This window comes from Lethenteron reissneri, unplaced genomic scaffold (genome assembly GCF_015708825.2).
Source record: "Lethenteron reissneri isolate LAM-NWPU_2019-01 unplaced genomic scaffold, ASM1570882v1 scaffold_1419, whole genome shotgun sequence".
Lineage (NCBI taxonomy): Eukaryota > Metazoa > Chordata > Hyperoartia > Petromyzontiformes > Petromyzontidae > Lethenteron > Lethenteron reissneri.
Genome location: NW_026891134.1, coordinates 107,100 through 250,287, shown reverse-complemented (window position 1 = coordinate 250,287; position 143,188 = coordinate 107,100). Strand labels below are relative to the sequence as shown.

The 143,188-nt window shown below is 49.7% G+C and overlaps 6 protein-coding genes across 9 annotated transcripts in view; 3 read left to right on the top strand and 3 right to left on the bottom strand.

Annotated features, from left to right (window-relative positions):
* Positions 1-1,910: 1,910 nt before the first annotated feature.
* Positions 1,911-5,218, top strand: LOC133362276 (uncharacterized). Of its 2 annotated transcripts, XM_061581203.1 has the most exons (3): positions 1,911-1,992; positions 2,666-2,760; positions 3,944-5,218. In XM_061581203.1, the coding sequence occupies exons 1-3, from the start codon at positions 1,947-1,949 to the stop codon at positions 5,126-5,128; spliced, it is 1,326 nt and encodes a 441-aa protein (XP_061437187.1). In that variant the 5' UTR covers positions 1,911-1,946; the 3' UTR covers positions 5,129-5,218. The 2 variants fall into 2 exon arrangements, with proteins under 2 accessions (XP_061437187.1, XP_061437189.1); XM_061581205.1 differs by lacking the exons at positions 1,911-1,992; positions 2,666-2,760 and adding an exon at positions 3,641-3,686.
* Positions 5,219-46,221: 41,003 nt separating this feature from the next.
* On the bottom strand, positions 46,222-52,278 carry LOC133362275 (N-myc proto-oncogene protein-like). The gene is made up of 3 exons (XM_061581202.1): positions 52,123-52,278; positions 48,188-48,900; positions 46,222-47,016 (listed from the first exon to the last, which is right to left on the bottom strand). Exons 2-3 carry the CDS (start codon positions 48,708-48,710, stop codon positions 46,340-46,342), a joined length of 1,200 nt encoding a protein of 399 aa, XP_061437186.1. The 5' UTR covers positions 48,711-48,900; positions 52,123-52,278; the 3' UTR covers positions 46,222-46,339.
* A 12,346-nt stretch (positions 52,279-64,624) lies between these two features.
* On the bottom strand, positions 64,625-76,176 carry LOC133362269 (uncharacterized). Of its 3 annotated transcripts, none has more exons than XM_061581192.1 (4): positions 76,098-76,176; positions 74,598-75,389; positions 70,207-70,276; positions 64,625-65,412 (listed from the first exon to the last, which is right to left on the bottom strand). In XM_061581192.1, the coding sequence occupies exons 2-4, from the start codon at positions 75,380-75,382 to the stop codon at positions 65,335-65,337; spliced, it is 933 nt and encodes a 310-aa protein (XP_061437176.1). In that variant the 5' UTR covers positions 75,383-75,389; positions 76,098-76,176; the 3' UTR covers positions 64,625-65,334. The 3 variants fall into 3 exon arrangements, with proteins under 3 accessions (XP_061437176.1, XP_061437177.1, XP_061437178.1); XM_061581193.1 differs by having other exon boundaries at positions 74,598-75,402; positions 76,098-76,154; XM_061581194.1 differs by having other exon boundaries at positions 74,598-75,383; positions 76,098-76,126.
* Positions 76,177-79,006: 2,830 nt separating this feature from the next.
* On the top strand, positions 79,007-106,322 carry LOC133362268 (TOX high mobility group box family member 4-like). The gene is made up of 6 exons (XM_061581191.1): positions 79,007-79,089; positions 79,359-79,586; positions 80,921-81,001; positions 84,297-84,686; positions 96,209-96,384; positions 106,153-106,322. The coding sequence occupies exons 1-6, from the start codon at positions 79,051-79,053 to the stop codon at positions 106,202-106,204; spliced, it is 966 nt and encodes a 321-aa protein (XP_061437175.1). The 5' UTR covers positions 79,007-79,050; the 3' UTR covers positions 106,205-106,322.
* A 9,383-nt stretch (positions 106,323-115,705) lies between these two features.
* On the bottom strand, positions 115,706-119,689 carry LOC133362271 (bromodomain-containing protein DDB_G0280777-like). Its single transcript, XM_061581198.1, has 2 exons — positions 118,498-119,689; positions 115,706-117,004 (listed from the first exon to the last, which is right to left on the bottom strand). The coding sequence occupies exons 1-2, from the start codon at positions 119,500-119,502 to the stop codon at positions 116,963-116,965; spliced, it is 1,047 nt and encodes a 348-aa protein (XP_061437182.1). The 5' UTR covers positions 119,503-119,689; the 3' UTR covers positions 115,706-116,962.
* Positions 119,690-133,479: 13,790 nt separating this feature from the next.
* LOC133362274 (structural maintenance of chromosomes protein 2-like) overlaps positions 133,480-143,188 on the top strand; it is a 9,858-nt gene continuing 149 nt past the window's right edge. Inside the window, exons 1-11 of the mRNA XM_061581201.1 lie at positions 133,480-133,851; positions 138,330-138,476; positions 138,916-139,041; positions 139,337-139,375; positions 139,838-139,948; positions 140,109-140,153; positions 140,244-140,477; positions 140,813-140,962; positions 141,422-141,658; positions 141,767-141,926; positions 143,144-143,188. The exon at positions 143,144-143,188 is cut by the window's right edge and continues 149 nt beyond it. Coding sequence (XP_061437185.1) covers positions 133,684-133,851; positions 138,330-138,476; positions 138,916-139,041; positions 139,337-139,375; positions 139,838-139,948; positions 140,109-140,153; positions 140,244-140,477; positions 140,813-140,962; positions 141,422-141,658; positions 141,767-141,926; positions 143,144-143,188 — 1,462 coding nt within the window. The 5' untranslated portion in view covers positions 133,480-133,683. The remainder of the gene's footprint in view (positions 133,852-138,329; positions 138,477-138,915; positions 139,042-139,336; positions 139,376-139,837; positions 139,949-140,108; positions 140,154-140,243; positions 140,478-140,812; positions 140,963-141,421; positions 141,659-141,766; positions 141,927-143,143) is intronic.

Below are 143,188 nucleotides of genomic sequence, written 5' to 3'. Positions count from 1 at the left end.
GGGCCCCCATTCAACACTTGCAAGAACGGGGCTTGTCCAGTCTGGACGATAGTTTGAGCCGCGACAAGAGAAAAAGCGATAATTGTTTTTATCCCCTTCTATCTGGCAACAAAACTGACACCTTTTTACAAGGAGTCATGTTTGCATAGACCACAATACCTGCAGTCATGTCTTTGAGTTGTGCGCCTTTTGGCGTCATCTGGTCCAACCAATGTGAGACTAGGCTCTCAGGAAAGCTGTCTCGGGTGTGGACCAATCAACTTCAAGGACAGTGCATACATTATCAGAGTTATGTTTTTTGTTTGCATTATGACTGCAGGTATTGTGGTCTATGCAAACAAGGTGTCAGTTTTGTTGCCAGATAGAAGGGTAAAAAACCAATTATCATATTTTTTACTGGCAAATGAGGTTCCAATGGTGTAAGAGAAAAAGCCTTAGCCAAGGAGTTCGACGGGGACAGCAACACACCCGCCGCCTTATCTGCGGCCTCCAACCGCTTTCGGTAACGCAATGGGATGAGCATCTGCGTACCAGGAGGGATCTCCACAGTGACATTGCAAGTGCGTGAACGGCGTGACCCGGAGGTGGGCGGCCCCACAAGGACGGCAGGAAAGACATCCTACAGTCCTTTGGCATTTCTAAACAGCCCTGATCCACAAGGATTTTAACAGGCATCCGACGAAGAAAATCGGTGCCCAACAGACAGGGAACCGCCAACGATCGGGAGATAAGAACCGATCCCGACGCGGCAACATTCCCTATGGCAATGTGGACATCTACCCGTCCTATGATACCCATGCCACCCCCATTAGCGGCAATGCATGCGTTGATAGCCGGCTGGACCCGCGACTCAGGGATGGATAACAGGTGAATAATTACGTCCGAAATGATGGTGGCCGACGCACTTGTGTCCACCAAAATACGCACGTCTACCCCTTAAATGGTGCCCGGCACCGTAGAAGACCCCGACGCGGCCGCAACCACCCTCCGAGCTAATTTATTCCACCGAGTAATAGTGTGCGGTACTGAATCAGCATGCCGACAATTAACATCCGATAAGCCTACGGGGGTGCGAGCGGATGCGTGAGGTGTTGGGACCTGCCGGGTGCCCGATGCGTGCTGACTTGCCCGAGAAAGATGGCGAATCCGTGTCCAGTGGAGAAGACGGAGGAAAGGCCGACGGAAGCTGCGCAGAGCCTTTCAAAACCATCACCTTACCCTACATTGCTGGGGTCACAAAAAAGATCTCCAAAATCCTGAATAAACACAAGATCCAGGTCCGATTCAACACAGTACATAACATCCGTGATCTGGTCCCGTCTGTAAAAGATGTGGTTCCAGACATACAGTACCCTGGCGTCTACAAACTAAGTTGCCTCTGTGGTCGCAGTTACATTGGAGAAACCAAACGACATGTCTCGGACCGCATCCGTGAACATAAAGCAGACCTGAAACACGGTAGGACAAACACCTCAGCCGTGGCAGATCACTGTTACAATTCAGTGGGCTCACATGACTCTGTCGCCTCGACGGACCTGGTTTTCACCTGAGGACGGCTGCTTGCGTTGTGGCCGAAACGTCGTGAGAATTGTTTTATTATGTTTTATTTTTATTATTTTATTACTTCCCTTCTACGTGACTTTACCGAAAGAACCAAGAAGATGAAGCTTGTGTTGCCTCCGAAACGTCGTGATATATTATTTTATTTCTATTATTATTTATATTTTTATCATTAATTATTTTTATTATTTATCTATTTTTACCTACGTGACTTTACCGAAAAAAACCTAAGAGTATAGTCACGATAGTGATTGGATTGATACAATGAGTGGTCAAATATGTATTAATTAGGAGGATGAGTGATTCAAAAGTTTGCTAAATCTGAGCGTTGTTCCAACCTCCCCAGGCCATCCAACTTCAAACAAAATCTACTCGTTCCCAACAACATGGACAGACAAATCACGTGGGCTGAGATCTTGGATGAATATGAGGGTAAGTCCCAGATACCTGCATCACATGGATTATATGCGGAGGAGGAGACTCCTTGATGAATTACTTTTCGTAGACATGGCTTGGTGGTAATGGGAAGACGTAATGATCGAGTGTGGCAAAGAGGATGGGTTTATATTTGAGTTGTTGCCATCTTTGTTCAAACTGGGGTCTCAAGCTTATGTAATTTACGATCTCTCCGCCCCCGCCCCCTCTGTATATTTAAGGCCTCGTCACAGAGACGACCTCTCTCTTTCTGCCAATACGTGTTCTCTCTCTGCGTGTCTTTGTGATGTCTGTCTGCTTGTGTGTCTGTCTATAGTTTTCTGGTTAGATTTTTGTTGCTATTTATTTTATACCTGATGATGATTGCTTGTGTTGCAATCGAAACGTCGTAGTATGCTATTATTTAATTTATTATTTTATCTTTATACGTGACTTAACCTAAAGAACCAAAGAATAATTCCTCCAGTCACGAAAGCTCCAAAATTGAGATTGCCGACAAAAAAATGACTTGTAAAGTTTTACTGCCATGTGATGACTATTTTTCAATAGCAGGTCCTGTTGTGTGGTAAGCGGTAATTACTGGGATCTCAAAATTAGTTCTGTGAGACTCCATGTCCTTCGTTCTCTAATTAATAACTCGTACTTTGAATGCATTTTCTGTTCTTCATAGCCCGGGAGTCGGCGTGCCAGTCGACCACGTGGGGGGACGTTATGGATAAGGTGGACCCTTTCCCAGGCCAAAGTTACAAGAATCGCTCCCCAAAGGTGTGTATGGGTTCTAGATTTGAAGCTTTCGTGACTGCAAGGATTCATACTCTTAGTTATTTCGGTAAAGTCACGTAGGTATAAAATGAAATAAAAATTAATAAAAATAAAATAATAAAAATCACGACGTTTCGGAGGCAACACAAGTCTCCGTCCCAGGTGGGACCGTCACAGCTGAATTTGCTGTATCAAGTGAGGCAGGGATTCCAAGATGCAAGTTCTTAAATACAAGTTAAGGAGGGAGGAGGGGGGAGGAGCTTATCAGAATGTGGTAGCCAATGAATGGAACGTATTGTGAGGGGGGGCGGGGCAAAAAGAGAGCACGTTGTGTATGGGGTCTGTGGGGTTAAAACACACGACATTCTCTCGACAACGAGCACACCATGTCACCTCACCAGCACACCAAAATATCACGACACCAACTCTCCCCATCACCTTCTCATCACACTACACGACCACCAATTCAATACACCATATTAGAGCCTCATCATGCCTCTATACCATCACAATACACCATCTCTCTAGAACATTCCACTACTTCTCCTCTCCATATCGCAACACCATGTCCCGACACCATCACCGCATCTCTTCACCGTCCCGCTCATGCAGGCACTTGAAGTGGCCATTTATTACCAATGAAGACAGAATGATATCAGGCAGTCACATTAATTATGTCTGTGATTTGATTGGAAGTTACCATTCCAGTTCCAAACTATGGGCGCTGCAGTGAAGTTTGTCCAGAGTTTGGGCTTCCAGATATTTATAATGGGACATTCTGTGAAAACTATTGCCAGTGATGATTATTGCCAACAATTGCTATGAAACCGCCACAATCGAGCAAAGTCTTGAGTGCATGCATGGGGTTTATGGGGATATATGAGGATGTGACATGTATTTTCATTCTATAGGAGTTGGGATATTTAGGGGTTAGTACTACACGTACAATGTGATACAAGTATTGATGGATAAGGCATTGTGTTAACAGCAGGTGATAGTGTATATTCAAGTGTGTACTAAGCAAGTTTGAATGACTGAATGTGGATGGCTGCATCTGTACATACATGTGTGAGTATGTTTTTTTGTTTGGGTTTATGTGCACGTCCACGTTTGCGTGCCTGTGGGTATGAATGTTTTCTTGCATGTGCATGTCTGAATGTTCTTTTGCTTATCTTTGCTTGATCAGAGGATAATTGGGGAGTTGAAGGACGTCAGCGGGATGAAGCATCTCCAGGAAAAGAACCTTAGCAAAGAAAGATGCACCATGGAAGAGGAGCGCCTCTTTGAGGTGCAGCGCATTGCCAGGGCGAAGTGCCGCACAGATGAGAAGTACTTCCGAGACTATCTCCTCAAGAAGCGCCTCATTCAAGTGAAGTACTTCATTGATGAGAAGCATCATCTCGAGATGATGTGTCCTGAGGAGAAGAATCTGGAGGAGGAGGAGAAGTGTCTCGCCAACGTGAAACGCGTCGAGGAGGAGAAGCGCCTTGAGCAGGAGCAGCGCCTTGCCAGCATTGCAACCATCACCACCACCGCTACCGCCGGCAACTCCACCCCCACCCCTGCCACCACCACCGCCACCACCACCACTGCCACCGCCACCACCACCGCCACCACCACCCCCACTGCCACTGATGCTGTTGCCGCCACTGCCACAAAACCCGCCGCCACCACCACCGCCACCACCGCCACGACCGCCGTCACCACCGCCACCACAGCCACCACCGCCAACGCCACAACTGCCGCCACCGCATCCACCGCCACCACTGCCACTGACGCTGTTGCCGCCACTGCCACAAAACCCTCCGCCACCACTGCCACCTCCACCACTGCCATCACCACCACCGCCGCCACCACCACCACCGCAGTAACCACCACCGCCGCCACCACCGCCGCCACCACCACCGCCACCACCGCCGCCACCGACACCGCCGCCGCCACCACTACCACCGCCGCCACCACCACCACCGCTGCAACCACCACCGCCACCGCATCCACCTCTGACACTCCTGTACAGGGCCCGATTGCTCCAAGCTTTGGAGAAGAGGGCTTCCAAGCAGAGAAGATGGATAAGAAGACAGAGGTGGAACAGGAAGAGGAGAAGGTGGAGGAAGAGGTTGAGGAGGAACAGGAGGAGGGAATGGAGAAGACAGAGAATGGAGAGAAGATGGTGGTGGAGGATGAAGAGGAGGAGATGGAGGACGAGACAAAGCAGGAGGTGGAGGAGGTGCAGGTGGTGGAGGTGGTGATGCAGGGAAAGAAGAGGAAGCGAGGGGGCCTTGCTCGCGTGGCGAGAGCGATCACCTCCCTCCTCCGCCGCGTGCTGCTTTGTGGTGGCATGTCCACCCAGAGCCACTCCTGTAAAGAATAAGGTTCAATACCATTGTTGTTGCTGGCACTTTAAACTTTGTGAAATAAACCCATGATGACACAACATAACGTTGAATTGCTTGCAAGTGTAATAAAGGACTCGTTCACTGGGTCTGTCTCCGTTGTCCTTTATTTGGGTTCTTTACACTTGTCCCACACGGCCCTCGCTCAGAGCCTCCCCGCTTAGCAGCTCGACAGCTGCCTTCGCTCACGTAGCCTTTCGCGCTCCTGCAGCTCCGCTGTGCAGTCCTCCGGCTGCTCTCACTGCAGCTCCACCGCTGCTCCCTGTTCCCCCGTGCTCGTCACCGCTGGCCGACGGTGCCGAGTCTTACTGTGTGTGGCGATCTCGCCACTCTCCAACCTCCGCACTGTGTGGCCTCACTCTGTCTCTATTCCCAACACTCTCCCGTTTCTTCCGGTATCTCTCCCTTAAGACCTCATCCCTCTCTCTCACGTGACCTAACTCCTCCCCCCGTGACGTCATATCCGCGAGGCCGTTTATGCCCGCATTACACAAGTATACTACTGTTTGTATGTACATGGATCTGTACTTTTGTGTATGTCCACTCGTGTGTGGGTGTGTGTACATGGGAGTGTATATGTGTACTCGTGTATGATTATGCATTGGAACAAACAAATTGTTTTTATATTGTGTCGTACAAATAATTTAGGGGAAACGTGGTAGGAATGCGCCACCTCAACAGGGAACTACAGGGATGAGACTCCCCGCTCGTGGTGCTAAATGAATGAAAACAGCGCCACTGAGCAGACAGAGCCCCGCCCCTACAGCTCGTGAGTGTAACGTAGTGAGTGTGACCAGCGAACTGCCACGATGCTGCCAGGTAAGGGTAAACTTGTGTGATGGAGATGCTTCACCTGAAACTCGCCTCCACACGTGTTCGCTATGAACATTGTAACAATAAGGGACGATCAGTCATCTTTAACATAGCAGGTCTTTATTGTTCTGCAAGTATATTAACGTTAAAACTCGTAGAAACACATGCACACTCGTGTGTGAATGTACAACGCTGTATATACAGTCGTGTTTGGATGCACACTCGTGTGTGTATGTCTACTCGTCCGTGTTTTTTTTAAAGGAAAACTATGGTAGCAATAACGTACGATTAGTCATTTTTAAAAACAAATCAGGTCTTTATTAATCTGCAAGAAAACTCACGTTAATACTCGTATCGAAATCTTTATTAATACGCTGGCTCAAACAGGAATGGAACTAGGCAAATTATTTCCCAATAGGAATTTAACAGTTAAAAGATATTCTTGAAATCAAACACGTAAACGTCGATTTCCCCTTTGACGTCCTTTTCGACTGAAGCCATTCGTCCAAAGTATAAAATTGTTGTCATTCTGAAATAAGTGAACACTTCTGGAACTTTAAAGGAAGACATTCATCTGAACACATTATAGAGTATTCACAACATCACTCTAGCTTGAAGTCCTAGAAATCACCGAAAAATATATATAAGCGACACGAATATGACTCTCCAGCCACTCCACTATATCAAGCCATCTATCAGGATGCAACTGCATGGGGTCGAAAGAGGAATTTCGTTGAGGACTCATGACAACATTTTTACTCTTTGTTTGATGATGCCTGTGAAGTGTTGCTGACCGTGAAAATGCTTCCAACACATAGAGCAATCAAACGGTTTTGTTAAAAGAATTACACCAGTTTGTAGTGCTGGAAATCACTGATATAATCAATTGCACCTAATAAATTGATCTAACAGAGACACAAACGTGCACATTCCAGGACTTTACCAGAAGTACTCAATACTTTGATTATCCAGCCACTCCAGCAGCCATTTCTCATTATCAACCTGCATGGGGTCGAAATAGGAATTGTCGTCAGGGCTCAGTACATCCACTACATCCACGCATCTCTCAGGATCCACCTGCATAGGTTCGAAAGATGCATTTTTTTAGGACTCATTGCAGCACTCTGTATTTCTCCTTTTGATTTCACTTTCATTGCGGATCTTCTCATGCTTGTTTCGGGGTGATGATCGTGTCCTCTCCAACGGAGAACAATTGAATGGCTTCTCGCCCGTGTGTGTTTTCTGGTGACGATGAAGATTTGATTTCCGTGAAAATGGCTTCCCACACAGAGAGCAATTGAACGCCTTCTCGCCCGTGTGTGTTTTTTGGTGATTGCGAAGAGTTGATGAATCTGCAAATGACTTCCCACACACAGAGCAATTGAATGGCTTATCACCTGAGTGTGTTTTCTGGTGATTGCGAAGAGTTGATGAATCTGCAAATGCCTTCCCACACACAGAGCAATTGAATGGCTTCTCGCCCGTGTGTGTTTTTTGGTGACTTTGAAGAATTGTTTTCCATGCAAATGCCTTCCCACACACAGAACAATGGAATGGCTTCTCGCCCGTATGTGTTTTCTGGTGTCTGTTAAGAGTTGATTTCCGCGAAAACGCCTTCCCACACACGGAGCAATTGAAAGGCTGCTCACCCGTGTGTGCGTGGCGCTGCGGAGAGTTGTTCTGCTCCATGTGACTGATTCTTCAGAGCAGAGTAACAGTCGCGGGTGTTGTTGATTATTAAAGGCAAACTCTAAGCTGTGTGGATGTCTGGCTCAAATCGCCAATATGCAAATTCTTACCAACGTCTAACTGAGACACAGTAACGTCTCGTAAGTGTTGATGCACGGCGTATCGATGACCCTGGAACCCGTCTGAAGAGATCACCACGAATTCTCCCGAAGCGAAGTCGCCAACCAGTCGCCAAGCAATCGTGCTCACCAGGCTGGGTCTCGTGGAAGAAGGTTTATCTGCAGAGCGAGGAGTCGAGCGTCTATCCTCAGCAAAATCCCTCTCGAAATAACCTTGAGGTCTGATTTTAAGCCCCTTATAACTTCGCTCTCGCATTCAAATCCTTTGTTCTCAACTTGGCCTATCATGGACTTTGCATTCAATTGTTAATTTTTACATTAACAATCTGCATATCTAGCAACATAATACATATCACTGCATAATTGTACACCTCCGTTTGAATAAGGATGTGCATCTCCATGCATAATTCCGTGCTTCGTGTTAATTTTCTAATATTCACCCCCCAATGTCCTCTAAACTGCTGCAAGTTTAGAGGATGATAAAGTGACATACAGTCTGAAGTATCAAAATTGGTGATCTCGAGCTTGATTTGGAATAAGATGTGCAAGTTTATACTGTACTGACTTTGTTTTATAAATATATTTAAGGACAATCGTGTTGAGCGGGGTGCTTCTAGAAAACGAGTGTTTTATATTATAATTCCTTCCGTGAACTTTGAATGATCATCTGAATGGTTTAGCTTGTAAGCATGGTTTATTATAGTGCCCATATTAAAGGTTTTTTGGGTTAGATCGCTTAAATATATAAATGTGTCGTTAAAACCCGACACCACCCGACACAGCCAACTACTACGGATTGTCATGTAAACAGAACATGCAGATTTGTCACTAGTACAGCACACTGGTGTGTTGGAGAGCCAAGCCACAACATTTACAATCTGAGCACGACGTTTCGTCTGTAATTAAAACTAGCCTCATCAGTCGACAGCCAGATTTGGGAAGTCTCACTGTTTCGTTCCTTATATAGAAGCATAGATGTGTTGACCACGCAGCTGCGCTCTTGCACAATGTGGGGGATGGGGGGGATTACTGAGGGAATGTACATTACGCGTGTGCATTATGCGAGCCCTTTGAACTTGTCCTTTCTGTCTATTCTGTTTATTAAAATAATTTGCTAATATTTAACCTGTGAAAATAATCACAAAACGTTGTTATCCTGTTACACTGCTGTGTGTATGAACATGCTCAGTGTAGTGGTAGTGTAGTGGTAGTGTAGTGGTAGTGTAGTGGTATAGTAGTGGTAGTTTAGTGTTAGTGTAATGGTAGTGTAGTGGTAGTGTAGTGTAGTGGTATAGTAGTGGTAGTGCAGTAGTAGTGTAGTGGTAGTGTAGTGGTAGTGCAGTGGTAGTGCAGTGGTAGTGTAGTGGTAGTGCAGTGGTAGTGCAGTGGTAGTGCAGTGGTAGTGTAGTGGTAGTGCAGTGGTAGTGCAGTGGTAGTGCAGTGGTAGTGCAGTGGTAGTGTAGTGGTTAGCACGCAGCTCAATTCTCGCTCACGTTAAATTCTTGCTCAACATCAGCGACGATTACCTGATCCGGTCCTGGGCCTCAAGGAGGCTGCCTCTGACACCTCCCTATGGTGGAAAGGAGCCAGGAGGCGCCGTCTCGCTTCCTCTCCCCTGACGACGACGGTGTCAGGCCGGCGGTGGCCCACGACGCTCGGTGTCGAGCTTCACCTTGAAGTCGGCTTTCTAGGGAATGTGGCCCAACAGTGGGTGGCAGACAATGCCACGTAAGGCTACAAGTGCCTTCAGGGTGTGCGAGTGTTAGGGAACGCGTAGGCTCAGGTGTGAATGTCGGGATGAAAGGGTCATCCTGTGGTGTATCGCCTGCGCATTGGATGGTCCCAGAGATATGCTGGGTGGGTGATCTAAAATATTCAAAACAAACCAACCCCTCTTGAAATGCCTTAAGTTTTGGCTGATCAAAATTATAAAAGTGGTGGCGATAAAGTGAGCCTGGACAAGTAGGCACGAACCAAAAGCGCCGCATTTATATCCCCGCTCTAACCCCACGGTCCTCCCGAGCTGCTACTTACAGCTGGAAGCTTTCAGGAATTCAACAGTTAAAAAATCAATACGTAAACGTCGAATAATCATACTCTGTATATATATGAATCCATTGAGAGGGCAGATCCAGCAGTGGATAGTGTGATTCTAATACGACCACAATGTGATACTAGTGATTATAATGCAATTTAAATCCCGCAGCTCGCAGATCTGGTTCCATTATAGATACATAAAAAATGTATGCATTCGAGCCCAGTGTGATTCAAATACAGGATATTATGAAAGGCATATGACTAATCAGCCTTGCCTGCATTTCTACACTCATGTTCACCTTCAGTGCAGGCAGGAACAACCACCACTCCACGCCTGGGGCATACAGCTTCCCACAGCTCACCGTCACGGTTCCATGCCCCTCCATTATTTTGTTCAGAAGAAGAGCCACTCTCCCTGTTGTTTGGCATTCCCCTGCCACGAGTAAAGTTCTGTAAAAACAACCCCCTACCTCATCGGCGGTGCCGGACGGAAACGCTGTGGTGCATTCACCATGAAAACACGTGCAAAATATATGCACGCATACATACACACAGCACTGTTAATGCACAGCAGTGTTAATACACAAGACACTTTATGCTATAGACTGAAATGTAATAATGGGTGCGTTACAATATAATAAACAACGCGTACAAACTATACCATCTAGATGGGTAAAAAACAGCAATGATAACACGTTTAAACTGATCTACTATAACCAATAACCTTCGTTGTCCAGACACAACTTCATCAACAAGAGTCCTCAAAAATATCCATTAAACAAAGTCACCCCGCTATGAAGCATGCACCTCTTAGTATAAGTATATCTCCATCAACATTGCGGCATATTATACTTATTTTCACAGATAAAGCCGATAAATTGATCACAGTTTACAGGCCATTGTAAATGTGCAAACTAACAACATGCACATAATTATTCAAGGAGATGCCCATCCCTATTCAAACGGAAGCGAACGATGATTCAGCATATTCCTACTTCGGCTTAAGCACAATGGCCACATGAGCTTAGGTATGTTGCTAGATATGAGGAGCTTCAGTACCGTGAATAGCAATTGAATGCAAATAAGTTCATGAACAAAATTATTCCAGCGAGATTTCATAAATGAGAAGAATAATCCGTGTTAGTGTGCCGTAGCAATGGCAAGCAAATGGAAGTATGAACGTGAAAAAGACTTCATGCAAATAAACTAAACCTATGACTTCAATACACTCATTAAATATGAGGCCAATATTCCTAATTTTATTAATAATTCCAAGCGTTTGGAGTGGAAACAGAGAAGGAATTAGAATCGCACGCTTTTCTGTCATTAGCAATAACGTGCTTCAGTGATGTGGGGCATCGTCGTCAGCTTAACCTGTGAAAATAATCACAAAACCCCACTTACCAAGTAAACTACTGTTTGTACGTACATGGATCTGTACATCTGTGTATGTCCACTCGTGAGTTTATTTACACTCGTTGATGTGGATATGTACATGCGTGAATGTGTGTGTATAGGTATGTACAATAATTTGTGCGCACATTTGTTCGTGTAGTAGAACGCAATCCCTTTGTACGTACACTGCTGTATATGCACACTGATGTGTGTATGCGCACTTGTATGCATGTGCACCCGTGTGTATGTATGAAGCAGTGTGTATGCACATTCTACAACGCTGTGTATGTTCACTCGTGTGTGGGTCTGTGTACATGGGAGTGTATTTGTGTACTCGTATGTGATTATGCATTGGAACAAACAAATTGTTTTTATATTGTGTCGTACAAATAATTTAGGGGAAACGTGGTAGGAATGCGCCACCTCAACAGGGAACTACAGGGATGAGACTCCCCGCTCGTGGTGCTAAATGAATGAAAACAGCGCCACTGAGCAGACAGAGCCCCGCCCCTACAGCTCGTGAGTGTGACGTAGTGAGTGTGACCAGCGAACTGCCACGATGCTGCCAGGTAAGGGTAAACTTGTGTGATGGAGATGCTTCACCTGAAACTCGCCTCCACACGTGTTCGCTATGAACATTGTAACAATAAGGGACGATCAGTCATCTTTAACATAGCAGGTCTTTATTGTTCTGCAAGTATATTAACGTTAAAACTCGTAGAAACACATGCACACTCGTGTGTGAATGTACAACGCTGTATATACAGCCGTGTTTGGATGCACACTCGTGTGTGTATGTCTACTCGCCCGTGTTTTTTTTAAAGGAAATATATGGTAGCAATAACGTCGATCAGTAATCATTAAAAACAAATCAGGTCTTTATTAATCTGCAAAAAAACTCACGTTAATACTCGTATCGACATCTTTATTAACACGCATGCTCAAACAGGAAAGGAACTAGGCAAATTATTTCCCAATAGGAATTCAACAGTTAAAACAGATTCTTAATATTAAACATGTAAACGTCGATTTCCCCCTTGAAGTCCTAGAAATCACCGAAAAAAATATTTAAGAGACACGAATATGACTCTTCAGCCAATCCACTACATGAAGCCATCTCTCAGGATGCAACTGCATGGGGTCGAAAGAGGAATTTCGTTTAGGACTCATGACAACATTTTAACTCTTTGTTTGATAGTGCCTGTGAAGTGTTGCTGACTGAAAATGCTTCCAACACACAGAGCAATCAAACGGTTGTGTTAAAATAATTACACTAGCTTGGAGTAGTGCTGGAAATCACTGATATAATCAATTGCACCTAATACATTGATCTAACAGAGACACAAACGTGCACATTCCAGGACTTTAACAGAAGTACTCAATACTTTGATTATCCAGCCACTCCAGCAGCCATTTCTCATTATGAACCTGCATGGGGTCTAAAAAAGAATTGGCGTCAGGGCTCAGTACATCCAGCCATCTCGCAGGATCCAACTGCATGGGGTCGAAAGAGGAATTGTCGTCAGGACTCATTACATCCACTACATCCACGCATCTCTCAGGTTCCACCTGCATAGGTTCGAAAGATAGATTTTTTTCAGGACTCATTGAAGCATTTTGTTTTTCACCTTTAGATTTCACTTCCCTATCATTGCGGATCTTCTCATGTTTGTTTCGGGGTGATGACCGTGTCCTCTCCAACAGAGAACAATTGAATGGATTATCGCCCTTGTGTGTTTTCTGGTGCCTGTGAAGATCTGATTTCCGTGCAAATGCCTTCCAGCACACAGCGCAATTGAACGGCGTCTCACCCGAGTGTGTTTTCTGGTGACTATAAAGATTTGATTTACGTGAAAATGACTTCTCACACACAGAGCAAATGAACGGCTTCTCGCCCGTGTGTGTTTTTTGGTGACGGTGAAGATTTGATGAATCTGCAAATGCCTTCCCACACACAGAGCAATTGAACGGCTTCTCACCTGTGTGTGTTTTCTGGTGAGTGTGAAGAGTTGGTTTCAGTGCAAATACCTTCCCGCACACAGAGCAATTGAACGGCTTCTCGCCCGTGTGTGTTTTCTGGTGATTGCGAAGAGTTGATGAATCTGCAAATGCCTTCCCACAAAGAGAGCACTTGAATGGCTTCTCGCCCGTGTGTGTTTTCTGGTGATTGCGAAGAGTTGATTTCCGCGTAAACACCTTCCCACACACAAAGCAATTGAATGGCTTCTTACCCGTGTGCGCGTGCCGCTGTGGATAGTTTTTCTGCTCCATGTGACTGATTCTTTAGAGCAGAGAAACTGTCGCGGATGTTGTTGAGAGCAAAAGGCGCCCTCTAAGCTGCGTGGATGTCTGGCTCAAATCGCGAAGAAGCAAACTCTTACCAAGGTCTAACTGATACACAGTAACGTCTCGTAAGTTGGACTACACACGCGATTACCAGTTTATCCACTAACAAAGACACTTACTTGTGGATGCACGGCGTATCGATGTCCCTGTAACTCCATCTGAAGAGATCGCCACGAACTCTCCCGACGCGAAGTCGCCAACCAGTCGCCAAGCAATCGTGCTCGCCAGGCTGGGTCTCGTGGAAGAAGGGTTATCTGCAGAGCGAGGAGTCGAGCGTCTATCCTCAGCAAAATCCCTCTCGAAATGACCTTGAGGTCTGATTTTAAGCCCCTTATATCTTCGCTCTAGCATCCAAATATTTTGTTCTCTACTTGGTCTATCATGGACTTTGCATTCAATTGTAATTTTTTTGCATTAACAATCCGCATATCTAGCAACATAATACGTATGTACATCTCACTGCATAATTGTACACTTCCGTTTGAATAAGGATGTGCATCTCCATGCATAATTCCGTGATTCGTGTTAATTTGCTAATATTCACCCCCCAATGTCTTCTAAACTGCTGCAAGTTTAGAGGATTATAAAGCGACATACAGTCTGAAATATCAAAAATTGGTGATCTCGAGATTGATTTAGAATAAGATGTGCAAGTTTATACTGTGCTGACTTTGTTTGATAAATATATTTAAGAACAATCGTGTTGAGCGGGGTGCTTCTAGAAACGAGTGCTTCATATTATAATTTCCGCCATCAACTTTGAATGATCATCTGAATGGTTTAGCTTGTAAGCGTGGTTTATTATTATGTCCATATTAAAGGTTTTTTGGGTTAGATCGCTTAAATATATAAATGTGTCGTTGACACCCGCCACCACCACCTCACAAGCACTGCACATCACACCACATCAACAAGTAATCCGATAGGACTACAAAGCACCACCTTAACGTGACGAAGTCTAGAATAAACCTCAACACTCAAGACACGGAAATCACAAAACACCACGACAAAATTAATAACAGTATTTTCTGGTGACTGAAGATTTTATTTCCGTGAAAATGCCTTCCCACACACAGAACAATTTAATGGTTTTTCGCCCGTGTGTGTGTTATGGTGAGTGTGAAGATTTTGTTTAATTGAGAATGCCTTCCCACAAAGAGAGCACTTGAATGACTTCTCACCTGTGTGTTTTCTGGTGAGTGTGAAGAGTTGATTTCTGTGCAAATACCTTCCCGCACACAGAGCAATTGAACGGCTTCACGCCCGTGTGTGTTTTCTGGTGATTGCGAAGAGTTGATGAATCTGCAAATGCCTTCCCACACACAGAGCAATTGAACGGCTTCACGCCCGTGTGTGTTTTCTGGTGATTGCGAAGAGTTGATGAATCTGCAAATGCCTTCCCACACACAGAGCAATTGAACGGCTTCTCGCCCGTGAGTGTTTTCTGGTGATTGCGAAGAGTTGATGAATCTGCAAATGCCTTCCCACACACAGAGCAATTGAACGGCTTCTCGCCCGTGTGTGTGTTCTGGTGAGTGTGAAGATTTTGTTTAAGTGAAAATGCCTTCCCACAAAGAGAGCAATTGAACCGCTTCTTGCCAGTGTTTGTGTGGCGCTGTGGAGAGTTTTTCTGCTCCATGTGACTGATTCTTCAGAGCAGAGCAAATTTCGCGGATCTTGTTCAGAGTTAAAGGCACCCTCTCAGGTGCGTGGATGTGTGGCTTAAATCGCCAAGAAGCAAACTCTTACCAATGTTTAACCGATACACAGTAAGTCGGACTACACACGCGATTACCAGTTTATCCACTAACAAAGACACTTACTTGTTGATGCACGGCGTATCGATGTCCCTGGAACCCGTCTGAAGAGATCGCCACGAACTCTCCCGAAGCAAAGTCGCCAACCAGTCGCAAAGCAATCGTGCTCGCCAGGCTGGGTCTCGTGGAAGAAGGGTTATCTGCAGAGCGGGGAGTCGAGCGTATATCCTCAGCAAAATCAGTCTCGAAATGACCCTGAGGTCTGATTTTAAGCCCCTTATAACTTCGCTCTAGCATCCAAATCCTTTGTTCTCGACTTGGCCTATCACGGACTTTGCATTCAATTGTAATTTTTTGCATTAACAATCCGCATATCTAGCAACATAATACGTATGTACATCTCACTGCATAATTGTACACTTCCGTTTGAATAAGGATGTGCATCTCCATGCATAATTCCGTGCTTCGTGTGAATTTGCTAATATTCACCCCCAATGTCCTCGAAACTGCTGCAAGTTTAGAGGATTATAAAGCGACATACAGTCTGAAATATCAAAAATTGGTGATCTCGAGCTTGATTTAGAATAAGATGTGCAAGTTTATACTGTACTGACTTTGTTTTATAAATATATTTAAGGACAATCGTGTTGAGCGGGGTGATTCTAGAAAATGAGTGTTTTATATTGTAATTTCTGCTATGAATTTAGAATAATGATCTTAATGGTTTAGCTTGTAAGTGGTTTATTATGATGTTCATATTAAAGGTTTTTTTTGGCTTAGATCGCTTAAATATATAAATGTGTCGTTGAAACCCGCCACCACCCGACAAAGCCAACTAGTAAGGGTTGTCACGTAAACAGAACATGCAAATGTTTCACTAGTACAGCACACCGGTGTGTTGGAGAGCCAAGCCACAACATTTACAATCTGCGTACGACGTTTCGCCTGTAATTAAAACTAGCTTCATTAGTCGACAGTCAGATTTGGGAAGTCTCACTATTTCGTTTCTGATATAGAAGCATTGATATGTTGACCACGCAGCTGCGCACTTGAACAATGTTGGGGGGTGGGTAGCGTGGGATTACTGAGGCAATGTACATTAAGCGTGTGGATTATGCGAGCCCTTTGAACGTGTCCTTCCTGTCTATTGTGTTTATTAAAATAGCCCTACCAACGGTAATCTCTACTCAAGTACACTTTCCTTTGTCGGCATGCATTTATTTAATGTTTTATTTTGAAGACGCATTTATATACTTCCGCGATCTAACCTAACAACTGTTGTATGTGTCGGGTTATGAAATTTTGATGAAAATAATAAAAATTAATAATTTTCCGAAAAATGCGCAAATCGCATTAATTATGATAGTGTGTGTATTAATATGCATAAATTATGATAATGCGTGTGATTATATGCATAAATTATGATAATCGTAGTAATTTATGCGGAGGCTTGCGATTATGTTAATGTGTGCAGTTATGATAATTTGCTTAGTTTCGTTTATCCAGAGTTATCAATCAGGATAACACGATTATCATAGATTCATTTACCGATTATCCTAGTGTGTGTTATAATATTTTAGGTCTCCATTTTCATATCTCATCACAGGATACAGTTGTCAAGAATAAGACAGTTTTGCATGGACTTGGAAGGAACACTCGATATGCTTCTGTGATAACAATTTTATTCTAACAAGCACGTGACATTCTATCATGCAGGTCAAACATGCGTCAATAATTCATGGGCAAGATTATGCAATTAACTAATATGAACGACAAAAACTTATGCAGTTGCGAAATTATGCAATTATGCAATATGAATAACGAAAACTCTTATGCATTTATGTAACTCGACGGCAGCAACTGCTTTGCACGATCAGTTGATATTGAACGCACCACCTCGAAATGGCAACCCTTTTTGAAACGAAAAGACAGTTTTTCTTTTAAAGTCTTATTCGTGTGCGTGCTGTGTGTGCGTTGTCCCCTCGTAATATTAATTGTGTCGTTAGCTTGTGTGGTGTGGGAGGATACGAACAGCTCCTGCTGCTCCCTCGCTCGGCGTGTCGCTCGGCTTTTGCTCTCTCTCTCTCTCTCCACTGCTGGATTGAGCGGCGTTGGCACGATGTTCCTTGAAGAAACTTGCTTGCTTGGCGCTTGATGGTTCCGGGGGCTTGGTGCTGCTCGTGCGCTCTCTCTTTCTACTGCTAGATGACGAGTTGGCACGATGCTGTCCTTGAAGATGCTCGGTCGCTCGTGTCGCTCGGTGTCGCTCGGTGGCGCAAGGTGTCGCTCGTTGTCGCTCGATGGCGCGCGGTGGCGCACAGTGGCGCACGGCGGCGCACGGTGGCGCAAGGTGGCGCACGGTGGCGCAAGGTTGTTGCTCGTTGGCGCTCGTTCAGCGATCTCCGCCTTTCCTGCGGGTTGTTCGCTGGTCGTCACTCTGACGAGGAGCGATGCTTCGTTCGTGGCAGGGTGGACGTTGGCGTCTTTGTTGGCTTCACTCGCAACTCGGCGACTCAGGGTAGCGATTCTTCTCAGGTGGTGCAGACCTCGGCTTGCCCTGGAGATCTCTGGTGGGCCTTAGCCCGGAGACGAGATGGGCTCAGAGCCCTGGCGACGAGGAGGCCCTCGTGGCCCGGATGATCTCTCTCTTGTATGGATTTTCCTTCGGTTTATATCGGAAACTTCCACTCGGCTTCCCGAGTTGTTCAAAGGCTGTGTCATAAAACCCTCCTGTGGGCTGAACCATCTGCGTCCGTGTGTGTGTCCGTCCGTGTGTTTCGCGTGCGTGTTTGTCCGTGTGTTTATTAGCTTTGAAGACACAGATGTGCGTCGTTCTGGAAGAAAGGGGTGGGGGTGGGGGCCTCGTGACGGCGCCGCCGAAGTTATCCATTAGCCAGACCGATGATTCGCGTCGAGTTATAAAAAAAAACATTCGAATCCATGTTTTGTTACTGAATAATATTTGTCGCGAAAACCCACGCGTTAAGCGAGCTTAATTATTCCCTCCCTTGCTCTGGGATCACATCCTTTGTCTCACACAGCTTAAGTTGGTTTGGTTTGGAAGTTGAAATGCGACTTATTTGCTGCTTGGTTATGCCGAAACCGTGTTCACGATGTTTCATCGTGACCCGATCTCTCATGGAAATGTCATTTCCTGGCTTGGTGCCTGTGTGTGGAGATCCTCTCGGAAAGACAAAGGCGGCCGTGTTGCTCGCTTCCCATGGGTGTTGTGTTTGGTTAATTTTGAGAGCCTTCTCCGCCCTTGATTCCTCTTCTACTTTAATTCCGTACTTATTATTTGACTTCTTGTGATTATTTAATCTGATATCCCGGCTTATCTTTGTTCAGAATATAATTATCTCTTACTCCATGGTGCCTGGTTCTGTGGTTTTTTTTAACAAAACGATGTCCTGCTGACCCCCCCCCCCCCCGCCTGCAATTCCCCCCCTCCCTTGTTCCTCTTGTGTGAATTTAGGGGAGTTTTTATTACCTTATTGCCCCCCCTTTCATGTCCTCTTTCCTTTGAAATGAGGTGTGCGCGCATCTGTGGTAGTGTGGGGGCCTCTGTGGAAGTGTGGGGGCGTGTTCGTTCCCACGTGGCCGCGTCTATTAAAAAAACGATATTATCTATGTTGGCAGAATAATTCTTAAAAAAAAAATAATATTGAAAAAAATAAATAAAAAGGGGGTACATACACAACAGTCCGCCCGTTTGAAAATTATCAGGGGTCGATTTGGCCACTGGCGAATTTTCAAACAAAGTAATGCCCCCTTTTTATGTCATGCATCCCATCAGTCGCCCTTACTCTCGGCGGTTATTTCTTACGACGCGCGTGCACGTATTACAATCTTAACCTGGTTACATCTGAAATAAGCAAAGAAAATAACAACACGTTAACATTGATATTGCGTTACATCGGTTCTCGTACATCATAACTCTGACGAACATTCATTTTTGTTTTGGTTAAATCCTGGGAAACGCTAGGTAGCGGTTTCGAACGCATTTATGCGTTACCTTCCTCATGTTGCCTGGTTTACCACTTATCACTTTGATAATTTGATCACGGTTTTCGGGTTCGTTTTTGTAGTTTCCTCTCTCACTCTCTCGCGTCGTGGGAGTGTGTGGTGAAAAATTGTGCTGCACGTAACCAGAATTCGCGCACACGACCCACTTTGACACTTGGTTCGAGGCATTCGCTCTCTCTGCGATTACATGCACATTTGCCGAGTCAGTGTGTCGATTTAATTCTGTCCCTCGTAATGTTGCCCTCTTTGTTTTTACGAGTGTGTTGGATTTCAACACCATTCCCGATATGTCATGGACATTCGTCTCCATTTTAGCACTCCGATCCACATAATTTTTGGTTTCCCTTGGATATTTTCCATTCAAAGGCTCACGCCTGCGCTCCTCAGGGCGTGTCTCTGTGTTCTCTCTTTGTCTCTGCTGTCTGCTATCCACCGTCCGATCACACTTCAATTCAGCCCTGTCACTTGCAGCCTGCTCAGGGTTTAACACCTCGGCGGGTGGGGCGCGTGTTGGCCGCTCGCTCGCACTCACTGTGGATGGTTCATCACGTATTTGGACCGCATTCTGTGTTATTCCTCTATTCCCTCTTGGTATAGCCGGTGGAGGAATTGGTCGGAATTGGATCGATTGTGTTTGACCTCCCATCCTGCGATTCTCCTGAATGTTCGCATCCATACCTCCGCGGTCTGTGTAACACCTTCCCGCTAGGTGGTTATCTTCCCATCTCTGTGCGTAATTTGAACCTCGCGTGTGTCGTGGGGTGGGGTGTTGATATGGTTCTGCTCTGAACCTCTCCCTCCTGCGATTCTCGTACATTTTTGGCCAAGTATTTCTCCCATTTGGGTGCCAAATTTTTCCTGGATTGTTACCTCGCCATCTTTGTGGGTAATTTTGATCTTGTGTGTGTCGTGGCATGGGGTGTTGGTATGGTTCTATTCTGAACCTCCCCCTCCTGCGATTCTCCTGAATGTTCGGCTTTGTGCCGCTCTCATTCTCGTGCCAACCTCTCTCTGGGTTATTTTGCCATGGGTGCGTGCGTTTCTGCTCTGTCCTGCATTGTGGGACTGCTCGGTGATTTTTATTCCTCTCTGAGAGGCTGGGTTCCTCATCCCTCTCCCTGTGTTCTGGATCCGAATTATGATTCTTAGCTCTGTATAACCATGCCATGTACGCCTTGCTCTCTATGCGGCGTAAGGATGCGGTTTCTGGATTCAAAACCATCCTCACCCTTTCTGTAATCTCTGGGCTCAAGGATTCAAAAAACATAATCTTGAACATTTTATCCCCTTCGTGGTATTGATTCACATCGCCTGCGTAATACGCTCTTTTAAATTGGACGAGGTAGTCACGTGGATCTTGGTCCATGCCCTGGGTCATCGATTTTACAGCATAAAACCCCTCAGTGAGTGTCGAATATTCTCCAAACTTCCGAATCACTGCCAGGCTCAATTGTTTAAAATCATTTCTAACCTTGTGTGGTAGTGACTTTACCCATGGAATAGATTCTTTATGTAAGGTCCGTTTCAACAAACTCGCTTTTTCATCCCGTCTCCTCAGCCCTCTAATCATTGCCTCCTCTTCTACGGTTGCGATATGTGTGTGGATATCCATAGTCTTATTGTGGGGGTCAAAATCGGGAATTCTGACTAGAGCCTTGTCCATCAATTTAAGGGTTTTACTGGTGAATAGGTATTCCGAAAGTTGATCGCCGACAGCGTCATCATCAAACAAGTTATCATCAGGCAATCTGTCACTTTGGTCTGTGCTGTGTCGGGCGTGTTGCCATTTCCCTTCAGTTTTTGCCTCTGCCCTTAGTGGAGCATGTCCTGTCGACTTTACTTTAACATTTTTCCTCCCTCTCTCGAATTGTGAGGGTTTCCCTTTGTCAAGGATTTTTTGTTCGATATCCATAATTTTTGTGCGATCAATCTCTGGACTCTGTCCACGTACCCAAGAGTGTGATTTACTGTTACTTCCATATTTATTCTGCGGATCAACGTCTGTGAGTTTCGCTGGTGTCGCGAGTACTGATTTCTCTCCCGTTTCCTTTCCAAATCTTTCCTCATTCCACAATCCCTGTCTGTATGCCTGTGTGAAAAGGAATGAGTCCTGTCCTGCCTTTCCTGCAGTTTTTACATCGTGTTCGCCTTCGTTACATTTTATCCAGTCAATTAGTTTCCCCCGAGGTGTGTTCGTGTTATCGATACAGCTCCCTTCCCATATGTCTCTCTGACTGTACTGCTTTGTAACAGATTGGTCGGTACGTTTAAATACGAGCTCCCCGTATCCCGTAACCCATTCAAAAATTATTCTTAATCCTAGCATCTTAGGTATGGCGGAAGTTACTTTGACATTTCTTTTCAGAGTGCATATAAAACAATTATCTCACAGAGTGTAGTCAATTTGACTCGAGCTATCTGTTATTTTCCGATTCAGAGTGCGTACCTCTAACACCATTTATCAGAGGATGCAATTGGTTTGATACGATATTATCTTAATTCCACTGTCTCTGTTTTAACCTGCTATTCTGGGTTTTAACCTTAGAGGGCGTTTTTTAGTTTTCCGCCCGTTCACAATTACCATGCAATGTTCGATCCCGATATTCTGGTTAACACGAAGTGATTCATTCCATCATCCATGCAAAACACTGTCTGCGAGAGATCCCGGACGACGCCACCCATTATGTTGTATGTGTTGGTATTATGAAATTTTGATGAAAATAATAAAAATTAATAATTTTCCGAAAAATGCGCAATTCGCATTAATTATGATAGTGTGTGTAGTAATACGCATAAATTATGATAATCACGGAGATAATCGTAGTAATTTATGCTGAGGCTTGCGATTATGTTAATGTGTGCAGTTATGATAATTTGCTTAGTTTCGTTTATCCAGGGTTATCAATCAGGATAACACGATTATCATAGATTCATTTACCGATTATCCTAGTGTGTGTTATAATATTTTAGGTCTCCATTTTCATATCTCATCACAGGATACAGTTGTCAAGAATAAGACAGTTTTGCATGGACTTGGAAGGAACACTCGATATGCTTCTGGATTACAATTTTATTCTAACAAGCACGTGACATTCTATCATGCAGGTCAAACATGCGTCAATAATTCATGGGCAAGATTATGCAATTAACTAATATGAACGACAAAACTTATGCAGTTGTGAAATTATGCAATTATGCAATATGAATAACGAAAACTCTTATGCATTTATGTAACTCGACGGCAGCAACTGCTTTGCACGATCAGTTGATATTGAACGCACCACCTCGAAATGGCAACCCTTTTTGAAACGAAAAGACAGTTTTTCTTTTAAAGTCTTATTCGTGTGCGTGCTGTGTGTGCGTTGTCCCCTCGTAATATTAATTGTGTCGTTAGCTTGTGTGGTGTGGGAGGATACGAACAGCTCCCGCTGCTCCCTCGTTCGGCGTGTCGCTCGGCTTTTGCTCTCTCTCTCTCTCTCTACTGCTGGATTGAGCGGCGTTGGCACGATGTTCCTTGAAGAAACTTGCTTGCTTGGCGCTTGATGGTTCCGGGGGCTTGGTGCTGCTCGTGCGCTCTCTCTTTCTACTGCTAGATGACGAGTTGGCACGATGCTGTCCTTGAAGATGCTCGGTCGCTCGTGTCGCTCGGTGTCGCTCGGTGGCGCAAGGTGTCGCTCGTTGTCGCTCGATGGCGCGCGGTGGCGCAAAGTGGTGCACGGTGGCGCACGGTGGCGCAAGGTGGCGCACGGTGGCGCAAGGTTGTTGCTCGTTGGCGCTCGTTCAGCGATCTCCGCCTTTCCTGCGGGTTGTTCGCTGGTCGTCACTCTGACGAGGAGCGATGCTTCGTTCGTGGCAGGGTGGACGTTGGCGTCTTTGTTGGCTTCACTCGCAACTCGGCGACTCAGGGTAGCGATTCTTCTCAGGTGGTGCAGACCTCGGCTTGCCCTGGAGATCTCTGGTGGGCCTTAGCCCGGAGACGAGATGGCTCAGAGCCCTGGCGATCGTGAAGATCTGTGGTGGAGCCGAAGATGGGCTCGTAGCCCGGATGATATGTGATGGGGGCCAGAGCCCCTGACGAACTCTGTGATGGGGGCCAGAGCCCCTGACGAACTGTGATGGAGGCCAGAGCCCCTGTCGATCTGAGTTGTATGGATTTTCCTTCGGTTTATATCGGAAAATTCCACTCGGGTTCCCGAGTTGTTCAAAAGCTGTGTCATAAAACCTTCCTGTGGGGGTGGACCATCTGCGTCCGTGTGTGTGTCCGTCCGTGTGTTTCGCGTGCGTGTTTGTTCGTGTGTTTATTAGCTTTGAAGACACAGCTGTGTGTGTCGTTCTGGAAGAAAGGGGGTGGGGGCCTCGTGTCGGCTGCTTCAGAAGTTATCCATTAGCCAGACCGATGATTCGCGTTGAGTTAAAAAAAAAACATTCGAATCCATGTTTTGTTACTGAATAATATTTGTCGCGAAAACCTACGCGTTAAGCGAGCTTAACTATTCACTCCCTTGCTCTGGGATCACATCCTTTGTCTCACACAGCTTAAGTTGGTTTGGTTTGGAAGTTGAAATGCGACTTATTGCTGCTTGGTTATGCCGAAACCGTGTTCACGATGTTTCATCGTGACCCGATCTCCCATGGAAATGTCATTTCCTGGCTTGTGCAATTTTTGCTGTCCGTGTTGTGGGAAGACAAAGGCGGTTGTTTCCACGGTGGGAGCACCCGGCGTATGCTTATTTATTCGAAGGCGTGTGTTAATTTCCTTTGAGCCCTTGCCCCAACTTTTATGGGTGTCATTTCCTGGCTTGGTGCCTGTGTGTCGTGATCCTCTCGGAAAGACAAAGGCGGCCGTGTTGCTCGCTTCCCATGGGTGTTGTGTTTGGTTAATTTTGAGAGCCTTCTCCGCCCTTGATTTCTCTTCTACTTTAATTCCGTACTTATTATTTGACTTCTTGTGATTATTTGATCTGATATCCCGGCTAGGAATTTTGTTTTGGAGCGAAATCGATGCCATAATTATTCTTTGATGCTTCGGCCCGGCCGTGTAGATATTCTTTAAAGGTAAATATTGTCAGTATTTATTAACAATGATGGGTCGCGATTCTGGTTCAGATTGTCGTCTGGTTTTCAATTGGAGTGAGGATGGATACTGTTTGCTTAATCTTTATGGTTAAGTTGGTAACTTGTGTATTTAACATGGTTCAAAGACCCATCTGTGCTTTTTGTCGTCGATGCTGTTTCTTTGTTAAGAATATAATTATCTCTTCCTCCGTGTCTCCTGGTTCTGCAACCCCCCGCCTGCAATCCCCCCCCCCTCCCTTGTTCCTCTTGTGTGAATTTAGGGGAGTTTTTTTTTTATTACCTTATTGCCCCCCCCTTTCATGTCCTCTCTCCTTTGAAATGAGGTATGCGCGCATCTGTGGAAGTGTGGGGGCCTCTGTGGAAGTGTGGGGGCGTGTTCGTTCCCACGTGGCCGCGTCTATTAAAAAAAACGATATTATCTATGTTGGCAGAATAATTCTTAAAAAAAAAATAATATAAAAAAAAATAAAAAGGGGGTACATACACAACACATCTCTAACGTCTTAACAGGGGCTTCAAAACAGCAACATCGAGGACGACGAGAGGTCAAGCTGGTTCACCAATGTGAACGCTGGCGCGTTACATTTAAAAATTGATTAAAAAAATATTCCTCGTGGAGGATGCGGGAATCGATCCGGCGACCTAAACATCAAAGAGATCAGTGCATCTGTTAGCGTGCTCACGCTACCAGGTACACTAAACTCTTATTGGCATCGAGAGGGCTCAAGTGTAGTTACTAGCGTGCCAGTTGTGTGTGTTAGTGAGCTCTGTGTTGTCAGTAAGACATTTCACACCGTCTATCCTTGTACTGGACGTGCATTTGAGATGCGTTCACTTCTCTTTTCTCGAGCGCGCTACCATCTGAGCCAATAATAAAATTAAAACATAATAAAATAATTATTATATTATGCATAATAAAATAATTATTATACATAATAAAATAATCATTATACATAATAAAATAATTATTTTATTGTACATAATAAAATAATTATTATACATAATAAAATAATCATTATATATAATAAAATAATTATTTTATTATAAAATAATTATTTTATTATACATAATAAAATAATTATTTTATTATGTTATATTTTTATTATTTCCATTCTACGTGACTTTACCGAAAGAACCAAGAAGATGACACACACAGCTTGCACGATACCAACGACACTGGGACCCTCACGATGCTACGGAGAGATCAGCGCACCTGGTGGCGTGAGCACGCCACTAAGTACACTGACCTCTGTTTAGGTTGCTGGATCGACGCCAGCATCCTCCACGAGGAATATTTTTTTTAAAATCAAATTATAAATGTAACGTCTGGCGTTATTGTTGGTGACATGTTCACATTGGTGAACCAGCTTGACCTCTTGTCGCCCTCAATTTTGCTGTTTTAAAGCCCCTTTAAGACGTTAGAGATGTGACGAGAAATAAAAAATACTTATAAAAAATATACATATCGAGCCCGGCAGGAATCGAACCTACAACCTTCTACTCTGCAGGCAGCCGCGCTACCCATTGCACCACAGACACCACGTGACTCTCTCAAAATATAATAAAATGACTATTTCATTTTACATAATCAAATAATTATTTTAATATGTTTTATAATTAAAAGAAAATAATTATTTAATAATACGTAAAAAATATTTATTTATTATGTTTTATCATAAAAATAAAATATAATAAAAGAAATAAATTTTTGGTCATGCGAAAATACCTATTTTTTTTAACAAAATAAAACATTGAATATTTATTTTATTATACATAATAATAAAATAAATATTTTATTATACATTAAAGCAAAAACCCCCGAGAGTGACGTCATGTCACCTGCTGCCGCGTGACGTCACAAGCTGCAGCTTCGCGCGTGCAGTGAAATCCGAGGTGAGAAATTCTCATCGCGGTTGTTGTTGTGGTTGTTGTTGTGGTTGTTGTTGTTGTTTACCAAGCTAGAGCCTCGCTCTCTCTCTCGTAGGGATGCCACTAGAGTAGCAGCAGCTTGTGAATCGATGTCCAAGTTGGAACTTTACAACGCGGGGCCTAGACACGCGGGGCCTTGCCTCCTGCCCTCGCCTGGTCGCGTTTGCTTTAATTCCCTCCCTTAAGTTGAATTTGTCTTCACGCGGCTCGCTACTTTGTCACTTTGGTTTACTGTAGATATTGACGCAGTTTTTTTTTTCGTTTTTTTACCAGCCCAAGCCCGCCTGAGCTGCTGTACCGCTCTTGTTTACAGAAGCTACCTGCCCACAACAACAACAAGGTATGGGGGGTTTGTGAACGCGTGTGTCAATGTTTTGACTTAAAACTTTCGTGACTGCAGCAATTCATATTCTTGGTTCTTTCGGTGAAGTCACGGAGATAGAAAATTTAGTAAAAATAACAATAAAATTAATAAAAGTAAACAAAATTGTAAATAAATAAAAAAACCCACGACGTTTCTATCACAACACAAGTGTCCTTTATTTGCTGTCATTATCTGTTGTTATTGTCTATCTACGTGACTTTACCGAAAGAACCAAGAATACGTGTGGAAATGTGTATCGGTCAAAGACGCTGCACGCGTGCTGATGTTGACTCTAAATGTGGAGGGGAAACCCGGGAGATCCGGAGGAAAATCCACGCGACCACGGAGAGAGAGACACGCAAACTCCAAATATACAGCAGCAGCAGGCGTCAGGTCGGGATCGAACCCACGACTTCCTGTATACCAGGTGAGGTAGTCAACATCTCACCACGGAGAGAGAGACACGCAAACTCCAAATATACAGCAGCAGCAGTAGGCGTCAGGGTCGGGATCGAACCCACGACTTCCTGTATACCAGGCGAGGTAGTCAACATCTCACCACGGGGAGAGAGACACGCAAACTCCAAATATACAGCAGCAGGCGTCAGTGTCGGGATCGAACCCACGACCTCCTGTATACCAGGCGAGGTAGTTAACATCTCACCACGGAGAGAGAGAGAGAGAGACACGCAAACTCCAAATATACAGCAGCAGGCGTCAGGGTCTGGATCGAACCCACGACTTCCTGTATACCAGGCGAGGTAGGTAACATCTCACCACGCAGAGAGAGAGAGACACGCAAACTCCAAATATACAGCAGCAGGCGTCAGGGTCAGGATCGAACCCACGACTTCCTGTATACCAGGCGAGGTAGTTAACATCTCACCATGGAGATACGAGGGCTTCCAAGCATATTTATGACCATTGGCCCTCTCATTGTGTGCAATAACAGCCTGTGTGATGAATTTGGGAAACTTTTTCACGACATCATGAATATATGAATAAGTATAGACGTGTTAGTCACGGGTGACTGTTTTTGCATTCATCTGTGCCTCGATACTGACGTGTAGGTGGTGTGGATATTATTTTTTTCTGTCTACAGCTTACGCTTGGTCTGACGCTTCCTCTGCAGAATTGGTCTGATGGAGCAAAGGCGCTCAGCGCAGCTCGGTACGGCAAGGCAACAATGCGAACAGCGTGGATACAGCACGGAGCGGACTGGAAATTTGACACAGCACCAGAGAACACACACAGGAGAGAAACCCTTCAAGTGCACTGTGTGTGGGAAGGCGTTTGCATGGCCATCTGCTCTTAAAAGACACCAGAGAACACACACGGGAGAGAAACCATTCAAGTGCAGTGTGTGTGGGGAGGCGTTTGCACAGTCATATAATCTTAAAACACACCAGAGAACACACACGGGAGAGAAACCTTTCAAGTGCAGTGTGTGTGACGAGGCATTTGCACGGCCATCTGCTCTTAAACGACACCAGAGAACACGCACGGGAGAGAAACCCTTCAAGTGCAGTGTGTGTGGGGAGGCATTTTCACAGTCATATAATCTTAAGACACACCTGAGAACACACACGGGAGAGAAACCCTTCAAGTGCAGTGTGTGTGGGAAGGCGTTTGCACAGTTATATAGTCTTAAAAAACACCAGAGAACACACACGGGAGAGAAACCCTTCAAGTGTACTCTGTGTGGGAAGGTGTTTTCTGTTTTACATCATCTCGTAATACACCAGAGAACACACACGGGAGAGAAACCCTTCAAGTGCAGTGTGTGTGGGAAGGCATTTGCACAGTCATCTGCTCTTGTAATACACCAGAGAACACACACGGGAGAGAAACCCTTCAAGTGCAGTGTGTGTGGGAAGGCATTTGCACAGTCATCTGCTCTTGTAATACACCAGAGAACACACACAGGAGAGAAACCCTTCAAGTGCAGTGTGTGTGGGAAGGCGTTTGCACAGTCACCAAATCTTAGAGTACACCAGAGAACACACATGGGAGAGAAACCCTTCAGGTGCAACCTGCGGGAAGGCGTTTGCACTTTCATCAAATCTTCAAGTACACCAGAGAAGAGACAAGCATCAGAAGATCTGCAAAGAGTGGGGTCTGAAATCAGCTTGTGAAAGTCAAAGTGCTGCAATGAGCCCATCACTCATCAAACTAGAACCGGAGGAAAATCCCAGCTTGGACACTTAAAGGTATCGAGGTGAAATGTGAAGAGGTGATGGTGAAGAGCGAAGAAGTGAAGGTAAAATGTGAAGATGAAGATTAAACTGCAAAATCGGACCTTCACATTGATGGAGGCAACGTGAAGCAGGAGGAGAATTCTGACTGAGGCAGAGCGAGGCAACTCCCAGCAGTTTGTGGAGGTGGAGGTGGACTTCATAGACAACACAAAGTCAAATGGCGACCCGGTAGATGTGTCAGCTTGAGACGATGTCGCTCCAGTAGATGCTCCTTTCTCACAGGCCTTTAATGAAAAACACGTTCCTTCGGAGTGGGCAGGTAGGAACTTGGTTGGACAGCGCATTCGTGCACGACAGACAGACAAATAATCCCTGGTGGGCAAGTGTGGAACCTGTTGTTCCTACCTGTATGTATACAAGATCACGTGACTTGAGGTAGCCAGGCAGACAGCCCCCTTCACTATCGCCCCCCCTCCCTTAGGCCCCTCCCCAGACCCCCCCCCCCTTAGGCACCTCCCCTCTCCGTACCCGGCAGTAGGTCTCCACCAATCAAAGAGCTGTTTATGTTATACATTTATTTATGCACGACAGACAGACAATAAATCCCTGGTGGGCAGTGTGGAACATTGTTCCTGCCTGTATAATTTGAAGTTGAACACTCAGTTCCTGGGTTCAACCTGCAGAGTAAGAGCGAGCGACCAGTCTTTGGGTTTCCCGTGGGTTGGGTAGATCCCTGTGTTACGATCTAAACTTCGTCATTTATTATTTTTGCTACCAACATGACTTTACGGAAAGAACCAAAGAGTGTGGGAACAAGAGCCTGTCAGTAGGGGGGCGATGTTTCATCTCAGTTGTGTAATTTGTCGGTAATATTCTTAGGTTTTTTCGGTAAAGTCACGTAGGTAAAACATTAAAAGTAATAAAAGTAAAATTAAATAAAATTCACGACGTGACTTTACCGAAAAAACCTAAGAATATGAATCCTTGCAGTCACGAATGCTTCAAATCTAGAATTGTCGGTAATGTTTAGAATTTGCTACATTTTGACTCGAGACGCAAGCATGCAATGGCCTACTTGTTTTGAATGACACAATAGTATGTTTAACATCCACTGTTAAGCAGACGGTGCATAATTATTTAAAATAGCTTAATACGATGAGAGTTGGGCCTGTCGCCACAATAGATGATCATCTTTTGTGGGGGCACAAGTAACCTTGACCGCCACTCCTCGCCTCTGGTTGATGGGAAGGCGAGCTCAAAGTAGCCTGGGGCTTACGGCTTCCCACACCTCACCGCCACGCTCCCACACCCCCTTCAATTATTTTGCTCAGAAGAAGAGCCACTCCCTGTAACCTGGTGCATTATATTTCACTGCAGTAATTACATTTTGTTAAGATGTAAAATGTCTGTCAATAATTTAGAATGAACACTGATTTTGTGTACATGCAACATTTTATTTATAAGGGTCAAACATTGAATAAGTGATGTTAGGACAAAGTGTGTGTTTTTGGAAGTAATCTGTACAGATCACTCAGGTGAGAACCGTTCTCGTGATACAGGTCAAAGGGTATTTATAAATCCTTTATATTAAGTTTGCTTGCTTGCTTGCTTACGACCGTGCAAATCTTTCGGTCGTTTTTTAACCCACTTTCCGTGATCCAATCGAGCTGACATTTTGCACACAGACTCGTGCGTGACAATTAATTTTCGTGAAATTTTTTTTCCAAAATTTGACACTGTTTAGGGAAATTTTTTAAATATATTTTATTACCAATTGCTTAATGTTGGCAGACAATCATCTGACCCATAGGTGGCAGCCATCTCAAGCCAGAGGACGAGAGGACTCTAGCCGCCACGCATATAAAGGATTTAGAGTGAAAAACTTTGTTTTTACGGGTTATTTTTTTGTGTTTCGGGAAGCGTTTGTCTCTGGAGCAACTCATCGTCTTTGAAATAGGGAGCACGCTCGGATCATTCATCAGTTACAAGGCATACCGCTTAAAAATCACGTAGAGGAGATACATTCTCTACAACACGAATTATAATTTTATATTACGTGTTGACGTTGATTTTTTCAAACTATGACGAGAAATGCTCCTTGTTGATTAATGGCTGGATGTTCGTAACCACCAATAAGGGTCCACTGGTGGCTTGTACTGAATCAACGATGCACTCCCAGAAGGCTGTGCTGTTTATGGTTTGTGTAAAACATTTCTTTGTTTCGTGGAGAGACCGATAAATGAATGAAGTCTTGTCGATCTTTTTCATATTTGTGTACATCGATGTCCCACATTGCTTACCACATGTTAACGTGTTGTGTAGTGAATGACCCTTCCACCCTCCTCCCTGCCTCACAGCAAACGCCAAGATGCAGCGCAAGACGCAAAGTCCCGCAAGGAAGAAAATGTTGCAGCGAGAGTCTGGGGGTGCAGTGTAGTGTCTAGTGTAGTGTATCGTGTAGTGTATAGTGTAGTAGTGTGTAGTGTATAGTAGTGTAGTGTATGGGTGTCTGACCAGCTAGTTGTGCCTCAGGCTTGTTCCATCTGGCCCGGCCCTCTAGCTGCTACCGTAGGCGCACACCAGGCTCAACATCCCTGGTGAGTCGGTACAGTCAGCAGCTGCCAACGCCGAACCCCGGGCGGCGGTTAACTAACCTGGCAAACTCAGCTTGTCTGAGCCTGGGCGTGTGGAACCCCTGGTGGAGGAAATTCCACCAAAACGGGTCTTTGGACCTTCCACTGCAACCAGGACCATCTCCAGTCGTCTTGACTACGTCTTGCCACTGGGTACAGATGCGGCTGGTCGAGAGAGTGAGGTTGACGCTGCGCAAATCACCCTCACTTAAATCCAAGTTCTCTGCACAAGTCATGGCACTTTATTTACCATCGTCATTGTCCAAGTCCTGTGGCGATGGGTGAGCGACGAAGCAGCAGGCACGGATATGCTGGAAGCTGTAGCCGCAAACCTGCACGCAGGCGGCTCAGGATATTGGTCGTTCCCTCACTGGACCGAAGCAGCAGTGAAGTCCGGCAGCACCCTGAGTGACTGAGCAGCCCTATTCAGGATCACACTGCTCACCTCCGTAGTGAGGAAAGGGTTAGAAAAGGTACCTTAAACATTGTCTGCTTCAAAACATCCTGGCCAGCCTACCGCAGCTGGCGGGATCCCATACTTGCGGTCGAAAAACAAAAACAAATAAAATGAAAAAGACCAAAGTGATACCACTCACTGTTGGCGCCTGGAATGTGCGCACTTTGATGGAGACATCTGGATCAAAAAGACCTGAGAGACGCACCGCCCTCGTGGGGAGAGAGCTCGCCAGATACAATGTGGATGTTGCTGCCCTTAGTGAGACCCGACTGGCCGATACTGGACAAGTGACTGAAGTGGGTGCAGGTTACACATTCTTCTGGAGCGGACGAGGCCAGGAGGAGAGACGTGATGCTGGTGTTGGTTTTGCAGTAAAAAACCACCTGGTCAACCAACTGGCAAGCCAACCCAAGGGGATAAACGACCGTTTAATGACCTTACAGCTCCACCTATTGGGTAAAAAGGTGGCCACCATCATCAGTGCCTATGCCCCTACCATGACCAACTCTGACGAGGTCAAAACCAAGTTTTATAATGACCTGGAAGTCATTATTGCTGCCACAGCCAGCTCGGACAAACTCCTGATACTGGGTGATTTCAATGCCAGAGTTGGAAGTGACCATCAATCATGGAATGGAGTCATAGGTGCACATGGCATTGGAAAATGTAACAGCAACGGTCTTCTACTGCTGAAAACATGCTCTGAGTTTGACCTGCTCATCACCAACACGATATTCCAACTACCAAAGCGCAAGAAAACCTCATGGATGCATCCTCGTTCACACCACTGGCACTTGATTGACTACGTCATCGTGAGGAGGAGCGACCGGCAAGATGTCAGGGTGACCAAGGCAATGTGTGGTGCTGAATGTTGGACTGACCATCGTCGCATCATCTCTAAACTGAACATCCGGATTAAGCCTCCCAGACGCCCACAAGGATATAGACGCGTCAAGCGTCTTAACATCACTCGCCTACAACAGGAACACACCAGACTGGCCTTTGTTGAGGCTCTAGATCATCACCTGGAGTCTCTAAGCTTCGAACATACAGACGCTGAGGCAGACTGGACTGCTCTCAAGACCGTGCTGCATTCTACAGCCCTTGAATCACTTGGTGTTCCATTACGTACACATCAAGATTGGTTTGATGAGAACGATGCAGAAATCCGAGCACTCCTTGACGAAAAACACCGCCTGCATAAAGCATATCTGAATGACAGCAGCTCAAGTTTAAAGAAAACTGCCTTCCTCAACATTCGCAGGATTGTCCAGCAGAGACTCAGAGTCATGCAAGACGCCTGGCTGTGCGCAAAAGCTGAGGAGATCCAATCCTATGCTGACAGTAACAACACCAAGTGCCTCTATTATGCACTCAAGCAGGTCTATGGTCTGCAACACTCAGGAACCTCACCTCTCCTGAATTCAGATGGAACAACACTCCTCACGGAGAAGCACAAAATACTTGCAAGATGGGTCGAACACTACAGCGCGGTCCTCAACCGGCCATCCATAAATGAGGAAGCAATTTCGAGACTGCCTCAAGTTGAAATAAACCAGTCCCTGGCTGTTCTACCATCCATTGAGGAAACCAGCAAAGCCATAACACTCCTCTCGTCAGGCAGAGCTCCAGGGTCCGATGCCATTCCAGCAGAAATCTACAAGGCTGGAGGGCCTCGCTTAGTTGAGAAACTGACCGACCTCTTCCAGTCTCTGTGGAAATTAGAAGCTGTTCCCAAGGAGTTCAAGGACACTACTATAATCAATCTATATAAAAGGAAAGGCAATCGGCAGGACTGCGACAACCATAGAGGCATCTCCATACTATCAGTCGCTGGCAAAATCTTGGCAAGAATCCTTCTGAACCGCCTAATTGTCCACCTAGACCAGGGTCTGCTACCTGAGAGTCAGTGTGGTTTCAGAAAAGACCGCGGAACCACTGACATGGTATTTACTGCCCGGCAGTTACAGGAGAAATGCCAAGAACAAAATGTTGATCTATATATGGCTTTCGTTGATCTAACAAAAGCATTCGACACAGTCAGCCGGGAGGGCCTATGGAAAATCATGGCCAAGTTTGGGTGTCCAGACAAGTTCATTGGCATTGTGCGCAAACTCCATGATGGCATGATGGCCAGCGTCAGAGACCAGCAAGAACTCTCTGGTCCGTTCCCAATCACAAACGGGGTGAAGCAAGGCTGCGTTTTAGCGCCAACGCTCTTCAGCATGGTGTTTTCTGCCATGCTGCAAGACTCATTCCAGAACCACAACACTGGGATTAACTTCATCTACCGTTTTGACGGTGGGCTATTCAATCTGCGGAGGATGCAAGCCAAAACTCGAGTGGAGGAAATCACTGTTCGAGAACTTTTGTTTGCTGATGACTGTGCTCTGGCTGCTGACTCAAATAAAGATCTACAGGACAGTATGGACCACCTCTCCTCAGCCTGCAACAACTTCGGCCTAACAATCAGCACAAAGAAGACTAAAGTCCTATACCAACCTGCTCCTGGGAAACCCTACACTGAGCCAACCATCTTTGTGAATGGGCAAAAGCTTTCAGCCGTTGACAAGTTTACTTACCTTGGTAGTACACTGTCTCGCGCTGTGCACATAGATGATGAAGTTAACATCAGGATTGTTAAGGCCAGTGCAGCCTTTGGACGTCTACGTGACTCGGTATGGGAAAGGACTGGCATCAAGCAGGAGACAAAACTGAAGGTCTACCGGGCTGTTGTCTTACCAACTCTTCTGTATGGGTGCGAAGCCTGGACAGTTTACCAGCGCTATGCCAAGATATTGAATCATTTCCACTTGAGCTGTCTGAGGAAACTGCTGAGGATCAAGTGGCAAGACAGAATCCCTGACACGGAAGTCCTCAGCAAGGCAAATATCCCCAGCATTTACACCTTGCTTGCAAAGGAACAGCTTATATGGACTGGCCACGTGACCAGAATGCCCTACGCGAGACTTCCAAAACAAGTCTTCTTTGGCGAGCTGAGGAATGGCAAGCGAGCACAAGGTGGCCCCAAAAAGCGCTACAAGGACACCCTGAAAGCTTCCTTGAAGAGCTTTGGATTCGACCTTAAAAGCTGGGAATCCCTAGCACAGGACCGACCTGCCTGGAGAAGAAAAGTACAGGACGGTGCAGTCCTCTGTGAGAGTAGGAGACGCTCCTGTGCCATCTTGAAGAGGCAGCAGCGCAAATCTACCAAGGAAGGACGTGTGGCTGCACCTCAGAGCGCTACATCCTCCCTGACCTGTCCAGTGTGCCACAGAGAATTCCGGGCTCGGATTGGCCTCTTCAGCCATCTGCGCACTCATCAAAACCCAACATAATGACAAACGTGCCTTGGTCATCATCAACTTTGATGGACGAACAAGAAGTGAATGACGAGACGGTTAACAATGAAGGTGGTAAGTAATACCAGGGGTAGGTTTCCTACACCCGGTCCTTCACGTGGACCCTTGGCTCTATCTGCTGCTAGCCTGGGCTGTCTCTAAGGGCTCTCACACTCGAGTCAGGACGGGTTCAGCCAACACCGTCCGACCAAGGAGAGCAGCACCTCCCGTAACTACAGCAGGCTTCTACACACTTCTTGAGCACTACCCGTGGCTGTCTCTTCGGCTCTCTTCAACCGCTCACCATCCCGGGCTCCCACAACGACCCCGCTTTCATCACGGGTCCCCCCTTAAGTACCCCCAGGTGACATGACGTCATCGCACCTCAGAGCGTATGATGTCATGCCTCCATACTACACTACACTAGCTAGAGGGCTGAATTTTGCAGTCGCCCCAAACACATCCCAGTGGATATAATTGCCCAGGTTGACGTAGCCCTCAAATGTTTGGGTCACATCCCAGCAGATGTGGCAAGATCTGAAATCGTCGCCATCCTCAAAAATGCTAAGAAACCCATTAGTAACATCAGCAGTGACGGGCGCTCTGAACTCGCTCAATTGAAAAAGAGAGATGACATTGTCATCCTTTCAGCCGACAAGGCTAATGTCACGGTCATGGATAAAACCACATGCAACAACATTCAGGACCTTAATGATGGCAGTTATACCAAAATCAACAAAGATCCTACCAACTGCCTGGCTAAAAAACCCAACAATATCACTATCTCGACTTCTCTAATCGGACCGACCAAGCAGCTCTATCTAAAACCTTTGGCTGCTAGACCACCCAGATTTTGTGGCCTTCCAAAAATCCATAAAGAAGGTACTCCACTCCGTCCTATCGTTTCCACCAACTCACCTACCTACAAACTGGCCCGATTTCCATCTTGAGAGCCTGCTTCCATTCACGGGCAAGACCACCTCAGCAGCACTGAGCTCACTTGGTTTCTCTAATCAAGGACATTTCACTGTCTCCAGATGATTTGCTTGTCAGCTTCGATGTAGTCTCTCTGTTCACCAAGATACCTGTACCTGACACCATAGCAATCATTGAAGACTTGGTCCAACAGGGACTGAATCCTAATGTACCAAATTTGGTGAGGCACTGCCTTACCAACACTTCATCTGGAATGGTACATTCTACAAATTAAATGAAGGTACCCCTATGGATTCTCCCTTATCACCAGTGGTAGCGAATGTTTTCATGGAGAAATTTGAAACATTCGATCCTGACATCCACGCTACATCCTTCCCTGTGGAAGAGATGCGTAGATGACACTTTTGTCATCTGGCCATATGGCCAGCCAGCACTGAACCAATTTTTCAACCACATCAATTCCATACAGCCATCAATCAAATTCACCATAGAAGTGGAAAATGATGGCAAGCTACCATTCCTGGATGTTTTGATCGAGAAGAGGCCTGATGGCTCGTTGGGACTTTCCGTCTACAGGAAAGCCACCTACACGGATTCCTATCTAAAGCCTGATTCCCACCACTATCCGGCCCAAAAGAACTCCCTCATTAAAACACTACACCATAGGGCCCACTGCATCTCCCACCAGCGCCACCTAGCCAGTGGACTGGAGCACGTACACCAAGCCCTCAAGGTGAATGGATACTCAGACCGCACAATCTGCAAAGCTGTATCTCCAACCATGGGGAGACAACCATCTGAGGACCCAATCAAAGCCATCACCTTGCCATACATAGGTGTTACCAAAAAGATTTCCAAAATCTTAAACACAAGATATAGGTCCGATTCAATACAGTACACAAAATCCGCGATTTGATCCCATCTGTGAAGGATGTCATTCCTGACATGCAATGCCCTGGTGTCTACAAACTAAGTTGTGTCTGCGGCAGCAGTTACATTGGGGAAGCGAAACGACATGTCTCGGACCGTGTTTGCGAACACAAGGCAGATTTTAAACACGGCAGAACCAATACCTCTGCCGTGGCTGATCATTTTTAAATTACAGTGGACTCACACGATATTGTTTTTTTTTCCGAAACCAAGGTACTCTGCAAACCTTCGGGCTACCATCAAAGATTTGTCCATGAAGCCATCCAAATATATAAACAACATTTCAACTGAGAAGATGGGTATAAGCTGAGCAATTATTCTAAGGACGTTATTAACCAAGCAAAGTCGTAACTTGCTGTGGTGTATCCATTATTCCCTGCCGTTTGGCTGTTATCTCCGACTCTCTGAGTTGCATTGCCCTGTTGGGTGCTTCTGCATTAATGGGCTGTGGTCTCACTAACATGGACATCTCTGCTCACTTAGCCTCGATGTATCGATGGTTCTGGCTGTGTGATGGGCTGTGTGTCTCACTGTCGCGACCACCATTGCGGTGGTTCTCTTGCGTGGACTGCTGCTGATTCAGACTGTTTTAAGAGGTTTGGAATGGGTGTAGCCCAAGGGTCATAAAGAAGTGGCAGGGTCTCGTGATGTTAATGTGAGAAATTAACATTTCTTACATCCCGGTAGACGTTTCTAGATCTGAAATTGCTGCTATCAAAAACGCTAAAAACCCATTAGCAACATCAGCAAGGACGAGCGTTTTGAACTCTCTAAATAAAAAAAACATAGATGACATTGTCATATTCTCAGCCGACAAGGGCAATGCCACTGTCATCATGGATAAAACCACTTACAACAACAAAATTCAGGACCTTCTTAATGATGGCAGCTATACTAAAATCAACAGAGATCCCACCAACTGCCTAGCCACAAAAAACAACGATATCATCACTAAATCAACTTCTCTAATCGATCAGACCAAGCAGCGCTCTCTAAAACCTTCGGCTGCTAGACCACCCAGATTGTATGGCGTTCCAAAAATCCACAAAGTAGGTACCCCGCTCCGTCCTATCGTCTCCACCATTAACTCACCCACCTACAAACTGGCCCAATTTCTGTCTAAGACCCGGCTTCCTTTCACGGGCAAGTCCACCTCAGCTGTACTTAACTCAGCTCACTTGGTTTCTCTAATCAAGGACATCTCAATGTCTTCAGATGATTTGCTTGTCAGTTTCGATGTAGTCTCTCTGTTCACCAATGTACCTGTACTTGACACCATTGCAATCATTGAATACTTGGTCCAACAAGGACTACATCCAGATGTACCAACTTTAGTGAGGCACTGCCTTACCAACACGTACTTCACCTGGAATGGTACATTCTACAAACAAAATGAGGGTACCCCAATGGGTTCTCCCTTATCGCAAGTGGTAGCGAATGTTTCCATCGAGAAATTTGAGACAGATGCCATTCAAACATCCACCCTACGTCCCTCCTTATGGAAAATATATGTACAGTGAGGGAAAAAAGTATTTGATCCCTTGCTGATTTTGTACGTTTGCCCACTGACAAAGAAATGATGAGTCTATAATTTTAATGGTAGGTTTATTTGAACAGTGAGAGACAGAATAACAACAACAAAATCCAGAAAAACGCATGTCAAAAATGTTATAAATTGATTTGCATTTTAATGAGGGAAATAAGTATTTGACCCCCTCTGCAAAACATGACTTAGTACTTGGTGGCAAAACCCTTGTTGGCAATCACAGAGGTCAGACGTTTCTTGTAGTTGGCCACCAGGTTTGCACACATCTCAGGAGGGATTTAGTCCCACTCCTCTTTGCAGATATTCTCCAAGTCATTAAGGTTTCGAGGCTGACGTTTGGCAACTCGAACCTTCAGCTCCCTCCGCAGATTTTCTATGGGATTAAGGTCTGGAGACTGGCTAGGCCACTCCAGCACCTTAATATGCTTCTTCTTGAGCCACTCCTTTGTTGCCTTGGCCGTGTGTTTTGGGTCATTGTCATGCTGGAATACCCATCCACGACTCATTTTCAATGCCCTGGCTGAGGGAAGGTTCTCACCCAAGATTTGACGGTACATGGCCCCCTCCATCGTCCCTTTGATGCGGTGGAGTTGTCCTGTCCCCTTAGCAGAAAAACACCCCCAAAGCATAATGTTTCCACCTCCATGTTTGACGGTGGGGATGGTGTTCTTGGGGTCATAGGCAGCATTCCTCCTCCCCCAAACACGGCGAGTTGAGTTGATGCCAAAGAGCTCCATTTTGGTCTCATCTGACTACAACACTTTCACCCAGTTGTCCTCTGAATCATTCAGATGTTCATTGGCAAACTTCAGACGGGCATGTATATGTGCTTTCTTGAGCAGGAGGACCTTGCGGGCGCTGCAGGATTTCAGTCCTTCACGGCGTAGTGTGTTACCAACTGTTTTCTTGGTGACTATGGTCCCAGCTGCCTTGAGATCATTGACAAGATCCTCCCGTGTAGTTCTGGGCTGATTCCTCACTGTTCTCATGATCATTGCAACTCCACGAGGTGAGATCTTGCATGGAGCCCCAGGCCGAGGGAGATTGACAGTTCTTTTATGTTTATTTCATTTGCGAATAATCGCACCAACTGTTGTCACCTTTTCACCAAGCTGCTTGGCGATGGTCTTGAAGCCCATTCCAGCCTTGTGCAGGTCTACAATATTGTCCCTGACATCCTTGGAGAGCTCTTTGGTCTTGGCCATGGTGGAGAGTTTGGAATCTGATTGATTGCTTCTGTGAACAGATGTATTTTATACAGCTAACAGGCTGAGATTAGGAGCACTCCATTTAAGAGTGTGCTCCTAATCTCAGCTCGTTACCTGTATAAAAGACACCTGGAAGCCAGAAATCGTTCTGATTGAGAGGGGGTCAAATACTTATTTCCCTCATTAAAATGCAAATCAATTTATAAAATTTTTTCCTGGATTTTTGTTGTTATTTTGTCTCTCACTGTTCAAATAAACCTACCTTTAATATTATAGACTGATCATTTCTTTGTCAGTGGGCAAACGTACAAAATCAGCAGGGGATCAAATACTTTTTTCCCTCACTGTATGTTAACCACGCTGTGTGTGTACACCTATGTTAACCACACTGTGTGTGTACACCTGTTAACCACACTGTGTGTGAACACCTATGTTAACCACACTGTGTGTGAACACCTATGTTAACCAAATTGTCTCAACGTTGCATGTGTACTGGGTTTTAATTAAAATGTAGTTTTCTTGATGGAGTCATTTCTGCCCCTTTATATTTTTCAACGCTTTCACTTCACGTGATATGCCTCTGTTTGTCGTGGTCAACATCTTGTAACAACATGTTTAGTCTACTTCCTGTTGTCCAATCCACGAGACTGTGTGCTCACTGTGACAACGTACTGCCCGCACACCAACCAGGCGCCACGTGCCTCAGGCTCACCTGCGTCGTGTGCGTGCATCACTCGAAATAAAAAACACCTAATTGATAAAGCAATCAATAAAAATCGGCGTCAATCACTTAAGCGTCTCTTTAAAAGCGTGGACGTCTTATTAATTAAATATCTATTTGCCCGCCGGGAATCGAGAACGCCGCGGCCCCTGAGCTCTGGAATCGCGTCGCCCACGAAGCTTCTGAACACGCGGTGAGCGCCGAGCGCGTGTTGCGCAACTCAAACTTGTTGTTTTATTATTCAACTTCATTCGTCCCCCTCTCTCTCTGTGTGCGTGTGGCGCGCTCAAAGCTCGTGGGCGACACGTCGTTCACTTCCACGTTGTCCGCTCGACTTCTTTAAAAAAATGTTACAATTTTTTAAAATAAAAAATAAATTTGTATTAAAATGTTTTTTTTTAAGGAGTTTCTTTTAGTGGGTTTACCTATACAATGCATGGGTCTCCTTGCATATCTAGATTATATTTATTAGTTCAACAACAACAACGAGAACACCGCTGCCGGGTGACTACCTAACACGAGGTCTGACCCTGCGTAGTAAAGTGTTGTGTGTTGCTAAATTGGTTATGCCTACAAAGTATGTTTAATGGATAGTATTATTCCACACAAACTTTGCGTTTGTGAGCAGGACTTTACGTGAAGGGATGACACAAATGCACGCCACGTTTTTTTATTTAAAATAGTTAAATTTATCAATGTCCTGGGTCACAAAAGCAACGTTTGTGAGGAGATTTTATTTAAATTTATTTTTAATTTATTTTAGTTTTATTTATTTCTACCTACGTGACTTTACTGAAAAAAACCTCCGAGTATGAATCCTTGCAGTCACGAAAGCTTCAAATTTAGAATTTGTTGAGATTAACAATAGCCACTTTCTCTATTTTTGAGACATAAGCTATTAGATAATAAAACTGTACTACTAAGGGACAATGTTGTTGTGACACTGTTATTAATGGAGTGGATTATTCACTTCGCTTTTGTGTCCTGGGTCACACAAGCAACGTTTGTGTGGAGTATTAAGAGCCCACTTTCTCTACTTTTGAGGCACTAGCTATTAGGTAATAACACTTTACTACACAGGGACAACAATAAAACATGTTTTTGTTACACACTGAATTATCTACTTAATCGAGGAAATCTCTAAAGCTTTCGTGACTGCAGGGACTTGTCTTCTTGGTTCTTTCGGTAAAGTCGCGTAGAAGGGCTCGTTTTTTGTCTGAAATCCTACGGCCTGTCACTGGAAAAAACACCTCTGCGGTACTAAACTCTACTGATCTGGTATCGACAATCAAGGGGATTTCCCTGTCCCCAGACGACCTGCTTGTCAGTTTGGATGTGGTTTCCTTATTCACCAAAGTTCCTGTACCTGACACCATCGCAATCATTGAAGACTTGATTCATCAAGGACTGAATGCTGGGGTACCCCCCCCCCCCTGGTGAGACACTGCTTAACCAATACATACTTCACCTGGAATGGAACTTTCTACAAACAAACTGAGGGTACCCCAATGGGCTCCCCCCTATCTCCGGTTGTAGCCAACGTTTTCATGAAGAAATTTGAGACTGACGCCATCCAGACTGCCACTCTATGCCCGACCTTGTGGAAGAGGTACGTAGATGACACTTTTGTCATTTGGCCACATGGCCGGCCTGCTCTAGACCAATTCCTCGACCACATCAATTCCATACACCCAGCCATCAGATTCACCATGGAAGTCGAAAAAGATGGCAAGCTACCCTTTTTGGATGTCCTAATTAAAAGGAGACCTGATGGTTCAATGAGCCATTCTGTCTACAGGAAAGCCACCCACACGGATGCTTGCCTAAAACCGGATTCCCACCACCATCCATCCCAGAAAAACTCCCTCGTCAAGACTCTATACCAGGGGTCCTCAAACTTTTTAAACAGGGGGCCAGTTCACTGTCCCTCAGACCGTTGGAGGGCCGGACTATAGTTAAAAAACAACTATTAACAAATTCCTATGCACACTGCATATATCTTATTTTGAAGTGAAGAAACAAAACGGGAACATACAATATTTAAAATGAAGAACAAGTAAAGTTAAATCAACAAACTTGCCAGTATTTCAATGGGAACTATGGGCCTGCTTTTGGCTAATGAGTTGGTCAATGTCCGGTTCCATATTTGTCACTGCTAGTCGTAACAAGTGATGCAAGTGTGCATCCGTTAGTCTAGATCTGGTTGGAGATTTCAAATGTTTCATTCTGGAAAAAGTGTGTTCACAGACATAAGCGCTGCCAAAGATGGTTGCCATTTTGAGTGCATGGTTCCTGAGATGAGGATATGTCTCAGAGGGGAGAGATGCATAGAAATTATGAAGGCTGCTTGACTTGAATGCGTCTTTCAGAGAGTCACAATTCTGCAGTTCAGCGAGTTCCATTTGGTAAATTGTATCCACATTTTCAATGTCAATAGAAAATGGGTTATGGAAAAGCTGTATGTCCTGTTCATGGAGATGAAGCTCTTTAAATCTAAATTGGAACTCCTTTTGCAATTTTTCCAGTGAATCCACACATGTTTTGTTTGGGAATGCAACCAATGTTTTTTCCGCTAACAGATTTTGAGTTGTGGGAAGATGGCAGAAGTTTTCCTCCTTCACTTGTTTGATGAGGAGGCCTAATTTTACTTCAAATGCTTTGACATGTGATTACATATCACAGATGAGCTTCCCCTTTCCTTGAAGTTGCACATTGAAACTGTTGAGTAGCTCTGTTACATCTGTCAGAAAGGCAAGGTGCCATTTCCATTCTGCATCATTGAGCTCTGGTACTTTTTTGTTTTTTGAAAACAGAAAAGCTGTAATCTGTGGAAGTAAGTCCTAGAAACGTTTCAAAACTCTCCCTCGACTCAGCCAACGGACTTCTGTGTGGTACAGAACATCTTCATAGTCAACATTTAGCTCGGACAGAAATTCCTGAAATTGTCTGTGGTTTAGTGCATGATCTCTAATGAAGTTAACAGTCCCACTTCAGTGATTTACTACACAGCGCTTGTTGGTGGATGAGGCAGTGTATGGCTATTGGATGAGAATGGTTATGTTTGTCCATCTCTTGGTTAATGCGAGCAATTACTCCTTTCTTAGACCCCACCATGCTAGGAGCACAATCAGTTGTCACACTGGCTAGTTTAGCCCAGTTCAGCTCCAAACCATTCACAGTTTGGCAAACCTTTTCATAGATATCCTCTCTTGTAGTTGTTCCTTTGGTGCTTTGCAGTGCAGCAAGCTCTTCTGTGACTTCGAAATAGTCATTCGTCCCACAAATAAAAATTAGAAGTTGTGCAGAATCACGAACATCGTTGCTTTCGTCGAGTGCCAAGGAAAAATAGGAAAGTTTTTTTTGTGGAGTTTTGCAAATGCTGATGGAAATTGTCTCCCATTTCTTCAATCCTCCGTGTAATTGTAGGTCCTAAAAGACTCACTGTACTAAATAAATCGGCCTTCTCTGGACACATCTCTTTGGCAACAGAAAGAAGGCATTCTTTAACAAATTCTCCCTCAACGAATGGTCTGCCAGTGCACACTATTAGCTTGGCAACTTGAAAACTTGCTTTCAGTGATGAAATATTTAGCTGCTTCTGCTTCACAAAAGTATTTTGCGGAGTTAATGTATTTTTCAGTTTTAATATTTTATCTTTTCTCACTTCTCCGACCAAACAATCATATTTATCTTTATGTTGAGTTTCATAGTGTCGACATAAATTGTATTCTTTGAACACAGACACTATATTCTGGCATATCAGACACACAGCTCTTTCCTTGTACTGCATGAAAAAGTAATCATAAGTCCACTGTTTTTTGAATATCCTACACTCCGAGTCAATTTTTCTCTTTCTTGACATCATTGTTTCCTAGGGAGTCAAAATTGCTATTAGTAAAATACCAATATATATACAGCGCTACAAAAACAATATAGCAGCAATAACTTTGCCCACACAGAGACATACAGACTGCACTGCCCATCAATGCAGTCTGATTGGGGGAACTCCACTTTTACCCCAGGCTCACACTGGTGTGGGTGCCATTACAAAGTTAATTACACCTGCAGTTTTGTTCACAGATCGCAGTGCGATCTGCGAACTCGCATAGGAATATGATCGCATGGGGGAGAAGACCCATGCGATCCACTGCAGGAAAAAAGGCACATGTGCCTTTTTTTCTTCCGAATCTAATGCAAGTTCAGCCATACAAGCATATGGCTGAACTCGCACTGCTCAGAGATCGCAACAGTATGAACCGGGGCTTACACAACATACAACATATAACCTCATATAATTGAATAGCAATCAGAATATAAATGCACTTACTGTCATTTAAATTGGGTTTCCTACTCCTCGGCTGTCTGTCACTGACTAGCACGGGAAAACAGCAGGCAGCCCCTCCAGAGATCAATCTGTTATTACCCCTCTATCATTTACTCAGCACACAGGAATATCACTGAGAGTGGAGCCGAGGGGCAAGTGAGGGAGCTGAGGGAGGGAGAGCCAGTCAAGCGCAGCCAGGGGAGGGCTGGCAGCCTTAGGCCTGGCGGGCAAATCCAGTCAATTGGCCCATTGAACCATTCACCAGCGCAGCCCAATGAGTGCCCACCGCCGCAGCTCAATCAGTGCCCACCGCCTCAGCTCAATCAGTGATCACCAGCGCAGCCAAATCAGTGCCCACCGCCGCAGCTCAATCAGTGCTCGCCACCGCAGCCCAATCAGTGCCCACCACCGCAGCCCAATGAGTGCTCACCAGCGCAGCCAAATTAGTGCTCACAAGCGCAGCCCAATTAGTGACCATGGGCCGGATAAATGTCCTCGGCGGGCCGAATGTGGCCCGCGGGCCGTAGTTTGAGGACCCCTGGTTTAGACGGTACGGAGGTCACGGTTTAAAGTTCTCAACATCCACCAAAACCAAGAATGGGCCAACATCCCACCAGAGTGGGGCGCGTGAAGCGCGAGGCGAGACTGCGCTAGAAGCTGGTGCAGCAGCTCGATGCTGCCGGCGCCTGAGATGCCGACACGTGCAACTTGGCCAAGGTCCCTTCTACATCCGCGCGTTAGCAAGTGAAGGGTGCAACAGGGTGCAACACAATCACGCACGAGGCACTTGGTGTCTTGTGGGCTTTATTTACGTTCCAATAAGAGATAAAGATACAGCGAGGTACACAAAGTGCTGCAACGAACGCTTCGCAGCTGCTAAGGCCGCTTTGAGCTCAACGGCAAAAAGACCGAGTTTATCAGCGATGCAAAGTAAGCAACAACACCCCTTGTTTAAGGGACATTCAAAAAAGGTTACTAAATGTAACTTTTGCACTATTGACAGGAACAACTTTGTTCAAAAAGTTACTCGCGCTAAATCTTACAAAAACCCTGGGTAATTACGTAACAACTTTTGGTGCCTACATTTTCCATGTTTTATATGAAAAAATTAAAAAAATCAAAAGTTAAAATCGCCATGGAACAGCATTAATGGCAGTATTTGCCACATTGAAGCATCATTTGTGCAGAAATGTCTATTGAGGTACAACTTACCATTCCCATCAACTCAAACCTTGGCAGTCAAATATTCAGAGGCATTACGTTGCAAACGAGGTCACGGTGCATAATACCACTCAATGGCAAAGAGGCTCAACTGTGCCGGTCGCCAGAGGCTTTCGTCCAATATCAAAACAAAAGTAACTTTCGGTTTAAAGTCTTTAAACGAGATGCAAATGGAGACCGCTCGGCCAACGAGTTCTTCAGGGTTTCCAGCCTCGCCAGCAGCTCCCGACGTCGAATCTGCTCGCGCCGCTTCTCCGCCTTGAGTCTCTCCTCCTCGCGCTTCAGGGTGCGCGAATATTCTATCGCGCGCTTCAGGATCTGCGCCTTGGCCGCCTTCTCGTCGTGCGCCAGCTCCGGTATGCCGCCGCGCAGCCACTGGAAACCCTTCTTGATGGAGTCGCGCCGCCGACGCTCCTGGTCGTTGTGCCGCTCGCCAAGCCCCTCCGAGCCGCCGGAGCTCCGAGGGCCACCGCCGCTCCCCGTCGAGACGGCGCGGGACGAGCCGGCCCCGCCGGCGGCGCCCCGGCTCCGCGCGGATCCCCGCGGCGCCGGCGGGGGCGGCGTCTTCGCCCCGCGCGCAGGCGGCGAGGGGGCGGCGTAGTTGTGCTGCTGCTGGTGCACGGGCGGCGTGGACGCCGGCGGGGCGAGTCGCCGCCGCTGCTGCCGCCGGTTGTTGTCGTTGTACAGGGGGGCCGTGTTTGTGTTGTGCACGGCGCGTAGCGCCACACTCGCTTTGGCGTGGCTCCACTTCTCCACGGTCACCGCGTCAATCTCTCCATCTTCCGCGTCGTCGTCATTGTCTGCAGAAGGGAAACACGTATACGTCAGCAACGCAATGTAGAAAAATGCAACATTATAAACCTAAACTGCGCAGGTGTAGTGCCAGAAGAGGGGAGGAGCTGCTGGGGGCTCTGGGACCCTAGACAGAGAAGCCCTCGGTGCCAGGCGCTAGGATCCCAGGCAGCCCAGACAGTTAAGCCCCTTGGCACCACCAACAGGGGGGCTGTGTGTGCTCTGTGGGATATCTGGGGGCACACACAGCCCCACCCCTCGTTGGGCACGAGGCATAAAAGGGCAGCTCCCTGGACGATCGGGGCCAGTCGCAGGTCAAGACCCGCCAGCCAGCCAGCTTAGGACCCTGTACCCCCTCGTCCCGCTTGTCCTTGTAAGGGCCGGGATGCTGTGAGGGCCAGTGGTGGGACTCTGGGACTCCCGGCTCTACGTCCTTGTAAGGGCAAGTTCCGAGTCCAGACCCCCCCACCGTGGCTGGGTTGGGTCAGGTAGCTCCCCTAGGGTAATTGTAGCCAGAGGACCCCAGAGCGTAGCCAGAGTAGTGTATCTAGGCTGTGTACCTAGGCTATAACAGAGTATCAGCACTGTTGAGGTGTTGTATTGTAATAAAGAAGTTACTTCTACAAGTGTCTCCGGAACCCATTACACAGGTACAGGACCTGTTGAAATGTACACACGCAACATTCGTGTAGTGAGCTTGACAACTGTAAGTTTGTTGTAAACGAAGATGAACAAGCTAATTCGAGAAGTTTTCGTGACTGCAAGGATCCATACTTTTTGGAAGGATGTCATTGACCAACTTTAGCAGCCTCACAGTTCACTGCAGGGTTAGGGGTTAGGGTTAGGGTCAGGGGTTAGGGGTCAGGGGTTAGGGGTCAGGGGTTAGGGTAGGGGTTAGAGTTAGGGTCAGGGGTTAGGGGTTAGGGGTCAGGGTTCGGGGTTAGGCTCCACCCCCCCCTCTTAACCTCTATGTAATCTCGTGTCTCTCAGAGCTCGCTTCACTTGATACGGTGATTTTGCTGTAACTGTTCCACCTGAAGATGGAAGCTCGAGTTGCCTCCGAAACGTCGTGATTAATTTCATGTTTGACCTGCGTGACTTGACCGAAAAAAACAAAAGGCACGACCGCGCTAAACACGACCGAATAAAGAAACACGCAAAACAGCGTGCAAGTCTCACCCGAATCACTGCGCGTCTCGTTGCCGGGAGACATCGCCCCGCCCACGACAGTCTCCCCATCCTCCCGCCCCTCGGCCGGCAGGTGCCGCCCTCCCGGCTCAAAGGGCAGCATCTCGGCGGGCACCGCGGCGGCCGCGGGGCTCGGCACGGCGCGGGAGACCGCGGGCGGCGGCGGCGCCGACTTGTCGGCGGGCGCCAGCCGCCCCGGCGTGGCTCTGGCCGAGGAGGCGGCGCTGCTCCACATGCAGTCCCGCAGCAGCATTACTCCCACGGCTCCCACGCCGCTGCCGCCGGCGGGGTCCCAGACGTGGCCGCGGCTCGCCACTTCGCCGCCTTCGCGGCTCGGATCGCCCGAGGGCGGCGGCGTTGGCGTTGAGTTCGCTCCGTCCAGCGCGGGGGGCAGGAGCTCAAACTTCTTCCAAATGTCCTCGCTGGGCAGCGTGGACTGGTGCCAGTCGCTGTGCAACTCCTCGCCGTTGTAGAAGGTCGAGGAGGAGGAGGAGTCATCCCTGCCGGCAGACATTGCGTGGATGATGACGACGCTGCTGCTACACGTGGTGATGATGATGACGCTGCTGCTACTTTCGTCACGCGACAACACGCCGCGTGGTGGCGGGTAGGGGTTGTTGTTCTTGTTTACATTCCACCACCACCCTCCTCCCTGTTGTTGTTGCGTCTTGTTTACTTCTTCTGCAGGGGGCCGCCGGGCTCGCCTGTAACAACAGCAAACAATAAAGAAAGCAGCGTCGTTAACAAAGCGAGCAAACACCACACAGAGTCGTAAGTGGCGCTGTTACTCATCCACAGCTCAATTTCATTCATCTCCGGGACGTTAAATTTCGATTTAAAGCTTTCGTGACTGCAGGGATTCATCTTCTTGGTTCTTTCGGTAAAGTCGCGTAGAAGGGAAACAATAAAATAATAAAAATATAAAACAATAACAATTCTCACGACGTTTCGTGTTGCAGTCGACACGTCGTGAGAATTTTTATTGTGTAGTGAATACTTGGGACGCAAGAGGGAGCGCACACACAGGGTGACATACACACACAGGGTGACACACAAAGATCCCCCATATAGCCTTAACAGACTGTAGGGGCAAGTGCTGTTAGCAAGCACCTATGAAGGCCGGAACGGTACACGAGGGGGTGGGTGGCCAGCACCACGCCCGACCGCCTTTGTCTCCCTAGTGGCAATGTTTACACACCGCACCAGGTACTCATTTGAGGCTGAGTCGACCTAGGGAAGGCCCGGGACCGGTTCAGACAATCGTCTGATGTTGGCCGTGAGCAGGAATCGAACCCGGGTCGCCAGGTTCATAGCGCAGCACGCTAACCGCTACACTACCGCTCCCCATACAGCGTGACACACACACAGGGTGACACATACAGGGTGACACACACACACAGGGTGACACACACACACAGCGTGACACACACAGGGTGACACACACGCACATGGTGACACACACACACAGGGTGACACACACATGCACACAGGGTGACACACACACACAGCGTGACACACACAGCGTGACACACACACAGGGTGACACACACACACAGCATGACACACACAGGGTGACACACACACAGGGTGACACACACACAGGGTGACACACACACAGGGTGACACACGCAGGGTGACACACACGCACACAGGGTGACACACACACAGGGTGACACACACACAGGGTGACACACACACAGGGTGACATACACACACAGGGTGACACACACAGGGTGACATACACACACACAGCGTGACACACACACAGGGTCACACACACACACAGCGTGACACACACACACACAGGGTGAGACACACACACAGGGTGACATACACACACAGGGTGACACACACACACACAGGGTGACACACACACACACAGGTGACACACACACACAGGGTGAGACACACACACAGGGTGACACACACGCACACAGGGTGACACACACACGCACACAGGGTGACACACGCACACAGGGTGACACACACACGCAGGGTGACACACACACGCAGGGTGACACACACACAGGGTGACACACACACAGCGTGACACACACACAGCGTGACACACACGCACATAGGGTGACACACACACGCAGGGTGACACACACACACACAGCGTGACACACACACACACAGCGTGACACACACACACACACAGCGTGACACACACACACACACAGGGTGACACACACACAGGGTGACACACACACACAGGGTGACACACACACACAGGGTGACACACACACAGGGTGACACACACACAGGGTGACACACACACAGGGTGACACACACACACAGGGTGACACACACAGGGTGACACACGCACACAGGGTGACACACGCACACAGGGGGACACGCACACAGGGTGACACACACACACAGGGAGACACACACACACACAGGGTGACACACACAGGGTGACACACACACACAGGGTGACACACACACACACAGGGTGACACACACACACAGGGTGACACGCACACAGGGTGACACACACACACAGGGTGACACGCACACACAGGGTGACACGCACACACAGGGTGACACGCACACAGGGTGACACGCACACAGGGTGACACACACACACACACAGGGTGACACACGCACACAGGGTGACACACACGCACACAGGGTGACACACACGCACACAGGGTGACACACACGCACACAGGGTGACACACACACGCACACAGGGTGACACACACACGCACACAGGGTGACACACACACGCACACAGGGTGACACACACACAGGGTGACACACACGCACACAGGGTGACGCACACAGGGTGACACACACAGGGTGACACACACACACACAGGGTGACACACACACACAGGGTGACACACACACACAGGGTGACACACACACAGGGTGACACACACACACAGGGTGACATACACACACACAGGGTGACATACACACACACAGGGTGACACACACACACAGGGTGACACACACGCACACAGGGTGACACACACGCACACAGGGTGACACGCACACAGGGTGACACACACACAGGGTGACACACACACACACACAGGGTGACACACACACACACAGGGTGACACACACACACACGCACACAGGGTGACACACACACACACACACAGGGTGACACACACACACACACACAGGGTGACACACACACACAGCGTGACACATACAGGGTGACACACACACACACAGGGTGACACACACACACACACAGGGTGACACACACACAGCGTGACACATACAGGGTGACACACACACAGGGTGACACACACACACAGCGTGACACATACAGGGTGACACACACACACACACAGGGTGACACACACACAGCGTGACACACACACACAGCGTGACACACACAGCGTGACACACACACACAGCGTGACACATACAGGGTGACACACACACAGCGTGACACACATACAGGGTGACACACACACACAGCGTGACACACACACACAGCGTGACACACACACACAGGGTGACACACACACACAGCGTGACACACACACACAGCGTGACACACACACACAGGGTGACACACACACACAGCGTGACACATACAGGGTGACACACACACACACAGGGTGACACACACACACAGCGTGACACATACAGGGTGACACACACACAGCGTGACACACACACACAGCGTGACACACACACAGGGTGACACACACAGGGTGACACACACAGGGTGACACACACAGGGTGACACACACACACAGCGTGACACACACACACACAGCGTGACACACACAGATTACAATGATGACGACGATGAGACGCTTCGCTGAGCTGCCGTAAGTGACGGGAGAAGTCGGCGTCAGAGCAGGAGCTGTAGAGCCGCTCCCAGTGAAGTCCACCCCCAAGTGGCTGGTGGACTCGGGGTGACGAGTGATGGTGGGGGGGGGGCTACTCACGGTCAAGGGGCAGGACGAGGGGGGGTCACAGAGACGTCAGCAACGCCACGAAGCCGCCGCCGCCGGCAGCAGCAGCAGCTGTGGTGGTGGAGAAAGAAGCCTCCATTGGGGTGGGGGCAGGGCGGGTGGTCGGACCCCGCCACCAAGTGGAGGGGGTGGGGGGGGAGGGAACTTGGGCGAGCCCATCTCGCAGTGGAGCTGGTGAGCGCCGCGGCCCATTGGCCGGGAGGGCCCCGCCTCTCCCCCCCCTCAACATCCACCGCGGTGGTACAGGCCGCGTGGGTGAGTCACGAGACACTGGACTGCACAGTGAGATGTGAAGCGTGAACAACGCGGTGCATTAGTTTATATCTGTGTAGGAAATAATACATTGTCAGTTTTTTTTCTTTTAAAGCGCAGTTGGTAGATGAAGATTATATTTTAGGATTGTATAGTGTTGAGTCTATGGTGCAGTGTTGAGTCTATGGTGCAGTGTTGAGTCTATGGTGTAGTGTTGAGTCTATGGGTAGTGTTGAACCTATGGGCAGTGTTGAGTCTATGGTGCAGTGTTGAGTCTATGGTGCAGTGTTGAGTCTATGGGCAGTGTTGAGTCTATGGTGCAGTGCTGAGTCTATGGTGCAGTGTTGAGTCTATGCGGCAGTGTTGAGTCTATGGTGCAGTGTTGAGTCTATGGTGCAGTGTTGAATCTATGGGCAGTATTGAGTCTATGGTGCAGTGTTGAGTCTATGGTGCAGTGTTGAGTCTGTGGGCAGTGTTGAGTCTATGGGGCAGTGCTGAGTCTATGGGCAGTGTTGAGTCTATGGGCAGTGTTGAGTCTATGGTGCAGTGTTGAGTCTATGGTGCAGTGTTGAGTCTATGGGTAGTGTTGAACCTATGGGCAGTGTTGAGTCTATGGTGCAGTGTTGAGTCTATGGTGCAGTGTTGAGTCTATGGTGCAGTGCTGAGTCTATGGTGCAGTGTTGAGTCTATGCGGCAGTGTTGAGTCTATGGTGCAGTGTTGAGTCTATGGTGCAGTGTTGAATCTATGGGCAGTATTGAGTCTATGGTGCAGTGTTGAGTCTATGGTGCAGTGTTGAGTCTGTGGGCAGTGTTGAGTCTATGGGGCAGTGCTGAGTCTATGGGCAGTGTTGAGTCTATGGGCAGTGTTGAGTCTATGGTGCAGTGTTGAGTCTATGGTGCAGTGTTGAGTCTATGGGTAGTGTTGAACCTATGGGCAGTGTTGAGTCTATGGTGCAGTGTTGAGTCTATGGTGCAGTGTTGAGTCTATGGTGCAGTGTTGAGTCTATGGGCAGTGTTGAGTCTATGGTGCAGTGTTGAGTCTATGGTGCAGTGTTGAGTCTATGGGTAGTGTTGAGCCTATGGGCAGTGTTGAGTCTATGGTGCAGTGTTGAGTCTATGGTGCAGTGTTGAGTCTATGGGCAGTGTTGAGTCTATGGTGCAGTGCTGAGTCTATGGTGCAGTGTTGAGTCTATGCGGCAGTGTTGAGTCTATGGTGCAGTGTTGAGTCTATGGTGCAGTGTTGAGTCTATGGGTAGCAGTGTTGAGTCTATGGTGCAGTGTTGAGTCTATGGGCAGTGTTGAGTCTATGGGCAGTGTTGAGTCTATGGGCAGTGTTGAGTCTATGGTGCAGTGTTGAGTCTATGTGCAGTGTTGAGTCTATGGTGCAGTGTTGAGTCTATGGTGCAGTGTTGAGTCTATGGTGCAGTGTTGAGTCTATGGTGCAGTGTTGAGTCTATGGTGTAGTGTTGAGTCTATGGTGCAGTGTTGAGTCTATGGTGTAGTGTTGAGTCTATGGTGCAGTGTTGAGTCTATGGTGCAGTGTTGAGTCTATGGGCAGTGTTGAGTCTATGGTGCAGTGTTGAGTCTATGGTGCAGTGTTGAGTCTATGGTGCAGTGTTGAGTCTATAGTGCAGTGCTGAGTCTATGGGCAGTGTTGAGTCTATGGGTAGCAGTGTTGAGTCTATGCGGCAGTGTTGAGGGGACTGTCTTGTATCTCGGAAGTGACGTTATGTCACTTTCTGCTGCCGTGTGACGTCACGAGGTAACAGGAAGCTGCCCGCTCCGCGCTTTTTCTGAAATCTGAGGTGATTAATTCTCGTGGTGGTTTGTGGTTGTTGTTGTTGTTTACCAAGGTAGAGCCTCTCGTAGGGATGTCTATTGAGTAGCATTGGAATCGATGTCCAGGTTGGAACATTACAAGGCGCGGCCTGGCTGCAGGGATTCAACTTCTTGGTTCTTTCGGTAAAGTCACGTAGAAGGGAAATAATAAAATAATAAAAATAAAACGTAAAAATTATTATATTACTATTATATTATTTTATTGTTTTATTTTTTGTTGTTTTATTACTTACCTTCTACGTGACTTTACCGAAAAACAATAAAATAATTATATTATTATACCATTTTATTATGTTTTATTTTTTATTATTTTATTACTGCCCTACTACGTGACTTTACCGAAAGAACCAAGAAAAAGTATTTGATCCCCTGCTGATTGTGTACGTTTGCCCGCTGACAAAGAAATGATCAGTCTGTAGTTTTAATGGTAGGTTTATTTGAACAGTGAGAGACAGAATAACAACAAAATCCAGAAAGACGCGTCAAAAATGTTATGAATTGATTTGCATTTTAATGAGGGAAATAAGTATTTGACCCCCTCTGCAAAACATGACTTAGTACTTGGTGGCAAAACCCTTGTTGGCAATCACAGAGGTCAGACGTTTCTTGTAGTTGGCCACCAGGTTTGCACACATCTCGGGAGGGATTTTGTCCCACTCCTCTTTGCAGATCTTCAAGTCGTTAAGGCTTCGAGGCTGACGTTTGGCAACTCGAACCTTCAGATCCCTCCACAGATTGTCTATGTGATTAAGGTCTGGAGACTGGCTAGGCCACTTCAGGACCTTAATGTGCTTCTTCTTGAGCCACTCCTTTGTTGCCTTGGGCTGTGTTTTTTTGGTCATTGTCATGCTGGAATACCCATCCACGACCCATTTTCAATGCCCTGGCTGAGGGAAGGAGGTTCTCACCCAAGATTTGACGGTACATGGCCCCGTCCATCGTCCCTTTGATGCGGTGAAGTTGTCCTGTCCCCTTAGCATAAAAACACCCCCAAAGCATAATGTTTCCACCTCCATATTTGACGGTGGGGATGGTGTTCTTGGGGTCATAGGCAGCATTCCTCCTTCTCCAAACACGGCGAGTTGAGTTGATGCCAAAGAGCTCCATTTTGGTCTCATCTGACCACAACACTTTCACCCAGTTGTCCTTTAAATCATTCAGATGTTCATTGGCAAACTTCAGACGGGCATGTATATGTGCTTTCTTGAGCAGCGGGACCTTGCGGGCGCTGCAGGATTTCAGTCCTTCACGGCGTAGTGTGTTACCAATTGTTTTCTTGGTGACTATGGTCCCAGCTGCCTTGTGTAGTTCTGGGCTGATTCCTCACCATTCTCATGGTCATTGCAACTCCACGAGGTGAGATCTTGCATGGAACCCCAGGCCGAGGGAGATTGACAGTTCTTGTGTGTTTCTTCTATTTGCGAATAATCGCACCAACTGTTGTCACCTTCTCACCAAGCTGCTTGGCGATGGTCTTGTAGCCCATTCCAGCCATGTGTAGGTATACAATCTTGTCCCTGCCATCATTGGAGAGCTCTTTGGTCTTGGCCATGGTGGAGAGTTTGGAATCTGATTGATTGATTGCTTCTGTGAACAGGTGTCTTTTATACAGGTAACAAGCTAAGATTAGGAGCACTCCCTTTAAGAGTGTGCTCCTAATCTCAGCTCGTTACCTGTATAAAAGACACCTGGGAGCCAGAAATCTTACTGATTGAGAGGGGATCAAATACTTATTTCCCTCATTAAAATGCAAATCAATTTATAACATTTTTGACACGCGTTTTTCAGGATTTTTGTTGTTGTTATTCTGTCTCTCACTGTTCAAATAAACATACCATTAAAATTATAGACTGATCATTTCTTTGTCAGTGGGCAAACGTACAAAATCAGCAGGGGATCAAATACTTTTTTTCCTCACTGTAAATATTCATGCCGTTTCTATTTTTCTATTTTTGTTAACAGGCCAAGCCGGCTTGAGCTGCTCTACCACTCTTGTTCTCAGAAGCTACCTGCCCACAACGCAAGGTGAGGCTTTGTGAACTTGCGTGTGAATGTGTGGACTTAAAACTTTCGTGACTGCAGGAATTCATATTCTTGGTTCTTTCGGTAAAGTCACTTAGACAGAAAATTTAATAAAAATAACAGATGATGAAATAAAAATTATAAAATTGTAAATTAAGAGAAAAAACACGACGTTTCGATCGCAACACAAGTGGTCTTTATTTTATTTAATTTTATTATCTATTATTGATATTTTCTATCTATGTAACTTTACCGAAAGAACCAAGAATACGTGTGGAAATGTGTATCGGTCAATAAGGCTAAACGCGTGCTGATGTTGACTCTAAATGTGGAGGGCAAACCTGGGAGATACGGAGAAAAATCCACGCATCACATTTACAGTAGCCTTGATAATAAGCAGTACTGCGCCTGTATTTTCTTGACTTGTCCAAAGCTTTTGATACAGTAGACCACAACATCCTGCTTAGTAAAATAAGTTGCCTCGGTTTTTCCGAAAACACAGTAAAATGGTTAAAAAATTACCTCTTTTCTCGCACCCAAACTGTATTCACAGATGGTTGGAAGTCAAACAGTGTTAAGATAACAAAAGGGGTTCCACAGGGTTCCATTCTCGGCCCCCTCTTGTTTTCTCTTTATGTAAATGACTTGGGCACTGAACTGGATTATTCCAGGGTAAATCTTTTTGCAGATGACACGGTACTAATTACTGCTGGCCGCTCTCCGGATGACGTGATTGCTAAGCTCCAGAGTGATTTCAACAAACTACAACATCAGCTAGTTGCTCTTAAACTAGTCCTAAATCCTGCCAAAACCAAGGTGCTATGCTTCTCACCAGGACTAAAGCGGGAAGTTATTTTTCCCCAATTACATACCTTAAATAATGATCAAATAGAGCAAGTCAAGATCTATAAGTATCTTGGGGTCATCCTGGATTCAAAACTGAATTTTGAAGATCACATTGATTATATTGGGAAAAAGACAAAAATTAAAATTGGTTTTCTATATCGACACAAGCACTGCTTCCCTCCTATGTTCCGTTTGGAATTGATTAAAGCTACCGTACTGCCTCTACTTGATTACTGTGACATTGTGTATAAATCAGCCCCAAGTACTGTACTGAAGAAGCTTGACTCAATGTATCACTCGGCCTTAAGATTTGCATTGAACTGCCCATATAGGACTCACCACTGTGATCTCTACATTGGGTCAAACTTAACATCTCTGAATGTTCGACGGCTTGTGCACCAGATCTTATTTATTCATGATGTACTTGCAAAAAAATCTGCAGATTACCTGCTGGATCTCGTCTCTGTTTCAAAGAACAAATTTGACCTAAGGTCTACACTCATTTACCAGCTTAATATTCCCTATTGCCGTACATATACTGGAGGAAGGGCCTTTGCTATTGATGCCCCCAGGGTCTGGAATGCTGTTGCAAATAAATTGAAACTTGAGTCACTACCTATGAGATCTTCACTCAAAACTGCTTTAGAGGAGTTGTACACCCCTAGCTGCCAGTGCTATTCAGTGACCTAAAATAAAATGTTTCGCTCCGGATGATCGCTACAAAGTATGACCTGTGTTTTGATTTAGTGTGCTGATCTTAAAGGTGCATTGAAAAATTACAATACTCCGATTGATGCTCCTGCTGTTGTGGAGTGACTCATGCAGCCAGCTATGGCTGCAGGGTTTTGGTAGTACATGTTGTTTATGCCATTTATTGTGAAAATTCCGTCAGTTCCTATGATTGCTTTTTCATTGCCTTCATGGCTTTATTTTGGTGATTTCGAAAAGTGTATTGGTTTAGCCATGTTTGTGTTGTTGTAGTACAGAGTTAGACTGATGGCCTTAATCTAAGTTGTCTTGTGGTTGTTGTTGTTGTTTGACTTGCATCCCACTGGGATTTTTGCACACAGCGTTGGTATACGGTGTTTTTTCTGCAATATTTTTTGCTGTCTTTTCTTGGATTTTATGTTTGCACTTAGTCACATATTCACTTTAAGATGTTTTTTTGTTCATGTTTTTGTTTTTTGTTTGTTGCGGTTGCACCCGATTCAAGAGCTGAATGGCTCACAGGGCTATACCTAATAAATGAACTTGAACTTGAAATGAACTTGAACTTGAGAGAGACACGCAAACTCCAAATATACAGCAGCAGCAGGCGCCAGGGCCGGGATCGAACCCACGACTTCCTGTACACCAGGTGAGGTAGTTAACATCTCACCACGGAGAGAGAGAGACACGCAAACTTCAGTTAGCCTCGGCTATGTTGATTGATCCTCAATTAATTACTTGGTGGAGTGAGGAATCATTTATTCTGAGCAGATGAAGGTGGCCAGGCATGGGTCTGGACACACCACCACCTGTGAACCATGCCAGTGTGTGACAGTGTCAAGTTTGTGTTTGCAGTAAAGTCTATTAACTCTGTTGAACACGGAGGTTATATCACAACAATAGTTTGTTTTTGTTTTCCTCTGGAACTCTTTGTAAGAATGGAAACAGGAAGTTAACACAGCACACACGTGCAGCTGAAAGTCGGATCTGTTCATCCCAGCCTTCAAGGACATCTGAGCCTGGATTCACACCTGAGTTGCGATTGAACATGAATTTATGCATTTCTGCATAACACAAATAGAATTGTTTTAACACCCTTTGCAATGTCAGCTGAATTTAGCTTTTATACATATTCCTTTTGTAGCCAGACAGCTGAAATTGTGTGCTCGGAGTTTTGGGTTAACATTTATTTTTAAGATACGAGGGCTCCCAGGCATATTTATGACCACTTGCCCTCTCATTGTGTGCCATCACAGCCCGTGTGATGAATTTGAGAAACGTTTTTACTACATCATGAATATATGAATAAGTATAGACGTGTAAGTCACGTGTGACTGTACGTATGCGTTCTTCTGTGCCTCGATACCGGAGTGGATATATTCTTAGGTTTTTTCGTTAAAGTCACGTAGGTAAAAAAAATTAATTAATAAAAGTAAAATAAAACAAATTTAAAAATTCACGATGTTTCGGAAGCAACACAAGCCTCCGTCTTCAGGTGGAAACATCACAGCCACGACAGCTGTGTTTTTTTTATTTGATACAGCTGTCGTGGCTGTGACGGTTCCACCTGAAGACGGAGGCTTGTGTTGCTTCCGAAACGTCGTGAATTTTTTAATTTGTTTTATTTTACTTTTATTAATTTAATTTTTTTACCTACGTGACTTTACCGAAAAAACCTAAGAATATGAATCCTTGCAGTCACGAAAGCTTCAAATCTAGAATGGTGTGGATATTCCTATTATCTGTCTGCAGCTGACGCTTCCTTCGACGCTTCCTCTGCAGAATTGGTCTAATGGAGCAAAGGCAGTCAGCACAGCTCGGTACGGCAAGGCAACAATGCGACCAGAGTGCATACAGCACGGATCGCACTGGAAATTTGACACAGCACCTGAGAGCACACACAGGAGAGAAACCCTTCAAGTGCACTGTGTGTGGGAAGGCATTTCCACTGTCATCTGTTCTTAAAAAACACCAGAGAACACACACGGGAGAGAAACCCTTCAAGTGCAGTGTGTGTAGCATGGCATTTTCACAGTCATATCATCTTGAAAATCACCAGAGAACACACACAGGAGAGAAACCCTTCAGGTGCTTTCTGTGCGGGAAAACGTTTGCAAAGTCACAAACTCTTCAAAGACACCAGAGAACACACACGGGAGAGAAACCCTTCAAGTGCAGTGTGTGTGGGAAGGCATTTTCACAGTCACATAATCTTGTAATACATCAGAGAACACACACGGGAGAGAACCCCTTCAAGTGCAGTGTGTGTGGGAAGGCATTTTCACAGTCACATAATCTTGTAATACACCAGAGAACACACACTGGAGTGAAACCTTTCAGGTGCACGATTTGCGGGAAGGCGTTTGCACAAGCATCCGTTGTTCAGGCCCACCAGAGAACACACACAGGAGAGAAACCCTTCAAGTGCACTGTGTGTGGGAAGGCATTTTGTCAGTCATCTACTCTTAAAAATCATCAGAGAACACACACAGGAGAGAAACCCTTCAAGTGCACTTGGCTGGAAGGCGTTTGCACGGTCATCAAATCTTCAAGTACACCAGAGAACACACAAGCATCACAAGATCTGCAAGGAGTGGAGTCTGAAATCAGCTTGTGAAAGTCAAAGTGCCGCAATGAGCCCATCCGTCATCAAACAAGAACCGGAGGAAAATCCCAGCTTGGACACTTAAAGGTATCGAGGTGGAATGTGAAGAAGTGATCGTAAAGAGCGAAGAAGTTAAGGTAATATGTGAAGATGAAGATTAAACTGCAAAATGTGACCTTCACATCGATGGAGGCAACGTGAAGCAGGAGGAGAATTCTGACTGTGAGGCAGAGCGAGGCAACTCCCAGCAGTTTGTGGAGGTGGAGGTGTGGGTGGACTTCCTCTGAGACAACACAAAGTAAAATGGAGACCCGGCAGATGTATAAGCCTGAGACGATGTCGCTCCAATAGATGCACCCTTGTCACTGGCCTTTAATGACAATAATGTGAAGTTGAACACTCAGTTCCTAGGTTCAACCTGCAGAGTAAGAGTGAGCGGTCAGTCTTTGTGTTTTCTGTGAGTTGGGTAGATCCCTGTGTTACGATCGAAACTTCCTGATCTACTATTATTTTTGCTACTGACATGACTTTACTGAAAGAACCAAAGAATGTGTGAACAAGAGCCTGTCAGTAGGGGGACGATGATGTTTCATCTCAGTTGTGTAATTTGTCGGTAATGTTGAGAATTTGCTACATTTTGACTCAAGACGCAAGCATGCAATGGCCTACTCGTTTTGAATGACACAATAGTATGTTTTACATCCACTGTTAAGCAGACGGTGCATAATTATTTGAAATAGCTTAACCTGGTGCAGTATATTTCACTGCAGTAATTACATTTTGTTAAAATGTAAAATGTCTTGTCAATAATTTAGAATGAACACTGATTTTGTGTACATGCAACATTTTATTTATAAGGGTCAAACATTGAATAAGTGATGTTAGGACAAAGTTTGTGTTTTTAGAAGTAACCTGTACAGATCACTCAGGTGAGACCCGTTGTTCTTTTGTCAACGTGACAGAATCCTGTGTTGGGATCTTGAGAGATGACGATAGCTGGGGAGGCTTTCATTCAGCCATAGATCAATCACGGCTGACAATGGTCATTCCATTTACGAGACTTTACCCGGTGTAAGAGGCCGGAGTATACCCACAGACCGTAGTATACCCACAGGTGTAGTATACCCGGGGTCTAAACGGCCTAGGCTAGATTATAGCCGGGAATATTATTGGCTAGGCCAAATGATGCCCCTCTAGACCAAATCATACCCCCATGATAGTAATGGCGTTAGAGCGATATACACGTGAATTACTAAATTTTTCCAACATTTTATTTTAAACTGTAAACACATCGACTTTGACTGCTTCAACCAGAAAAAAACTTTAATAATAACCCCTGAACCCTAAAAATGCTTCAATTGATCAAATTTAGATTCTTACTTCCACGCGTACGCGTTTTAGATATCGATTGAAGTTCGTTGTCGCCTGTTCTCTGTCTGGATAATTGCCTGTGAACTTTCACATGGGCATAGTCTGGCCAGGAGCGGTATGGTCTGGCCCAGTCGAGTTTAAACCCCCGGGGGGTCTAGTTTAGCCTTGGAGACTTCATCCCCCCCCCCCCCCCCCCCGGGTATACTCCAAATATACAGCAGCAGGCGTCGCCATGGTCTGGATCGAACCCACGACCTCCTGCGCACCAGGCGAGGTAGTCAACATCTCATAGCCACCGTGATGAGAGAAACACCGCAAACTCCAAGTATACAGCAGCAGGCATCATCAGGGTCGTGATGGAACTCACGACCTCCTGTACACCCGGCGAGGTAGTTAACATCTCCTAGCCACCGTGATGATGAGAGAGAGACACGCAAACTCCAAATATACAGCAGCAGGCATTGTCATGGTCTGGATCGAACCCACGACCTCCTGCGTACCTGGCGAGGTAGTCAACATCTCCTAGCCACCGTGATGATGATGAGAGAGACACCACAAACTCAAAATATACAGCAGCAGCAGGCGTCAGGGTCGGGATGGAACTCACGACCTCCTGCGCACCAGGCGAGGTAGTCAACATCTCCTAGCCACCGTGGGGCAGTCATGGCTAGAGTGGTGGAGGGGGCGTGTCACCCTCCGTGTCTGGGCGGTGCGTTCGAGACCGGCTCTGGTTTGGCCCCGGAACCGTCTCGTTCTGAGTCGGTCAAGTGGCGTTCTTCGTTCGATTCGGCCGTGTGAGCTCCCCGCTCGGGGCAACCCCCGGGCAGCTTGAGTGGCGCAAGGAAATACACAGGCAGGGACACAATGTTCCACACTGCCCACCAGGTATTAGTTGTCTGTCTGTCTGTCGTGCATAAATAAATATATAATACAAACAGCTCTTTGATTGGTGGAGACCTACTGCCGGGTACGGAGAGGGGAGGGGCCTAAGGGAGGGGGGTCAGGGGAGGGGCCTGAGGATATGGGGGGGGTGGTCAGGGGAGGGGCCTAAGGGGGGAGGGGCCTAAGGGAGGGGCCTAAGGGAGGGGGGTCAGGGGAAGGGCCAATAGTGAAGGGGGCTGGCTGCCTGGCTACCTCAAGTCACGTGATCTTGTACACAGGTAGAGGAACAACAGGTTCCACACTTGCCCACCAAGGATTATTTGTCTGTCTGTCGTGCACGAATGCGCTGTCCAACCAAGTTCCTACCTACCCACTCCGAAGGAACGTGTTTTTTAAACGATGCGAAATAACGGCACTAAACTGTTCATTTAACTACTTTCAAGTTTCCGGATGGGAAAGCGGAACAGCGCCGGCTCACCGCGGGGCTTGCGGCGTGGAACCAGCGACTCGTCGTCAACGTCAACTCCACGGCTCGCGAGCCGAACCCTTCGCAAGTCTAGCGTCCACACGGAGACAGACGGACGGACAGACAGACACACGGAAAAAAACATGTTCCTTCGCAGTGTGCAGGTCGGAACTTGGTTGGACAGCGCATTCGTGCACGACAGACAGACACATAATCCCTGGTGGGCAGTGTGGAACCTGCTGTTCCTCTCCCTGTGTACAAGATCACGTGACTTGAGGTAGCCAGGCAGCCAGCCAGGCAGACAGCCCCCTTCACTATCGGCCCCTCCCCCTCCCTCAGGCCCCTCCCCTGACCCCCCCCCTCAGGCCCCTCCCCTGACCCCCCGTCCCTTAGGCCCCTCCCCTGACCCCCCCATATCCTTAGGCCCCTCCCCTGACCCCCCCTCCCTTAGGCCCCTCCCCTGACCCCCCCTCCCTTAGGCCCCTCCCCTGACCCCCCGTCCCTTAGGCCCCTCCCCTGACCCCCCCCATATCTTTAGGCCCCTCCCCTGACCCCCCCCCCCCCCTCAGGCCCCTCCTCTGACCCCCCCCTTCCTTAGGCCCCTCCCCTCTCCGTACCCGGCAGTAGGTCTCCACCAATCAGAGAGCTGTCTATATTATATATTTATTTATCCACGGCAGACAGACAGACAAATAATCCCTGGTGGGCAGCAGTGTGGGACATTGTTCCTACCTGTAAAAAGTGTCGTTTATAGGTAAGAAAATAAAAACGATGACGAGACTCAACGAGGAACACGGGATTTATTCGGTTCACGAGTCAACGGATATAACATCAAAACCCTTTTGTGGGTCGTCGTTCTCTTGAGGCGGCGTTGCCGCGGGATTACTTCCAAATCGACGGGCGACACCCAAAGCAGAGCGAGCAGCTTGAGTAGCCCACTTCAGCTGTGTGTCTGTGTGTGTCTGTGTGTGTGTCTGTGAGTGTGTCTGTGTGTGTCTATGTGTCTGTGTGTGTCTGTGTGTGTCACTGAGTCTGTGTGTGTGTCTGTGTGTCTCTGTGTGTGTCTATGTGTCTCTGTGTGTGTCTGTGTGTGTGTCTCTGTGTGTGTCTGTGTGTCTATGTGTGTGTCTCTGTGTATGTCTGTGTGTGTCTCCGTGTGTGTCTATGTGTCTGTGAGTGTGTCTGTGTGTGTGTCTGTGTGTGTCTGTGTGTGTGTCACTGAGTCTGTGTGTGTGTCACTGAGTCTGTGTGTGTGTCACTGAGTCTGTTGTGTGTGCCTGTGTGTGTGTCACTGAGTCTGTGTGTGTGTCTGTGTGTGTGTCACTGAGTCTGTGTGTGTGTCTGTGTGTGTGTCTGTGTGTGTGTCACTGTGTCTGTGTGTCTGTGTGCGTGTCACTGAGTCTGTGTGTTTGTCACTGAGTCTGTGTGTGTGTCTGTGTGTGAGTCTGTGTGTGTGTCACTGTGTCTGTGTGTGTGTCTGTGTGTGTGTCACTGAGTGACACACACACAGACACACACAGACACACACAGCGACACACACAGCGACACGGAGCGATAGTGTAGCGGTTAGCGCGCTGCGCTATGAACCCGGTGACCCGAGTTCGATTCCCGCTCACGGCCAACACCAGTGACGATTATCTGAACCGGTCCTGGGCCTCCCCTAGGTCGACTCAGCCTCAAATGAGTACCTGGTGCGGTGTGTAAACATCACCACTAGGGAGACAAAGGCGGTCGGGCGTGGTGCTGGCCACCCACCCCCTCGTGTGCCGTGCTGGCCTTCATAGGTGCTCGCTAACAGCACTTGCCCCTACAGTCTGTTAAGGCTATATGGGGGATCTTTGTTGTCACTGAGTCTGTGTGTGTGTCACTGAGTCTGTGTGTGTCTGTGTGTCTGTGTGTGTGTCTGTGTGTGTGTCACTGAGTCTGTGTGTGTGTCACTGAGTCTGTGTGTGTGTACGTGTGTGTGTCTGTGTGTGTGTCACTGAGTCTGTGTGTGTCTGTGTGTGTGTCTGTGTGTGTCTGTGTGTGTGTCACTGAGTCTGTGTGTGTCTGTGTGTGTGTCACTGAGTCTGTGTGTGTCTGTGTGTGTGTCTGTGTGTGTCTGTGTGTGTGTCTGTGTGTGTGTCTGTGTGTGTGTCTGTGTGTGTGTCTGTGTGTGTGTCACCGAGTCTGTGTGTGTGTGTCTGTGTGTGTGTCACTGAGTCTGTGTGTTTGGGAAGTTGTCGTCATTGTCGCTGTCTTCGGAGGACGAGTACGGATCCAGAAACAATCTCTGCACACACACACGTACACACACACACACACGTAAACACACACACGTACACACACACACGTTCACACACACACGTACACACACACGTACACACGCACACGTACACACGCACACTAACACACACACACGTACACACACACACGTTCACACACACGTACACACACACACGTACACACACGTACACACACACACGTACACACGCACACGTACACACGCACACTAACACACACACACGTACACACACACACGTTCACACACACGTACACACACACACGTACACACACACGTACACACACACACGTACACACGTTCACACACACACGTACACACACACACGTTCACACACACACACGTACACACGCACACACGCACACGTTCACACGTACACACACACACGTACACACACACACGTACACACACACGTACACACACACGTACACACACACACGTACACACACACGTTCACACACACACGTACACACACACACGTACACACACACACGTACACACGTACATACACACACGTTCACACACACACGTACACACACGTACACACACACACATACACACACACGTACACACACACACGTACACACACACACGTACACACACACACGTTCACACACACACGTACACACACACACGTTCACACACACACACACGTGTACACACACACACACGTTCACACGCACACGTACACACGCACACGTACACATGCACACGTTCACACACACACGTACACACACACACACGCTCACACACACACACGTACACACACACACGTTCACACACACACGTACACACACACACGTACGCACACACACGTACGCACACACACGTACGCACACACACGTACGCACACACACGTACACACACACGTTCACACACACGTTCACACACACGTTCACACACACACGTACACACACACACGTACACACACACACGTTCGCACACACACGTACGCACACACACGTACACACACACGTTCACACACACACGTTCACACACACTTACACAACAACAACAACCGCCATTCGCCACTAATTGGCGGTGACGTCACCACGACGCTTGTGCCAGGCCAAGTGCACCTTGAGGCCATGTGAAGTGTCGAACGCCCGCTGACAGGAGGTCACGGGTGCCACGGGTCGACTGACCAAGATGACCGAGATGACTGGCTGATGCACCACCTGTGCCCCCTATTGTACCAACTTGCTGTGCTTTAGCCACCCGGCGCTCCGCTCATTGTTGTGAGCGTCGCTCCTCCGCCCTCCTTTGATGTTGGAGGGCGACTGCCTCCAACTGCCCAGTAGCGTCCTTCACGAGCCTCCTCCACTAAGGCCGATCATGACACCTGGTACCAGTCATCGGCAAGTCCACTCAGCTCCACGTCCTCCTGCACCACATCACTCCATCTCTTCTCTAGCCCGTGCCGCGCCCGTTTAGCCCCCTCGATCCGGCTGAACAAAAGCTGTTTAGGCATGCGGTGGCTGGGCATGCGGGCTACATGACCCAGCCAACGCAGCCTTGCCTGCCGGAGGAGCTCACCGATGGGACTTTGCCCAGATCTTTCAAGGATTTGTGAGCTCCTCATACAATCCAGCCTGGTTAAACCCAAGATGGATCGTAGGCAGGCCAGCCTAAATGTTTTCAACCGGCGAAGATGCTCCATTAGGGGGGTCCACGTTTCGCAAGCGTAGAGAAGGGAGGGAATGACCGTGGCCCAGAAGACCTGAAGCTTCGTGCGGAGCGACAGACCAGGTAGCTTCCACACAGCGTTACGCAACCGATGAAAAGATATTGCCGCTCGACTGATTCGGAGTGAGACCTCTGCTGACAAACTGGAGCCGGTCATAAGCACACTGCCCAGGTATGGGAAACTCTCCACTCTCTCCACAACTGCCCCATCACCAATTGGGAGTTGTTGGGGTGGAGTGTCCGATGGTACAAAATACCCAGGCAGGTGCTTAGTTTTGGTGGGGCTGATGGTAAGGCCCCACCTCTTAGTGGCACGCTCCAGTCTCAGCAGCAGCGTCTCCAACTCCTCTTCTGAATGAGCAGCTATTACCAAATCATCGGCATACATAACGTGGTTGACCAATAGGGAGCCATCCCTTGATCGCACCCGGGCGTCGATCAGCCTCCCATTATATCTGTACCAAATGGAAATTCCCCCAGTACAGCTATTGAAGGCGTCACGAACTACGCAGTCGAAATAGATGTTAAATAATGTGGGAGCCAGAGGACATCCCTGTCGCACCCCAAGGTGTACAGAGAAAGGCTCCGACTCCCGGCCACGTAGTTTTACCCGGGCCCGCTCACCATCATGAAGGTCCTTAATGATCGTGAGCAGAGGGTCAGGGACTCCGAAAGCATGAAGACCAACCCAGAGCCCAGGCCTACTGATGGTATCATAGGCCTTGACCAAGTCAATAAAATAGAGATGTAGGTCTTGTTGGAATTCCCTACACCTCTGCTGTAGCAGACGGACAGAAAATATGGCATCTATACAGGACCGCCCTTTCCTGAAACCGCATTGGGGTTCCGCAAGCCTCTCCTCAGCGTGCCTAGCAAGGCGATGTTGAATAATCCTTGCCAGGATCTTTCCCGGCACACTGAGGAGTGAGATGCCCCTGTAGTTGTTACAGTCTGTGCGGTCTCCCTTCTTAAAGAGGGGGACCACCAGGGCATCCTTCCAATCCTGCGGAGCCCGTCCAGCGGTCCAGACTGTTGTTATGATGTCATATAGGGCAATCTGTGCACAAGCACCACCCTCCCACAGCATTTCGCTTGGGAGATCATCTCTGCCCGGTGCCTTTCCTGGTCTCAGGCTCTGGATTGCCTTCAGTACTTCCTCAACGGATGGCACCTCAGTCAGCCACTCACAGGGGGTGACTTCTTCTTCCAATATTTGAGGCACCGAAGCCTCAGCAGGGTTATCCCCACTTTGTGCCATGATATTTTTCTGGCTGAGAGATTTTCCCTCCCCCAGGAGCTCAGAGAAATGCTCAGCAAATCTGCAAACCTGTTCCTGGGGGTCGGAGATTGGATCACCGTTTTTTCCCCTAATGATGGTAATAGGTGTGGCGCTGCAGGTTACTTTTTTGATGGAGTTAAATAGTGATTTGTGATCGCAGGCCACTGAGGCAGATTCCATCTCCTCAGCAACCCGCGACCACCACCCTTCCTTGCAGCGCCTTACGGCTCTCCGAACCTCCAAGCGAAGGCTGCGGTAAACCTCCTCATTCTCTGACGTGGGATGCTGTAGGCGATGAGAGTGGGCCTGTCGCTTTTTCTCAATTAACCTGAACACCTCCTCTGTCAGCCAGGGTTTCTGGGGAGGTCTGGACCGCCATTGCAGCTGCATGAGTCACAGTCTTAAACCTCGCCCATTTACCCTCGACATCAGGTGGAGTGGGGGACGATGCCAACCCCAGCTGCAAGCGATGATGAAATTCTCTCTTGCAACTTTCATCAGCTAACTGAGACCAGGCCACTTTTGGTTGGAATGGGATCCTGGGTGTACACCCACCACCGGAGTGGATAAATGGCAGGCGCATCTTACAGATGACTAGTCGATGGTCAGAGGGCAGATCAGCTCCACGGTAGGTCCTGGTGTCAAGGACATGGGCTCGCATCCGCTGGTCCGTCACTATGTAGTCCAGCAGATGTTCTTGCTTGGACCCGGCATGCATCCATGATGTTGTGTGGATGCGCCGATGCCGGAAGAGCGTGTTGGTAATTACAAGCCCATGGGCTGCACAAAAATCTAGCAGCCTCCTACCATTGTTATTGAGCTGATCTGGCCCATGCCTTCCAATCACTCCAGACCAGGTGCCAGCATCATGACCAACTCGGGCATTGAAGTCCCGAGTGGCCACTTTAGCCAGCACCTGTGACAGGAGGTCATAGAAAGCGTCTGACTCATCGGCTTTGCCTGCATCCCTCCACGGATGTTCGTCTTCGGTGGGGGCATAAGTAACCACGACCACCACTCCTCGCCTCCGGTTGATGGGACGGCGAGCCCAAAGTATCCTGGGGCTTACAGCTTCCCACACCTCCCACGCCCCCTTCATTCTTTTGTTCAGAAGAAGAGCCACACCCTGTTGTTTGGCAGTCTCCTGCCCCGAGTAGAGGACTGCCCACCCCTCAAGAGCCAGAACCGGTCCACCGGACCTCCTGAATGCCACAGAGATCCAGGCGGTACCGGTCCAGCTCCCGACAAAGGAGTGGCAGCCTCTCCTCCGCAGTGAGCGTTCGAACATTCCACGTGGCCAACCGCAATGGTTTTTCGTTGTTTCTGGAGGAGCCCCGAGGGTGAAGATTCAATCTCCTGGCTCCGCCAAATGGGGTTTGGCCAGGAGACGTCATAAAAGCCTGACCCCCCGGGGCCTCCGGCACAAGCTTATTAGTTACAGGTTTATGTTTAATTCGTGGTTTCGTGGTAATTAATAGAAGGTGGAGGGGTTACCAGCCCCTCGCAGCCGTCCAGAGCCCCCGTTTAGCCACTGTGGTGGTCACAGATGCCATGAGGGGAGAGGCCAATGGGCATTGGCCCTCCCCCCACAGCACTGCCCACGACAGTGTTGCCCGTCCGGCACACACGTTCACACACACGTACACACACACGTACACACACACGTACACACACACGTACACACACACACACGTACGCACACACGTACACACACGTACGCACACACGTACACACACACGTACACACACGTACACACACACACGTACGCACACACACACGTACACACACACGTACACACACACACGTACGCACACACCGACCTTTGAGCTGGACAGTGTCCGCGAACTGCGTCTTTTTTTCTCGTACCACACTCCTTGGTTGAAGACGGGGCTGTGGGTAACCACATTGACAGCACTCACCCACAGCGGCACTCACCACGCAGACACCCATAGACATCACCACACAGACACCCATAGACATCACCACACAGACACCCATAGACATCATCACCACGCAGACACCCATAGACATCACCACACAGACACCCATAGATTCACCACACAGAGACAGATGTGTCATAAATCCGCTCCGGACGATATCGTGTCTTTTGTCTGGTCTGTATTTGTTCTCCATGTACACAGCTCCCTCACACGCCGGGTTCCTTTTCCCCCGTTACTCCAGTGTGGCGTTCGCTCGCTCGCTCCCTCACACCTCTCCACCAGAGGTTGCAACCGGGTATCCGATACCCGGCTACCCGTACCCGGCCGGGTACGGGTAGCCGTTTGCGACCCTGGTGCGGCCGGGTACGGGTAGGCCGTGAGTCACTGGTGAGTAACCATTTGTCACTCATTTCGGGTAGGGTACGGGTAGGGAACGGGTACCCGTACCCAGCTGGGTACGGGTAGGGTACGGGTACGGCCGGGTACGGGTACCCGTTTACGACCCTGGTGCGGCCGGGTACGGGTGTCGGGTACGGGTAATCGGGTACAGGGGGTAAGGAATCAAAACCCGTTTGCGACCTCTGCTCTCCACACTGACCACGAGCTTGTGTCTCTCTACCCCTTACACCACGTGGCCCACGTGATGCCACCCATCCAATCAGCAGCCTCACCCCTGGAACCTTCTAGATGTTGCTGTGCAGCCCCAGGGCCACGCCTCTGGCTCGACATCCCATTGGCTGCGGGCTGAGGCCGGCAGAGCCAATCACCATCGCCCAGTTATCCCCCCCCCCCAGACACACACACACAATATGCATCTTCAAATCACACGTGTATGTTTATGTGTGTATGTATATGTGTGTGTATGTGTGTGCATGTATATGTGTGTATGTGTATGTATATGTGTGTGTATGTATATGTGTGTGTATGTGTGTGTATGTGTAGGGATTATTACGGGAGAAACGGCGGACAACAAACACAGGGGTGTTGGCACTCACATACACGGGTGGTCACACCGACGTCCGCATCCGTTATTGCCCACGCCCCCAGCCCTCGGAGGTGATCCCTATAAAAGGTGGAGACCCAAAGAGCTCGAGGCAGTTCGACACGAAGCTGACCAGTGAAGATCCAAGACTCGGAGATTAGGCCCTGGGACTCCCCGGTCTCGCCGTCCTTATAAGGGCCGAGCCGGGTAAGCCAGCGGCGCGGCCCAAAAGCTTCCAGACCGCTGCCCTTATCAGGGCAAGGCTGGTTAGCTGGTGCCGAGATCTGTGCTTGCCAGGGCCAGATCAGTCAGCCTCCCGTAGCCCAGTAGAGGAGGACTGGGGAACAGGACAGGGGGCTTAGTACTAGGGTGGGTTTCCCATAGTACGGGTGAAGGGGTCGATACCCCTTCAACTATTGTGCCTGTCCCTGGGTTAATAAACAGAGTGTGCCTCAACTTCGACATCGTCTCCTCGAACTTACTACATATGTGTGTGTATGTATATGTGTGTGTATGTGAATGGGGAGCGGTAGTGTAGCGGTTAGCGCTACGCTGCGCTATGAACCCGGCGACCCGGGTTCGATTCCCGCTCACGGCCAACACCAGTGACGATTATCTGAACCGGTCCTGGGCCTCCCGTAGGTCGACTCAGCCTGAAATGAGTACCTGGTGCGGTGTGTAAACATCGCCACTGGGGAGACAAAGGCGGTCGGGCGTGGTGCTGGCCACACACCCCCTCGTGTGCCGTGCCGGCCTTCATAGGTGCTCGCTAACAGCACTTGCCCCTACAGTCTGTTAAGGCTATACGGAGGATCTTTGTCTTGTGTATGTGTAATGGCAGGGTGACACCTGAGGGGTTACTGCGGTTATAGCTGCATGACGTAACGCCTCATCGTGAAGGGGCGCATCTTGGGTCGAAGATGAAGGGCTGAGTCAGTCGAGAAGCTGATGTCGAGGGTAAATGGGCGAGGTTTAGGACTGTGACTCACGCAGCTGCAATGGCTGCTTTGGGTATGCGGTCCAGACCTCCCCAGAGACCCTGGCTGACAGAGGAGGTGTTCAGGATAGTTGAGAAAAAGCGACAGGCCCACTCTCATCAGCTACAACATCCCACGTCGGAGAATGAGGCTTCGCTCGGAGGTTCGGAGAGGCGTGAGGCGCTGCAAGGATGGGTGGTGGTCGCGGATCACAATTTCCTATTTAACTCCATCAAAAAAGTAACCTGCAGCGCCACACCTATTACCATCATTAGGGGAAAAAACGGTAATCCAATCTCCGACCCCCAGGGAACAGGTTTGCAGATTTTTTGAGCATTTCTGTGAGGTCCTGGGGGAGGGGAAATCCCTCAGCCAGGAAAACATCATGGCACAAAGTGGGGATGCCCCTGTTGAGGCTGCGGTGCCTCAAATATTGGAAGAAGAAGTCACCCCCTGTGAGTGGCTGGCTGAGGTGCCATCTGTTGAGGAAGTACTGAAGGTGATCCAGAGTCTGAGACCAGGAAAGGCACCGGGCAGAGATGATCTCCCAAGCGAAATGCTGAGGGAGGGTGGCGTTTGTGCACAGACTGCCCTACATGACATCATAACAACAGTCTGGACCACTGGACGAGTTCCGCAGGACTGGAAGGATGCCCTGGTGACCCCCTCTTTAAGAAGGGGGACCGCACAGACTGTAACAACTACAGGGGTTTCAGGAAAGGGCAGTCCTGCACAGATGCCATATTTTCTGTCCGTCTGCTACAGCAGAGGTGTAGGGAATTCCAAAAAGACCTACATCTCTGCTTTATTGACCTGGTCAAGGCCTATGATACCATCAGTAGGACTGGGCTCTGGGTTGTTCTTCGTGCTTTCGGAGTCCCTGACCCTCTGCTCACGATCATTAAGAACCTTCATGATGGTGAGTGGGCCCGGGTAAAACTACGTGGCCGGGAGTCGGAGCCATTCCCTGTACACCTTGGGGTGCGACAGGGATGTCCTCTGGCTCCCACATTATTTAACATCTATTTTGACCACGTAGTTCGTGAAGCCTTCAATAGCTGTACCAGGGGAATTTCCATTTGGTACAGATATAATGAGAGGCTGATCGATGCCCGGGTGCGGTCAAGGGATGGCTCCCTATTGGTCAACCACGTTATGTATCCCGATGATTTGGTAATTGCTGCTCATTCAGAGGAGGAGTTGGAGACGCTGCTGCTGAAACTGGAGTGTGCCACTAAGAGGTGGGGCCTTACCATCAGCCCCACCAAAACTAAGCACTTGCCTTGGTATTTTGTACCATCGGACACTCCACCCCCACAACTCCTAATCGGTGATGGGGAAGTTGTGAAGAGAGTGGAGAGTTTCCCATACCTGGGCAGTGTGCTTATGACCGTCTCTGGTTTAACAGCAGAGGTCTCACTCCGAATCAGTCGAATGGCATGTATCTTTTAATCGGTTGCGTAACGCTATGTGGAAGCTTCAGGTCTTCTCGGCCACGGTCATTCCCTCCCTTCTCTACGCTTGCGAAACGTGCACTCCCCTAATGGAACATCTTCGCCGGTTACCCAGATCTTTCAAGGATCACAAATCCTTGAAAGATCTGGGCAAAGTCCCATCGGTGAGCACCTCCAGCAGGCAAGGCTGCGTTGGCTGGGTCATGTAGCCCGCATGGCCAGCCACCGCATGCCTAAACAGCTTTTGTTCGGCCGGAACAAGGGGGCGAAACTGGCGCGGCACGGGTTATAGAAGAGATGGAGTGATGTGGTACAGGAGGACGTGGAGCTGAGTGGACTTGCCGATGACTGGTACCAGCAGTGTCAAGATCAGCCTCTGTGAGCGACGCTCACAACAACGAGCGGAGTGCTGGGTGGCTAAAGCACAGCAAGTTGGCACAGTAGGGGGCACAGGTGGTGCATCAGCCAGTCGTCTCGGTCATCACAGTCAGTCGACCCGTGGCACCTGCTGGGTCTGCCCCGTGACCTCCTGCCAGCGGGTGTTCGACACTTCACGTGGTAGCCTCAAGGTGCACATGGCCTGGCACAAGCGTCGTGGTGACGTCACCGCCACTTAGTGGCGAATGGCGGTTGTGTGTTGTTGTTGTATATATATGTATGTGTATGTATGTGTGTGTATGTGTGTATGTGTGTATGTATGTGTGTGTATGTGTGTGTATGTATATATATGTATGTGTATGTATGTGTGTGTATGTATGTGTGTATGTATGTATATGTATGTATATATATGTGTGTGTATGTATGTGTTGTGTATGTATATATATGTGTATGTATATATATGTATAAGTGTGTGTGTACCTCTTTCTCTCCTGCTCCGTGGGGCTGCCTCGCCCCGTGAGGCTCCGCTGGCGCTTGAGGACGACGTGGGAGGAGGAGGAGGCCATCAACACCTCCTCACTGTCACCCTCCTCGTCCTCCACCTCCTCACCCTTCTCATCCTCATCCACCTCACCCTCCACCTCCTCCGCACCCTCCACCTCCTCCTCACTGTCACCCACCTCCTCGTCCTCATCATCCACCTCCTCCTCACCCTCCTCACCCTCCCCACCCTTCCCATCCACCTCCTCACCCTCCTCACCCTTCTTATCCAACTCGTCACCCTTCCCATCCTCCACCTCCTCCTCACCCTTCCCATCCTCCACCTCACTCTTATCTTCCACCTCATCTCCCTTCTCCTCCATTACCACCTCCACCTCATCTCCCTTCTCCGCCATCACCACCTCCACCTCCTTGACCTTCTCCTCCACCACCACCTCCACCTCCTTGACCTTCCCGATGAGGTCACCGCCAGCGGCCACAACATCTCCCTTCTCCTCCACCATCACCACCTCCACCTCATCGCCCTTCTCCTCCACCACCACCTCCAACCCCTTGACCTTCCCGGCGCTGTCACCACCAGCGGCCACGGCATTTCCCTTCTCCGCCATCATCACCACCTCCACCTCATCGCCCTTCTCCTCCACCACCACCTCCAACCCCTTGACCTTCCCGGTGAGGTCACCGCCGCCACCGCGACCGGCGCCGCTCAACGTAGTGGGGTCACCGCGGCGCAGCCCGGCACGGCCTCCTTGGTGTGAAGACATCCTGCAGCTGCCAACACCGACTCACACAGAGACACACAGACTCACTACACAGAGACCCACAGACTCAATACACAGAGACCCACAGACTCACTACACAGAGACTCACACAGACTCACCACACAGAAAACCCACAGACTCACTACACACAGAGACTCACACAGACTCACCACACAGAGACCCACAGACTCACTACACAGAGACCCACACAGACTCACACAGAGACCCACAGACTCACTACACAGAGACCCACACAGACTCACACAGAGACCTACAGACTCACACAGAGATCCACACAGAGACCCATAGACTCACACAGAGACCCACGGACTCACCACACAGAGACCCACAGACTCACTACACAGAGACCCACACAGACTCACACAGAGACCCATAGACTCACTACACAGAGAGACCCACAGACTCACACAGAGACCCACAGACTCACACAGAGACCCACAGACTCACCACACAGAGACCCATAGACTCACCACACAGAGACTCACAGACTCACCACACAGAGACCCACAGACTCATCACACAGAGACCCACAGACTCATCACACAGAGACCCACAGACTCACCACACAGAGACCCACAGACTCACCACACAGAGACCCACAGACTCACCACACAGAGACCCACAGACTCACCACACAGAGACCCACAGACTCACCACACAGAGACCCACAGACTCACACAGAAACCCACAGACTCACAATGTCCTCGTTGTGGGGTTGAGGTCAGACGTTCCGTGCCGCTACCTCGCGCAGGCCTCTGTGATCACGTGGGGCCTTAGCAACGCGCTTTTAGAAAAACGTAGAGCAGATAGGCGACCACGTGATGCGATCCGTATTTAGATTTCGTAGACCTGATAGGCACTGCCCATAGACTCAACACTGCACCATAGACTCAACACTGCCCATAGACTCAACACTGCACCATAGACTCAACACTGCACCATAGACTCAACACTGCACCATAGACTCAGCACTGCACCATAGACTCAACACTGCACCATAGACTCAACACTACCCATAGACTCAACACTGCACCATAGACTCAACACTGCACCATAGACTCAACACTACCCATAGACTCAGCACTGCCCATAGACTCAGCACTGCCCATAGACTCAACACTGCACCATAGACTCAGCACTGCACCATAGACTCAACACTGCCCATAGACTCAACACTGCACCATAGACTCAACACTGCCCATAGACTCAACACTGCCCATAGACTCAACACTGCACCATAGACTCAACACTGCCCATAGACTCAACACTGCACCATAGACTCAACACCCACTCACTCACTCACCCACCCACCTACTCACCCACCCACTCACCCACCCACTCACCACCCACCCACTCACCCACCCACTCACCACCCACTCACTCACTCACCACCCACTCACTCACCCTCTCACCCACTCACTCACTCACCCACTCACCCACCCACCCACTCACCCACCCACTCACCACCCACTCACTCACCCACCCACCCACCCACTCACCCACCCACCCACTCACTCACTCACCTACCCACCCACCCACTCACTCACCCACCCACTCACTCACCCACCAACCCACCCACCCACTCACTCACCCACCCACTCACCACCCACTCACTCACCCTCTCACCCACTCACTCACTCACCCACTCACCCACCCACCCACTCACCCACCCACTCACCACCCACTCACTCACCCACCCACCCACCCACTCACCCACCCACCCACTCACTCACTCACCTACCCACCCACCCACTCACCCACCCACTCACTCACCCACCAACCCACCCACCTACTCACCCATCCACCCACTCTCCCACCCACTCACCCACCCACCCACTCACTCAACCACTCACCCATTCACTCACTCACTCACTCACCCACCCACCCACTCACCCACCCACTCACCACCCACTCACTCACCCACCCACTCATTCACTCACCCACTCACCCACCCACTCACCCACCCACCCACTCACCCACCTACTCACCACCCACTCCCTCACCCACTCACTCACTCACCCACTCACCCACTCACTCACTCACCCACTCACCACCCACCCACTCACCCACCCACTCACTCACTCACCCACCCACCCACTCACCCACCTACTCACCCACCCACCCACTCACCCACCCACCCACCCACCCACCCACCTACTCACCCATCCACCCACTCACCCACCCACTCACCCACCCACCCACTCACTCAACCACTCACCCATTCACTCACTCACTCACTCACCCACCCACCCACTCACCCACCCACTCACCACCCACTCACTCACCCACCCACTCATTCACTCACCCACTCACCCACCCACTCACCCACCCACCCACTCACCCACCTACTCACCACCCACTCCCTCACCCACCCACTCACTCACCCACTCACCCACTCACTCACTCACCCACTCACCACCCACCCACTCACCCACCCACTCACTCACTCACCCACCCACCCACTCACCCACCTACTCACCCACCCACCCACTCACCCACCCACCCACTCACCCACTCACTCACTTACCCACCCACTCACCCACCCACTCACCCACCCACCCACCCACTCACTCACCCACCCACCCACCCACCCACTCACTCACTTACCCACCCACTCACCCACCCACCCACCCACTCACTCACCCACTCACCCACCCACTCACTCACCCACCCACTCACTCACCCACCCACTCACCATCCACTCACTCACCCACATCGCGTGGGATCGAGTTAATCGGCAGGCGGATCGCCAGCGCAGGTAATCGATGAATCGATTCCAGGCCGCGTCCCATATAAAAGTGCGTGGTCCGATACAGGAAGTGGGTTGAAGAGACGTCGCTTCTCGCTACAAACAACAAACACTACAAACTACTAACTACTACTCACTAATTACTAATAGCTACTACTTACCACTTACTAACTACTTACTAACTAATTACTAACTACTACTAACAAAAACAACTACCACTACTTACTAGCTACTATCACTACTTAACTACCACTACTAACTACTACTAACTACTACTACTTACTAGCTACTAACAAACAACTACCACTACTTACTACCAACTAACTAACTACTACTAACAACTCACAACTACTACCTACAACTAACCAGCTACCTAACTAGCTAACTACTATTAACTACAACTTTCTACTAGGTATCTACTAACTACTACTAACTACCACTAACTAACTACCACTAACTACCACTAACTACCACTAACTAACTACAACTTACCACTAACTAACTACCACTACTACTACCTACAATAATGAGCAGTTACAACTGCAGTGGTGCCAGTGGTGGCAATACTACCGCTGATACTACTACTAATACTACTAATACTACCGCTGATACTACTAATACTACCGCTGATACTACTACTAATACTATTAATACTACCGCTGATACTACTACTAATACTACTAATACTACCGCTGATACAATCGCTGCTGCTACGTCTACTGATACTACTACTGCTGCTGCTGCGACTGATGCTACTACTACTGCTGCTGCTAGTACTGCTGCTACTACTACGACTACTTCTACGACTACTGCTGCTGCTGCTACTGCTGCTACTACTACGACTACTTCTACGACTACTGCTGCTGCTGCTGCGACTGCTATAACTCTGGAAGTGACTCCAATGTACTTGGCGTTGCCCGTGTGGCTACTGCGAGACGGGGTGAGTCGCGGGTCGGCCGTTATATATATTACAACAAAAACTCACAACACCTTGGTTCTACTGATGTATTAGGACCCTTATAGGGGTTATTAGGACCTTTATAGGGGTTATTGTAACGTTTATCTGGGCTTTTAGGACCCTTATAGGGTTATTTGAACCCTTATAGGGTTACTAGCGGGAAGTACCCGGCGTTGCCCGGGTCTTAAAACTACTCTTAACAATCTAACAGCGGTGCATACTGACTGTGGTGGTACCTGCTATGATTACAGCAGTACATACTGACGGTGACCCCGGCGACCTCCGCGACCCCGGTGACCCCCGCGACCCCGGTGACCCCCACGACCCCGGTGACCCCGGTGCGGCCCCACTCGGCCTACGCGCTCTTCTTCCACGACACTCTGGCGGCCGTCAGGGGCCAGCACCCTGACGTCTCCTTCGGGGAGGCCTCGCGCATCGCCGCCAACACGTGGGGCAGCCTCGCCCACCAGCACAAGCAGGTGCTCCTCGTGGTGGTGGTGGTGGTGGGGGTGGTGGTGGTGGTGGTGGTGGGGGTGGTGGTGGGGGTGGTGGTGGTGGTGGATGTGGTGGTGGTGGGGGTGGTGGTGGTGGTGGTGGGGGTGGTGGGGGTGGTGGTGGTGGACGTGGGGGTGGTGGTGGTGGTGGGGGTGGTGGTGGGGGTGGTGGTGGTGGTGGATGTGGTGGTGGTGGTGGTGGGGGTGGTGGTGGTGGTGGATGTGGTGGTGGTGGGGGTGGTGGTGGTGGTGGTGGTGGTGGATGTGGTGGTGGTGGTGGTGGTGGGGGTGGTGGGGGTGGTGGTGGGGGTGGTGGTGGTGGTGGGGGTGGTGGGGGTGGTGGTGGGGGTGGTGGTGGTGGTGGGGGTGGTGGTGGTGGTGGTGGTGGGGGTGGTGGTGGGGGTGGTGGTGGTGGTGGTGGATGTGGTGGTGGTGGGGGTGGTGGTGGTGGTGGTGGGGGTGGTGGGGGTGGTGGGGGTGGTGGGGGTGGTGGTGGTGGACGTGGGGGTGGTGGGGGTGGTGGTGGTGGTGGTGGATGTGGTGGTGGTGGTGGTGGTGGACGTGGTGATGGTGGTGGTTGTCGACGTGGTGGTGGTGGACGTGGTGGTGGTGGTGGTGGATGTGGAAATGGTGGAGGTGGTGACGATGATGATCCTCCGAGTGGTGTCGGTGTATTTGGTTTCACAAGCAGACGAACTTACACAGAGACAGTAACCCTGAGACCCGATCTCTATACTAGACGCTGAGACCCTGAGACCCTGAGACCCGATCTCTATACTAGACGCTGAGACCCTGAGACCCGGTCTCTACTCTAGACCCTGAGACCCTTAGACCCTGAGACCCTGAGACCCGGTCTCTACTCTAGACGCCGAGACCCTGAGACCCTGAGACCCTGAGACCCGGTCTCCACTCTAGACGCCGAGACCCTGAGACCCTGAGACCCGGTCTCTACTCTAGACCCTGAGACCCTGAGACCCTGAGACCCTGAGACCCGGTCTCCACTCTAGACGCCGAGACCCTGAGACCCTGAGACCCGGTCTCTACTCTAGACCCTGAGACCCTGAGACCCTGAGACCCTGAGACCCGGTCTCCACTCTAGACGCCGAGACCCTGAGACCCTGAGACCCTGAGACCCGGTCTCCACTCTAGACGCCGAGACCCTGAGACCCTGAGACCCGGTCTCTACTCTAGACCCTGAGACCCGGTCTCTACTCTAGACACAGAGACCCTGAGACCCGGTCTCTACTCTAGACCCTGAGACCCTGAGACCCAGTCTCGACTGACCTGGTTCGCTTTCCGTTTTGTTTTGCGTCTCGCAGGTTTACAAGAAGAAGGCTGACGATGCCAAGAAGGAATATCTGAAGGCGTCGGTGGCCTACAAGGCCAAGTTAGCCGCCAAGGTGAGGAGTCGGAAGCACGAGCAGCAGCAGAAGCGTCGTCGGTTCGTTCGTACGGAGTCTCACCCCCAGGGTCTAGAGTAGAGACCGGGTCTCAGGGTCTCAGGGTCTAGAGTAGAGACCGGGTCTCAGGGTCTAGAGTAGAGACCGGGTCTCAGGGTCTAGAGTAGAGACCGGGTCTCAGGGTCTCAGCGTCTAGAGTAGAGACCGGGTCTCAGGGTCTAGAGTAGAGACCGGGTCTCAGGGTCTAGAGTAGAGACCGGGTCTCAGGGTCTAGAGTAGAGACCGGGTCTCAGGGTCTAGAGTAGAGACCGGGTCTCAGGGTCTCAGCGTCTAGAGTAGAGACCGGGTCTCAGGGTCTAGAGTAGAGACCGGGTCTCAGGGTCTAGAGTAGAGACCGGGTCTCAGGGTCTAGAGTAGAGACCGGGTCTCAGGGTCTCAGCGTCTAGAGTAGAGACCGGGTCTCAGGGTCTAGAGTAGAGACCGGGTCTCAGGGTCTAGAGTAGAGACCGGGTCTCAGGGTCTAGAGTAGAGACCGGGTCTCAGGGTCTAGAGTAGAGACCGGGTCTCAGGGTCTAGAGTAGAGACCGGGTCTCAGGGTCTAGAGTAGAGACCGGGTCTCAGGGTCTCAGCGTCTAGAGTGGAGACCGGGTCTCAGGGTCTCAGTGTCTAGAGTAGAGACCGGGTCTCAGGGTCTCAGAGTCTCAGTGTCTAGAGTAGAGACCGGGTCTCAGGGTCTCAGGGTTTCAGGGTCTCAGGGTCTAGAGTGGAGACCAGGTCTCAGGGTCTAGAATGGGGACCGCGTCTCAGGGTCTCAGAGTCTCAGGGTCTCAGGGTCTCAGGGTCTCAGGGTCTAGAGTAGAGACCGGGTCTCAGGGTCTCAGGGTCTAGAGTGGGGACCGGGTCTCAGGGTCTCAGGGTCTCAGGGTCTCAGGGTCTCAGGGTCTAGAGTAGAGACCGGGTCTCAGGGTCTCAGGGTCTCAGGGTCTAGAGTGGGGACCGGGTCTCAGGGTCTCAGGGTCTAGAGTGGGGACCGGGTCTCAGGGTCAGAGTCTAGAGTAGAGACCGGGTCTCAGGGTCTCAGAGTCTCAGGGTCTAGAGTAGAGACCGGGTCTCAGGGTCTCAGAGTCTCAGGGTCTCAGGGTCTCAGGGTCTAGAGTAGAGACCGGGTCTCAGGGTCTCAGCGTCTAGAGTAGAGACCGGGTCTCAGGGTCTCAGGGTCTCAGAGTCTCAGGGTCTCAGGGTCTCAGGGTCTAGAGTGGAGACCGGGTCTCAGGGTCTCAGAGTCTCAGTGTCTAGAGTGGAGACCAGGTCTCAGGGTCTCAGGGTCTCAGGGTCTAGAATGGGGACCGCGTCTCAGGGTCTCAGAGTCTCAGGGTCTCAGGGTCTCAGGGTCTCAGGGTCTAGAGTAGAGACCGGGTCTCAGGGTCTCAGAGTCTCAGTGTCTAGAGTAGAGACCGGGTCTCAGGGTCTCAGGGTTTCAGGGTCTCAGGGTCTAGAGTGGAGACCAGGTCTCAGGGTCTCAGGGTCTAGAATGGGGACCGCGTCTCAGGGTCTCAGAGTCTCAGGGTCTCAGGGTCTCAGGGTCTCAGGGTCTAGAGTAGAGACCGGGTCTCAGGGTCTCAGGGTCTAGAGTGGGGACCGGGTCTCAGGGTCTCAGGGTCTAGAGTGGGGACCGGGTTTCAGGGTCTCAGGGTCTCAGGGTCTCAGGGTCTAGAGTAGAGACCGGGTCTCAGGGTCTCAGGGTCTCAGGGTCTAGAGTGGGGACCGGGTCTCAGGGTCTCAGGGTCTAGAGTGGGGACCGGGTCTGAGGGTCTCAGGGTCTCAGGGTCTAGAGTAGAGACCGGGTCTCAGGGTCAGAGTCTAGAGTAGAGACCGGGTCTCAGGGTCTCAGAGTCTCAGGGTCTAGAGTAGAGACCGGGTCTCAGGGTCTCAGAGTCTCAGGGTCTCAGGGTCTAGAGTAGAGACCGGGTCTCAGGGTCTCAGCGTCTAGAGTAGAGACCGGGTCTCAGAGTCTCAGGGTCTCAGGGTCTCAGGGTCTAGAGTAGAGACCGGGTCTCAGGGTCTCAGCGTCTAGAGTAGAGACCGGGTCTCAGGGTCTCAGGGTCTCAGAGTCTCAGGGTCTCAGGGTCTCAGGGTCTAGAGTGGAGACCGGGTCTCAGGGTCTCAGAGTCTCAGTGTCTAGAGTGGAGACCAGGTCTCAGGGTCTCAGGGTCTCAGGGTCTAGAATGGGGACCGCGTCTCAGGGTCTCAGAGTCTCAGGGTCTCAGGGTCTCAGGGTCTCAGGGTCTAGAGTAGAGACCGGGTCTCAGGGTCTCAGGGTCTCAGGGTCTAGAGTGGGGACCGGGTCTCAGGGTCTCAGGGTCTCAGGGTCTAGAGTGGGGACCGGGTCTCAGGGTCTCAGGGTCTCAGGGTCTCAGGGTCTAGAGTGGGGACCGGGTCTCAGGGTCTCAGGGTCTCAGGGTCTAGAGTGGAGACCGGGTCTCAGGGTCTCAGGGTCTCAGGGTCTAGAGTGGGGACCGGGTCTCAGGGTCTCAGGGTCTAGAGTGGGGACCGGGTCTCAGGGTCTCAGGGTCTCAGGGTCTCAGGGTCTTAGGGTCTAGAGTGGGGACCGGGTCTCAGGGTCTCAGGGTCTCAAGGTCTAGAGTGGGGACCGAGTCTCAGGGTCTCAGGGTCTCAGGGTCTCAGAGTCTCAGGGTCTAGAGTGGGGACCGGGTCTCAGGGTCTCAGGGTCTCAGGGTCTAGAGTGGAGACCGGGTCTCAGGGTCTCAGGGTCTCAGGGTCTAGAGTGGGGACCGGGTCTCAGGGTCTCAGGGTCTCAGGGTCTAGAGTGGGGACCGGGTCTCAGGGTCTCAGGGTCTAGAGTGGGGACCGGGTCTCAGGGTCTCAGGGTCTCAGGGTCTCAGGGTCTAAAGTGGGGACCGGGTCTCAGGGTCTCAGGGTCTCAAGGTCTAGAGTGGGGACCGAGTCTCAGGGTCTCAGGGTCTCAGGGTCTCAGAGTCTCAGGGTCTAGAGTGGGGACCGGGTCTCAGGGTCTCAGGGTCTAGAGTGGAGACCGGGTCTCAGGGTCTCAGGGTCTCAGGGTCTAGAGTGGGGACCGGGTCTCAGGGTCTCAGGGTCTAGAGTGGAGACCGGGTCTCAGGGTCTCAGGGTCTCAGGGTCTCAGCGTCTCATGGTCTCAGGGTCTCAGGGTCTAGAGTAGAGACCGGGTCTCAGGGGCTCAGGGTCTCAAGGTCTCAGAGTCTCAGGGTCTCAGAGTGGAGACTGGGGTGTGACGTCATCCCGGCCGCTCCCCCAGGACCGTGCTGCTACTGCTGCCACGGTGACGCCACCGCCACCACCACCGGCCGCACGCTTGCCGCACTCAGGAACGCCGCGGCTTGTCCCGTTCTACGGAACGCCGGGCGGGACGGGGGTTCTCCTCCTGTCTACCGCCACCACCATCACCACCTCCTCCACCTCCTCCTCCTCCTGCTCCTCCACCACCTCCTCCTCCTCCTGCTCCTCCACCTCCTCCACCTCCTCCACCTCCTCCACCTCCTGCTCCTCCACCACCTCCTCCTCCTCCACCTCCTCTGACGTCATCTTGACACGATTCCTGTCGGCAAAAACAACAACCACCACCACCACATCCTCCTCTCACGTCTTCGCCACCACAAGCACCACCTCAGCCGTCGGCAGCCGCCAGGTACCACAACCACCAACCACAAGCACTAATCACAACCACCAACCACAACCACCAACCACAACCACCAACCACAACCACCAACCACAACCACTAATCACAACCACCAACCACAACCACCAACCACAACCACCAACCACAACCACCAACCACAACCACCAACCACAACCACTAATCACAACCACCAACCACAACCACCAACCACAACCACCAACCACAACCACCAACCACAACCACCAACCACTAGCACTAATCACAACCACCAACCACAACCACCAACCACAACCACCAACCACAACCACCAACCACAACCACTAATCACAACCACCAACCACAAGCACTAATCACAACCACCAACCACAACCACCAACCACAACCACCAACCACCAACCACAAGCACTAATCACAACCACCAACCACAACCACCAACCACAACCACCAACCACAACCACCAACCACAACCACCAACCACAACCACCAACCACTAGCACTAATCACAACCACCAACCACAACCACCAACCACAACCACCAACCACAACCACCAACCACAACCACCAACCACAACCACCACCACTAGCACTAATCACAACCACCAACCACAACCACCAACCACAACCACCAACCACAACCACCAACCACAACCACCAACCACAACCACCAACCACTAGCACTAATCACAACCACCAACCACAACCACCAACCACAACCACCAACCACAACCACCAACCACTAGCACTAATCACAACCACCAACCACAACCACCAACCACAACCACCAACCACAACCACCAACCACAACCACCAACCACAACCACCAACCACTAGCACTAATCACAACCACCAACCACAACCACTAATCACAACCACCAACCACAACCACTAATCACAACCACCAACCACTAGCACTAATCACAACCACCAACCACAAGCACTAATCACAACCACCAACCACAACCACCAACCACAACCACTAATCACAACCACCAACCACAAGCACTAATCACAACCACCAACCACAACCACCAACCACAACCACCAACCACCAACCACAAGCACTAATCACAACCACCAACCACAACCACCAACCACAACCACCAACCACAACCACCAACCACAACCACCAACCACAACCACCAACCACAACCACCAACCACAACCACCAACCACAACCACCAACCACTAGCACTAATCACAACCACCAACCACAACCACCAACCACAACCACCAACCACAACCACCAACCACAACCACCAACCACTAGCACTAATCACAACCACCAACCACAACCACCAACCACAACCACCAACCACAACCACCAACCACAACCACCAACCACAACCACCAACCACTAGCACTAATCACAACCACCAACCACAACCACCAACCACAACCACCAACCACAACCACCAACCACTAGCACTAATCACAACCACCAACCACAACCACCAACCACAACCACCAACCACAACCACCAACCACAACCACCAACCACAACCACCAACCACTAGCACTAATCACAACCACCAACCACAACCACTAATCACAACCACCAACCACAACCACTAATCACAACCACCAACCACTAGCACTAATCACAACCACCAACCACAAGCACTAATCACAACCACCAACCACAACCACCAACCACAACCACTAATCACAACCACCAACCACTAGCACTAATCACAACCACCAACCACAACCACCACCGCCCTTGGCTTGTCAAGCAATCGCTCACAAACTCACTCACTCAATTTGTCAGTCTGTGGGTCTCTACTGTGTGAGTAGTCTGTGGGTCTCTACTGTGTGAGTAGTCTGTGGGTCTCTACTGTGTGAGTAGTCTGTGGGTCTCTACTGTGTGAGTAGCCTGTGGGTCTCTACTGTGTGAGTAGTCTGTTGGGTCTCTACTGTGTGAGTAGTCTGTGGGTCTCATACTGTGTGAGTAGTCCTGTGGTCTTACTGGGTGAGTAGCTGTGGGTCTCTACTGTGTGAGTAGTCGTGGGTCCTACTGTGTGAGTAGTCATGTGGGTCTCTACTGTGTGAGTAGCTGGGGGTCTCTACTGTGTGAGTAGTCTGTGGGTCTCTACTGTGTGAGTAGGTATGTGGGGTCTCTACTGTGTGAGTAGCTGTGGGTCTCTACTGTGTGAGTAGTCTGTGGGTCTCTACTGTGTGAGAGTCTGTGGGTCTCTACTGTGTGAGTAGTATGTGGGTCTCTACTGTGTGAGTAGTTCTGTGGGTCCTACTGTGTGAGTAGTCTGTGGGTCTCTACTGTGTGAGTATCTGTGAGGTCTCTACTGTGTGAGTAGTCTGTGGGTCTCTACTGTGTGAGTAGTCGTGGGTCTCTACTGTGTGAGTAGTCTGTGGGTCTCTACTGTGGGAGTAGTCTGTGGGTCTCTACTGTGTGAGTAGTCTGTGGGTCCTCTACTGTGTGAGTAGTCTGTGGGTCTCTACTGTGTGAGTAGTCTGTGGGTCTCTACTGTGGTGAGTAGTCTGTGGGTCTCTACTGTGTGAGTAGGTCTGTGGGTCTCTACTGGTGTGAGTAGTCTGTGGGTCTCTACTGTTGTGAGTAGTCTGTGGGTCTCTACTGTGTGAGTAGTCCTGGTGGGTTCTACTGTGTGAGTAAAGGTCTGGGGGTCTCTACTGGTGAGTCGTGTGGTCTCTACTGTGGTGTAAGTAGTCTGTGGGTCTCTACTGGTGAGTAGTCTTTTGGGTCTCTACTGTGTGAGTAGTCTGTGGGTCTCTACGTGTGGAGTAGTCTGTATGGGTCTCTACTGTGTGAGTATGTCTATGGGTCTCTACTGTGTGAGTAGTCTGTGGGTCTCTACTGTGTGATGTAGTCTGTGGGTCCTCTACTGTGTGAGTAGGTCTGATGGGTCTCTACTGTGTGGAGGAGTATCTGTGGGTCTCTACTGTGTGAGTAGTATGGGTTCTCTACTGTGTGATAGTCTGTGGGTCCTCGCCTGTGTGTAGTAGTCTGTGGGTCTCTACTGTGTGAGTAGCTCCTGTGGGTCTCTACTGTGTGAGTAGTCTGTGGGTCTCTACTGTGTGTAGTCTGTGGGTCTCTACTGTGTGAGTCTGTGGGTCTCTACTGTGTGAGTAGTCTGTGGGTCTCTACTGTGTGTGTAGTCTGTGGGTCTCTACTGTGTGAGTAGTCTTGGGTCTCTACTGTGTGAGTAGTCTGTGGGTCTCTACTGTGTGAGTAGTCTGTGGTCTCTACTGTGTGAGTAGTCTGTGGGTCTCTACTGTGTGAGTAGTCTGTGGGTCTCTACTGTGTGAGTAGTCTGTGGGTCTCTACTGTGTGAGTAGTCTGTGGGTCTCTACTGTGTGAGTAGTCTGTGGGTCTCTACTGTGTGAGTAGTATGTGGGTCTCTACTGTGTGAGTAGTCTGTGGGTCTCTACTGTGTGAGTAGTCTGTGGGTCTCTACTGTGTGAGTAGTCTGTGGGTCTCTACTGTGTGAGTAGTCTGTGGGTCTCTGTGTGTAGTCTGTGGGCTCTACTGTGTGAGTAGTCTGTGGGTCTCTACTGTGTGAGTAGTCTGTGGGTCTCTACTGTGTGAGTAGTCTGTGGGGTCTCTACTGTGTGGAGTAGTCTGTGGGTCTCTACTGTGTGAGTAGTCTGTGGGTCTCTACTGTGTGAGTAGTCTGTGGGTCTCTACTGTGTGAGTAGTCTGTGGTCTCTACTGTGTGAGTAGTCTGTGGGTCTCTGTGTGAGTAGTCTGTGGGTCTCTGAGTGAGTGAGTAGTCTGTGGGTCTCTGAGTGAGTGAGTAGTCTGTGGGTCTCTGAGTGAGTGAGTAGTCTGTGGGTCTCTGAGTGAGTGAGTAGTCTGTGGGTCTCTGAGTGAGTGAGTAGTCTGTGGGTCTCTACTGTGTGGTAGTTGTGGGTCTCTACTGTGTGAGTAGTATGTGGGTCTCTACTGTGTGAGTAGTCTGTGGGTCTCTACTGTGTGAGTAGTATGTGGGCTTACTGTGTGGTAGTCTGTGGTCTCTACTTGTGTGAGTAGTCTGTGGGTCTCTACTGTGTGTAGTAGTCTGTGGGTCTTACTGTGTGAGTAGTCTGTGGGTCTCTACTGTGTGAGTAGTCTGTGGGTCTCTACTGTGTGAGTAGTCTGTGGGTCTCTACTGTGTGAGTAGTCTGTGGGTCTCTACTGTGTGAGTAGTCTGTGGGTCTCTACTGTGTGAGTAGTATGTGGGTCTCTACTGTGTGAGTAGTCTGTGGGTCTCTACTGTGTGAGTAGTCTGTGGGTCTCTACTGTGTGAGTAGTCTGTGGGTCTCTACTGTGTGAGTAGTCTGTGGGTCTCTACTGTGTGAGTAGTCTGTGGGTCTCTACTGTGTGAGTAGTCTGTGGGTCTCTACTGTGTGAGTAGTCTGTGGGTCTCTGTGTGTGAGTAGTCTGTGGGTCTCTGTGTGTGAGTAGTCTGTGGGTCTCTACTGTGGGAGTAGTCTGTGGTTCTCTACTGTGTGAGTAGTCTGTGGGTCTCTACTGTGTGAGTAGTCTGTGGGTCTCTGTGTGAGTAGTCTGTGGGTCTCTGTGTGAGTAGTCTGTGGGTCTCTGTGTGAGTAGTCTGAGTCTCTGAGTAGTCTATGGGTCTCTGTGTGAGTAGTCTATGGGTCTCTGTGTGAGTAGTCTATGGGTCTCTGTGTGAGTAGTCTGTGGGTCTCTGTGTGAGTAGTCTATTGGTCTCTGTGTGAGTAGTCTATGGGTCTCTGTGTGAGTAGTCTATGGGTCTCTGTGTGAGTAGTCTATGGGTCTCTGTGTGAGTAGTCTATGGGTCTCTGTGTGAGTAGTCTGTGGGTCTCTGTGTGAGTAGTCTATGGGTCTCTGTGTGAGTAGTCTATGGGTCTCTGTGTGAGTAGTCTATGGGTCTCTGTGTGAGTAGTCTATGGGTCTCTGTGTGAGTAGTCTGTGGGTCTCTGTGTGAGTAGTCTGTGGGTCTCTGTGTGAGTAGTCTGTGGGTCTCTGTGTGAGTAGTCTATGGGTCTCTGTGTGAGTAGTCTATGGGTCTCTGTGTGAGTAGTCTATGGGTCTCTGTGTGAGTAGTCTATGGGTCTCTGTGTGAGTAGTCTATGGGTCTCTGTGTGAGTAGTCTATGGGTCTCTGTGTGAGTAGTCTATGGGTCTCTGTGTGAGTAGTCTATGGGTCTCTGTGTGAGTAGTCTATGGTCTCTGTGGATTAGTCTGGGGTCTCTGTGTGAGTAGTCTATGGGTCTCTGTGTGAGTAGTCTATGGGTCTCTGTGTGAGTAGTCTATGGGTCTCTGTGTGAGTAGTCTGTGGGTCTCTGTTGTGAGTAGTCTGTGGGTCTCTGTGTGAGTAGTCTGTGGGTCTCTGTGTGAGTAGTCTGTGGGTCTCTGTGTGAGTAGTCTGTGGGTCCTCTGTGTGAGTAGTCTGTGGGTCTCTGTGTGAGTAGTCTATGGGTCTCTGTGTGAGTAGTCTATGAGTCTCTATGAGTAGTCTATGGGTTTCTGTGTGAGTAGTCTATGGGTCTCTGTGTGAGTAGTCTATGGGTCTCTGTGTGAGTAGTCTGTGGGTCTCTGTGTGAGTAGTCTATGGGTCTCTGTGTGAGTAGTCTATGGGTCTCTGTGTGAGTAGTCTATGGGTCTCTGTGTGAGTAGTCTGTGGGTCTCTGTATGAGTAGTCTATGGGTCTCTGTGTGATGAGTCTGTGTGTCTCTGTGTGGTGAGTCTGTGGGTCTCTGTGTGGTGAGTCTGTGGGTCTCTGTGTGGTGAGTCTGTGGGTCTCTGTGTGGTGAGTCTATGGGTCTCTGTGTGAGTAGTCTGTGGGTCTCTGTGTGAGTAGTCTATGGGTCTCTGTGTGAGTAGTCTGTGGGTCTCTGTGTGAGTAGTCTATGGGTCTCTACTGTGTGAGTAGTCTGTGGGTCTCTGTGCGAGTAGTCTATGAGTCTCTGTGTGAGTAGTCTGTGGGTCTCTGTGTGAGTAGTCTATGGGTCTCTGTGTGAGTAGTCTGTGGGTCTTTGTGTGAGTAGTCTATGGGTCTCTGTGTGAGTAGTCTGTGGGTCTCTGTGTGAGTAGTCTATGGGTCTCTGTGTGAGTAGTCTATGGGTCTCTGTGTGAGTAGTCTATGGGTCTCTGTGTGAGTAGTCTGTGGGTCTCTGTATGAGTAGCCTATGGGTCTCTGTGTGATGAGTCTGTGTGTCTCTGTGTGGTGAGTGTGTGGGTCTCTGTGTTGTGAGTCTGTGGGTCTCTGTGTGGTGAGCCTGTGGGTCTCTGTGTGGTGAGTCTATGGGTCTCTGTGTGAGTAGTCTGTGGGTCTCTGTGTGAGTAGTCTGTGGGTCTCTGTGTGAGTAGTCTGTGGGTCTCTGTGTGAGTAGTATGTGGGTCTCTACTGTGTGAGTAGTCTGTGGGTCTCTGTGTGAGTAGTCTATGGGTCTGTGTGAGTAGTCTGTGCGTCTCTGTGTGAGTAGTCTGTGGGTCTCTGTGTGAGTAGTCTGTGGGTCTCTGTGTGAGTAGTCTATGGGTCTCTGTGTGAGTAGTCTGTGGGTCTCTGTGTGAGTAGTCTGTGCGTCTCTGTGTGAGTAGTCTGTGGGTCTCTGTGTGAGTAGTCTATGGGTCTCTGTGTGAGTAGTCTGTGGGTCTCTGTGTGAGTAGTCTGTGCGTCTCTGTGTGAGTAGTCTGTGGGTCTCTGTGTGAGTAGTCTATGGGTCTGTGTGAGTAGTCTGTGTGTCTCTGTGTGAGTAGTCTGTGGGTCTCTGTGTGAGTAGTCTATGGGTCTCTGTGTGAGTAGTCTATGGGTCTCTGTGTGAGTAGTCTGTGGGTATCTGTATGAGTAGCCTATGGGTCTCTGTGTGATGAGTCTGTGTGTCTCTGTGTTGTGAGTCTGTGGGTCTCTGTGTGGTGAGCCTGTGGGTCTCTGTGTGGTGAGTCTATGGGTCTCTGTGTGAGTAGTCTATGGGTCTCTGTGTGAGTAGTCTGTGGGTCTCTGTGTGAGTAGTCTGTGCGTCTCTGTGTGAGTAGTCTGTGGGTCTCTGTGTGAGTAGTATGTGGGTCTCTACTGTGTGAGTAGTCTGTGGGTCTCTGTGTGAGTAGTCTGTGGGTCTCTGTGTGAGTAGTCTATGGGTCTGTGTGAGTAGTCTGTGCGTCTCTGTGTGAGTAGTCTGTGGGTCTCTGTGTGAGTAGTCTGTGGGTCTCTGTGTGAGTAGTCTATGGGTCTCTGTGTGAGTAGTCTGTGGGTCTCTGTGTGAGTAGTCTGTGCGTCTCTGTGTGAGTAGTCTGTGGGTCTCTGTGTGAGTAGTCTATGGGTCTCTGTGTGAGTAGTCTGTGGGTCTCTGTGTGAGTAGTCTGTGCGTCTCTGTGTGAGTAGTCTGTGGGTCTCTGTGTGAGTAGTCTATGGGTCTGTGTGAGTAGTCTGTGTGTCTCTGTGTGAGTAGTCTGTGGGTCTCTGTGTGAGTAGTCTATGGGTCTCTGTGTGAGTAGTCTATGGGTCTCTGTGTGAGTAGTCTGTGGGTATCTGTATGAGTAGCCTATGGGTCTCTGTGTGATGAGTCTGTGTGTCTCTGTGTTGTGAGTCTGTGGGTCTCTGTGTGGTGAGCCTGTGGGTCTCTGTGTGGTGAGTCTATGGGTCTCTATGTGAGTAGTCTGTGGGTCTCTGTGTGAGTAGTCTGTGGGTCTCTGTGTGAGTAGTCTGTGCGTCTCTGTGTGAGTAGTCTATGGGTCTCTGTGTGAGTAGTCTGTGGGTCTCTGTGTGAGTAGTCTGTGGGTCTCTGTGTGAGTAGTCTGTGGGTCTCTGTGTGAGTAGTCTGTGGGTCTCTGTGTGAGTAGTCTGTGGGTCTCTGTGTGAGTAGTCTGTGGGTCTCTGTGTGAGTAGTCTGTGGGTCTCTGTGTGAGTAGTCTATGGGTCTCTGTGTGAGTAGTCTATGAGTCTCTATGAGTAGTCTATGGGTTTCTGTGTGAGTAGTCTATGGGTCTCTGTGTGAGTAGTCTATGGGTCTCTGTGTGAGTAGTCTGTGGGTCTCTGTGTGAGTAGTCTATGGGTCTCTGTGTGAGTAGTCTATGGGTCTCTGTGTGAGTAGTCTATGGGTCTCTGTGTGAGTAGTCTGTGGGTCTCTGTATGAGTAGTCTATGGGTCTCTGTGTGATGAGTCTGTGTGTCTCTGTGTGGTGAGTCTGTGGGTCTCTGTGTGGTGAGTCTGTGGGTCTCTGTGTGGTGAGTCTGTGGGTCTCTGTGTGGTGAGTCTATGGGTCTCTGTGTGAGTAGTCTGTGGGTCTCTGTGTGAGTAGTCTATGGGTCTCTGTGTGAGTAGTCTGTGGGTCTCTGTGTGAGTAGTCTATGGGTCTCTACTGTGTGAGTAGTCTGTGGGTCTCTGTGTGAGTAGTCTATGAGTCTCTGTGTGAGTAGTCTGTGGGTCTCTGTGTGAGTAGTCTATGGGTCTCTGTGTGAGTAGTCTGTGGGTCTTTGTGTGAGTAGTCTATGGGTCTCTGTGTGAGTAGTCTGTGGGTCTCTGTGTGAGTAGTCTATGGGTCTCTGTGTGAGTAGTCTATGGGTCTCTGTGTGAGTAGTCTATGGGTCTCTGTGTGAGTAGTCTGTGGGTCTCTGTATGAGTAGCCTATGGGTCTCTGTGTGATGAGTCTGTGTGTCTCTGTGTGGTGAGTCTGTGGGTCTCTGTGTTGTGAGTCTGTGGGTCTCTGTGTGGTGAGCCTGTGGGTCTCTGTGTGGTGAGTCTATGGGTCTCTGTGTGAGTAGTCTGTGGGTCTCTGTGTGAGTAGTCTGTGGGTCTCTGTGTGAGTAGTCTGTGGGTCTCTGTGTGAGTAGTATGTGGGTCTCTACTGTGTGAGTAGTCTGTGGGTCTCTGTGTGAGTAGTCTGTGGGTCTCTGTGTGAGTAGTCTATGGGTCTGTGTGAGTAGTCTGTGCGTCTCTGTGTGAGTAGTCTGTGGGTCTCTGTGTGAGTAGTCTGTGGGTCTCTGTGTGAGTAGTCTATGGGTCTCTGTGTGAGTAGTCTGTGGGTCTCTGTGTGAGTAGTCTGTGCGTCTCTGTGTGAGTAGTCTGTGGGTCTCTGTGTGAGTAGTCTATGGGTCTCTGTGTGAGTAGTCTGTGGGTCTCTGTGTGAGTAGTCTGTGCGTCTCTGTGTGAGTAGTCTGTGGGTCTCTGTGTGAGTAGTCTATGGGTCTGTGTGAGTAGTCTGTGTGTCTCTGTGTGAGTAGTCTGTGGGTCTCTGTGTGAGTAGTCTATGGGTCTCTGTGTGAGTAGTCTATGGGTCTCTGTGTGAGTAGTCTGTGGGTATCTGTATGAGTAGCCTATGGGTCTCTGTGTGATGAGTCTGTGTGTCTCTGTGTTGTGAGTCTGTGGGTCTCTGTGTGGTGAGCCTGTGGGTCTCTGTGTGGTGAGTCTATGGGTCTCTGTGTGAGTAGTCTATGGGTCTCTGTGTGAGTAGTCTGTGGGTCTCTGTGTGAGTAGTCTGTGCGTCTCTGTGTGAGTAGTCTGTGGGTCTCTGTGTGAGTAGTATGTGGGTCTCTACTGTGTGAGTAGTCTGTGGGTCTCTGTGTGAGTAGTCTGTGGGTCTCTGTGTGAGTAGTCTATGGGTCTGTGTGAGTAGTCTGTGCGTCTCTGTGTGAGTAGTCTGTGGGTCTCTGTGTGAGTAGTCTGTGGGTCTCTGTGTGAGTAGTCTATGGGTCTCTGTGTGAGTAGTCTGTGGGTCTCTGTGTGAGTAGTCTGTGCGTCTCTGTGTGAGTAGTCTGTGGGTCTCTGTGTGAGTAGTCTATGGGTCTCTGTGTGAGTAGTCTGTGGGTCTCTGTGTGAGTAGTCTGTGCGTCTCTGTGTGAGTAGTCTGTGGGTCTCTGTGTGAGTAGTCTATGGGTCTGTGTGAGTAGTCTGTGTGTCTCTGTGTGAGTAGTCTGTGGGTCTCTGTGTGAGTAGTCTATGGGTCTCTGTGTGAGTAGTCTATGGGTCTCTGTGTGAGTAGTCTGTGGGTATCTGTATGAGTAGCCTATGGGTCTCTGTGTGATGAGTCTGTGTGTCTCTGTGTTGTGAGTCTGTGGGTCTCTGTGTGGTGAGCCTGTGGGTCTCTGTGTGGTGAGTCTATGGGTCTCTATGTGAGTAGTCTGTGGGTCTCTGTGTGAGTAGTCTGTGGGTCTCTGTGTGAGTAGTCTGTGCGTCTCTGTGTGAGTAGTCTATGGGTCTCTGTGTGAGTAGTCTGTGGGTCTCTGTGTGAGTAGTCTGTGGGTCTCTGTGTGAGTAGTCTGTGGGTCTCTGTGTGAGTAGTCTGTGGGTCTCTGTGTGAGTAGTCTGTGGGTCTCTGTGTGAGTAGTCTGTGGGTCTCTGTGTGAGTAGTCTGTGGGTCTCTGTGTGAGTAGTCTATGGGTCTCTGTGTGAGTAGTCTGTGGGTCTCTGTGTGAGTAGTCTATGGGTCTCTGTGTGAGTAGTCTATGGGTCTCTGTGTGAGTAGTCTATGGGTCTCTGTGTGAGTAGTCTGTGGGTCTCTGTATGAGTAGCCTATGGGTCTCTGTGTGATGAGTCTGTGTGTCTCTGTGTGGTGAGTCTGTGGGTCTCTGTGTTGTGAGTCTGTGGGTCTCTGTGTGGTGAGCCTGTGGGTCTCTGTGTGGTGAGTCTATGGGTCTCTGTGTGAGTAGTCTGTGGGTCTCTGTGTGAGTAGTCTGTGGGTCTCTGTGTGAGTAGTCTGTGGGTCTCTGTGTGAGTAGTATGTGGGTCTCTACTGTGTGAGTAGTCTGTGGGTCTCTGTGTGAGTAGTCTGTGGGTCTCTGTGTGAGTAGTCTATGGGTCTGTGTGAGTAGTCTGTGCGTCTCTGTGTGAGTAGTCTGTGGGTCTCTGTGTGAGTAGTCTGTGGGTCTCTGTGTGAGTAGTCTATGGGTCTCTGTGTGAGTAGTCTGTGGGTCTCTGTGTGAGTAGTCTGTGCGTCTCTGTGTGAGTAGTCTGTGGGTCTCTGTGTGAGTAGTCTATGGGTCTCTGTGTGAGTAGTCTGTGGGTCTCTGTGTGAGTAGTCTGTGCGTCTCTGTGTGAGTAGTCTGTGGGTCTCTGTGTGAGTAGTCTATGGGTCTGTGTGAGTAGTCTGTGTGTCTCTGTGTGAGTAGTCTGTGGGTCTCTGTGTGAGTAGTCTATGGGTCTCTGTGTGAGTAGTCTATGGGTCTCTGTGTGAGTAGTCTGTGGGTATCTGTATGAGTAGCCTATGGGTCTCTGTGTGATGAGTCTGTGTGTCTCTGTGTTGTGAGTCTGTGGGTCTCTGTGTGGTGAGCCTGTGGGTCTCTGTGTGGTGAGTCTATGGGTCTCTGTGTGAGTAGTCTATGGGTCTCTGTGTGAGTAGTCTGTGGGTCTCTGTGTGAGTAGTCTGTGCGTCTCTGTGTGAGTAGTCTGTGGGTCTCTGTGTGAGTAGTCTGTGGGTCTCTGTGTGAGTAGTCTGTGGGTCTCTGTGTGAGTAGTCTGTGGGTCTCTGTGTGAGTAGTCTGTGGGTCTCTGTGTGAGTAGTCTGTGGGTCTCTGTGTGAGTAGTCTGTGGGTCTCTGTGTGAGTAGTCTGTGGGTCTCTGTGTGAGTAGTCTGTGGGTCTCTATGTTGTTCCTCCAGTCTTGTAGGAGAGGAAGAAGAGGAGTAAGACCCGGTGCGGATCCCGCGGATCGGACTGCAGGAGCCGGGCTGACTCTGGCTCTGTGCTCCCGATCCGGATGCCGGAACTTGCCTGTGGAGAACAGCGACTGGGATCTGGAGTATTGCAGCAGTGAGTGTGTGGTACAGCACTGCAGGTGTGTGTACGTGTGTGTCTGTGTGTCTGTGTGTGTGTGTCTGTGTGTCTGTGTGTGTGTGTGTCTGTGTGTGTGTCTGTGTGTGTGTGTCCGTGTGTGTGTGTGTTTGTGTGTGTGTCTGTGTGTGTGTGTCTGTGTGTGTCTGTGTGTGTGTGTGTGTGTCTGTGTGTGTGTGTCTGTGTGTGTGTCTGTGTGTGTGTGTGTCTGTGTGTGTGTGTCTGTGTGTGTGTCTGTGTGTGTGTCTGTGTGTGTGTGTCTGTGTGTGTGTGTCTGTGTGTGTGTGTCTGTGTGTGTGTGTCTGTGTGTGTGTCTGTGTGTGTCTGTGTGTGTCTGTGTGTGTGTCTGTGTGTGTCTGTTTGTGTGTGTCTGTGTGTGTGTGTCTGTGTGTGTGTGTCTGTGTGTGTGTGTCTGTGTGTCTGTGTGTGTGTGTGTATTGACCTGGTCAAGGCCTATGATACCATCAATAGGCCTGGACTCTGGGTTGTTCTTCGTGCTTTCGGAGTCCCTGACCCTCTGCTCACGATCATTAAGGACCTTCATGATGGTGAGCGGGCCCGGGTAAAACTACGTGGCCGGGAGTCGGAGCCTTTCCCTGTATACCTTGGGGTGCGACAGGGATGTCCTCTGGCTCCCACATTATTTAACATCTATTTTGACCGCGTAGTTCGTGAAGCCTTCAATAGCTGTGTAGTGGGTTCGAATTAGGTGCACACACACGCAGCTTGGAGGCAACACTATTTATTAAACGGTAAGTAATATAACACTGTACATGAGGTGGTGACCACCTTCCTCAACTCACTAACACTCTGGAACGCGACACAGACTGGACCAGGCAGGCAACGGCCTGCCTGGTCCAGGACGACGACTCGGGACTTGACGACCGATGATGTCTTCACTTTGGAGTACAGTACAACAGCCTCGCTCTGCGTTCACACCACGCTTATATCTGCTTTGGCGTGGCCGGCTCCGTCCAGGCCACGCCTCCCTTCCCCCACCTCTGGGAAGGTCCGGATCCCTCCACCACGTGACCCCCCAGGCACCCCCTTGGGGCCCCCAGCCCTCGTACGTGCCGACACAGTAGTGACCGTTCTATGTCACTACAGTTGTACCGGGGGAATTTTCATTTGGTACAGATATAATGGGAGGCTGATCAACGCCCGGGTGCGATCAAGGGATGGCTCCCTATTGGTCAACCACGTTATGTATGCCGATGATTTGGTAATAGCTGCTCATTCAGAAGAGGAGTTGGAGACGCTGCTGCTGAGACTGGAGCGTGCCACTAAGAGGTGGGGCCTTACCATCAGCCCCACCAAAACTAAGCACCTGCCTGGGTAGTTTGTACCATCGGGCAGTCCACCCCCACAACTCCCAGTCGGTGATGGGGAAGTTGTGGAGAGAGTGGAGAGTTTCCCATACCTGGGCAGAGGTCTCACTCCGAATCAGTCGAGCGGCAATATCTTTTCATCGGTTGCGTAACGCTGTGTGGAAGCTACCTGGTCTGTCGCTCCGCACGAAGCTTCAGGTCTTCTCGGCCACGTTCATTCCCTCCCTTCTCTACGCTTGCGAAACGTGGACCCCCCTAGTGGAGCATCTTCACCGGTTGGAAACATTTAGGCTGGCCTGCCTACGATCCATCCTGGGTTTAACCAGGCTGGATTGTGTGAGGAGCTCACAAATCCTTGAAAGATCTGGGAAAAGTCCCATCGGTGAGCTCCTCCGGCAGGCAAGGCTGCATTGGCTGGGTCATGTAGCCCGCATGCCCAGCTACCGCATGCTTAAACAGCTTTTGTTCGGTCGGATCGAGGGGGCTAAACGGGCGCGGCACGGGCTAGAGAAGAGATGGAGTGATGTGGTACAGGAGGACGTGGAGGTGAGTGGACTTGCCGATGACTGGTACCAGCCGTGTCAAGAACGGGCTCAGTGGAGGAGGCTCGTGAAGGACGTTACTGGGCAGTTGGAGGCAGTCGCCCTCCAACAACAACGGAGGGCGGAGGAGCGACGCTCACAACAACGAGCGGAGCGCCGGGTGCGTCTGCCCTGTGACCTCCTGCCAGCGGGCGTTCGACACTTCACGTGGCCTCAAGGTGCACATGGCCTGGCACAAGCGTCGTGGTGACGTCACCGCCACTTAGTCGCGAATGGCGGTTGTTGTTGTTGTTGTTGTGTGTCTGTGTGTGTGTCTGTGTGTGTGTCTGTGTGTGTGTCTGTGTGTGTATCTGTGTGTGTGTGTCTGTGTGTGTGTCTGTGTGTGTGTCTGTGTGTGTGTGTGTGTCTCTGTGTGTGTGTCTGTGTGTCCGGCAAAACAACCTCCTACCTCCTCGCGGTGCCGGACGGGCAACACTGTCGTGGACATTGCTGTGGGGGGAGGGCCAATGCCCATTGGCCTCTCCCCTCATGGCGTCTGTGACCACCACAGTGGCTAAACGGGGGCTCTGGACGGGTGTGAGGGGCTGGTAACCCCTCCACCTTCAATTCATTACCACTAAACCACGAATTAAACATAAACCTGTAACAAATAAGCTTGTGCCGGAGGCCCCGGGGGGTCAGGCTTTTATGACGTCTCCTGGCCAAACCCCATTTGGCGGAGCCAGGAGATTGAATTTTCACCCTCGGGGCTCCTCCAGAAACAACAAAAAACCATTGCGGATGGCCACGTGGAATGTTCGAACGCTCACTGCGGAGGAGAGGCTGCCACTCCTCTGTCGGGAGCTGGACCGGTACCGCCTGGATCTCTGTGGCATTCAGGAGGTCCGGTGGACCGGTTCTGGCTCCTGCCACCATGAGGGGTGGACAGTCCTCTACTCGGGGCAGGAGACTGCCAAACAACAGGGTGTGGCTCTTCTTCTGAACAAAAGAATGAAGGGGGCGTGGGAGCGTGGCGGTGAGGTGTGGGAAGCTGTAAGCCCCAGGATACTTTGGGCTCGCCTTCCCATCAACCAGAGGCGAGGAGTGGTGGTCGTGGTTACTTATGCCCCCACCGAAGACGAACATCCGTGGAGGGATGCAAGCAAAGCCGATGAGTCAGACGCTTTCTATGACCTCCTGTCACAGGTGCTGGCTAAAGTGGCCACTCGGGACAGAGTCATCTTGTTGGGTGACTTCAATGCCCGAGTTGGTCATGATGCTGACACCTGGTCTGGAGTGATTGGAAGGCATGGGCCAGATCAGCTCAATAATAACGGTAGGAGGCTGCTAGATTTTTGTGCAGCCCATGGGCTTGTAATTACCAACACGCTCTTCCGGCATCGGCGCATCCACACAACATCATGGATACATGCCGGGTCCAAGCAAGAACATCTGCTGGACTACATAGTGACGGACCAGCGGATGCGAACCCATGTCCTTGACACCAGGACCTACCGTGGAGCTGATCTGTCCTCTGACCATCGACTAGTCATCTGTAAGATGCGCCTGCCTTTCTTCCACTCCGGTGGTGGGTGTACACCCAGGATCCCATTCCAACCAAAAGTGGCCTGGTCTCAGTTAGCTGATGAAAGTTGCAAGCGAGAATTTCATCATCGCTTGCAGCTGGGGTTGGCATCGTCCCCCACTCCACCTGATGTCGAGGGTAAATGGGCGAGGTTTAGGACTGTGACTCATGCAGCTGCAATGGCTGCTTTGGGTACGCGGTCCAGACCTCCCCAGAAACCCTGGCTGACAGAGGAGGTGTTCAGGTTAATTGAGAAAAAGCGACAGGCCCACTCTCATCGCCTACAGCATCCCACGTCAGAGAATGAGGAGGTTTACCGCAGCCTTCGCTCGGAAGTTCGGAGAGCCGTAAGGCGTTGTAAGGATGGGTGGTGGTCGCGGGTTGCTGAGGAGATGGAGTCTGCCTCAGTGGCCCGTGATCACAAATCACTATTTAACTCCATCAAAAAAGTAACCTGCAGCGCCACACCTATTACCATCATTAGAGGAAAAAACGGTGATCCAATCTCCGACCCCCAGGAACAGGTTTGCAGATTTGCTGAGCATTTCTGTGAGGTCCTGGGGGAGGGAAATTCTCTCAGCCAGGAAAACATCATGGCACAAAGTGGGGATAACCCTGCTGAGGCTGCGGTGCCTCAAATATTGGAAGAGGTCACCCCCTGTGAGTGGATGGCTGAGGTTCCAGCTGTTGAGGAAGTACTGAGGGCGATCCGGAGTCTGAGACCAGGGAAGGCACCGGGCAGAGATGATCTCCCAAGCGAAATGCTGAGGGAGGGTGGCGTTTGTGCACAGACTGCCCTATATGACATCATAACAACAGTCTGGACCACTGGACGGGTTCCGCAGGACTGGAAGGATGCCCTGGTGGTCCCCCTCTTTAAGAAGGGGGACCGCACAGACTGTAACAACTACAGGGGCATCTCACTCCTCAGTGTGCCGGGTAAGGTCCTGGCAAGGATTATTCAACATCGCCTTGCTAGGCACGCTGAGGAGGGGCTTGCGGAGCCCCAATGCGGTTTCAGGAAAGGGCGGTCCTGCACAGATGCCATATTTTCTGTCCGTCTGCTACAGCAGAGGTGTAGGGAATTCCAAAAAGACCTACATCTCTGCTTTATTGACCTGGTCAAGGCCTATGATACCATCAGTAGGACTGGACTCTGGGTTGTTCTTCGTGCTTTCGGAGTCCCTGACCCTCTGCTCACGATCATTAAGGACCTTCATGATGGTGAGCGGGCCCGGGTAAAACTACGTGGCCGGGAGTCGGAGCCTTTCCCTGTACACCTTGGGGTGCGACAGGGATGTCCTCTGGCTCCCACATTATTTAACATCTATTTTGACCGCGTAGTTCGTGAAGCCTTCAATAGCTGTACCGGGGGAATTTCCGTTTGGTACAGATATAATGGGAGGCTGATCGACGCCCGGGTGCGATCAAGGGATGGCTCCCTATTGGTCAACCACGTTATGTATGCCGATGATTTGGTAATAGCTGCTCATTCAGAAGAGGAGTTGGAGGCGCTGCTGCTGAGACTGGAGCGTGCCACTAAGAGGTGGGGCCTTACCATCAGCCCCACCAAAACCAAGCACCTGCCTGGGTATTTTGTACCATCGGACACTCCACCCCCACAACTCCCAATTGGTGATGGGGCAGTTGTGGAGAGAGTGGAGAGTTTCCCATACCTGGGCAGTGTGCTTATGACCGGCTCCAGTCTATCAGCAGAGGTCTCACTCCGAATCAGTCGAGCGGCAATATCTTTTCATCGGTTGCGTAACGCTGTGTGGAAGCTACCTGGTCTGTCGCTCCGCACGAAGCTTCAGGTCTTCTCGGCCACGGTCATTCCCTCCCTTCTCTACGCTTGCGAGACGTGGACCCCCCTGGTGGAGCATCTTCGCCGGTTGGAAACATTTAGGCTGGCCTGCCTACGATCCATCCTGGGTTTAACCAGGCTGGATTGTGTGAGGAGCTCACAAATCCTTGAAAGATCTGGGCAAAGTCCCATCAGTGAGCTCCTCCGGCAGGCAAGGCTGCGTTGGCTGGGTCATGTAGCCCGCATGCCCAGCCACCGCATGCCTAAACAGCTTTTGTTCGGCCGGATCGAGGGGGCTAGACGGGCGCGGCACGGGCTGGAGAAGAGATGGAGTGATGTGGTACAGGAGGACGTGGAGCTGAGTGGACTTGCCGATGACTGGTACCAGCCGTGTCAAGAACGGGCTCAGTGGAGGAGGCTCGTGAAGGACGTTACTGGGCAGTTGGAGGCAGTCGCCCTCCAACAACAACGGAGGGCGGAGGAGCGACGCTCACAACAACGAGCGGAGCGCCGGGTGCGTCTGCCCTGTGACCTCCTGCCAGCGGGCGTTCGACACTTCACGTGGCCTCAAGGTGCACATGGCCTGGCACAAGCGTCGTGGTGACGTCACCGCCACTTAGTCGCGAATGGCGGTTGTTGTTGTTGTTGTTGTGTGTCTGTGTGTGTGTCTGTGTGTGTGTCTGTGTGTGTGTCTGTGTGTGTATCTGTGTGTGTGTGTCTGTGTGTGTGTCTGTGTGTGTGTCTGTGTGTGTGTGTGTCTCTGTGTGTGTGTCTGTGTGTCCGGCAAAACAACCTCCTACCTCCTCGCGGTGCCGGACGGGCAACACTGTCGTGGACATTGCTGTGGGGGGAGGGCCAATGCCCATTGGCCTCTCCCCTCATGGCGTCTGTGACCACCACAGTGGCTAAACGGGGGCTCTGGACGGGTGTGAGGGGCTGGTAACCCCTCCACCTTCAATTCATTACCACTAAACCACGAATTAAACATAAACCTGTAACAAATAAGCTTGTGCCGGAGGCCCCGGGGGGTCAGGCTTTTATGACGTCTCCTGGCCAAACCCCATTTGGCGGAGCCAGGAGATTGAATTTTCACCCTCGGGGCTCCTCCAGAAACAACAAAAAACCATTGCGGATGGCCACGTGGAATGTTCGAACGCTCACTGCGGAGGAGAGGCTGCCACTCCTCTGTCGGGAGCTGGACCGGTACCGCCTGGATCTCTGTGGCATTCAGGAGGTCCGGTGGACCGGTTCTGGCTCCTGCCACCATGAGGGGTGGACAGTCCTCTACTCGGGGCAGGAGACTGCCAAACAACAGGGTGTGGCTCTTCTTCTGAACAAAAGAATGAAGGGGGCGTGGGAGCGTGGCGGTGAGGTGTGGGAAGCTGTAAGCCCCAGGATACTTTGGGCTCGCCTTCCCATCAACCAGAGGCGAGGAGTGGTGGTCGTGGTTACTTATGCCCCCACCGAAGACGAACATCCGTGGAGGGATGCAAGCAAAGCCGATGAGTCAGACGCTTTCTATGACCTCCTGTCACAGGTGCTGGCTAAAGTGGCCACTCGGGACAGAGTCATCTTGTTGGGTGACTTCAATGCCCGAGTTGGTCATGATGCTGACACCTGGTCTGGAGTGATTGGAAGGCATGGGCCAGATCAGCTCAATAATAACGGTAGGAGGCTGCTAGATTTTTGTGCAGCCCATGGGCTTGTAATTACCAACACGCTCTTCCGGCATCGGCGCATCCACACAACATCATGGATACATGCCGGGTCCAAGCAAGAACATCTGCTGGACTACATAGTGACGGACCAGCGGATGCGAACCCATGTCCTTGACACCAGGACCTACCGTGGAGCTGATCTGTCCTCTGACCATCGACTAGTCATCTGTAAGATGCGCCTGCCTTTCTTCCACTCCGGTGGTGGGTGTACACCCAGGATCCCATTCCAACCAAAAGTGGCCTGGTCTCAGTTAGCTGATGAAAGTTGCAAGCGAGAATTTCATCATCGCTTGCAGCTGGGGTTGGCATCGTCCCCCACTCCACCTGATGTCGAGGGTAAATGGGCGAGGTTTAGGACTGTGACTCATGCAGCTGCAATGGCTGCTTTGGGTACGCGGTCCAGACCTCCCCAGAAACCCTGGCTGACAGAGGAGGTGTTCAGGTTAATTGAGAAAAAGCGACAGGCCCACTCTCATCGCCTACAGCATCCCACGTCAGAGAATGAGGAGGTTTACCGCAGCCTTCGCTCGGAAGTTCGGAGAGCCGTAAGGCGTTGTAAGGATGGGTGGTTGTTGCGGGTTGCTGAGGAGATGGAGTCTGCCTCAGTGGCCCGTGATCACAAATCACTATTTAACTCCATCAAAAAAGTAACCTGCAGCGCCACACCTATTACCATCATTAGAGGAAAAAACGGTGATCCAATCTCCGACCCCCAGGAACAGGTTTGCAGATTTGCTGAGCATTTCTGTGAGGTCCTGGGGGAGGGAAATTCTCTCAGCCAGGAAAACATCATGGCACAAAGTGGGGATAACCCTGCTGAGGCTGCGGTGCCTCAAATATTGGAAGAGGTCACCCCCTGTGAGTGGATGGCTGAGGTTCCAGCTGTTGAGGAAGTACTGAGGGCGATCCGGAGTCTGAGACCAGGGAAGGCACCGGGCAGAGATGATCTCCCAAGCGAAATGCTGAGGGAGGGTGGCGTTTGTGCACAGACTGCCCTATATGACATCATAACAACAGTCTGGACCACTGGACGGGTTCCGCAGGACTGGAAGGATGCCCTGGTGGTCCCCCTCTTTAAGAAGGGGGACCGCACAGACTGTAACAACTACAGGGGCATCTCACTCCTCAGTGTGCCGGGTAAGGTCCTGGCAAGGATTATTCAACATCGCCTTGCTAGGCACGCTGAGGAGGGGCTTGCGGAGCCCCAATGCGGTTTCAGGAAAGGGCGGTCCTGCACAGATGCCATATTTTCTGTCCGTCTGCTACAGCAGAGGTGTAGGGAATTCCAAAAAGACCTACATCTCTGCTTTATTGACCTGGTCAAGGCCTATGATACCATCAGTAGGACTGGACTCTGGGTTGTTCTTCGTGCTTTCGGAGTCCCTGACCCTCTGCTCACGATCATTAAGGACCTTCATGATGGTGAGCGGGCCCGGGTAAAACTACGTGGCCGGGAGTCGGAGCCTTTCCCTGTACACCTTGGGGTGCGACAGGGATGTCCTCTGGCTCCCACATTATTTAACATCTATTTTGACCGCGTAGTTCGTGAAGCCTTCAATAGCTGTACCGGGGGAATTTCCGTTTGGTACAGATATAATGGGAGGCTGATCGACGCCCGGGTGCGATCAAGGGATGGCTCCCTATTGGTCAACCACGTTATGTATGCCGATGATTTGGTAATAGCTGCTCATTCAGAAGAGGAGTTGGAGGCGCTGCTGCTGAGACTGGAGCGTGCCACTAAGAGGTGGGGCCTTACCATCAGCCCCACCAAAACCAAGCACCTGCCTGGGTATTTTGTACCATCGGACACTCCACCCCCACAACTCCCAATTGGTGATGGGGCAGTTGTGGAGAGAGTGGAGAGTTTCCCATACCTGGGCAGTGTGCTTATGACCGGCTCCAGTCTATCAGCAGAGGTCTCACTCCGAATCAGTCGAGCGGCAATATCTTTTCATCGGTTGCGTAACGCTGTGTGGAAGCTACCTGGTCTGTCGCTCCGCACGAAGCTTCAGGTCTTCTCGGCCACGGTCATTCCCTCCCTTCTCTACGCTTGCGAGACGTGGACCCCCCTGGTGGAGCATCTTCGCCGGTTGGAAACATTTAGGCTGGCCTGCCTACGATCCATCCTGGGTTTAACCAGGCTGGATTGTGTGAGGAGCTCACAAATCCTTGAAAGATCTGGGCAAAGTCCCATCAGTGAGCTCCTCCGGCAGGCAAGGCTGCGTTGGCTGGGTCATGTAGCCCGCATGCCCAGCCACCGCATGCCTAAACAGCTTTTGTTCGGCCGGATCGAGGGGGCTAGACGGGCGCGGCACGGGCTGGAGAAGAGATGGAGTGATGTGGTACAGGAGGACGTGGAGCTGAGTGGACTTGCCGATGACTGGTACCAGCGGTGTCAAGATCGGCCTCAGTGGAGGAGGCTCGTGAAGGACGCTACTGGGCAGTTGGAGGCAGTCGCCCTCCAACAACAACGGAGGGCGGAGGAGCGACGCTCACAACAACGAGCGGAGCGCCGGGTGGCTAAAGCACAGCAAGTTGGCACAGTAGGGGGCACAGGTGGTGCATCAGCCAGTCATCTCGGTCATCTCGGTCAGTCGACCAGTGGCACCTGGGTCTGCCCCGTGACCTCCTGCCAGCGGGCTTTCGACACTTCACGTGGCCTCAAGGTGCACTTGGCCTGGCACAAGCATCGTGGTGACGTCACCGCCACTTAGTGGCGAATGGCGGTTGTTGTTGTTGTTGTCTGTGTGTGTGTCTGTGTGTGTATCTGTGTGTGTGTGTGTTTGTGTCGCCATGGCGATGTGCTCTGTCCGCAGGACGGTGTTCCTCTCGTGGCTGTCGGACCGACTCCAACGTGGCGCACCGTGATCCCATCGACTCTTCACACAGAGACCCATAGACCACTCATAGAGACCCATCGACTCCTCACACAGAGACCCATAGACCACTCATAGAGACCCATCGACTCCTCACACAGAGACCCATAGACCACTCATAGAGACCCATCGACTCCTCACACAGAGACCCATAGACCACTCATAGAGACCCATCGACTCCTCACACAGAGACCCATAGACCACTCATAGAGACCCATCGACTCCTCACACAGAGACCCATAGACCACTCATAGAGACCCATCGACTCCTCACACAGAGACCCATAGACCACTCATAGAGATCCATTGATTCCTCACACAGAGACCCATAGACCACTCATAGAGACCCATCGACTCCTCACACAGAGACCCATAGACCACTCATAGAGACCCATCGACTCCTCACACAGAGACCCATAGACCACTCATAGAGACCCATAGACTCCTCACACAGAGACCCATAGACCACTCATAGAGACCCATTGATTCCTCACACAGAGACCCATAGACCACTCATACAGACCCATCGACTCCTCACACAGAGACCCATAGACCACTCATAGAGACCCATAGACTCCTCACACAGAGACCCATAGACCACTCATAGAGACCCATAGACCACTCATAGAGACCCATAGACTACTCATAGAGACCCATAGACTACTCATAGAGACCCATAGACCACTCATAGAGACCCATAGACCACTCATAGAGACCCACATACTACTCATAGAGACCCATAGACCACTCATAGAGACCCATAGACTACTCACACAGTAGAGACCCATAGACCACTCATAGAGACCCATAGACTACTCACACAGAGACCCATAGACCACTCATAGAGACCCATAGACCACTCATAGAGACCCATAGACCACTCATAGAGACCCACAGACTACTCATAGAGACCCATAGACCACTCATAGAGACCCATAGACTACTCACACAGTAGAGACCCATAGACCACTCATAGAGACCCATAGACTACTCACACAGAGACCCATAGACTACTCACACAGAGACCCATAGACTACTCACACAGTAGAGACCCATAGACTACTCACACAGAGACCCATAGACTACTCACACAGAGACCCATAGACTACTAATAGAGACCCATAGACTACTCACACAGTAGAGACCCACAGACTACTCACACAGTAAAGACCCACAGACTACTCACACAGTAGAGACCCATAGACTACTCACACAGTAGAGACCCACAGACTACTCACACAGTAGAGACCCACAGACTACTCACACAGTAGAGACCCATAGACTACTCACACAGTAGAGACCCACAGACTACTCACACAGTAGAGACCCACAGACTACTCAGACAGTAGAGACCCACAGACTACTCACACAGTAGAGACCCATAGACTACTCACACAGTAGAGACCCACAGACTACTCACACAGTAGAGACCCACAGACTACTCACACAGTAGAGACCCACAGACTACTCACACAGTAGAGACCCATAGACTACTCACACAGTAGAGACCCACAGACTACTCACACAGTAGAGACCCACAGACTACTCACACAGTAGAGACCCACAGACTACTCACACAGTAGAGACCCACAGACTACTCACACAGTAGAGACCCACAGACTACTCACACAGTAGAGACCCACAGACTACTCACACAGTAGAGACCCACAGACTACGCACACAGTAGAGACCCACAGACTACTCACACAGTAGAGACCCATAGACTACTCACACAGTAGAGACCCACAGACTACTCACACAGTAGAGACCCACAGACTACTCACACAGTAGAGACCCACAGACTACTCACACAGTAGAGACCCACAGACTACTCACACAGTAGAGACCCACAGACTACTCACACAGTAGAGACCCATAGACTACTCACACAGTAGAGACCCACAGACTACTCACACAGTAGAGACCCACAGACTACTCACACAGTAGAGACCCACAGACTACTCACACAGTAGAGACCCACAGACTACTCACACAGTAGAGACCCACAGACTACTCACACAGTAGAGACCCATAGACTAAATTTCGATTTAAAGCTTTCGTGACTGCAGGGATTCATCTTCTTGGTTCTTTCGGTAAAGTCACGTAGAAGGGAAGTAATAAAATAATAAAAATAAAACATAATAAAACAATTCTCACGACGTTTCGGCCACAACGCAAGCAGCCGTCCTCAGGTGAAAACCAGGTCCGTCGAGGCGACAGAGTCTGAATGAAACAGCACACGAGCTTGGAGCATAGCAGCAGCAGCAACTGCAGCAGCAGCAGCAACTGCAGCAGCAGCAGAAACTGCAGCAGCAGCAGCAACTGCAGCAGCAGCAACTGCAGCAGCAGCAATTGCAGCAGCAGCAGTAACTGCAGCTCCCTTTGATGATGTTAATCCTGCATAATGCACATGCATATGCAGTACTAATCACATTCCTGCATTTCCCATAAATATGCTAAATTCCTTTTGATATGCAAATTCCTTTGTCAATGCGCCCAGCTTATATATATGCTCCAAGCTCGTGTGCTGTTTCATTCAGACTCTGTCGCCTCGACGGACCTGGTTTTCACCTGAGGACGGCTGCTTGCGTTGTGGCCGAAACGTCGTGAGAATTGTTTTATTATGTTTTATTTTTATTATTTTATTACTTCCCTTCTACGTGACTTTACCGAAAGAACCAAGAAGATGAACCCATAGACTACTCACACAGTAGAGACCCATAGACTACTCACACAGTAGAGACCCATAGACTACTCACACAGTAGAGACCCATAGACTACTCACACAGTAGAGACTCACAGACTACTCACACAGTAGAGACCCATAGACTACTCACACAGTAGAGACCCATAGACTACTCACACAGTAGAGACCCATAGACTACTCACACAGTAGAGACCCACAGACTACTCACACAGTAGAGACCCACAGACTACTCACACAGTAGAGACCCATAGACTACTCACACAGTAGAGACCCACAGACTACTCACACAGTAGAGACCCACAGACTACTCACACAGTAGAGACCCACAGACTACTCACACAGTAGAGACCCACAGACTACTCACACAGTAGAGACCCACAGACTACTCACACAGTAGAGACCCACAGACTACTCACACAGTAGAGACCCACAGACTACTCACACAGTAGAGACCCACAGACTACTCACACAGTAGAGACCCACAGACTACTCACACAGTAGAGACCCACAGACTACTCACACAGTAGAGACCCACAGACTACTCACACAGTAGAGACCCACAGACTACTCACACAGTAGAGACCCACAGACTACTCACACAGTAGAGACCCACAGACTACTCACACAGTAGAGACCCACAGACTACTCACACAGTAGAGACCCACAGACTACTCACACAGTAGAGACCCACATACTACTCACACAGTAGAGACCCACAGACTACACACACAGTAGAGACCCACATACTACTCACACAGTAGAGACCCACAGACTACACACACAGTAGAGACCCACAGACTACACACACAGTAGAGACCCACAGACTACTCACACAGTAGAGACCCACATACTACTCACACAGTAGAGACCCACAGACTACTCACACAGTAGAGACCCACAGACTACTCACACAGTAGAGACCCACATACTACTCACACAGTAGAGACCCACAGACTACTCACACAGTAGAGACCCATAGAGACCCACAGACTACTCACACAGTAGAGACCCACAGACTACTCACACAGTAGAGACCCACAGACTACTCACACAGTAGAGACCCACAGACTACTCACACAGTAGAGACCCACAGACTACTCACACAGTAGAGACCCATAGACTACTCACACAGTAGAGACCCACAGACTACTCACACAGTAGAGACCCATAGACTACTCACACAGTAGAGTGTGTCTCTATGTGTGTCTCTGTGTGTCTGTGTGTCTCTATGTGTGTCTCTGTGTGTCTGTGTGTCTCTGTGTTTCTGTGTGTCTCTGTGTGTCTCTTTAGGTCTCTGTGGGTCTCTGTGTGTCTCTGTGGGGCTCTGTGTGTCTCTGCGTGTCTCTGTGTCTCTGTGTGTCTCTGTGGGTCTCTGTGTGTCTCTGTGGGTCTCTCTGGGTCTCTGTGTGTCTCTGTGGGTCTCTGTGTGTCTCTGTGTCTCTCTGTGTGTCTATGTGTGTCTCTGAGTCTCTGTGTGTCTCTGTGGGTCTTTGTGTGTCTCTGTGTGTCTCTGTGTCTCTCTGTGGGTCTCTGTGTGTCTCTGTGTGTCTCTGTGTGTCTGTGTGTCTCTATGTGTGTCTCTGTGTGTCTGTGTGTCTGTGTGTTTCTGTGTGTATGTGTGTGTCTCTGTGGGTCTCTGTGTGTCTGTGTGTTTCTGTGTCTCTGTGTGTGTCTCTGTGTGTCTCTGTGGGTCTCTGTGTGTCTTTGTGTGTCTGTGTGTGTCTCTGTGTGCTACTACTACTGCACAGCAGCTCAGCGGTGTCTCACACACGCTGTGGTACAATATAAAGTAAGAAGTAAAGCTCACGCCCTACACGGAAACCTCTCTGGGTTAGATTCCCGACTGTGTTGAGTGGCGTTCGCTCTCCGCCTGCATTTGTGTGTGTGTGATGGTGTGTGGGTGAGAGTGTGTGATGGTGTGTGTGTGCGTGAAGCTTCAAGTCTTCTCGGCCACGGTCATTCCCTCCCTTCTCTACGCTTGCGAAACGTGGACCCCCCTAGCCTGGTTAGAAACATTTAGGCTGGCCTGCCTACGATCCATCCTGGGTTTAACCAGGCTGGATTGTGTGAGGAGCTCACAAATCCTTGAAAGATCTGGGCAAAGTCCCATCGGTGAGCTCCGGCAGGCAAGGCTGCGTTGGCTGGGTCATGTAGCCCGCATGCCTAGCCACCGCATACCTAAACAGCTTCTGTTCGGCTGGATCGAGGGAGCTAAACGGGCGCGGCACGGGCTAGAGAAGAGATGGAGTGATGTGATACAGGAGGACGTGGAGCTGAGTGGACTTGCCGATGACTGGTACCAGCGGTGTCAAGATCGGCCTCTGTGGAGGAGGCTCGTGAAGGACGCTACTGGGCAGTTGGAAGCAGTCGCCCTCCAACAACAACGAGCGGAGCGCCGGGTGGCTAAAGCACAGCAAGTTGGCACACTAGGGGGCACAGGTGGTGCATCAGCCAGTCGTCTCGGTCATCTCAGTCAGTCGACCCGTGGCACCTGGGTCTGCCCCGTGACCTCCTGCCAGCGGACGTTCGACACTTCACGTGGCATCAAGGTGCACATGGCCTGGCACAAGCGTCGTGGTGACGTCACCACCACTTAGTGGCGAATGGCGGTCGTTGTTGTGTGTGAGTGTGATGGTGTGTGGGTGTGTGTGGGTGTGTGTACCGGGTTCGATTCCCACTCACGGCCAACACCGCCAGTGAGGATTATCTGAACCGGTCCCGGGCCTCCCCTAGGTCGACTCAGCCTCAAATGAGTACCTGGTGTGATGTGTAAACAGCGTCACTAGGGAGACAAAGGCGGCCGGGCGTGATGTTGGCCACCCACCCCCTCGTGTGCCGTGCCGGCCTTCATAGGTGCTCGCTAACAGCACTTGCCCCTACAGTCTGTTAAGGCTACACGGGGGATCTTTGTGTGCAGTGAGTGTCACTGAGTATAATCATCATCAGCCTGGCACAGGAGTCAACCCATGTCACCTGCTGGGTCTGTCCCGTGACTTCCTCATGCACCTAGCCTGGCACAGCAGTCAACCCATGACACCTGCAGGGTCTGTCCCGTGACCTCTTCCTGTACCTAGCCTGGCACAGCAGTCAACCCATGGCACCTGCAGGGTCTGTCCCGTGACCTCCTCCTCCTGCACCTAGCCTGGCACAGCAGTCAACCCATGGCACCTGCTGGGTCTGTCCCGTGACGTCCTCCTGCACCTAGCCTGGCACAGCAGTCAACCCATGGCACCTGCTGGGTCTGTCCCGTGACCTCCTCCTGCACCTAGCCTGGCACAGCAGTCAACCCATGGCACCTGCTGGGTCTGTCCCGTGACCTCCTGCACCTAGCCTGGCACCGCAGTCAACCTATGGCACCTGCTGGGTCTGTCCCGTGACCTCCTCCTCCTGCACCTAGCCTGGCACAGCAGTCAACCCATGGCACCTGCAGGGTCTGTCCCGTGACCTCTTCCTGCACCTAGCCTGGCACAGCAGTCAACCCATGGCACCTGCTGGGTCTGTCCCATGACCTCATGCACCTAGCCTGGCACAGCAGTCAACCCATGGCATCTATTGAGAATAAATAAATATTTGTATTTAATGTATAATATTTGTGAACAAAATTTAAAATAAATCAAATGTAACATTTATATATAAAAAGATATATTTTTTTACATTGTAAATAGATACTATACCTAAAATATATTTTCGTAAATATTACAGCTTCCGTCCTAGGATGGGCAAACTGAGCTAGTAAAGTATAAGCTGACATATTTTTACATATTTTTTTTTGTTAAAATTAGGCGCGTTAGGTTGTCGTGAGGGACATTTACCTCAACTTTATCGGGATAAACGACGTGGCAACGATTAACAAGGGTTACTTTCACAACATTTACTTATACTTTCACGCGCGGAGTCACCCCAAGGCTTCCTGACCCCCACCGAATTGGCGGGAATTTTCAAACGTTTCGTAAAAAATTACCTGAAACCAGTTGCCCGTGTTTCCCTGTGCGACTGGTCGCCGGGGGGGACAGGACCTGGTTGCATTGTCCGCAGGTGCCGGTGGGCACACCTCCCACATTGCTGCCGCAACCGTGGATTCGGTTTGGTAAGCGGAGCTGGTTTGTACACCCCTCTCGCCGTGTGAGTTTGTCTCCTCTTTGTATCGCAGGGGCCGAGTGTGGGCTGTGCCTGGCGAGCCGGGCCGTGCGTCCGCTCGTGTCGGCCTCGCGTGCTCTGGACGTGAAGGACACGACGACCCGGTCGACTGCTCTTCGTGGGGAGTCAGCTTCCAGGCAGAGGTCGCAACCGGGTACCCGATACCCGTACCCTACCCGATAGCCGGCTACACGTACCCAGCCGGGTACGGGTAGCCGTTTGCGACCCTGGTGCGGCCGGGTACTGGTAGGCCGTGAGTCACTGGTGAGTCACCATTTGTCACTCATTTCCCAACGTCTTGTCTCTTCTCACAATTCAAGTTCATAGAATCAACCCACCCGCGCCTGCAACATGGCTTCATCCCAGAGGTCACAATCAGGTACCCGATACCCGTACCCTACCCGATAGCCGGCTACCCGTACCCGGCCGGGTACTGGTACGGGTACCCGTTTGCGACCCTGGTGCGGCCAGGTACGGGTAGGCCGTGAGTCACTGGTGAGTAACCGTTTGTCACTCATTTCGGGTAGGGTACGGGTACGGGTAGGCCGTGAGTCACCGGTGAGTAACCGTTTATCACTCATTTCGGGTAGGGTACGGGTAGGCCGTGAGTCACTGGTGAGTAACCGTTTGTCACTCATTTCGGGTAGGGTACGGGTACGGGTAGGCCGTGAGTCACCGGTGAGTAACCGTTTATCACTCATTTCGGGTAGGGTACGGGTAGGCCGTGAGTCACCGTTTGTCACTCATTTCGGGTAGGGTACGGGTACGGGTAGGCCGTGAGTCACTGGTGAGTAACCGTTTGTCACTCATTTCGGGTAGGGTACGGGTAGGCCGTGAGTCACCGGTGAGTAACCGTTTGTCACTCATTTCGGGTAGGGTACAGGTAGGCCGTGAGTCACTGGTGAGTAACCGTTTGTCACTCATTTCGGGTAGGGTACGGGTAGGCCGTGAGTCACTGGTGAGTAACCGTTTGTCACTCATTTCGCGTAGGGTACGGGTAGGCCGTGAGTCACCGGTGAGTCACCGTTTGTCACTCATTTCGGGTAGGGTACGGGTACGGGTAGGCCGTGAGTCACTGGTGAGTCACCGTTTGTCACTCATTTCGGGTAGGGTACGGGTAGGCCGTGAGTCACTGGTGAGTCACCGTTTGTCACTCATTTCGGGCAGGGTACGGGTGGCGTACGGGAACCCGTACCCGGCCGGGTACGGGTAAGGAATCAAAACCCGTTTGCGACCTCTGCTTCCAGGGCAGATGAGCCCGACCCGCCTGGAGGGCCGGCGTCACGGACTCGTTCGAAGACTCGACTCTCACGATCCCCGCGCGTTGCACGCTCCCACACCGCCGTGGCTTGTCGCGCTCGCGTGAGTCGTGGCAAGCGTTTGGCTGATCCTTTCCGCCATCGAGCTGACGGGCGTTGTTTACACGTTGTGGGTGGGAGATGTTTATTGTGGGGATTTTGTACGACGCGATTGTTGTGTTGTTCATTTCTCTCGCTGCAGTGGTTTCTTTTTCCTCTCTCTCGGTGTACATATTGTACAGTTGGGTTTGGGTAATTTATCGTGCTGTCTTGTTATTGTTGGAGCGCACCTGCTTGTTGTTCTGTATAATTGTACGTCGGTTGCTTACTTGCGGGGGAGTTGGCAGCCGGGACGGCTGGAAGCTACAGAGAGGGGGGTGATGTAGTGACTGTGAATGTCACCGTGTGCTGCCGGGCTTACGAAGCTACGGCGGATGATGTGTTGGCATTACGTGCAGCCCGCTCACTGGGCGTAGTACCAGCCCTAGCGGGGCTTCGGTGAGCGCTGGTCAGTGCGGAGGCACCGCGTGCAGTGTGCGGTGCGGGCTCCCGGTGAGGGAGCGTCAGCCAGCCAGGGTTGCGTTGGGGCACGATACGCTGATTGACCTGCCGACACGTCACCGGATGATATTGCAGGGGGGCCACCGGTGGACGGGGGCCGCTGGGCGGTCACGTGGTATAGAGAAGCCCTCGGGATCCTTCGGGAAAGAGGTGGGCGGGGCGAGGGCCGGAGCCAGCCCAGCCCAGGCCGATATAACGGGGGGGCCCGTGAGGCGGTCGTGGGTTCTTCGTGTGGCCGGTGAAGAAGATTCACGTCGGGGAGAAGAAGCCTCGAGCCACGCGCTCCGGGAGCCAGCAGCTCATGGTCCGGGCCGGGATAGCGAGCCGTGTCTAGTTGTGCCGTAGCGTGGGATAGATGGGCACTCAACATAGTAGTAGGTTTTTACCCTTTAAACTGGTACAAAACTGACACCTTTATACAAGGGGTCATGTTTGCAATAACCACAACACAAGCAGCCAAAATGCAAACAAAAAGAAACAACTCTGATGATGATGATAATGATATGCACTGTCCTTGAAGTTGATTGGTCCACACCCGAGACAACTTTTCTTAGAGCCTAGTCTCCATTGGTGTTGGACCAGATGACGCCAAAAGGCGCACAACTCAACACCCAAGTGTAGCTCGTATTGTGTTACGTTGAGTCGGTGAAACAGCGTTGCTCCCAAGACGTCTTCCGACTCAGTTGGATTCACTACGGGTGTCATATAAAACATGGAATTAAACAAATGCAACAAGCCTCCAGGAAAATTCTTCTTTAAGCGCGGTGAGAGAAAAGGCACAAATGTTTAAAGAGACGCAACATGTCATTTATTGCAGATAGTTTCACATCAATAATTTCATCTCAGTCAACATTCACCGTGTTTTTATTGATCCCCCCATTATTGGCAGACATTGTGTCAAAGGCAGAGGCGCAGCCCTGCAATTCCTGCTCGTGCCACCGCTGGCAGATGGGGCACCACTTGAGGCGGGGGGAGGGGGGGGTAATTTTTACTCTTTCACGTTGGCCAGACATCTTTGAAGAGGACTTTGTACGCGACATAAATACGTCATGAACCTGTGAGCAACTGTTACACTTCTAGCAGGATACTCGTAAGCTGTGCTTAGGCCGGACAGGAACTAAACGATGTTTGTCGTGAGTGTTGTACCGCAACATTTTCCAGCTATATATTTTCACACAGCTCTACTACTTAAGATTTATGTTCCATTAAAAGTTAAGATTCCGTTTAAAAATCACGACTTACGTCGGTAACGCTGAACACACAAAATTCATTATGAACGATCAAAGACAACAACTGTCTGACATTGCCACTCAAAAAGTGTTTTACAGAAATTCAGGCAATTTAAAACAACACGTCACCACAATTTCTTGGCTGTAAGTTTTGTTTCTGTGTAACCAGTTTTCAATACTTCAAGTCAAATTGTGTAAACGCACACAATCAACACGTATCCCACGACAATTGTTTGAACATTTAGGTTGGTAGTTAGCACCTTTTAACGCCTCTGAATTTTCATCTGATTCAAACCCCGAGCCATTTCAATGTTTGCATCTCTCATTGCCACTGCCAAAAAATTCATTCCCTCAAGTTTAAAAATATTAACGATGCAGATATTACGATGCACTTTCTAAAGACGTGTACTATTTTACTGTTCAACGCCTGACAGAGGTCGGACCACACGTTAATGGAAGCCTCATTTTTGTAAAGAGAAAAGTAAAAAAATTGACATGGCTTGGTGATGGCCGTTCTCTCTTCTGAGGCGCTCTCTCGTCACCGTGGCGTGCGAGATGACCACCACCACCACAACCACCACCACCACGTGACTTTTATTTCGTGTTGCGCTGCATTTAGCGCCACAGCGTGCGGATTTACAGCGTTCATTCGTTTGTTTGCTGGTGACTTTGTGTATTTCATATCGGAATCGCCTCCAGTGCTGTTGCTGCTGGAGGCAATAAAAGTTGTGTACAAGTCCAAAGTCTCTGTCTCTCTCTGTCTCTCTTCTCGTCTTCACTGTCGCTGCCCGTCGGAGCTCGGCGTCTACGGCTCCTCTCCTAGGTGGGCGTCCCCGGCCCGAACGCTCGCAGGAAGCCCTCCTGTGTGGCAGCAGAGAAACAGAACGGAAAGAGAGCCCCACCACCACCATCATCATCATCACACAGCTTCTGCTGCTGCTGCTGCTCAGAGCCCCGAGCTGTAAATGGCTCTGCTGATACGCGTGGCATTGTTCTTGTGCTGGTCGCCTTTTGGCATTGTTCTCTGATCTGATACTGGTGGTGAGTCACTGGGTAGAGAGACACTGGGTAGTGAGACACTGGTGGTGAGTCACTGGTACAGAGACACTGGGTAGAGAGACACTGGGCAGTGAAACACTGGGTAATGAGACACTGCTAGTGAGCCACTGCTAGTGAGACACTGGTGGTGAGACACTGGGTAGTGAGACACTGCTAGTGAGACACTGGGTAGTGAGACACTGCTAGTGAGACACTGGTGGTGAGACACTGGTGGTGAGACACTGGGTGGTGAGTCACTGGGTAGTGAGACACTGGGTAGTGAGACACTGGGTAGTGAGACACTGGGTAGTGAGACACCAGGTAGTGAGACACTGGTGGTGAGTCACTGGTACAGAGACACTGGGTAGTGAGACACTGGGTAGTGAGACACCGGGTAGTGAGACACTGGTGGTGAGTCACTGGTACAGAGACACTGGGTAGTGAGACACTGGGTAGTGAGACACTGCTAGTGGGACACTGGGTAGTGAGACACTGGGTAGTGAGACACTGGTACAGAGACACTGGGCAGTGAGACAATGGGTAGAGAGACACTGGGTAGTGAGACAATGGGTAGAGAGACACTGGGTAGTGAGACACTGGGTAGTGAGACACTGGTACAGAGACACTGGGTAGAGAGACACTGGGTAGTGACACACTGGGTGGTGAGACACTGTGTAGTGAGACACTGAATGCGTGGAATGTTCGAACTCTCACTGCTGAGGAGAGGCTGCCACTCCTCTGTCGGGAGCTGGACAGGTACCGACTGGATCTCTGTGGTGTTTAGGAGGTCCGGTGGACCGGCTCTGGCTCCTGACATCATGAGGGGTGGACAGTCCTCTACTTGGGGCAGGAGACTGCCAAACAACAAGGAGTGGCTCTTCTGAATAAAAGAATGAAGGGGGCGAGGGAGTGTGGCGGTGAGGTGTGGGAATCTGTAAGCCCCAGTCTACTTTGGGCTCGCCTTCCCATCAACCGGAGGCGAGGAGCGGTGGTCGTGGTTACTTATGCCCCCACCGAAGACGAACATCCGTGGAGGGATGCAGGCAAGGCCGATGAGTCAGATGCCTTCTATGACCTCATGTCACAGGTGCTGGCGAAAGTGGCCCCTCGGGATAGAGTCATCTTGTTGGGTGACTTCAATGCCCGAGTTGGTCATGATGCTAGCACCTGGTCTGGAGTGATTGGAGGACATGGGTCAGATCAACTCAATAACAACGGTAGGAGGCTGCTCGATTTTGTGCAGCCCATGGGCTTTCAATTACCAACACGCTGTTCCGGCGCAGTGGTGTTGATGGTAGCGGTGTGTAACCCCTCACCCAGCCTCCCTGTTCCATGAGCCAGGTCTTGCGTGTGGTCAACAGCACAGCGGCCACCGCGTCCGTCAAGGGCCAAGTCTCCTCCGAGTCGCCCAGACGACCGGAGGCCCTCAGGTTCTTGACGAGCAGCGCGCAAAACACCACCATGGACAGCACGCAGCCCCAGCTCATGGGCCCCGCGGTGAGAACCTGCCAGGCCAGGGTCATGACCAGCCGGCGCGGGTCCACTTGCTTCGCCAGCTCCTCCGCGCGCCTCACAAAGTCTGGGATGGAGGCTTCGAACTCCGCCAGCAACGCGTCTCCTCGGGTGTCGAGCGCCTCCTGCAGAAGCTCCACACGCATCCGCACCAGCCGCCGGGAGGTCTGGAGCAGCGAGCGCACCTCCCGCAGCTGCCGCTGTATTTGCCGCGCCTGCCGCTGCAGCTCCTGCCACTCCTTGAACTGCTGCAACTGCTGGAAATGCTCCTGCTGCATTTCGTGCAGCTGCTTGAACCGACGCATCAGCTGCACCTCCTGGAGCTGATACTTCTTCTGCAGCTCCTGCAGCAGCTGCTGCTGCTGCTGCACATCCAGGAGCTGCTCCTGCTGCTGCAGCTGCTGCACAAGCTCCTGTTGCCGCTGCACCTGCTGGAGCTGCTCCTGCACCTGCTGCATGTGCTGGAATTGCTGCTGCCAGAGCTTCTCCATCCACTGCTGCTGCTGCTGCTGCGACAGCAGGAGATGTTGCTGCACCGCCGGGAGCTGCTCCTGCAACTGCTGAAGCTGCTGCTGCAGCTGTTGCTGCAGCCCCTGCTGCAGCAGAGGCTGCTGCTGCTGCACAGGCTGCTGCTGCTGCTCCGTCTGCTGCGTCAGGTGAGCCACGTAGCCGGAGATGAGATCGCCGGTTACGATGGTCAGCAACTGCATCGCTTCATCCTCCTCCTCCTCCTCCTCGCAGCCACCGCCCCTCGCCTGAATCTCCCCCGCAGAATGCGACGCGGCTTGGGCAGAGACCGCAGGCTGCATGGCGGTGTAGGCCTCAGTGGCGGGTGTTGACTTCGTTGTTGCTGATTCCGCTGCCGCTGTTGCTGTGGGAGGGTCGTTGATGTCGCGAGGCAATTGAGGAGGTAGAGGAGGTAGAGGGGGTAGAGGAGGTAGAGGAGGAGGTAGAGGAGGTGGCAACTTCGCGACTCGATGGAAGCTGTTGGCTTCTACCTCCATTGCGATTTGGTTAACGGTGATGTCGTCGGATCGATCCGTGGATCGATTCCTCCATGCGATTACGTTAGAATCGACTTCGATTGCAAGCCGTCGGTCGATTCTGACCTCGATTCACGATCCGCACGAGGGGGGGGTCACAGAGACCCATAGACTACAGTAGAGATAAATAATAATAAATAATGTAAATAATAATAGAAATAAAATAATAAATCACGACGTACAGTTTTTTTTTCTGTGCCTTTTTACACCTGATGAAGGAAGTTTGTGTTGCCTCCGAAACGTCGTGATTTATTATTTTATTTATATTATTTATATTTTGTATTTTTACCTACGTGACTTTACCGATAAAACCTACTCCTGGCAGTCACGAAAGCTTCAAATGTAGAATTACTGATAGAGACCCATCGACTCTCTAAGCTGTCTTGTGGTTGTTGTTGTTTGACTTGCATCCCACTGGGATGTTTGCACACAGCGTTGGTGTACACGGTGACTTTTGTCTGCAATATTTTGCTGTGTTTTCTTGGATTTTCTGTTTGCACTCAGTCACATAGTCACTTTAAGATGTTTTTTGTTCATGTTTTTGTTTTTTGTTTGTTTTTTCATTTTGCACGTAGTCACTTTAAGATGTTTTTTGTTCATGTTTTAGTTTTTTGTTTGTTTTTTCATTTTGCACGTAGTCACTTTAAGATGTTTTTTTGTTCATGTTTTTTTGTTTTTTCAGTTTGCACCCGATTCAAGAACCGAATGGCTCACAGGGCTCTACCTAGTACATGAACTTGAACTTGACTCACGCACAGAGACCCATAGACGACACCACGCAGACAGCCAATGACACCTGGGGGCTCTGCCCACGTGGTGCGTAAGCCCCGCCCCCTCCTGACACGTGACCCGCGCTGGGCGTGGCCAGACGCTGTCACGTGGGAGCTGCAGTGGTGCCACGTGTCTCTGTGCTGCTGCTGCTGCTACTTGAAGCCGGTACGGTTATAACAGCAATTGATTAACAGATCACTTGCCTTGACGGCTTAGCGGATCAATTTAGACTTAAAACTTTCGTGACTGCAGGAATTCATATTCTTGGTTCTTTTGGTAAAATCGCGTCGATGGAAAATAAAAAATAAGAAAAAAAAATGGAAAATAATAAAAGCAAAACACGCCATTTTTTCAATATTTTATTATAATTTTTTTCTATTTACGTGACTTTATAACAGAAAGAACCAATAATCTATAGAGGGTTAGCCGATTTAATTCGTTAATCGATTTGTTGTCTGTTGGGATTTTTGCACACAGAGTTGGTGTAACTGTGATTTTTTGTCTGCAATATTTTGCTGTCTTTTCTTAGATTTTCTGTTTGCACTCAGTCACATATTCACTTTAAGATGTTTTTTGTTCATGTTTTTGTTTGTTGCGGTTGTACCCGATTCAAGAGCCGAATGGCTCACAGGGCTACACCTAATACTTGAACTTGAAGTGGTGGTGACGTCACCAGGACGCTTGTGCACACACCACACACACAGTCACACACACACACACAGTCACACACACAGACACACACCACACACACAGACACACACACAGTCACACACACAGTCAGACACACACCACACACACAGTCACACACACAGACACACACCACACACACAGTCACACACACACAGTCACACACACACAGTCACACACCACACACACAGTCACACACACTCACACACCACACACACAGTCACACACCACAGACACACACACAGTCACACACACAGACACACACACCGACACACACAACAACAACAACAACAACAACCCCCATTCGCCACATTTTCTGTTTGCACTTAGTCACATAGTCACTTTAAGATGTTTTTTGTTCATGCTTTTGTTTTTTGTTTGTTGCGGTTGCACCAGACTCACAGGGCTACACCTAATACATGAACTTGAACTTGCAGTAGTGCAGCTCAACAGGGAGCGGATTCAGCAAGTTGCAGCAGCCTCTTTCGAAGGCGCAGCGACGTCTCTCCAGCAGCAGTAGCAGCATCTTCAGCAGCTGCAGTAGCAGCAGCTGCAGTACACGTGCACAATTCATTCCAAGGTGGGTTTGTGTGGTGTGTGTGTGGTGTGTGTGGTGTGTGACTGTGTGGGGTGTGTGACTGTTTGTGGTGTGTGTGTCGTGTGTGACTGTGTGTGACTGTGTGTGGTGTGTGACTGTGTGTGGGGTGTGTGTGGTGTGTGACTGTGTGTGGTGTGTGACTGTGTGTGGGGTGTGTGTGTGTGGTGTGTGTGGTGTGTGACTGTGTGTGGTATGTGACTGTGTGTGGTGTGTGGTGTGTGACTGTGTGTGGTGTGTGTGACTGTGTTTGTGTGACTGTGTGTGGTGTGTGACTGTGTTTGTGTGACTGTGTGTGACTGTGTGTGACTGTGTGTGGTGTGACTGTGTGTCTGACTGTGTGTGACTGTGTGTGACTGTGTGTGTTGTGTGACTGTGTTTGTGTGACTGTGTGTGGTGTGTGACTGTGGGGTGTGTGACTGTGTGTGACTGTGTGTGTGTGTGACTGTGTGTGACTGTGTGTGTGTGGTGTGTGCACAAGCATCGTGGTGACCCACCCCCCCGTGTGCCACAGTGCCGGCCTTGATAAGTGCTGCTACTCTGTTAGAGGCTATACGGGGGATCTTTGTCTTTGGCAGTGGCGGTGCACAAGGTGCTTGCAGGAGGTGCGTGCAGGAGGTGCGTGCAGGAGGTGCGTGCAGGAGGTGCTTGCAGGAGGCCGAACGGCGCCCGGAGGAGACGCGTCCCACGAAGAGCTTCCATGAAGAAGTGCGGGAGCGAGGCGAGAGAGGGATGGGACCAAGGAATTGTGCGTGGGAGGTCTCGTGAGGGAGGGCAGCGAAGGGGGGGGGGGGCAGATGAAGGTCAGCGAGGGGCAGGAGCTCGGCCTGAGGGGCACGGAACCGGGGCGGAGTCGGGGAGCGGGAGGGGAAGAGGGGAGAGAGAGACGGCGCAGCAAGAGTCGAGGGCCAGAGACGCGGCGAGCGAGAGACGCAGAGACGAGGCGGCGTGGGGAGCGCGGCAAGAGAGAGAGAGAGACAGCCATCAGAGGAATTTCATTCAACGGTTCTTGAGGCAGAGGCTAGGGGGGTCCGGTTCGGACGGAGCGAGAGAGACGGGGCGAGATGAGGGGAGGGGCAGAGACGTCGCGAGAGATCGGCAAAGAGAAGTGGAGGCGAGGGGACGACAGGAAGAGAGAGAGAGACATCAGAGGGCGCCGAGCCTTCGTCGATTTATAAGCGAGAGGTTAGGGGGATTCAGTTGGGAAGGAGGGAGAGAGACGGGGAGGCAGGGAGGGAGAGAGACGGGGGCCCAGGGAGGGAGGGAGATGGGGGGGCAGAGAGAGAGAGAGATGGGGGGACAGAGAGGGGGAGAGATGGGGGGGCAGAGAGGGAGAGGGGGGCAGGGAGGGAGAGAGACGGGGGGGCAGAGAGGGGGAGAGAGAGGGGGACAGGGAGGGAGAGAGACGGGGGGGCAGAGAGGGGGAGAGATGGGGGGGCAGAGAGGGGGAGAGATGGGGGGGCAGAGAGGGAGAGGGGGGCAGGGAGGGAGAGAGACGGGGGGGCAGAGAGGGGGAGAGACGGGGGGGCAGAGAGGGGGGCAGAGAGGGGGAGAGAGAGGGGGGCAGGGAGGGAGAGGGGGGCAGGGAGGGAGAGAGACGGGGGGGCAGAAAGGGGGAGAGACAAAAGGGCAGGGAGGGAGAGAGCTGTAGATGCCACTGGTTCTTCACATTCTGTAGATGTAGATGCCACTGGTTCTTCACGTTCTGCAGATGTAGATGCCACTGGTTCTTCACGTTCTGCAGATGTAAATGCCACTGGTTCTTCACGTTCTACAGATGTAGATGCAACTGGTTCTTCACGTTCTGCAGATGTAAATGCCACTGGTTCTTCACGTTCTGCAGATGTAGATGCCACTGGTTCTTCACGTTCTGCAGATGTAGATGCCACTGGTTCTTCACGTTCTGCAGATGTAGAAGCCACTGGTTCTTCACGTTCTGCAGATGTAGATGCCACTGGTTCTTCACGTTCTGCAGATGTAGATGCCACTGGTTCTTCACGTTCTGCAGATGTAGAAGCCACTGGTTCTTCACGTTCTGCAGATGTAGATGCCACTGGTTCTTCACGTTCTGCAGATGTAGATGCCACTGGTTCTTCACGTTCTGCAGATGTAGATGCCACTGGTTCTTCACGTTTTGTAGATGTAGATGCCACTGATTCTTCACGTTCTGCAGATGTAGATGCTAATTCCCTTTGGCACGTGTTTCCTCTCTATTCTCTTGAAATACCTACTAAGAGATGTCTGCACAGTTGTTCTCTTCATCTCTGCACAAATCAACTTGTGATGGGCAATCGCATCGTTGAACTGCGGTAACGGGACATACGGACAGGTTTGTACGTATCTCTGAAAGTTCCCAAGTCGAATGTTTGTAAGTAGAGGTAGTCCCTGTACTACATCGGGCACAATCTGGGGGCAGGGGTGGGGGTCAGGGAATTGGGTGATGCAACAGATGTTCATTAGGGATAGAGGGGTTGGTTGTCCCTGTGGAGGCGGCATTGCCGAGGGGACAGGACAGGAAGGGTGGGTCACCCTTGACACGTGAAGGACACGGCTTCGAATCCCGTCTAGTGAGCAAAACGAACAAAGACGCCAAGGTCACCGTGAACCGATGTCACGACTCCCCCGCGCTGACGTCATATCGAGTTTCATTTAAGTGACGCCACTATATTTTCAAAACGAGTGTGATTTTTACAGTATTTTTGTTTTAAGACGCGAGGTTGCCACCCGTCCTTGCTTTGATGTAATATCCCTGCATTGATGCATTTCATTTCATTAAATTGATATCACTAGATTGCCACGGTTATCATTTGTAATTCTTTACGACGCGAGTTTGCGACCAAGATCATCCTCTTATGGAGGTCGGCTCCCGTGGGATATCTCCAAGTCTTCGCAAAAACGTGACTTGGCAAGTCCTGGTTTGTTGCCAGTCGCGTGAAAGTTTGCCACTCAATAGCGTGCATGCACACGCACAGTCATCCTCCCCCGTCTCTCTTATGCTGTTGTGAATACAGGGGGGGGAGTGCTTCAAAAACAAGTGAACACTTCTGAGACTTTGCAACAGCAGCAGCACAGGAGAACGTGCTGCCTCCGGCCTCTGGAGACCTGCACCTGTAGAAGATTGCGGGCGCACGTTGACAATGTTGGCAAAGACTCTTCGGCTTTTAAAATTCTTTATATTAAGTTCACTTGCTTGCGCGCTTACGACCGTGCAAACCTTTCGGTCGTTTTTTAACCCACTTCCCGTGATCCAATCGAGCTGACATTTTGCACACAGACTCGTTGTGCGAGACAATTAATGTTCGTGAACATTTTTTTCCAAAATTTTACACTTTTTAGGGAAAACAAATTAAATATTTAATTACCAATTGTTTAATACTGGCAGACAATCATCTGACCCATAGGTGGCAGCCATCTCAAGCCAGAGGACGAGAGGACTCTAGCCGCCACGCATATAAAGGATTTATAGTGAAAAACTTTGTTTTTACGGGTTATACTTGTTGAAGCTATTAGGACGGAACCACGATTGACCTCCGACAGTGGCGATGATGTTCACAATGGGTGAAGGGGCTGAGTTGGTACCCGCGACGGGTTTCGCAAACTCACAACCTTTCCGAGTGTATTTCCTTACGTTGAATACAAAAAAAGCACGGAATTGCTTGCGATTTTAAGCGCTTTAATTTTGAGCGAACACGCAACGAACAGAAACAATGAACGTTCACTTTACAATCAAAATGCAATCAAAATGTTTTTGAGATATCAAAGATTGCATTTTCAATAAAAACTGCAGAAGAAAAATATTAAATAAATGTGGATATCTACATAAAATGATATTATAAACACACTATCCTAAAAATACAGCACCATATTTTAACACTAAAGCAGTCACTGACTCGCAACAACTTGCAATCAAAAGTGACAAAGTTAATTTCGGGTAAAATCAATGAAAATGGGGTATGCCGATAGCATAAAAAATTAACCCGTAAAAACAAAGTTTTTCACTATAAATCCTTTATATGCGTGGCATCGGGGCGGCTAGAGTCCTCTCGTCCTCTGGCTTGAGATGGCTGCCACCTATGGGTCAGATGATTGTCTGCCACCATTAAACAATTGGTAATTAAATATTTAAAATTTTCCCTAAACAGCGTAAAATTTAGGAATTTTTTTTTCAGGAAAATGCATTGTCACGCACAACGAGTCTGTGTGCAAAATGTCAGCTCGATTGGATCACGGGAAGTGGGTTAAAAAACGACCGAAAGATTTGCACGGTCCTAAGCAAGCAAGCGAACTTAATATAAAGGATTTAAAAATGAGATGTGATTGAGCAAATCTGAGATCAGATTTGGAATCGGCACCCTGAAATTAGTCTAGAACAGCTGCAAAAGTCCAGGCCAGAAAAACATGTTGTGTTGTTGTTGTTGACCAGTGTTAACGACGAAAGTGTCCACCCCCCCCACCTCCTCTCTGAAAATTGATGAAAATCAGCGACTTAAAACTGAACACCCAAAACATTTGAACTGCGGTGGCTAAAAGTCTCCACCCTGGCTACCATTTCGCCAAGAACAATGGAACGTAAAACAGCGTCCCTCAAAACAAACTCCGATTCTCTTTTAATCCTCAGATTCAGAAGTGGTGTCGACATCTGGACCCTCAAACCAGTCAAAGGGTGAGTGTCGCCGTTTTGCAGGAAGCTTGATGGAAGGTGATGCAGAGACCATCTTCCCTTGTTTGATCTTTGCTGTCAACGTGGTTTTTCTTGAGATCTCAATCGCCTGTAACAAATGAACACATCGAAGACAATTGGGCATCGTCAAGAGTCTAAAGTGGTCCTCCTGCTCAAGTGAGCGTGGCTTGGTGTTCGTCTCTCGTGACGAGGTGTACGGCTCCTGCGGTGGATCGTGAGAGATGGCGATTGCGCGGGGAGGTCTTCGTCCGGAAGTGGAATGATTGTGGCCGATGAAGTCTCAATGCCACAAAAACAAGAATGTGAACGTGAAAACGAGGGCTCAAAACATCTGACACGAACACAATATTATTGTAAACATTAAACAGCATTTACATAAGAGGGGGGGGGGGGGGGGGAGCACTCAAAAGCTCCACACTGATAGAGTCAAGAATCCATGGCTACACTGCCATCTCCTGACCACCTCGTAGCCAAGCCTGGCAGTCCCCGGCAGTCTCCCACCGACTCAACCCTGCGTCGTGTCTGAGATCTACGTTCATCAGTGGGCTCATTGCAGATTGGTCAAAACAGTTGGCTTGAACGGGTGGGGTGACCAATCAGGTGATTGGCATTGATGCCGCTACACGTGGACTGGGAATGAGAGCAACCGCCAGAAGAAATGCAGCGAGACACGTGGGAAAGAGAAGAAGTCATGTCACTGCAGGCAGAAGGAGCTCTGGTGGGAGTTCTACAGAGGGTGACCGCTGTACACGGCGTCTTGGAGGATGGTGGGAATACACCCGCAACTTGACCGCAGCACACACAAGCAGGCGAGCAATGAAACGGTGCGCCCATTTATAGAGAATGAGAAGATGTATTGATACTGGAGGAATCCGATGAGATATGAAGCTGTTTTTCACAGATGTCCAGTACTATTAACTTTTTATTTTTATTTTACCAGGTGAGGCCCACTGAGCTGTATAGCTCTTGTTCAGAAGTGTACTGGCCACAAATGACAGCTCAACCAAGTAGCCTATCATGTGGACATGTATAGTAGCCAAACACTCTGAGAGCGTGTTTGTAAATGTGGAGGGGAAAATCGGAGAACCTGGAAAAAAAGCCACGCGACCACGGGGAGACCTCCTGTATGCCAGGTGAGGTCGTTCACATTTCACAACAACAAACAATACAAAAACACAATAGGAGCGCAAAGTGTAGGGAAGGTAAAAAGTTTTTTTTTTAAATAAACAAAAAAAACCTAAACCATTTTTTTCTTGTTAATTGTATTTTTTACCCTTTTATCTGGCAACAAAACTGACACCTTTTTTTACGAGGAGCCATGTTTGCATTGACCACAATACCTGCAGTCGGAATGCAAACAAAAAACACAACTCTGATAATGTATGCACCTTCCTTGAAGTTGATGTTTATCTTACCAGGCAAGGCCCACTAAACCATCAGCTTCTCTCACAGAAGCGTCCCGGCCACAAGCGCGAGCAGCTCTACGAAGCGGCTCACCACGTGAAAGATTGTTGAAGAGCAACAATGATATTTTGGAGTAAGAGAAAAAAGTGCGTGACATCATCATCTTCGATAATTGGTTCTTTACCCTTCTATCTGGCAACAAAACTGACACCTTTTTGCAAGGAGTCATGTTTGCATAGACCGCAATGCCTGCAGTCATAATACAAACAAAAGAACATAACTCTGATAATGTGCACTGTCCTTGAAGTTGATTGGTCCACACCCGAGACAGCTTTCCTTCGAGCCTAGTCTCATATGGGTTGGACCAGATGACGCCAAAAGGCGCACAACTCAAGGACAATGCACCATCAGAGTATGAGAGCTCGGGGCAAGCATCTACACTATGGGGACCTCATTTGCCAGTAAAAATATGATAATTGGTTCTTTACCCTTCTATCTGGCAACAAAACTGACACCTTTTTGCAAGGAGTCATGTTTGCATAGACCGCAATGCCTGCAGTCATAATACAAACAAAAGAACATAACTCTGATAATGTGCACTGATTAGTGCACATTGCCATTTCCCAGCATGCATTGCATGCTGGGAAATGGCAAAGGTTTGTCTGAGAGAGCTGGGCTTTCCATAACACAAGTTTTGTGGAGAATGCTCTCACGTTGTCATAGGCAGCACTGACGAGCTGCCCCTGGCCTTGTAACTTCTTGTTCAGTACATTCAGCTCATGCGTGATGTCAACAAGAAAAGCGAAGTCCATGAACCATTTGGGATCACTTAGCACAGGAACAGCCACCCCATCCTTCTCCATGAAGGCTTTCACTTCTGCTCTCAACTCAAAAAATCTCTTCAAGACGTTTCCCCTGCTGAGCCAACGTACCTCGGTGAAGTAGAGCACATCCTCATATTCTGACTCCATTTCCTCTAAAAAAAAGTACGGAACATCCTGTGCTTTAAGCCCCTGGATCTTATTTGGTTGATGCATTTCACAACAACAGACATCACATTGTCAAACTTTAGGCATTTGCTGCAAAGGGCCTGCTGATGGATGATGCAGTGCAGAGCCATGGCCTCCTCCACACCCTCCTCTTCTAGTTTTCTTTGAACAAGTGCCACCAGTCCATTTTTCCTCCCTGTCATTGATGGCGCTCCGTCGGTTGTTATTCCAACAAACTTCTTCCATGGCAAACCGGCATTCACAATGGCATCACACAGCTGGCAAAATATCTCCCGAGCGGTGGTGTGGCCATGCATTGGAATTACTGTGAGCAACTCCTCCATCACTTCAAAATTGTCATCAACACCACGGACATATATTGTGAGCTGGGCAGTGTCAGTGATGTCTGAACTCTCGTCAAGAGCGACTGAGTATGCATTGCAAAATTTGGCTTTCTCACGCAGTTGATCATAAATGTCACTTGACAGGTCTGAAATGCGCTCTGCCACGTGTTAGCAGAAAGGCTGATGTTGCTAAACTGACCTTTCTTTTCTGGACAGACTATACTTGCAGCCTGTAAGATGCACTTTTTGATAAACTCGCCTTCTGTGAATGGCTTTCCTGCCTTAGCAATCATCTCACTAACCACGTAGCTTACTTCGACTGCTGCATTATTCTCTTTGGTTGCTTTCTTGAATACATTTTGTTGCCTCAGTAGACATGTTTTAAGATTGGCAACCCAGTTGGCTCTCTCATCTCCCTGGTATTTTGCATACTCCTCAGCATGTCTAGTTGAGTAATGACGTTTGAGGTTGTATTCCTTGTGCACCGCAACTTTTTCTGTACAAATAAGACACGTCGGGTTGCTCATGTGCTCAACAAATAAATATTGCATCTCCCACTTTTCCTGAAATTGTCTGTGCTCGTCACCAACCTTTCTCTTCACTGCAGGCTTTGAAAAAGACATGATTGGGGCTGTGTGACAAGATCTATATTCATTCCACTTGCTGTCGCTCACGCAATAAAGTTTCAGTCAAGTGTTTAGCCAACCAGCGACGCACGGAGACGTAATTTCCGCAAATGCACGTCATTTCCGCTTTTTACGGTAACAACAGGTGCGTAGATTATGGGGGCGGGGGGGTAATGCGTTCCCATCAGATTTCGTCCCCACACCCCAGTCACAGGCAGACATAGCTGTAGCGGCTGCTACTATACACGCTTCTCTGTTCTAAGCACGGGGATCTGAGCCGTGTGAGCTGTGGATCTGCGCTTTGACGCGCTCCGATGCGCGCACAGTGGAGAGCCGAAAGAGGGAGAGCAGAGGACTCTATGAGGCAGCGTCATTGTGTGACCACGGGGTTCAAATGCTGCTGGCCACTGTCGGGGCTTTCACTGCCTTCAGTCACATCATCACATTTTTCTATACATTTTTGTGCTTACTTTGTGCCGGCGTGTTGGCTTGCCTGCGTTCCGGGACTTATTTGAGCAGATCCGGTACCTCTCGTATCGAAAAAAATATGAATATTAAAAAAAGTTTTTTAAGAAATGATTAAAATAAAATATAACAATATAATGTAATCACTAGAAAATTACGGAGCCCCTGTTGACATCGGTGGATGAATTACTAATTTGTGGCCACGCAATAACAAGATAATCTAATAAGTTATATATAAAGCTTTCTTAACAGCATCACAATTTCATAAAATAATAACAAATGCAGACTTCTAAGATGAACCAAAATAATTATGCACATCGTCATGTACAGTCTGTGGCTCGGTGCGTAAATGTCACCACCAGAGGATGAGGGAATTTAAATCATTAAAATTCATCCACACATATCAGGTGTAAATAATAATGTAAAACAGCCCAGACTGTAAAATGTAGATATTAGCTCAATGACGTGTTATAAACTGCTGCGGTTTAGAATAATCCCTCTGCGTAAAGAAGCTCCCAACACCTCACAGCGCAGCGTGTGCGTAAAGGAGCCGTGGTGTCCCTTGAATTTGCCTTCAATTTAACAAATGGTGTGTGTGTGTGTTCCGTTCGTTTTCTCCGCTGGACACAGAAGTCGCCTTTGCTCAAGATGCCACTTTATTAATCACTGACACAAAGACTGATACCGTCACTGCAGTATAGCCTAAATAAGTCCCACTGCATTGTAAGTGGCATGTGTGTGCTGTTTTAAGCGTCGTTTTATGTGCGTTCCGGGACCTGTGCGCTGTCATATGTACTTAGTGTTCCGGCACCTTGTGATTTACAAATAAAGCACTGGATACATCATGACCTGTGCGAAAGAGGGCGGAAAACTATGAATTTCACCCTCCTGCTCTCCGCGCATCCAAAGCCACTCTTTTCTCTCCCGGCTCTCTCTCTCACTCACTCTCACACGTACACAAACACACACACACCCACGACCCCGCCCCCCATGTCACTCACATGCATGCCGCATTCACTGGACAGGCACACAGTAGGAAACCAGAACATCATAACATTGTCCCACACAGCAGCTAACAGCGGGGTTGCTACAATATAAAAGTCGCGGGCCGCACTAACATTAAACTTTCATATTAAGGTGGGGGCCACAAAATATCGTCCCGAGGGCCGCAATTGGCTCGCGGGCCGCGAGTTTGAGACCCCTGATTTACATTGAATACAGTCACAATAATAATATTACTGTCTAAACCAACTAACTTCTTAAACTTCTAACCGTGGCCTTTTCATTAAAATAATATTTCCCTTTTATCAAAGATCCTCTTTCAGAAGGGTACTGCTTTGGGATGTTTGAAAAATGGTAAGAAACCAGTGTACAGAGAAAACCCATGCAATACGAGGAGGGAAATACCCAAAGTTCAGCTAAATTTAGATTCAATTGATTTCTGTACTAACATCTCCATAGCACCTTCGCTTGTGCATTCAATGGATCATTACTGGACACATGCAAATACACCATGACACATGCAACTACGTGACTTCACACGCAACTTCACCATTATACATGCAAACGCATCATTTCACATGCAGATGCGTACCCAGGAGGTGACTTGGCCTCATAACTACATTCGAGAGGACAAAGAGCTGAACATTTGATTTTGATCCAGTCAGCTTATGCAATTGAATTTTTTATTTTCTTTTTTACTAAAACTTAAAATAAGTTTATTTGTCGGTAAAAAAAACTTAATTCTAGATTTGAAGCTTTCGTGACTGCAAGGATTCATGCTTATAGGTTTTTCGATATTCAAAGACATCTTCATCAGCTCCTATTTTCCTTTTTCTACCTAACCGTGCTGCTTGTGGAGGGTGGCATGGTCCTTGAGTTTAAAGTTTACATAAAACAAACAAGTATAAACAAAAAGGTTATCAATCTCATGTCGACATAATTTATTTCAATTTGTGTCAGTGACATGGCCTAAAGGTAGCACGTTTGTCAGTTTTAATCTAGCAGCGGCCCTCATTATTTATTCTGGTGTAATAACCACAATACAGTAACATGGTGTCTGCTTCACAGTGGGCATACAAAATGCCCTTATGTTATTTACTAGAGTAACTATTTTAAAAAAGAATAATTTTACCAGGTACGGCCCATTGAGCTATATAGCTCTTTTCAGAAGCGACCTGGCCACAAGAAAAATCCACGCAACCACGGGGAGAACATGCTCACTCTAAATATACAGGCGTCAGGGCTGGGATCGAACCCACGACTTCCTCGATACCAGAGTGTAAGAGCCCAGAGCGTAACCCCTCCACAGGCCGTGGCGGAGTAGCGCAGTTGGTAGCGCCCTCGCTTCCCATGCCAAAGGTCGCGGGATCGATCCCCGCGTCCTCCACAGGCGAATATATTTTTTAATCCTTTATATTAAGTTCGATTGCTTGCTTAGGACCGTGCAAATCTTTCGGTCGTTTTTTAACCCACTTCCCGTGATCCAATCGAGCTGACATTTTGCACACAGACTCGTTGTGCGAGACAATTAATGTTCGAGAAAAAAAAGTTTAAATTTTTTTACACTTTTTAGGGAAAACAAATTAAATATTTAATTACCAATTGCTTAATGGTGTTATGCAATCATCTGACCCATAGGTGGCAGCCATCTCAAGCCAGAGGACGAGAGGACTCTAGCCGCCACGCATATAAAGGATTTAGAGTGAAAAACTTTGTTTTTACGGGTTATACTTGTTTATTCTTTATATGGTTGGCAAATGACACATTTAAAATCATAGTTAATGGAACCACCCGCTTCAATTTTTGTTTTATATTTTTATACAAAAAGTAACCCCAGTTACAAAGGTCAACGGTAACCCAGCCAATGACGCCAACTTTAATTATTTATAAAGATACTTCTTTACACCGACGCATGTTAAATGTTTTGTGGTATTGATAACAGTTAATAATCGTTGAGCAGAACCGTAAGAGATCTATGTTCATTACAAAAATAAGCAAATATTATTAACCTTTTATAGAACTCAGCCGCTTCCGTTACTCGTGCAAATGACGTCCGCAATGCTGATGCAATACAGGATCGCAATTCGCTGTCCTCGAAATTCCAAAAATGATTTATTTATCTGTGCGAAGGCAATCCATGACACTATTATCCAACAAACTTTAACCAGCCCGTCACAAACCAAATAAATAACATTTAAACTTAATATTTTAGAATATAAAAGATAACTTCCGCCCGAGATTCGAAGAAGCCGGAAGTGACGTCACGTCTTCAAAAAGGGCGGGAAAGCGTTGCCCACCCACCGCTCGCTCGCGGTCTGAGGGGGAATCGCGAAACCCGATAAAGTTTTAAGAACCGATAACCGAATAAACAAACAAGGGGACAATGTACATCAAGGCGATCGTGCTGGACGGCTTCAAGTCGTACGCCCAACGCACAGAGATCTGCGACTGGGATCCGCTGTTCAACGCCATCACGGGGCTCAATGGCAGCGGCAAATCCAACATCCTGGACGCCGTTTGCTTCGTGCTCGGCATCTCCAACCTGTCTCAGGTGAACCTAGTCTGGCACCAGGGAATGTGTGTTTGTGTGAACCTTGCCCGGTACCAGTAGGAGAGCGTGCGTGAAGAAAGTGCGTGTGTGAGGATAGCGGTAGAGTGTCAGACGGTGTCTCTGCGAGTCCACGGTGCGGTGTGTAAACATCGCCAGCACTGGGGAGACAAAGGCGGCCGGGCGTGGTGCTGGCCGCCCACCCGCTCGTGTGCCACAGTGCCGGCCTTCATAGGTGCTACTCGCTAACAGCACTTGCCCCTACAGTTTCTTCAGGCTATACGGGGGATCTTTGTCTCTGTGTGTTAACCGAGCCTGGTGCAGTGTGAGGGAGAGGGCGTGCTTCGTGCTGAGCATCTTAAACCTGTATCAGGCGAACCTAGCCTGGCCCCAGAGAGTGTGAGTGGTGTGTGCACCTAGCCTGGTACCAATGAGAGGGAGAGTGTGAGAATGGCGGGTGAGAGAGCAAGAGAATGAGCAGAGCGGGAGTGTGTACGTGAACCTAGCCTGGCACCAGGGTGAGGGAGAAATTGCGAGAAGTACTTGATTGTGTGTGAACCTGGCCTGACACGAGAGAGACAGTGTGCACCTAGCCTGGCACTAGTGTGAGGGAGAGTGTGTGCTTTGTGCTGGGCATCTTCAACTTGTCTCAAGTGAACCTAACCTGGCACCAGTGAGAACGAGAGTGAGGAGAGTGGGAGAGTGTGTGTGTGTGAACCTAGCCTAGCATCAGTCAGAGAGTGTGTGTGTGAACCTAGCCTAGCATCAGTCAGAGAGTGTGTGTGTGTGAACCTAGCCTAGCATCAGTCAGAGAGTGTGTGTGTGTGAACCTAGCCTAGCATCAGTCAGAGAGTGTGTGTGTGTGAACCTAGCCTAGCATCAGTCAGAGAGTGTGTGTGTGTGAACCTAGCCTAGCATCAGTCAGAGAGTGTGTGTGTGTGAACCTCGCCTAGCATCAGTCAGAGAGTGTGTGTGTGTGAACCTCGCCTAGCATCAGTCAGAGTGTGTGTGTGTGAACCTCGCCTAGCATCAGTCAGAGAGTGTGTGTGTGTGAACCTAGCCTAGCATCAGTCAGAGAGTGTGTGTGTGTGAGCCTAGCCTAGCATCAGTCAGAGAGTGTGTGTGTGTGAACCTCGCCTAGCATCAGTCAGAGAGCGTGTGTGTGTGAACCTAGCCTAGCATCAGTCAGAGAGTGTGTGTGTGTGAACCTAGCCTAGCATCAGTCAGAGAGTGTGTGTGTGAACCTCGCCTAGCATCAGTCAGAGAGTGTGTGTGTGTGAACCTAGCCTAGCATCAGTCAGAGAGTGTGTGTGTGTGAACCTAGCCTAGCATCAGTCAAGAGAGTGTGTGTGTGTGAACCTAGCCTAGCATCAGTCAGAGAGTGTGTGTGTGTGAACCTAGCCTAGCATCAGTCAGAGAGTGTGTGTGTGTGAACCTCGCCTAGCATCAGTCAGAGAGTGTGTGTGTGTGAACCTCGCCTAGCATCAGTCAGAGTGTGTGTGTGTGAACCTCGCCTAGCATCAGTCAGAGAGTGTGTGTGTGTGAACCTAGCCTAGCATCAGTCAGAGAGTGTGTGTGTGTGAACCTAGCCGAGCATCAGTCAGAGAGTGTGTGTGTGTGAGCCTAGCCTAGCATCAGTCAGAGAGTGTGTGTGTGTGAACCTAGCCTAGCATCAGTCAGAGAGCGTGTGTGTGTGAACCTAGCCTAGCATCAGTCAGAGAGTGTGTGTGTGTGAACCTAGCCTAGCATCAGTCAGAGAGTGTGTGTGTGAACCTAGCCTAGCATCAGTCAGAGAGTGTGTGTGTGTGAACCTAGCCTAGCATCAGTCAGAGAGTGTGTGTGTGTGAACCTAGCCTAGCATCAGTCAAGAGAGTGTGTGTGTGTGAACCTAGCCTAGCATCAGTCAGAGAGTGTGTGTGTGAACCTAGCCGAGCATCAGTCAGAGAGTGTGTGTGTGTGAACCTAGCCTAGCATCAGTCAGAGAGTGTGTGTGTGAACCTAGCCTAGCATCAGTCAGAGAGTGTGTGTGTGTGAACCTAGCCGAGCATCAGTCAGAGAGTGTGTGTGGACTTAGCCTTGATGCAGCTAATCTGGCTGTGACGGTCCCACCTGATGACGGAGACTTGTGTTGCCTCCGAAACGTCGTGATCTTTATTTTATTTTTATTAATTTTGATGTTTTACCTACGTGACTTTACCGAAAAAACCTAAGAATATGAATTCTTGCGGTCACGAAAGCTTCAAATCTAGAATTAGCCTTGTACCGTTTAACACGTAGAATTTCGCGACCAATATCAATAATACATGTTTTTTTGCGTTGGATCGAAAGGTTTTGGGTTAGATTGATCGTGAGAGTGTGTGTGCGAACCTCGCCTGGCACTATGGTGAGGGATTCATATTCCTGGTTCTTTCGGTAAAGTCACGTAGAAGGGAAATAAAATAAAACATAAAATTCTCACGACGTTTTGGCCACAACGCAAGCAGGTGAAGAATCAGAGCTGTCGAAAAGACAGCGTCTTAATGAACACTGCTAAGCTTGGCAGCGTATTTTAAGCTGGGTGGGAGGAGGAGAGCGCCTTGACAAAGGAGTTTACATATCAACAGAGGAATTTAGCATATTGATGACATGCAGATATGGGGTTAGTCACTCCTTGCGGAATGTGTAGGCGGTGGGGGGTCTCAAAGTCATTATGCTCGTGTGTTATGTAGGATTGGCAGTAATAAAGGTAGGTAAATTTTAATAATAAAAAACTGCGGCAGCCAAACCACCGCGTATCAAGTTAGTGCATTACGTGGAAAAAAAAGAAAGGAGTTTCTAAAGAACTATAAATACCATAACTATCATACAATAAACCGATGTGAAAACAAACCCTAAATATAAACTACATCAATATAATCAATGTACTCAATATACTTTCCAATAAGCTGAGCTAAGTAACTGGGTATACACTACACTATATAATGAATACCATATAGTGAACCGATAAAAAACTAAAATATAAACTACATCAATATAATCAATATACTCTCTAATAAGCTGAGTATACATGTCAACAGAGGAATTTAGCATATTGACGCTAAATAACTGCAATTACCACTACTACCATACAATAAGCCGATGTGAAAAAACTAAATATCAATATAATCAATGTACTCAATAGAAATGTATGGTGAGGGAGTTAGTGAACCAAGCTAGGTACCTGTAAATGAGAGCGAGTGTGAGGGTGACCCAAACGTCAGGACATTATTATACAGTGTAGCCCAAAGTCAGGTCACATTAGATTATTATTATTGTACAGGGTGGCCTCACATTAGGTTATTATTGTACAGTGTAGCCCAAAAGTCAGTACATATTGGGTTATTATTGTAATGGGTTCCGGAGACACTTGTAGAGGTAACTTCTTTATTACAATCCAACACTCCAACACTCCAACATTCCAACTCTCCAACTCTCCAACAGTCCTGATACTCTGTTCCAGCCTAGGTACACAGCCTAGGTACACAGCCTAGATACTCTACTCTGGCTACGCTCTGGAACTCGCCCTCACAAGGTCGTAGAGTCGGGAGTTCCAGAGTCCCACCACTGGCCCTCACAGCGTCCCAGGGTTCTCAGATGGCTGTCTTGGGTCTTGGGTCTTGAGCTACAACTGGCCCTGATCGTCCAGGGAGCTCCCCTTTTATGCCTAGTCCCCAACGAGGGATGGGGCCGTGTGCACCCCCAGATATCCCACAGGGCACACACAGCCCCCCCCGTTGGTGGCCCAAGCGCCTGGGCCGCCCAGGGTCCCAGAGCCCCCAGCAGCCCCTCCTTTCTTATGTCACTACATTATTATTGTACAGTGTAGCCCAAAAGTCAGTACACATTGGGTTATTATTATTGTATAGTGTAGCCCAAAGTCAGTACACATTGGGTTATTATTATTGTACAGTGTAGCCCAAAGTCAGTACACATTGGGTTATTATTATTGTACAGTGTAGCCCAAAAGTCAATGCACATTGGGTTATTATTTTCCAGGGTGGCCCAAAAGTCAGGATACAGGGTTATTACACAGGGTGGCCCAAAAGTCATGACACATAGGGTAGCCCAAAAGTCAGGACACATAGGGTTATGATTATACATGGTGGCCCAAATTCAATTGGTCTCCGCTCGATAAGCGAACATTTAGCTTGTTTTGCTTACAAATGGGTCTGATTTGCTCGTTGTAGCGAATTGTTGTAGAAAGAACACTCTTTAAGCGAGACGTGCCTGTACGGGGTGGCCCTAAATTCAGGACACATTGGGTTAATTCGTATATTTGAACACATTTTCAAACTGACTTTCATTATTAACATTATCAGAATGCATGAATTTTCTTTTGAAATTAATTTACAGGTGTAATCTTTGAGCATTCTCTTTCTCTCTGTGCCTCTCTCTCTGTCTCCTTGTCTCCCTGTCTCTCTGTGTCTCTTCCTCCCCCTCTGTCACTGCCCCTCTCTCTGTAGGTGAGAGCAGCAAGTCTGCAGGAGCTGGTCTACAAGAACGGCCAGGCTGGCGTTACAAAGGCAACCGTCTCCATTACATTCGACAACCGTGACCGGAAACAGAGCCCCCTGGGGTTCGAAGGCCATGCGGAAATCACCGTCACCAGACAGACACGCACACCCTTGCCTCTACTCATCCACTCGCTCACTCACCCGCTCACTCACCCACTCGCTCACTCACCCACTCACTCGCCCACTAACTCACCCACTCACTCACCCACTCACTCTCACTCACTAATTCACCCGGAGAGAGAGGACCACGCGGAGATCCCGGTCACCAGACAGGGACGCAGCGCTTTAAATGTATCTGTGTATTTGTGTGTGCGCATATATATGTACGTGTGGGTGGGTGTGTCTCAGTGTCCCCTTGTGTCTCTCTGAGTCTTTGTCTGAGTGTCTTTTCTGTGCAGGTGGTGATTGGAGTCTTAGTGTCTCTGCATGTGTCTGCTCTGCCTGCCTCCTCTGTGCAGGTGGTGATTTGCGGCAGGAACAAGTATCTGATCAGTGTCTCTTGTGTGCCTCTGTGTCTCTGCGTGTCTCCTCTGTTCAGGTGGTGATTGGCGGCAGGAATAAGTATCTGATCAACGGGGTGAACGCCACCACGGCGCGTGTGCAGGACCTCTTCCGCTCTGTGGGCCTCAACGTCAACAACCCCCACTTCCTCATCATGCAGGTACCTCCTCAACATCACCACTAACACCACCATTACCACCATCATCACCACCGTCATCACCACCATCATCACCATCAATGTCAACAACCCTCACTTTCTCATGCAGATACCTCTTCAACATCATCATCATCATCACCACCATCAACGTCAACAACCCCCACTTCCTCATAATGTAGGTACCACCTCTACATCATCAATATCATCAGCATCATCGTGCAGGTTAGACTATTATCTTTTGCTCATGAAGGAGATGAGTGGTGAGTGGGTGGTGAGTGAGTGCTTTCTTGTTTTGCAGGGTCGCATCACCAAGGTTTTGAACATGAAGCCTCCTGAGGTGAGGCATTTGCCCTTGCCACCACTCGCCCTTTCCACCATTCACCCACTCATCGTGTCCACCCCTCACCACTGCTCACCCTCATCTCCTCACCTCTCCAGATCCTGGCAACGATTGAGAGACTGCAGGGACTCGTAGCTCTTCTCCTCACCTCTGCTCCTTACCTCTCGTCTCCGCAACTCTTCCCACAACTCCTCACCTTTCCCCACATCTCTCAGTGTCTCTTTTTTCCTCAGCGTCCCTTCCTTTCCTCAACCCCCCTCACCCCCCTTCACCTCACCCCAGATCCTAGCGATGATTGAGGAGGCTGTAGGGACCCATATCTCTGCTCCTCACCTCTCCTCACCTCTCCCCAACATCTCCTCACCTCTCCCCATGTCTCTCCTCGTCTCTCTATTCTGTCTCCTCGTCCCCACCCCTCCTCGTCTCTCCTCCTCACCTCTGCCCCTCACCTCACCCCAGATCCTGGCGATGATTGAGGAGGCTGCGGGGACCAGGATGTATGAGAGCAAGAAACTGGCAGCGCAGAAGACTATCGAGAAGAAGGAGGCCAAACTTAAGGAGATCAACGACGTGAGGGGACCTCTCGCTCACCACCTACGCTCACCACCTACGCTCACCACCTACGCTCACCACCTACGCTCACCACCTATGCTCACCACCTACACTTACTATGATCCACTTGCCACGAGTGACCCCTATGATCTCATGACCCCTGTCTCCATTTTTCCAGGTTCTGGAGGAGGAAATTTCTCCAACGCTGGAAAAACTCAAACAGGTGAGGCACCGACACTTGCTTAACACTGGCAACTCACTCGCCACCCACTCGCCACACACTCACCACTCTCCCCTCCCGCTTCATCCCCAGGAGCGCACCTCCTACCTGGAATACAGCAAGCTGTGCCGGGAGCTGGATTCTCTCCGGCGCCTGGTGATCGCTCACCAGTTCTTCACGGCGAGCCAGGGCCAGGAAAACGCCGCTCTGCACCTCCAGAAGCTGCGTACTGATGAGCAGGAGGCGCGAGAGGAGGTAGAGAGGCTGGAGGAGGAGGAGAAGAAGAGGGAGGGAGAGCTGCGGGAGATGGAGAGGAAAAGGGACAAGGTGAGGATGAGTTGGGGGGAAGAGGAAGAGGGGGAGAGAGAGGTAGGGAGGGAGGGAGAGCTGTGGGAGATGGAGAGGAACATGGTGAGTGTGGGTGAGGGAAGGAGAGGGGGAGGGAGGTGATGTTAATAATGTTGATGATGGTGATGTTGATGGTGTGTAGGAGGCAGGAGGGGATCTGTCCTGTGTGGAGGAGGCCCTGACTCTTTGCGCAGTGTGCCCACGCCAAGGTCCAGAGTGTGCTCATGCCAAGGCCCTGAACCAGGCCCAGTCGTGGTGATGATGATATTGATGGTTATGATGATGGTGGTGGTGATGTTGATGATGGTGTACAGGAGGCCGGAGGGGATCTGTCCCGTGTGGAGGAGGCCCTGACCCAGGCCCAGCGTGCCCACGCCAAGGCCCAGAGCACCCTGGACATCCGCACAGAGGCCCTGGCTACGGAGCAGGCGCACAGGGAGCAGCTGCTCGCTCACATGCAGGAGGTACCTCCTCGCCGACCTCGGTCACCTCCCTAACTCACCTCTCTCTCACCATGTCTCTCTCTGCAGGCCACATCTCATCCAATCTTTAGTTTCAAACGTCAATTCATGTTTTACTTGTGATATTCAATAAAAAAAATAATTTAGGTAAACTACCGCGATTAAACTACCCCAACATCTAAATACCGCCCCCCCTAAAAAAACCTTATTGCTGCGTTTAAAACAAGTATTGTTATGTTCAGATAATATGAATCATCGTATTACTGATATTTAGAGAGATAAGTGTTTTGTGACCAGGTGTATGGGGCTTGGGTGGTCTGTGGAAATGTTCTGCTGAGTGGTCCGCAGGCCAAAAGCTGTTTGAGAAACGCTGCTCTCGACGAGGTGAACTTCACCTCCGGGCTCGCAGGTCGTGTCTCGCTCACAGTGTCTCCCCCTCTCTCGCCCCTTCTCTGCCCCCAGGACGCCAGTGCCCGCGACGCCAAGCGCTCCCAGGTAGTGGCGCTGGAGGCGGCGCTGGCGTCGGCGTTGGCATGCTCCCAGGAAGCGGCGAGGGGCCTGCAAGAAGCTCAGGCGCGCTTCGCGGCGGCCTCGGTGGGCCTCTCGGAGGATGGGCAAGGCGGCCACGCCGCCACGCTGGCCGAGCAGATCCTGAAGTGCCGCCAGGAGGCCAGCCAGGCCCAGACTGAAGCTGCGCAGGCAAGGGAGGAGGCCTCTGGGCCTACTAACTCGTGCATTCACCCACCCGTTCTCATTCGCCGTCCTGGAGTACCCACTCGACAACCCGCCCCACCCCGTGCCCCCCAGGCTCAGATGAAGCTGTCCCACGTGCAGCGCGAGCTGCAGCAGCGCAAGGCGGAGGAGGGCCGCACCACGGAAGCCTACACTCGCGACCAGCAGGCTCTGTCTCGCTTGAAGACCCGAGCCCAGGGCCTACTCAGGGACATGGCCGCCCTGGGCTACACGGGTAACACGGGGGGTGGAGGAGAAAGGGGAGAGCGTGCAGGAGAGAGTAACGGAGGGAGGGGAAGGGAGAGGAGCGACTCTGGGTGGGGGGTGGAGAGGGGCGACGTGGAGGGGTCAACGTGCTGCGCTACTACGAACCCGGCAACCCGAGTTTGATTCCCGCTCACGGCCAACACCAGTGACAATTATGTGATCCCTCATTGACCTCCCCTAAGTTGACTCGGCCTTAATTGAGTATCTGTGAATGTCACCATCGAGGGAAACGGGAGGTCTGGTGTGGTGCTGGCCACCCACCCCCTCGTGTACCACGCAGACCTTAGCAGCACTTGCCCCAACACTGTTGAGGCTATATGGGGGAGCTTTGTCTTTGAGTCTCTGTGTGTTACTCTTTGGTTTTTTCGGACTCTTGTGTTGCGCCCGAAACGTCGTGATTTCATTTAGTTGTGTTCATTTATTTAATTAAATTTTTTACCTACGTGACTTTACCGAAAAAACCAAAGGGTATGAATCCTTGCAGTCACGAAAGCTTCAAATCTAGAATCTCTGTGTGTTATTATGCGAGTGGGAAACGGTGGTTAGTGGTTAGCATGCTGCGCGACTATGAACTCAGCAGGAAACCCAAGTTCGATTCCCGCTCACGGCCACCACCACAAGTGGTAATGGTAACGGCAGCAATTATCTGAACAATCGGTCCTGGGCCTCCTCCCCAAGGCTCAACTCGGCCTAAAATGAGTACTTGGTGCAGTGTGCAGTAAATATCGCCACTGGAGCAGCTGTGTGTGGCTGTTACCATGGAGACATTGGAGAGGCGAAGCTTAACTACACTATAAACTAAACTATATTTATTTTACCAGGTAAGGCCCCACTGAGCTATGTAGCTCTTTTCAGAATCGACTTGGCTATCAAAAATGATAGCTCAACGAAGTGGCTTATCACGTGGAAATTTATAGCATCCAATACTCTAAAGGGTGATGTTGATTCTAAATGTTGAATGGAAAAAACTGGAGGTCTCGGAGAAAAATCCACGCGACCACGGGGAGAGAAACGTGCAAACTCCAAATATACAGCAGGTGTCAGGTTTGGGATTGAACCCACGACTTCCTGTACACCAGGCGAGGTAGTTAACATAACAGGCGGTGTCCAGCTGTAGAGGGGCAGCTGTGTGTAACTGTTATCATGGAGATGGTAGGGAGGCTAACAGGCGGTGTCCGGATGTAGAGGGCCAGCTGGAGATGCTGCAGAAGAAGATGAAGGAGCTGGCCG

Bases quoted from the DNA above. Each gene is read 5' to 3' on its own strand.
- LOC133362276 (XM_061581203.1), top strand. From the start codon at position 1,947: ATGGACAGACAAATCACGTGGGCTGAGATCTTGGATGAATATGAGG. The intron at 1,993-2,665 runs GTAAGTCCCAGA...TGTTCTTCATAG, and splicing joins GATCTTGGATGAATATGAGG to CCCGGGAGTCGGCGTGCCAG. The intron at 2,761-3,943 runs GTGTGTATGGGT...TTGCTTGATCAG, and splicing joins ACAAGAATCGCTCCCCAAAG to AGGATAATTGGGGAGTTGAA.
- LOC133362275 (XM_061581202.1), bottom strand. From the start codon at position 48,710: ATGTCTGCCGGCAGGGATGACTCCTCCTCCTCCTCGACCTTCTACAAC. The intron at 47,017-48,187 runs GTGAGACTTGCA...TCCCTTCTGCAG, and splicing joins CGAGACGCGCAGTGATTCGG to ACAATGACGACGACGCGGAA.
- LOC133362269 (XM_061581192.1), bottom strand. From the start codon at position 75,382: ATGTCTTCACACCAAGGAGGCCGTGCCGGGCTGCGCCGCGGTGACCCC. The intron at 70,277-74,597 runs GTACACACACAC...GGTTACCCACAG, and splicing joins ACGGAGCAGGAGAGAAAGAG to CCCCGTCTTCAACCAAGGAG. The intron at 65,413-70,206 runs GTCGGTGTGTGC...GTGTGTGTGCAG, and splicing joins GGACACTGTCCAGCTCAAAG to AGATTGTTTCTGGATCCGTA.
- LOC133362268 (XM_061581191.1), top strand. From the start codon at position 79,051: ATGTACTTGGCGTTGCCCGTGTGGCTACTGCGAGACGGG. The intron at 84,687-96,208 runs GTACCACAACCA...TTGTTCCTCCAG, and splicing joins CAGCCGTCGGCAGCCGCCAG to TCTTGTAGGAGAGGAAGAAG. The intron at 96,385-106,152 runs GTGTGTGTACGT...CTCTGTCCGCAG, and splicing joins TGTGTGGTACAGCACTGCAG to GACGGTGTTCCTCTCGTGGC.
- LOC133362271 (XM_061581198.1), bottom strand. From the start codon at position 119,502: ATGCAGCCTGCGGTCTCTGCCCAAGCCGCGTCGCATTCTGCGGGGGAG. The intron at 117,005-118,497 runs GTGAGGGGTTAC...GCTGCCACACAG, and splicing joins TCATGGAACAGGGAGGCTGG to GAGGGCTTCCTGCGAGCGTT.